This window comes from Anolis sagrei, chromosome 4, assembly GCF_037176765.1.
Source record: "Anolis sagrei isolate rAnoSag1 chromosome 4, rAnoSag1.mat, whole genome shotgun sequence".
Taxonomy (NCBI): domain Eukaryota; kingdom Metazoa; phylum Chordata; class Lepidosauria; order Squamata; family Dactyloidae; genus Anolis; species Anolis sagrei.
The window spans coordinates 112,395,159-112,517,054 of NC_090024.1; the positions used below are offsets into that span (position 1 = coordinate 112,395,159).

Below are 121,896 nucleotides of genomic sequence, written 5' to 3' on the forward strand. Positions count from 1 at the left end.
CTGAATCGGCAGCCAGTGGAGCTGACACAACAGGGGGGTGGTGTGCTCCCTGTATGTCGCTCCAGTGAGTTGCTCTACTCTGAACTCAAGAACGGAAAATGGAATGTTAGTGGGCAGGAAAAGAGATTTAAAGATGGGCTCAAAGCCTTTTCTGTTATGAATTTTAAGCACATGGTTCCTGTTACATCAAATGTATATATATATTCATATTTTCCTTTGTGCTAGTGACCTTCTCTTGACCTTTTTCATTCCCATTCCCTATGATGAAACCTTACCAGGAAATGACCCCAGATACTGGAAGGGAGCAGAGCTTAAATCAATCATAAAGAACTTTTATCAATAAATCTCTTGCATGGACAGAGACAAAGGCGACCCTCTTGCCATCGGAGTTGGCCCAGCAGGGGGGAATCGCCCCTTGACAGACTTTTAAATCACTTATCTATTTGGGAGACAGGGGTGCCTTCGGAAAGCACCCCCCACCCCCACCCTGTTGCTTCATTCCATCATCCACCAAAAAAAACATTCCTTCAGTATAACCCCTTTGTCCTTCTGTTTTGCTGCCAGAGAAGATCCAGTTCTTTCCTGTTTACATTTATTCACACCAATCATAAAAATAATAGATTTGCCTGACTGGCAGGCTCTATAGAGACTCGTGAGACATCCAGCATTTCCTGTTTTCATAATCCATTCACCAGATCCATTGTGTCTCCTCGTCCTGCCTCCCTCTCTCCTGATTCGTCGCCGCTTCAAGGTGGCAGGAGCTTCCTGGTTGATTCCAGCGCACCGCAGAAGCTTTCCGACTGGCCCTGAAGCACAGGAGGCGGGAGGGCCGCCTCCCAGCTGTTGGCTCATCGGCCAATCAAAGTGAAGACTGGCGGGGAGGCAGGGGCGGGAGATTTGAACCTTGCAACTCTGTATTTCCTATAAAAATGGCTGTTTTGATGTAATTTTTCATGCTTAGCCTTGGCGAATGATTGAAGCTCTGCATCCTTTTCAACTGAATCGCAATTAAAGACCTCGGTGGCACTTCCTTCAACTTGGTGAGACCTTTTATTGGGAAAAATCAGGGATTGGGTGCTTCTCTCTGCCAGGGAAAAGAACTCTTTGATGAGTCTAATTGGTCTCTGCCTCCTGGCAAAGACCCCAAAATTCTCAATTTCACTTGCATGGCAAGAGGTTGGATTGGGTAGTCCTTGTAGTCTTCTTATCCAACTCCATCATTCTATAATTCTATGAAAATCTCAAAATTTGAGACAATGATATTTTCTAGCTCTGCTTATTTATTTATTTATTTATTTATTTATTTACGGCACTTGTAGACTGCCATTCTCAGCCCTAGGGCGACTCACGGCGGTGTACAACATATAAAAAACAATTTACAATAAAGGCAATACACAAACGACAATAATAACAACACTCTCAATAATACAATTACACTAAATCATTCGCGAGTCTCATCATAGAATCACAATCCAATCTCGTTTACCATATTCCGTTCCAATCATCGTTGCCAATTGTTGTAGCACTTAATCAAACGCCTTCTCAAACAACCACGTCTTTAGTCTCTTGCGAAATGTCATAAGGGAGGGCGCCTGTCTGATGTCTACAGGGAGGGTGTTCCACAGCCGGTGGGCCACCACTGAGAAGGCCCTATCTCTCGTCCCCGCCAGGCGTGCCTGTGAGGCAGGCGGGATCGAGAGAAGGGCCTCCCCAGACGATCTCAAAGTCCTCGTGGGCTCATAGGCCGAGATGCGGTCAGACAGGTATTTTGGGCCGGAACCGTTTAGGGCTTTGTAGGCCAGCACCAGCACCTTGAATTGGGCCCGGTAGCAGATCGGCAGCCAATGGAGCTGGAACAACAAGGGCGTTGTGTGCTCCCTGCGTCCCGCTCCTGTTAGTAACATGGCTGCCACGCGCTGGACTAGCTGGAGCTTCCGGGCCGTCTTCAAGGGCAGCCCCACGTAGAGAGCGTTGCAGTAGTCAAGGCGGGATGTGACCAGAGCATGTACTACCGTGGCCGAGTCAGACTTCCCAAGGTACGGGCGCAGCTGGCGCACGAGCCTGAGCTGTGCAAATGCTCCCCTGGTCACCGCTGAAACCTGGGGATCCAGGCTCAACGATGAATCCAGGATCACACCCAAGCTGCGAACCTGCGCCTTCAAGGGGAGTGCGACCCCATCCAGCACAGGCTGTAACCCTATACCCTGTTCGGCCTTGCGACTGACCAGGAGTACCTCTGTCTTGTCTGGATTTAATTTCAATTTGTTCGCCCTCATCCAGACCATTACAGCGGCCAGGCACCGGTTCAGGACCTCGACAGCCTCCTTAGTAGCAGGTGGAAAGGAGTGACAGAGTTGGACATCATCTGCGTACAGATGGCACCGCACCCCGAAACTCCGGATGATCTCACCCAGCGGCTTCATGTAGATATTAAACAGCATGGGGGACAGTATAGAGCCCTGTGGAACCCCACAAGTCAAAGGCTGTGGCGTTGAACAGGTGTCCCCCAGTAACACCTTCTGGGTGCGGCCCCCCAGAAATGACCGGAGCCACTGCAAAACAGTGCCCCTAGGGCCCATTTCCGCAAGACGCCACAGAAGGATACCGTGGTCGACTTAGGGTTAGGGTTAATCAAGACCAAATTTGGGACTTGTCATAAAGAAAGGAAAATCAATCAAAGCAGAGGATGCTTTTGGCCTACTTACATACAATAAGCCATGTATTTTGGTTTGGGCTTTGTATACCCTTTCTAAATCAACGATTTGAAAATCCAAAGATTAGGGGAAAGGAGTAGAACAAAGTAGGAGAGAAGGGGTTAATTGCTGTCTTTAAGTTGTGTTTCATACTAAAAATGCCACCAGGTCTCCATAGCACACATTCACAAATAACATATGTATCCCCAATGCCAGAAGTAATTATAATGATAATACCAAAAAATACGTTTTAAGTTTAAAAGAAATGTTTGCAATTTATTGCTCCACTGACAAATCTAAACAGATATGACGTAGAAGATCTATAATCCAATCTCCTGAAGTTTTCTAGTTAAAAGAATTAAATAGGTTCCATGAGGATCCAGTTTTGATCTCAACATCATGTTGGAGAAGAAGAAATTTAACTTTTTCTCTGCATTGGCTTTCTGATCAAGACACTGCCTTCACAGCAGCTGTTTGGCCTACAAACAGAAAAAATAACAATTGGTGTAGTTGCAAATTTTGAAGCATTTGCACTTTCTATGATCGTTCCAAAAGCCATGTCCCCAGAACAGGCCCCCTTTACACTGCCATATAAAATCCAGATTATCTGCTTTGAACTGGATTATATGGCAGTGTGGACCAGGGCTGTAGCCAGAAAAAATTTTTGGGAGGGGTTGAAATTTTCAGGGAGGGTTTGAAAATTTCGCGGGGGGGTTGAAACCTGCCTCCTAGCTCACGCTGAAACAAAGAGCACAGCAGAGGGCAGAGCAGCCTTCAATAGTCTGCAGCTCCGCCCCTGTCAACCACCTCCACCAAGTCTGGCCTCCTTAATGAGAACATTCAACACACACACACCCAATGACAACAACAACAACAACAACAATAATAATAATCTTTATTTGTACCCCGCTACCATCTCCCGGAGGACTCGGTGCGGCTTACAAGAGGCCGAGCCCAAATACAACAGTAAAAACAACAACAATACAGCAAAATATCTCAAAAACAAGGCAATAACATTAACAACACACCATGACAAAATTAAAATCTGTGGCAGGGCCAAATGTAATAATTAAAATTAAAAAGTGCTGGGCATGACCAGGTGAAAAGGATAGGTGTTTGGAGGGGGATGGGCATGCAGTTATCCTGGCTGGGGCTTGCCTGATGTCCTTAGGGAGAGAGTTCCAGAGTCGAGGGGCCACCACCGAGAAGCCCTATCCCTTGTCCCCGCCAATTGCGCATGCGATGCAGATGGGATCGTGAGTAGGGCCTCTCCAGATGAACGAAGAGATAGTGTGAGTTCGTACACAGAGATGCGGTCACGCAGGTAGGTGGGACCCAAACAGTGTGAATAAATTGTCAATATTTGCCTGAGATAGTGCTTGCAGTTCTGAAGGGACTCTTAATTTTTTGCATCTCATAGACTTAGTGTGGGGATTTGGTTAACCAGTTAAAATTCATGAGTAAACCAGGTTTTTTAAAAAAACTGAAACATTTCAGGGGGGGGTTGAACCCCTAACCCCCCCCCCCTCGCTACAGGACTGGTGTGGACTCATATAATCCAGTTCAAAGCAAATAATGTGGACTGTCTGCTTTGATAATCTGGATTATTTGGCAGTGTAGAGGCCCTTCCACACAACCATATAACTCAGAATATCAAGGCAGAAAATCCCACAATATCTGTTTTGAACTGAGTTATCCGAGTCCACACTGCAATATATTCCAGTTCAAAACAAAAAAAATGTGGAATTTTATCCAGCTGTGTGGAAGGGGACTCATACTGTTGCCTTATGCTCTGTTTTGGGTATGACTGCAAAGTGAACAAGAGAGGACATGTGTGTTATGGCCTAGGCCAGCAGCTTGTATCATTCTATTTTTAAAAGTAACAAAGAAAATGATACAAAAATTTAAGTGTTAAATATTGCACTATAGCAATAATATTGTTTTGTGGGTACTGGAAACTATAATCAAGATCTAGTTTTCCTTTTGAGGAATCATGCCACGCAGGGTGCACAATTGCAACCCATAATGATAGCACATGCCTTAAGGAAAAACCTGGAACTAGTTGATATTTGCTTACCTAGCCATACAGAAACTAACAATTTTAAATGTTTGCCAAATTATTAAATTCCAGACTCTCAACTTTTCAGCTAAACTTTACATTACAAGCATAAGAAAAATCCCAATGTAAATCTCTTGCGAGTGATTGGTGTGCACAAAGTGCATAGTTGATTGATGGGCGCTTTCACTTAATGAGGGTAATTACAAAGAACAACAATTCCAAACCACATCTGTTCAGTGTAACTGTCTTGTAGTGCCATGCGGCATACACTGAGAGCTATCAGAAATGCCAGTTTTGCCACAAATCATGCACAAGCACACTTGTAAGACAAGAAACAGATTAATAAGCATCAACACTTTCCCATAAACACTTGTTGAAGAGAATTAAAGTGGTTCCCGCTGAAGGAAATTATCCCAAAGTGGACACTTTCTCTTGGAGCGGCTCGGGGAGAGGGGGCAGGAAGGACAGAAGTCCATGAACGAGATCTTAGAAATAATGTTCTTTCTTGCAATGATCCTAAATACTGGAAGGCCAACATCTACATTCACCATGGACAAATGGGAAAATGTCTGTTTCAGTTTGTCAAACTCTAAACTAAAAACTTAATTTCACTAATTTCATACATTTCAGAAATATACCACTATATTAAAAGGTAAATGTTTTCCCCTGACATGAAGTCCGGCCATGTCCGACTCTGGGGTGTGGTGCTCATCTCCATTTCTAAGCTGAAGAGCCAGTGTTGTTCGTAGACACCTCAAAGGTCATGTGGCCGGCATGACTGCATGGAGCGCCATTACCTTCCCGCCTATTGATCTACTCACATTTGCATGTTTTCGAACAGCTAGATTGACAGAAGCTGGGGCTGACAGCAGAAGCTCACGCCACTCCCCGGATTCGATCCTGCAACCTTTCGGTCAACAAGCTCAGCAACGCAATGCCATAATAATAATAATAATAATAATAATAATAATAATAATTTTATTTATACCCCGCCGCCATCTTCCCAAGAGGACTCGGGGCGGCTTACATGAGGCTAAGCCCAACAACTCATCAGTAAAAACAAAACAGCAAGCAAATAAAACAGTACAATTAATATAACTTACATATAAACAATAACACAGAGAATTTAAAACCTTATGGCTCGGCCAGATGTAATAAATTTTAAAAACTTAAATAAACACTGGGGTTGAACAGAGCTAGGATGTATCTAAGCAGAAGTGTTTTAAAAGATAATGTAGGGAGACCAACCCAGCGGGTAGTACAGTGCTTCTGAGGACAGTTGCAAAGAATTAATCAAAGCAGGGCACTGTTTCCTTTATTTAACCCACTGTGCCACTGAGGGCTCCACTATATTATCACTCACAAATTGGCACCAGTGTGATCCAATGGTGATGGGAAATTGAGTTTCATTTACAACAGTGGTTCTCAACCTTCCTAATGCCATGACCCCTTAATACAGTTCCTCATGTTGTGGTGACCCCCAACCATAACCGTAACATTATGAATCGCCATGTAAATAATTATCTGCAGGATGTATTTTCATTCACTGGAGCAAATTTGGCACAAATACCCAGTATGCCCAAATTTGAATACTGGTGGGGTTGGTGCTGGGATTGATTTTGTCATTTGGGAGTTGTAGTTGCTGGGATTTATAATTAACGTGTAAACAAAGAGCATTCTGAACCCCACCAACAATGGAATTGAACCAAATTTGGCACAGAGAACTCCCATGATCAACAGAAAATACTGGAAGGGTTTGGTGGGCATTGACCTTGAGTTTGGGAGTTGTAGTTCGCCTACATCCAGAGAGCACTGTGAGCTCAAACAATGATGGATCTGAACCAAACTTGGCACGGATACTCAATATGCCCAAATGTGAACACTGATGGGGTTTGGGGAAAATAGACTTTGACATTTGGGAGTTGTAGATACTGGGATTTATAGTTCACTTACAATCAAGGAGCGTTCTGAACTCCATGAATGATAGAATTGGGCCAAACTTCTCACACAGAACCCCCATGACCAACAGAAAATACTGTGTTTTCTGATGGTCTTTGGCGACCCCTATGACACCCCTTTGCGACCCCCTCAGGGGTCCCGACCCACAGGTTGAGAAACACTGATTTACAATATTGTTTTTTTCAGTTACTCTTTCAACCTTTTCTAGATGGTTGCTAGAAGGTTAAAATGAAAATCTCAATGGTGTTTGGGGCAATTTTGCCTCATTTTTTTAAAAAAGGAGGTAAGAATCTGAAATTATACAAATAAAGAGGGGATTTCATGTGATATGTAGGCTTTTTCACTTAGGACTTCATCACACACAGTAAAATGAGTGTTTCGACACATTTAAGAAACTGCAACCCACGGTGCCCTTTACACGACACAAGCTTCAATGGTGGAGGTGAGGTATTTTGCTGTTTTTAAAGTGTCGGGTTTTTCAAAGATTCCTAAGCTGGTTGGCAATCAATTTATTTTTAAATTCCTCGCATAGAGATGGGCAAAATGGCAAATTTTCCCGTGTGATGTTAATCCCTGTTGCCCATTTGTCAATAAAACATTGATGCTGTCCGTGGGAGAAGCTGAAATGCCCCTTTCCCCAGATCGCCAATGGAGAGTCTTGGGGAAAGATGCTGTTTATTCGTTCAGTCACTTCCGACTCTTCGTCAGCCGTCACCACCCCCAGCTCCTTCAGAGTCAAGCAAGTTACTTCAAGGATACCATCCATCCATCTTGCCCTTGATTGGCTTCTCTTCCTTTTTCCTTCCACTTTCCCCAGCAAAATTGTCTTCTCTAAGCTTTCCTGTCTTCTCATTATGTGGCCAAAGTACTTCATCTTTGCCTCTAATATCCTTCCCTCCAATGAGCAGTCAGGCTTTATTTCTTGAAGTATGGACTGGTTGGATCTTCTCGCTGTCCAAGGCACTCTCAGAACTTTCCTCCAACACCACAGTTCAAAAGCATCTATCTCCCTTCGCTCAGTCTTCCTTATGGTCAGGCTCTCACATCTGTAGGTTACTACAGGGAATACCATTTCTTTAACTATGCGGATCTTGGTTGCCAGTGTGATGTCTCTACTCTTCACTATTTTATCGAGTTTGGTCATTGCTCTCCTCCCAAAGAGTTAATTTAAAACCACTTCCTATGATCACCAATGCAAAGGCTCTAGGAAAGATGAGGGTTAATTTAAAACTACTTCCTAAGATCCGGGGTGATGTTTGTGTAAAAAAGATAAATAATCAAATCCTTGATAAAATCTCAGTGGAAATGGTCCCAGTGAAAGTGCCACCTAAAGTAAGGTGCTTCTGTTTCAGTCGAAAGATCTTGAGTGCAAATGACCCCATGGAAAGTGCCACCTTAAAATCTGCTTAAATCTGCTTCATGGAAAGAGTCTTCCAATGCTGCTTTCAAGGATGCCTGTTTTTAAAAGTGTGCTAATATCCTTGAAATGGGAGGCGTCATCACCTGCCCATGTGATGGGAATTAATCGGATGGTCGAGTTAGAAGCTGGCGGAGGTGATCTTAGTGTGATGAGAGTGAGTAAATCTGTCATCCTTTAAAAAAGACAGAACCTCATGAAACTCCATGCTTTCCCTCATTTTCCCCAGCTCCTTGTGATGAAGTCCTTACTCTTTTAAGAAACACTCAATAGGAAAATAATAATGTATTTGAGTTAAAATACATGTTACACAGAGTTCTTAACAATATCTAGAAGGAAGTTAGCTATGATACGTACTCTTTTCATCTCCTGGCAATTTTTCTATTAAAATCATCACACAATCCCATTTTCTTAATTCAGAAAAAAAATCAGTCATGGTCACTACAAACCATTGTTTGATTACCTATAGTTTATTGCTTTAAGTGTAACTTGACTTGCCCTTCTCTGGTGTGTTTCTGTTCTTCTACTTTGAACAGGTCCTATTCCAGACCAGACAACTAGGAAAACAAGCCGCAGTTGTGGTTTAAACATCACAACAAGTAACACTTTAAACAAGCTAGCGTTTATAAAACACCAACAAACCATAAGTTCAGCTTATGGTTGGTGAATAGTTTGACAAACCAAGGCTTGTTAGCAGAGGTAGATATATGCACATCAGAGTATGTCAGATTTCTACGATGCGTTTCATGGCTTGTCATGGAGTACAGATAGGCAAGTGTACAGATATCCTAATTTTGCCTTTAATAAACCAAGTTTGCTGTGTATTGTCAAAGGCTTTCATAGCTGGAATCACTGGGTTGTTGTAGGTTTTCCGGGCTATATGGCCATGATCTAGAGGCATTTTCTCCTGACGTTTCGCCTGCATCTATGGCAAGCATCCTCAGAGGTAGTGAGGTCTGTTGGAAGTAGGAAAATGGGTTTATATATCTGTGGAATGACCAGGGTGGGATAAAGGACTTTTGTCTGCTGGAGCTAGGTGTGAATGTTTCAACTGACCACCTTGATTAGCCTTTAATGGCTTGGAAGTGCCTGGGGGAATCTTTCTTTGAGAGGTGATTTGATGTGCCTGATTATTTACTCTCTGTTGTTTTGCTGTTGTAATTTTTGAGTTTTTAAATACTGGTAGCCACTCCACTCAGACCTATCGTGAGTGCCATTGGATCCCCCATGTACGACTTAGCAAAATTTCTTGCTGCACAGTTACAAAGCCATATTGGGCTCACTACACATTACATCAAGGACTCAGCCCACTTCATTGAAAAAATCAGCAATTTCAAGCTAAATACAAACGACAAGCTGATCAGCTTTGATGTGGTGTCTCTATTTACCATGGTCCCAGTAGCAGACACCATGGTACTCATCAACCAGAGGTTCCCAGAAGACATCACAGCTCTGTTTCACCATTGCCTCACTACCAGCTACTTTCAGTGGTACAATGAATTCTACGAACAGAAAGATGGAGTAGCTATGGGGAGCCCTCTCAGCCCAGTCATAGCTAATTTCTACACGGAACACTTTGAAAAACAAGCTCTTGAAACAGCAACCAAAAAGCCCACAATATGGTTCAGATATGTGGATGATATTTTCACTATTTGGAGCCATGGAGGAGAAGAACTCAACAGGTTCCTGGAACATCTTAACACCATCCACCCAAACATCCAGTTCACCATGGAAAAAGAAAATGAAGGAAGACTGCCTTTTCTAGATGTCCTAGTCATCCGCAAACCAGATCAACAATTGGGTCACACCATTTACAGAAAACCCACACACACGGATAGATATCTACATAAAAACTCCAACCATCACCCAAGTCAAAAAAGAAGCACCATTAAAGCCTTGGCAGACCGAGCAAAAAGAATCTGCGAACCCCACCTCCTCCAGGATGAATTGAACCACCTCAACTGGGCTTCACAGGCCAATGGATACTCTACCTCAGACATCAGAAGAGCTGCAAGACCAAGAACAAGCCACGAGAGTAAAGATGAAGACCCACCCAGAGGAAAAGTGTTCTTGCCATACATCAAGGGAACCACTGACCGCAAAGGGAAGCTGATGAGGAAACACAACATACAAACCACTTACAGACCCACCAAGAAAATCCAACAAATGCTCCGTTCAACAAAGGACAAGAGGGATCCTCTCACCTCTGCAGGAGTCTACCGTATACCATGCAGCTGTGGACAAGTCTACGTAGGGACCACCGTTTCAGCACCCAAACACGAATCAAGGAACATGAAAGGCACTGCAGACTACTTCAACCAGAGAAATCAGCCATAGCAGAGCGCCTGATGAACCAACCTGGACACAGCATATTATTTGAGAACACAGAAATGCTGGACCACTCTCACAACCACCATGTCAGACTACACAGGGAAGCCATTGAAATACACAAGCACGTGGACAATTTCAACAGAAAGGAGGAAACCATGATAATGAACAAAATCTGGCTACCAGTATTTAAAAACTCAAAAATTACAACAGCAAAACAACAGAGAGTAAATAATCAGGCACATCAAATCACCTCTCAAAGAAAGATTCCCCCAGGCACTTCCAAGCCATTAAATGCTAATCAAGAGAGGAGATTCCATCTGAACATTAGGAAGAACTTCCTGACTGTGAGAGCCGTTCAGCAGTGGAACTCTCTGCCCCGGAGTGTGGTGGAGGCTCCTTCTTTGGAAGCTTTTAAGCAGAGGCTGGATGGCCATCTGTCAGGGGTGATTTGAATGCAATATTCCTGCTTCTTGGCAGGGGGTTGTACTGGATGGCCCATGAGGTCTCTTCCAACTCTTTGATTCTATGATTCTAAGGTGGTCAGTTGAAACATTCACACCTAGCTCCAGCAGACAAAAGTCCTTTGTCCCACCCTGGTCTTTCCACAGATATATAAACCCATTTTCCTACTTCCAGCAGACCTCACTACCTCTGAAGATGCTTGCCATAGATGCAGGCGAAACGTCAGGAGAAAATGCCTCTAGAACATGACCATATAACCCGGAAAACCTACAACAACCAAGTTTGCTGTGTTTGAATTTTTTAAACAACTCAAAAACCTAGGACTGTGATGGTATGTGCCCTGCCTTGGAAGTAACACACAATAATCACAGTGTGATTCAATTCTGGATAAGCAGTTGTGTGGCACATCTGTTTAAAAAATATTTTAAAATACTGTAATTCTATCCCATTTCAATGACATTCATATATAGCATGAGATATTGTTCGAAGAAACACTCAGAGTAGAAAACAACAAAATCATAAATAATATTATAAGCTTTCTTAACCATGTCCAGAGTAGAGGTGCTTTTTATTCAAATGCTGTTTAACATTCAGGGTCATGTTTTTAATAGCGAAGGGGCATGGAATTATAGCCAGTCAGTCATATGATCTCAGACAAGCCATTAATGTAACATGACTTTGTTTGCTTTCATATGACAGAAGACATTACAAGCTATGGCTGACACATGGTATTATGGCTGAATAAATAAATAGCTTGATTTGAAACACAAAGGTTTTTAGATATGTTTTGTAAAGTAGTGTACTTTTTATTTTTCTTTAAAGCCCAAGATTTATTCGCTTGTTTGATGCAGAAATAGTTTTCCATCAAACATGTCTTGCTGAGCTACAAATAACTAAAGTAGGCTTTGTCATATATAAGTGTTAGCATACGCTATGGAAAATCTAAGCAGCATTTTTCCTAGAAAATACACACATTTTCTGACACTGCACTTTATAACAGCAGAAAAAGACTGTAGTGATGGAAGGAAAAACAAGATTTACTCCGGGCCCTTTCACACAGCCATATAACCTAGAACAGTGGTTCTCAAACGTCCTAATGCCGCGACCCCTTAATACAGTTCCTTATGTTGCGGTGACCCCTAACCATAAAATTATTTTTGTTGCTACTTCAGAATTGTTATTTTGCTATTGTTATGAATTGTGATATAAATATCTGACATGCAGGATGTATTTTCATTCACTGGACCCAGTTTGGCACAAATACCCAATATACCCAGATTTGAATACTGGTGGGAGGGATTGATTTTGTCATTTGGGAGTTGTGGTTGCTGGGATTTATAGTTCACCTACAATCAATGAGCATCCTGAACTCCACCAATGATGGAATTGAACCAAACTTGGCACACAGAACTCCCATGACCATCAGAAAATACTGGAAGGGTTTGGTGGGCATTGACCTCGAGTTTTGGAGTTGTAGTTCACCTCCATCCAGAGAGCACTGTGGACTCAAACAATGATGGATCTGGACCAAACTTGGCACATATTCTCAATATGTGCGAATGTGCACACTGGTGGAGTTTGGGGGAAAATGGACCTTACCATCTGGGAGTTTTGGTTGCTGGGAGGTATAGTTCACCTAGAGTCAAAGAGCATCTCAAACCCAACCAACAATAGAATCGGGCCAAACTTCCCACACCAGAACCCCCATTACCAACAGAAAATACTGTGTTTTCTGATGGTCTTTGGTGACCCCTCTGACACCCCCTCGTGACCCCTTCAGGAGTCCCGACCCCCAGGTTGAGAAACCCTGACCTAGAATATCAAGGCAGAAAATCCCACAATATCTGCTTTGAACTGGGATATCTGAGTCCACACTGCCATACATAATGTGGGATTTATTCTGAGTCCACACTGCCATACATAATGTGGAAGGGGCCTCTATTTAAATTAATCTGGGGGTGGTTTGGATCATTAGATTAAACGCTTAGGGCATAATCTGTGCAGGATGAAGATTCAAGTGAAACTTGTGTTATTGTCACACTCCAGAGCAGAACCACCTCTGAGTTTGAACACCATACCAGCTGGGTAAAATCAGCAAGCAGTTTATTTAGGAATATATGTAGCCAAAGCAGTAAAAAGTAATCCACACTAAAAAAAATAATCCAATTGATACTGTTCTGGAACAGCTGTTCCCGGAGCTCCAATTTTGTTTGCTTTGCATTGAATGTTTGTTTGTAGTCCTAAGTTTCAGGGACTCTGCAGATAGGTGGCTTCTTTTGGCTGCAGTCATAGGGCAGGCCACCTGTCCGTCATCATTAGGTTCCCTGGTCCCGCCCCCCTTTTGGGCTTTGGAGGGAAGGCGAGCCATTTTGTTAGTTAGTCTCAGCCAGGTTAGCCTTTGTATAGGATGTGTGTAACTTCCCCTGTACAAAGGCTTCAAGCTTTAAGAATTTCCAGGGTTACAGAAATTCCAACAGAAACAGAAGGGAAAGAAATCCAGAGGAGAACAGCTTTAAGAGACTCCTAAGGAACTCCATGGAAGCATTCCCTCACCTTTGGGAATTTCCAGGAAACGGCCCTAAAGACAAAAGAACTCCAGCTGGAGAACATCCACTATCTTGCTGGTAGGTCCACTCGGTGTCCGAGAAGCAGTTCGGCTTGGTAGCGGAGCCCAGACCAGTGAGGGTTGGATTTCAGTCAGCCTGGGAGAAGTTAAAAAAGGGGGTTTTCCTTTAAAGAAGAAGTTCCTGAAGATAGTTGCCTGTCCTTCGTAGGCAAGTTTAGGAGTTCACCAGTTCCCTAGAAGCTTGGAATTATTTGCTTTATTTTACTAAGGATAAGAGAAGTTCCTGTTTGATTTCATTAATAAAAAACTTTGTTGTACTTCTATAGCTATCTGAAGAGTCTTTTGTAGTGGAAACCTCTGAGAACTTCTCCTTAGGCCCCTGACTTCTCGCTGGGCAAAGGTCACACATCTTATTTTTAAAAGTCAACTAACTACAGGCCCAGCAGCAACAGAACAGATACAAAGGAAGAGTGGAACAAAGAGTCCAGGGAAATCCATGAAACTAGGCACTTGAATCCATGAACAATACAGAAGCATATCCCACAGGCAAAACAACCACAGGCTGAACAGGCTGATATACAACCATTATTTTGTAGCAGAACAGCTTTCTTTACCAAAACCAATGGAAAATGGCAAAAATTCAATTTGCAATTATTCCAGAGTTGGAATCTAAAAAGTGACTTGCTTAGTACCTTAGGGATTTTCCCTGCCTTTGTTTGTTTCAACAACCAACGCCCTTCTCAATACTCACAAAGAACCATCTGCTATCTAACCTTCTGCTTTTGAATATCTTGAGTCCTTCAGTTTCATTTGCTTTGTTCAGAGCTTGGAAGGAAATTAAGGAAGTATCCCTTATCCAAAAATTCTTGGGACAAGTAGTTCTCCACAAGCCCTGAATTAATCTATGCTGATTCTTCAAGTAAACTTCAAAGGAGATTCAAAAATATAGAGTGGGTGACTTAGGAGTCAGGAAGTTTGGTCTAGTATTCAAAGAAAAGGGGGAACGAGGGACAGGGCCTTTTCGGTGGTGGCCCCCCGGCTCTGGAACTCCCTCCCGATGGAGATTAGATCGGCCTCTTCCCTCCTGACTTTTAGAAAGCTGGTAAACACATGGCTTTGGGATAATGCATTTGCAGAATGATGACTGAGTCAATAACTGCTGACCTTTCTGGCGGATAGCGTTGAATTTGTGATTCACTCTGACGAACTGACTTTTTTGTAACTTGTACGAATTGTGTGTATTTTATATTGATGATGTATACTGTTTTTTCTTATTGTATTGAATCTTATGTTGTTAGCCGGCCTGAGTCCCTCTTCAGAGGTCAAGAAGACCGGGTTATAAAAACTCTAAATAAATAATAAATAAATAATAAACATCACTTGAAGGAGATGTAACACACAGTTTCACCATGGCATAACTATAAGAAGTTCCCCTCTTCTTCTTCTCACCTCAGTGGCTCAAGAGAGTGGGAGGCAACTGAGAAATGTTTGACTATATGATTATAATTTATACAGACTATGTGATATAGTTAGATGCACAATACCAAAGTCATCTTGTAAGACCCCTAAACCCAGATGATGTCTTCAACATTGTATATCTGAACATAATCCAATAGACCAGGGCTTCTTAAACCTTTTGCACTCACAACCCCTTTCCCCCCGAGAAATATTATATGCATACATACGTACAGTTTGATTACAGTCCATGGACCCATCAGTGAATAGTTTTTAATAAATTCTCCTATCTCAGAAGTTCATTTTCCAAGTAATACCCCTATCCAAGGTTAGTTTCTTTCTCAGCCATGTTGCCACTGCAAGGAATTTTGCCACTATGAGGGTCATCCTGTGGCACTTGTCCTCTAAAAGATATCTAACAAACTCCTGCAAGGGATGGCTGGTCATGCGGAACAAAGGGATATAAAAGTTGGCTATGTTTCACTGTGTAATAGCAGCACTTGGTGGTAGATGCTGATGGTTTTCCCCCAGGTTTGTGGATTTTCAGTGTCCTGACCTGTCTCCTGAACCTGGAACCTTGAAACTTGAACTGGTTTTTGACTACAGTATAGACTCTTGATCCCTGGACTTTGTTTATTGAACTCTTGGTGTTTGACCACTGGACTGGACCTTTTGACAATGGAGTTATCTTGAACCTGCAACAGTGCTTGCTGTTTTTGTTTTATAGGTCAGCAAACAGGCCTTTTTTCATCTATGACAAGCAAGGCAACTGGCACCCTACCTATCTGACGAGGCTCTGGCAACTGTCATTCATGCCACGGTCACGTCTAGGCTGGACTATTGCAACGCCCTGTATGTGGGCCTTCCGATGTCTACGACCCGAAAGTTTCGTATTGTTCAGAATGCGGCAGCCAGGTTACTCACAAGAACGCCCATGAAATGCCATATAACCACAGTGCTGCAACATTTACATTGGCTTCCAACTGAGTACTGTGGCCTGTATAAGATGCTACTTCTGACATTTAAAACTCTTTACGGCCAGGATCCATAGTACCTTAGGGACCGCCTCTCCTTCTCCCATCATCGGAGATCGCAACAACCAGCCCAACGTGACTTACTCCATATACCGGGTCCTAGAGAAGTGCACTTGGAAAGGACCAGACGCAGGGCTTTTTCTATTTCTGCCCCTGCCTTGTGGAATTCCTTGCCGCCCTACATGAGAGCCATGTGTGACTTAGGGTCTTTTACTCTTGCACTTAAGACCTGGCTTTTTACTAGAGCATTCGATCTCTGTTGATTTTTAATTTTTGTATGTATGTATTTTATCTTTTCTAATTTAGCTGTAAATCGCCTAGAGCATTCTCGGATGGGGGGCGATTAATAAGTTATTAAATGATGATGATGATGATGATGATGATGATGATGATGATGATGATGATATTCTGTGGCTGAGTGCAATCTTTATGTTTTATATTTTGGACTATTAAAACAACCAGAAAGTAAGTGCTGTTTTAATTAAATTGTTTTATACAAACTGGGTTTTTGTTTGGTTCATCTCTGCCTAAATATTGGCAGAGCCCTGGCAACGTGACAGATGGCCATCTGTTGGGGGTGCTTTTATTGTGCTTTTCCTGCATGGCGGGGGGTTGGACTAGATGGCCTTTGTGGTCTCCTCCAAATCTATTATTCTATTATTCTAGTTTTTAGTGGAGATAGTTCACTTGTACAACTGATTTTAGAGTGATGCCCAAATTAGTTAAGTTTATGTTACATTATAGTGTTCTTTCCCCCAATGTCTCTGTCAACTCTGCAGAGACATGCAAATCTACAGATAATACTGACCCCTATTGAAATGAAAGACTCTTTGTCCAAATACACTATAGAGCTGTGCTAGACCACCTAAAAATATGTAGAAAGGACATACTTAGTTGGATGTGGATAAATGAAATCACAGATACTGGTCCCTCCGATGCAGGAGTCATACTGTATATTAGAGTATATGAAATCCAACAAACAGAGCCAGCACCTGTCTTTTGGACCTCCACCTGCACTAAACTGTTTTGATAGAACCTGATCCTTGGGGTTGCGATGCTCCTTTTCACCTCTTCCACCGGGAGAAATTGCCGCAAGCAATATACTTGCCCATACCAAATATGTCAGCCTGAAGCAATTTTTCGAAGAACCAGCTGTTTCTAGGGTATCTTGGCATCTGATTAAATGATTTGCCAAAAAAAATTCCAGAGGGTAAGAGGTACTTTAAAGGCTGCCGGAGAGTGCGATAGGGTTAGAAGAAGAGTGAAGAGGCACAGCTGTGACAGCTGAAAGCGGCAAAAGCTGCCACTGATCTGTTTCCCTGCTTATCACAACACCCATTAATCAATTCCAATCTCAGCAGGCCCACCAAGTCTACCACACTCCAACTCTCCAAAAACTGACTGCTCAGCCTTGTAATCCACTTGAAAAACTGTTCATCTGAGGAAACGGCGGAGGAAATGCAACCCACTAATAGCAGAAGTATTGATATAATACTTAGGAGTTTGGGGTTTAGATTTGGGTTTTTTGATACATGTGTGTATGCGCTTGTGTGCCTTTTGCTTTGCAAGACCCTTTTGTCCCACACGCCGCCGTTCCTTTCTAAAATGTCTCATTTAATTTTCACACAAGAGGCGCTTGTCTGACTTTGTTGTACGCCTTGCTACAGACTTTTCATTGTAGGCAGCCTAAATCCCATCTGTTTACTGTGACTAAATTACAAGCTAACCTTTACCCCAGCCAGAATGAAGAGAGTCATTAAAAATATATCCTAGGGGTATGTAAGGAAATTAATTAAGACTCTGGGATCAAGCTACGAAAATAATATCACAAAAATATACGCCGGCGATTACACGCCGAGCGCTAAAACCGAATGTAGTGAATAATGGGCTGCAGACGGACAACAGTTATTTTCAGTTTATGGAAGACAGCATGTTAGTAGTGCGGTTGCTTCTAATATGTCGTTTTGCTTTGCTTTGCTTTGTGTCTTTTATTGAAAGACTTTGTAGATTTCTGTTGTATTTCAAAATTTGCAATGTATATTTGGAGAGAGCTTACAGCAAATGAAAGAACTGCATATACAATCAGTCTCCCATATCCACTAATTCTGCATCCATGGATTCAACCACCCACAATATAATAATAATAATAATAATAATAATAATAATAATCACCTCACTACCTCTGATGATGCTTGCCATAGATGCAGTTGTTTCAAGTTCCTATATCTTTTACATTGCATTTTCAAATGCTTGCTCGAACTGCCAGGTCTTGACTCTGTTAAGAGGGAGGGGGCCCGATCTAATGTCTCTAGAAAGAGCATTCCATAGCCGATGGGCCACCACCAAGAAGGCTCTGTCTCTTGTCTCTGCCAAACATATTTGTGACACAGGCAAGAACAAGAGCAGGGCCACCCCGGATGATCTTAAAGTCCTAGCAGGTTCATAAGGGGAGATGTTTTCGGAAAAGGTAAGTTGGGCCAGAACCGTTTAAGGCTTTATAGGCTAAAGCCAGCATTTTGAATTGTGCCCAGTAGAAGACTGGCAGACAGTGGAGCTGTATGCTCCCTGAGCGCCACTCCTGTTAGTAATCTGGCTGCCATCCATTGGACCATTTGAAGCTTCCGGACAGTCTTCAAAGGCAACCCCACGTAGAGCGCGTTATACATGTAAAGTAATTGTTTGTCAATTTTATTTTGTGTCCGTCTTGAATTTAAAAAAATATTATATAAAAAAGGAGAGTCTGAGTGGTAGAAGTTGCTGATCTTTGAAACAAAACACTCTTCTCCTATTATTCTTTTTACCAAGCAGCAGAATGAGACACAGCCAAGCCAAAACATATACTCCTCAGTGGGGCCACATCCCATACCTAGAAATGTCATTAGAAAGTTACAATTATATTACAAAAGATGTCAGATTATTCCTTGTTACATTGCAACGGTAGTCCAGTTATAACATTATTATGGAAGGAACGAATTATAAATACTTATTAGTTATTTGTTACTTCCCATCTCCAGCTCTGCCTCTAGCTGTTACTTCTATCCAGTTCTAGGAATGTTCAAAGAATCAAAATATGGGTTGTAGGGGCCTTAGCTCCATCACAAAATCCTACTCCTGTTGCGACCACAGTCTTCCAATGCCTATGTTATCTGACATCACATTGGGTTTGTCAGAACTGAAAATATCCTATTAGAAAATTGTGCTTCATTACCATTTGACCGCTTGGGCAGGACTATCCTAGGATGCTAAAAAATTCTCGTGTGATTATGTCCAATCAAATCTCCCCTCCAAACAGACTTTGGAAAAGATATTTTTCAGATGACAGCTCCAAGAATTGCTCAGCCAGCATGGATAAAACCCACCTTTTCCATTAGACCTTTCAGCTCAGTTATCCTTTTGTTCCAATGAATAGCAACTGAGCTTAAGATGCCTCAACACCGCCCACATTGCATATTATTTTCATATCTTGTTTCCTTCTGTATCCTCTTTGAGCTGGTACGGCAGTACCAGGAGCTCCAACTTTATTTGCTTTGTATTAAATGTTTGCTTGCAGCCCAAGGTTCCTGGGATTCTGCAGAAGGGTGGCTTCTTTTGGTTGCAGTCATAGGGCAAGTCACCTGTCCATCATCGTTAAGTTTTGGTCCCGCCCCTTGCTCAGGGCAATTGGGAAGGAAAGGGAGCCATTTTTAGTTAGTCTCAGCAAGGAAAGCTAATGTACAGGACATGTGCAAGCTTCCCCTGTACAAAAGCTTCAACCCTTAAGACTTTCCAGTGGGAAACAGTCTTAAGAGCATCCAAAGATTCCCAGGGAAACAGCCCTAAAGCTCTGAGGAATTTTGGAGGGAAAAACAGCTTTGAATATCAAAGAACTCCAGCTGAAGGGACTACAGGCCTTGCTGGTAGGTCCACTCGGTGCTTTGAGACACAGTTCAACCCGGTAGTGGAGCCCACATCAGTTAGGTTTAGGTTCACAGTCAGCCTGGGAGTAGTTAGAAAGGGGTTTTCCTTTAAATTAAAGTAACAGTTAGAAGCCACCAGTTGCACAAAGTCCTGGAAGCATTTGTTTCTCTTTGATTGTTCATTAATAAAAGACTTTGTTATACTTCACAAGCCATCTAAAGATCAATTGTGGTGGAAAACCTCTGAGAACTTCTCCTTGGGCCCCCTGGCTTCCCGCTGGGCAAAGGTTGCACGTCCTGTTCTAAAGACAATTCTTTACAGGCCCAGCACGCGACAGAACACTCTTCCTTCTCACAGGTTGAATGTGAATTCTGTAAGTGCACCACACTCACCAGAGATACCACCTAAGTAAATGCAATACTGTATTTTAGCTCAATGGAGATATCTTTCTCTTTGATCTGTGGCGGTTCATTCACGTTAAACGAATTCATGATGATAACTGGGCTTAGGAATAGATGATGCCCACAAAAGAGGAAAAATAAATAAAATAACACTACTTTTTTTTACCTAAAAAGAACACTTCTCTAGGAATCTCTAGGTCTTCCAGTGCAATTCTATAGTCTACTCTTGCTGGGCGTGAACCATAGAGTAATGTCGGAGTTCTTAGAGAACATGTTAAAGAAATACATAAATAATCATAGCCACAAAAGTGAAAAATGCACATGTGTGGAGGGGGGGCTGTATTTTGAAAAAACAAGTAATGCTTATGGTATCCCCATCCAAAATGAACAATAAAAGGATAAGTTGTAAGGTGTTAATACAGTCGTCGTCGTCTTCCCAACTGTAAACAGTGTTGTTCTTGTTACTGTTTTAAATTTCATAATTAAATCTTTAGCCTCAAAACATAATTTCAGGATAATTATCCACTTAACTGCCTGTTTATTAGCTCGCTTATTATCCCTTATTTGCACATTTATATTTGCGGCTTTTTAGGGTGAGAGGCGGGGGGAAAATACACTTGGCTTTAGGAAGAGGTGGATTCATGTTGCGGCAATTATGGGACATTACTCATCCCTCAGTATTGTTTCAAGCACTTTGTAAAGATGGTATTGCAAATTCATGCTGTTTTTAGTACTCTGCAACATGTTTTATTGGGTAATTTATGTGCTCAACTCGTGCTTATACAACCACGGACTCAGCTGGCATTTGGAAGAATGAAAAAGCAATCCATTCATAGGTCAGCAACAATTGTACCACTTACACAGGTATTAAATTCTACAGGAACCATAGTAGACCCAACTGTATTTTGTTAAAATTTGATTTATTTCAGACAAAGCTTGGGAGCTCAGCCCCCCCCCCCCCCCGAATCAAACTCACCCCCCCCCCCCCGAATCAAAATCCTGGCTACGGGCCTGGACCGACAGGCTGCAGGTTCGAATCCGGGGAGAGTGCGGATGAGCTCCCTCTGTCAGCTCCAGCTCCTCATGCAGTGACATGAGAGAAGCTTCCCACAAGGATGGTAACACATCAAAACATCCGGGCGTCCCCATGACAACATCCTTGCAGATGGCCAATTCTCCCACATGAGAAGCAACTTGCGGTTTTCTCAAGTCGCTCCTAACACGACTATATACATATATATATATATATATATATATATATATATATATATATGGAATATTTGCTCCACCAGGCTAGATGAACGTTGCCTTATAATGCAGTTTGAACTGGACTATATTGTCAGTGCAAGCCCATATAATGCAGTTTTAGAACTGCATTATATGGGGCTGCTTCTACATAGCCATTTAATCTGAGTCAGGACATTAAACATTTTCCAAGGAATGTCTAAGTTAGTGGTCCCCAACCTGTGGTCCATAGACCACCAGTTGTCTGCAAGAATGAAAATATGGTCCGCTCACCTCACCATTACTACGCCATTGCCTCGAAACCATGTGGCAACAAGAACAACTGGTCTCGCAAAACCTTCTTATAGTGCCAAGGCAATGCGTATGTCAGGAGGGGAGAGGCTGTCTACCCACGAAAGATTACTACTACCACATCAGCTCTAGATTATTAAATATGGTTTTCTGTGGCCAAGCAGATGGTGACTACTGGATGGCATATGTTCTGTATCTGAAAGGAGAGCTGATGTGGTCTATCCAATGCAATTTTCTGAATCAGTACCCCAAATAATCAGAATCTGAAGTTGACCAAAAACTGATTTGTAAGCCTTTTGGTACTAATTTTGGAGAGTGATCCCTGGTCACAGTGGTCTCTGGTCAAAAAATAGGTTGGGAACCACTGCTCTAGGTTATCCAGTATGTCTATGTGGTCATATTTTGGCAGGGGCTGAACATAGAGTCACATTGGAGGACCTAGAAATTCCTAAAGAGTACATTTTAAATGAATTATTATTATTATTATTATTATTATTATTATTATTATTAAATTAAATCTGCAAAAGTCAAACCTGCAAATGGGGAGTGCTGAGTTGACTATATACTCTACTTGTAGATTTCCTATAGACAACTGTATGAGCTGTATGAGCAAAATGCAGCTGATTCAGCTGTTCTTATATGAAATGAAGATGTTGTGCAAATGAGGTTGCTAAGGAGAGTACTCCAATTTGCCCCAGATATATAGGCTTTTGGATCAGCAGCTATATTTGCCTTTTTGCTGCCCTTCACCAGACCGGTCAGCCTATGCTCACATCAATATAAACTCAGTGGAACGTTTTGTCATCTGAATTGTCACCCAAGCTTGTGGCTTCTTTGCAAAGAGGGCATGCTGCCTTCAGCTATTCTGGCATTGAAAATTGGTGCTCAGAAGGACACTCTCTAGGACATGAGTCAGTTTGCAATTGGGAAAGATTAATCAAAATGGGAAGAAACACCCTCGGTACTTCAGTAATAAATTCTGTACAACTCATCAACTTGCTAAAACCAAAACTTTATGAGAAGTAAAAAAGAGTTAGCTATACCAGTGGATCTTGATATATCTAATCCATTGAAACTTCTGAAGAAGAAGCATCCTGTTAGACTATCCTATGCTGTAATTTTTTCATTTACTTAGAAACACCCTCTTTGCAGATTTTCTTATGTTCATTTGCACATAAGATGTAATTTCGACTTAGATGGAATATTCACAGAATATAATTTTGGGAGGTGTATCTAGTCATTGCTTTACTTTAAATCTTTTTCTTTTTATTGTTTTAAAGTACATTGCATGAGCTTATATGTGAAAAAAGGAGCCCCCGGTGGCGCAGTGGGTTAAAGCACTGAGCTGCTGAGCTTGTTGATCGAAAGGTCGCAGGTTCGATTCCGGGGAGCGGCGTGAGCTTCCGCTGTCAGCCCTAGCTTCTGCCAACCTAGCAGTTCGAAAACATGCAAATGTGAGTAGATCAATAGGTACCGCTCCGGTGGGAAGGTAACGGCGCTCCATGCAGTCATGCCGGCCACATGACCTTGGAGGTGTCTACGGACAACGCTGGCTCTTTGGCTTAGAAATGGAGATGAGCACCACACCCCAGAGTCAGACATGACTGGACTTAATGTCACCTTTACCTTTACCTATATGTGAAAAATGTAGGCTTTGTCTGAAATCAGAAATATCTTTCCAAGAACACATTGGTTGAAATCCTGAGTATCACATCTATATAAATAAAAATGTAATGTTCGTTTGTGGGATTAACATAACTCAAAAACCACTGGACGAATTGACACCAAATTTGGACACACTATCAGGTCAACAAGTCACCATCACTCATGAAAACACTGAAAAACACAGCAGAAGGGACTTTAAAAGCCAAAAAAGCAAAAAGACGCTACAGCGCATGTGCAAAAATGTCTCCCCCTGGCAAACAAAACACACAATAGTATATCCACACTCTCTTCCAGACTACAGCTCCCAGCATCCCCTAGACCAGACCCTTTAGAAGAGGAGGATGATCCAAATGCACCGCTTCCAAGATATAAGCTTTTTTCTCCTTGGATTTCTTTGAGAGCATCCCCATCCCTGCATATTTCCAATTTCCTATTCCTGGACTGCAACTCCTAACAATCCTCCAGATAGATAGATTAGATAGAGGTAGGTAGGTAGGTAGGTAGGTAGATCGATCAGAAGGAATGCTGGGAGTTGCAGTCCAAGAATAGGTAGAGAAGGAAGAAAGGGGAGAAAGAGGAAGGGAAAGGAACGGGGTGGGGAGAGGAGGGGAAGAGGAAAAGAAGGAGAGAAGGAAAGGGGAAAAAAGGAAGGAAATAGGGAGGGAAGGAGGGAGACAAAGAAAGAAAGAAAGAAAAAGAAAGAGGGAGGGAAGGTTGGCCACAGCAACGCGTGGCGGGTACAGCTAGTCATAGTATAAAACTCCCAAAAGCAGACTTAGACTACTATTGGCCCTTGGTATCTGCTAGGATTTGGTTCCAGGACACAACTCACACATTGAAGATGGTGTAAAAATGGGGTTGATAAGAAGAATACTCTAATTTGTGGATACCAACATCCAAGGACTCTCGTGTCCTATTATATAGAATTATAGACTACTGCAACACACTCTATGTGGGGTTGCCTGTGAAGACTGTTTGGAAACTTCAATTGGTCCAATGGGAGGCAGCCAGATTCCTCACTGGTCAGAGTACAGGGAGGATACAATTCCCCTGTTGCATCAGCTTTACTAGCTGGCAGTCTGCACAATTCAAGGTGTTGGCTTTATCCTATAAAGCCCTAAACAACTTGGGCTCAGATTACCTGTCCGAACGTATCTCCCTCTATGAATCATTTTGGAGATTAAGATCATCTGGGGAGGCCCTACTCTCAGTTCAACCTCCCTCACAAGTGCGATTGGTGGGGCTTTCTCAGTGATGGCTCCTCAGCTATGGAACTCCCTCCCCAATGAAATTAGATCAGCTCCTTCCCTCCTGGACTTCAGAAGAAAAGTAAAAACTTGGTTATGGGACCAAGCCTTTGGGCAGTAGAAGTACAAGGAATGATCAGGGAATATGTGTAATAGATATGATTTTTGGAACAGCCTGGGGTACAATTGTTGGATTGTATGACTTTAATGTTATATTGATATGTTTTTAATTCCATGTTTAAATATTAAATGATGTTATGATTTATGATTTAATTGATAATTATATGTTATTATTGTTATGTTAGGTTTCTGTATGTGAGGCATTAAATTTTGCCATAATTATGTTGGGAACTACTTTGAGTCCCCCGCTGGGGGAAGAAAAGTTGTATACAAGTGAAATAAATAAATAAATAACTATAAAATGACATAGTAAAATGGTGCTCCATATATATAATGACAAATTTAAAATTTGTTTTTTTAAATGTTGGGAGTGAAAGAACAAATTGCCAAAGGATTGCAGTTGCCTATTAAGAAGACAAAAATAATGACTACAGATTATTTGTATAATATAAAAGTGATTAACAAAGACATTACAATACTTAAATGCCATTACGTTTGATTGGCCTGTTTTACAGTGTTGAATTAATATTTTAAGCACTATATAAAAATTCTTAACAACTTAATATTTTGAGCGCACGTAAGACATAGTTCATCATTTTGATTGGCAGATTGCCCATATGTAGATGTTTCCTTTTGACCAATTACTCTTAGGAGAGTCACAACTCACTGGAGGGGAATAGATATTCCGTGCAAGTCTCCCTGGCATCTCCAGCAATGAGAAAGACCTCTTCCAAAGATCCTACCAGTCAAAAGAGGAAATAGTCCCTAGCCTGAGCTAACCCTAGAAATCAAAATGGCTAGAGTAAGGCTCTTATACTGGGAGACATCATGAGACAAGAGCCATTAGAAAATATAATTAGTAAAGTAGAAGGTTGTCGGAATAGAGGATGTGAGACTTAGAGGTAGATTAAGTTGTCAAGGAGGCCATGGCCCTCAGTTTGAAAGTTCTTAGTAGGGCTGTGAATTATTGTAAGCAGTGTTATCATGCATCAGGGGTCCTCAAACTAAGGCCCGAGGCCTCCAACATCATTTACCTGGCCCTCACTCAGGGTCAGCCTAAGTCTGAAACGACTTGAAAGCACACAGAAACAACAACAACAACAACAACAACCTTATCTCATCAGGCACCGGGATTGTGGCACAGCTGGCTGAGTGTCAGCTGCTTTAAGATCACTCTGACCAAAAAGGTCATGAGTTCAAAGCCAGCCCGGGTTGGAGTGGGTTTCCAACCAATTGTGTGTAGCCTGTTGTCGACCTTTGCAACCCGAAAGACAGTTGCATCTGTCAAGTAGGAAAATAAGGTACCACCTTAAAATGTGGGGAGGCTAAATTAACTGAGGCCATAAAGAAGACTCCAGTGGGGGAAGCATGCGGGGAATGCGGAAGTGCTTCATCAGCGTCGCAGATGGACGATGAAAGCGACAGCTCCCCTGGCGGCCAGAAAAAGTTAAATAGCCTCTGTCTATGTCTGTATATGTTTGTATGTCAAAAATTGGCATTGAATGTTTGCCATATATGTGTACACTGCAATCCGCCCTGAGTCCCCTGCGGGGTGAGAAGGGCGGAATATAAATACTGTAAATAATAAATAAATAAAATAAATCAGCCAAAAGCAGGCCCACACTTCCCACTGAAATACTAATAAATTTATATTTGTTCAAATTGTTCTTCATTTTAATTATTGTGTTATTTTAAAATGTTTTTTGCACTACAAATAAGATATGTGCAGTGTGCATAGGAATTAATTCATTTTTTTTCAAATTATAATCTGTTTGAGAGACTGTGAGACTGTGACCTGGCCCTCTGTTTAAAAAGTTTGAGGACCGCTGTCGTACATGCTGCTGATATAGAAACTATTTATTTTTATGTTTGCTTTTCTGTAGGATTCTTTTTTAATGCAAAAACTCATATTCAGCTATCTAGTGAGAAAATGATTTTACTAAGCATTCATTCCTTTCGCACATATTGGATGAAGCTGATCAAATCTGAAACTACAATAAATTGTACAACCATTGGGAAATAGTTCCACCTTGTGGAAGAAGCAGAAACTGCATACCATTAAAATAATGCAAGATGCTGGAAGTTAAAGAAGGTTTTTTACACTTACCTGAAATACATCCCATCAAAAATAATTTTGATTTTAATTTTGATTTGCCATTTTGGTGTCCAGATTAAAATCAAAGCATCAAGACATTGTAGAGTTTGGCTGTTGTTGTTTAGGTAGTTCACTTACTTACTTACTTACTTACTTACTTAGGCGATCCCTCGTTTTCCGAGGAGGATTGTCTTCCAATATTCCAGTATTCTTGTGGATCCGGATGTGGTTGTGGAGCCCTATTCTTGCTCTGCATCTTCTTCCGCAGTGAAGGCATTGGTTTCCAGGTAGAAGGCGGTCTCGGTCGGGGTTGTCTTGACGCGCCTTCCTCTTGGCACACTTCTCCCTTTCGCCCTCCATTCATGCCTCTTCAAATTCTGCAGCACTGCTGGTCACAGCGATCAAGGGCCAGGGCTTCCCAGTTCTCAGTGTCAATGCCTGAGTTTTTAAGGTTGGCTTTGAGCCCAACTTTAAATCTCTTTTCCTGCCCTCCAACATTCCGTTTTCCGTTCTTGAGTTCGGAGCAGAGCAACTGCTTTGGCAGACGGTGGTCGGGCATCCGGACAACGTGGCTGGTCCAGCGGAGTTGATGGCGGAGGACCATGGCTTCAAAGCTGGTGGTCTTTGCTTCTTCCAGCACGCTGACGTTTGTCCTCCTGTCTTCCCAAGAGATTTGCAGGATTTTCCGGAGGCAGCGCTGATGGAATCGTTCCAGGAGTTGCATGTGACATCTGTAGACAGTCCATGTCTCACAAGCATATAGCAGGGTTGGGAGGACAATAGCTCTATAAACAAGCACCTTGGTATCTCTACGGATGTCCCTGTCCTCAAATACTCTCTTCTTCACTTATATTGCATCCATGGATAGGTTGACTACACTATGGAACACAATCTCTGCCCCCGGGTTATAAATGTCATTTCCTAATTGGTTCTATCATAAAAACATGGAAAAGGTTTGTTAAACTACAGCACATTTTACTATAGTTTTTCAATAATATCTCATCAAGTCTCAACCAATTCAGCATAGTTGGTGGCACTACAAAAACCACATTTCTCGAGTACAACAACTACTTTCAAAGTAATACCACACAATTAAACAAGAAATTACACTTTCAAACCAGGATTTTTTTTCAAATTTTGTTACATAGTGTTATCTTGATAAACAATTTAGAAAAGTAAGGTATGATCTAGCTCATATGTTTGTGTTTGTTGAATCCATCTCTACTGAAAAAAAGAATGCCATTCTTAGCTGCATCAGTAATTTATCCAATAAACATATTTAAATTTACCTACTTTTTTGTTATGCCAGTCAAATTGCGGTTGCTTGTACATTGTATTAAAATATATATCGGTCTCATTGTTGTCTCTGGAGAACAAATGAATGGGAAGGCCATGTCCTTTGTATATATAGTTTAATATTTCACACCAGATTTCTAGAAAAATATTAAAGGTCTGAAATTGCGAAGTTTAATCAACTGATGCATATGTAATATGACCCCCATGTCTGTGACGGAATATGTTCCAGTATGCTATTTGTGTATGAGATTTATTTTAATTGCTTTGTATTGTATTTGTTACTGCTTGTATTGCTTGTATTGTTGTATTGTGAACTCGGCCTCATGTAAGCCGCACCGAGTCCCTTGGGGAGATGGTAGCGGGGTATAAATAAAATATTATTATTATTATTATTATCATTATCATTATCATTATCATTATCATTATCATTATCATTATTATCATTATGTTCCTGGACTTTTTGTAAATATGCAAACCAACAAATTGTATTGCAGGGGTCCCCAAACTAAACCCCGTGGGCAGACACGGCCCTCCAAAGTAATTTATCTGATCCCTGCTCTAAACGTTAGACTTACTGTCGCCCTAAATCTGAAACAACTTGAAGATACAAAACAACAATCCTAATGAACTTGACTATCTCATCAGCCAAAAGTAGGCCTGCACTTCCCATGGAAATACTGCTAAGTTTATGGGGCGGTTCCACACTGTCTTTTAATATGGGAGCAATCGTGTTTTTAAAATGTGATTGTTCCTGGGTTTGAGGCCACAGCCCACACCCCCAGAAAGCGCGTGCTTTTCTGGGGGGGGGGGGGGGAGTGTCCACATGACCTGCCAGGCCTTCCAGTAGGGCACTGGGATACAAAATAAAACCCCTTTAAAAAGCCTTTAAAAAAAGGAAAATAACTCACCCAGCTGCAATTCCCTCTTCTCCAGAGCTCTCCTGGCACATACCAATGATGAGCCAGGTGATGCACCATATACCAATGATGTGCCAGAAGCAATTTTCCTCCTCCCTTCCTTCTTCTCTGGCATGTCATTGGTACACACCAGGAGAGTTCCGAAGAGGGGGAAATAGCGGCCGGGTGAGTTATTTGCCATTTTAAGGCTTTTTAAGGGGTTTTGGAAGGGGGTGGGGGCTGTCTTGGATATCTTGGGTTCCAGGAGCCCAAGAAACCTGAGACAGATGGGCACTGGAAGTCACATGAAGCAATCCCCGATCACATACACACAGCCCCCGCACCTGGAAAGACACGAGTCTTCTGAAAAATCTGGGTTTTTCCAATAGACAAATTACCTTAGCACAAAGCAGGGTTTTCTTGCTTTGTATCAAAAGCATTCATTTTTCCCTGAAGCATCATCTTGATGCCCCAGGGGGAAACGCAGGAAGGGACGCACTATAGGTGTTGTCTGGATACGACCTTGGTTAAAATTCTTCCTTTTAAACATTGTTTTGTTTTCATGTTTTTTGCACTACAAATAAAATACATGCAGTGTGCATAGGGACTTGTGTTGTTTCAAACTATAGCACAGCCCACTAACAGTCTGAAAGATCATAAACCAACCCTCCGCTTGAAAAGTTTGAGGACTACTGCCTTAGTGGAATGAAGTACCAAGAATACCATAGAGTCACACTGGAGAACCTAGAAAATACCTAGAAATGACATGACACACTTCATTGCATAATAGTCGCCATCACATAATAGCTGCACCCTACTTTTTTGAGTACTGGTTTTAGTATTTTATCATTCACAGGTGTCACTATTCTGCAAAGTATCAACACCTACCTGTATGCCTCGCTCCTCTGAGCTACAGAGGGCTGTGTTAGTCATGCTCTTGAGAACTGGCCATGAAAGAGGCAGGACCTTTCTCGGCTGGCTGTATTTGAGGGAGGCTTGATAGCTCTGACTGACAGTTGTGTGGCCACTCTGCAGCAAACCCATGGCTTTGCAGCTACGGGGTTTCCATTGGTTGCAATAGTGCAACTTTTATGCAATGAAATACAGTGTTCCCTCATTTATTGTGGGTGTTCCATTCCAGTAAAAATCCACAAAGTAGGGACGCTATATTCATTGTAGTATTTATACATTATTTTAGCATATGTGTTGCAACCCAGAGAAGGAAACTGGACCCTCAGACAACAATCCACCACACTTGACTTCAGGAAAACAATCCTTCTTTATTGATGAAAGATGAGTACAAAATAGAGGAAAAATGCAAAGGTAAAAAGTCACAGTAAAAATCAGCAACAAGAAATGTCCATAAACAAGATCAAAAAAACCACAGCAAAACTGCTGAATCCTGGAACCTGTTAGCAATCCACTAACCGTACTTGAAACAACTAGAAAACCTCCAAGGAACAAGGCCACTTGAATCAGGAGACCTGCAAAAGCTTGCACATGAATCTGGAACGATGCCTGGTCTGAAGCTGCATTCAGGCCAGGCATACTTAAGGCCGAGAAATCTATTGCGAGACACGCCTGAAGTTTTTGTTTGCATTTCTCTCAATCTGGCTGACCTACGTAAACTTTGTGCTTCTCCCCGGCTCTACCAAATCTGCCCCCGCCTATACTCATTAGGCAGGCCAGGTGTCAGATTCTCTGGAGAACTAAGACTGGGAGGAAAATGGAGTGAAATGTCTCAGCTCGGGTCGGAATGCATGTTCTCATGGGAATCTTGACTTTCACTTTCCAAGGCTGTAGGATTTTCACTACTCAAACCATCATCATCTAAATTGGCCTCAGAATTCACATTGACATCCACATTGGCATCAGGAAGTACAATCAGAGAATCAGGTTCAGCTTCACACACAGGCTGAACCCCAACAATATGTATAAGAAGCGTGCATGCACAGTCCAGCCCTCATGCCTCCTTACCCACCTCCGGAGCCACGCAGGCAGTAGCAGGCCAGGGAAGCAGGCCTTCCCCGCTGGACCTCAGGCTACTGCTCTGCCGGGGTCCACAGAGGCCAAGGAAACAGGCCTTCCCTGCAGTGCCTCAGGCCACGCTCTGCTGGAGTCTGTGGAAGCCAGGGAGGCAGGCCTGGATGTTACAAAAAATCCACGTAAAGCGAACCGGGAAGTAGTGAGGGAACACTGTATAGTATTTTGTTGGACAGGGTAAATGAAACCACGGATACGAGTCCTGCAGATATGGGAATCATTCTCTCTCTTATTCACTATGTAGAGTTGAGTTTCACCTTCTAATGCAGTATGCAATCATGCTCAGCATCTCAGTTTAACAGCAGAAAGACTCCTGTGCCAAACAATTAAACTATATAAGCTTTTCTCTCCATAACACAGCTTCTACCAATGTTCTGTAAAACCTTAACATGCACTGTCCACTATGGTGGGATTTGGGGCCCTTTTGGGCTTGAGTAGAAGATGCTGGTGGATATGGCTGTAAGCTATACTCAGTACCATGCAATTATCATTAAAGAAACATAACCATTGAGTAGTTCTACATTAATTAGAAGTGCCCGTTCTTAAGTTTAAAAACTCTCATGCGAGACTTGCCAAAAAGGAAACGGATTTTACTTCAAAATGACTTGAAATAAAAGCAGATGAATGCCTTTCCCTTGAATGTATAAGCATTAAAACAAATACATGACATCATTATCCTTGCATTTCCCAGTAATTTTTTCCAGGATTGAACTTTTGTGGCTGCAAACTTAATTTTTTAAGGAATAACAGCTGCGCTCCAGTATTTTTTTTCCTTTAAAAAAATCGAACTAGACGCCCTCGGGCTTCTAAGCACTGAGTAATATTCTTGTAACATAAAAATTAGTTTTGCTAGTTTTGTTCCCTTAAATACACTACTTTCCTGAATGTCCAAGTAGCAGGGCCAACCAATAAAAACAACTCTGTAAGTGAATCAAGACCCCAATCAAAAAGTGCCACTAATCCACACAAAACTAACAAAGGATATGCGACATGATGAAAGTGTTCAAAGAATGCTCAGCTTTTGAAAGTGATGATGAGAAAGAGCCCTAGCTGTTCCCAGTGAGAGAAAGGAGTGAGAAAGCAAGCAAAACACCTTATTTCATCACATAATAGTCGCCACCGCATAATGGTCACACCCCATTTTTGGGTTCCAAAAATAGTATTTTTGTTTTCTTCGCATAATAACTGTATCCCCATTTGGGGCTATTCCCTCTTCCTTTTTTCTCTGAATACAAAGCAGTTTAAAAACTACAAAATGGGGATCTCTGAAGCTCCACAAAAGAAGCGGATCTCCCTCTACGTCCCACCTCGGAATCTAAGATCCTCTGGGGAGGCCCTGCTCGCGACCCCGCCTCTATCACAAGTGAGATTGGCGGGGACGGGGAGCAGGACCTTCTCGGTGGTGGCCCCCCACCTGTGGAACTCACTCCCCGGGGATATTAGATCGGCAACGTCCCTTCTTTCATTTAGGAAGAGGTTGAAGACCTGGATGTGGGACCAGGCATTTGGACATTCAGGCAGTTAAAGAAAGACTTGATGACGAGCTGGAATTGGACAAGACGGAATGGATTTACGGAATTCCGAATGCTGAGCTCAGGATTAGCCTACTACTGTGTTTTAGTATTACTGTGTATTGATGATTTAATTTTTAATTTGTAATTGCTTAATAGTTTTTATATATGTATGTATATGTAACAAGACATCGAATTGTGCCTTTCTCTGTAAGCCGCCCTGAGTCCCTCCTAGGGGGTGAGAAGGGCGGGGTAAAAGTGACGGAAATAAATAAATAAATAAATCCACAAAACCTGATATGATATTCTTTTGAGAAAGGAGGAAGAATGATTAACCTGAGTTCCACAGATTGCCATTTCAGGTTTTTAAAACTGTCTTGCCTCCGAGGAAGGAGAGAAGAGTGGAGCTACAGAAATTTAGACACACTGCACCAGTGAAGGAATCCTCTGACTCAGACTCATTTTTACATTTTTGTAAAGGCTCCTCCATGATGACATGATAGCAACAGCCTTGGACAGCAGTGGCACACAAAGTGACCCATTTAAGGTGGAATCATGTGTCAAACAGGGATGTGCTATTGCCCCAACTTTATTTTCCAACTTCATCGCTATGATACTTCATCTTGTAGATGGGAAGCTTCCCACCAGAGTGGAAATCATCTATCGGACAGATGGCAAGCTATTTAACCTCAGCAGACTGAAAGTCAAAACAAAGGTTACAAGAACGTGTTATAGAACTCCAATATGCTGATGACAACGTTGTCTGTGCACATTCGGAAGAAGACCTGCAAGCCACTCTAAACACCTTCGCAGAAGCATATGAGAAGCTTGGGCTGTCATTGAACATCAAGAAAACCAAAATGTTCTTCAAGCAGTCACCAGCCAATCCCTCTCCAATGCCAGAAATACAGCTTAATGGTGTAACATTAGAAAATGTTGACCATTTCTGCTACCTTGACAGCCACCTCTCCACAAAAGTCAACACTGACACTGAAATACAACACCGCCTGGGCTCCAACTGTGGTGTTGGAGGAAAGTTCTGAAAGTGCCTTGGACTGCGAGAAGACCCAACCAGTTCATCCTCCAGGAAATAAAGCCCGACTGCTCATTGGAGGGAACGATACTAGAGACAAAGTTGAAGTACTTTGGCCACATCATGAGGAGACAGCAAAGCCTAGAGAAGACAATTATGCTGGGGAAAGTGGAAGGCAAAAGGAAGAGGGGCCGACCAAGGGCAAGATGGATGGATGGCATCCTTGAAGTGACTGGACTGACCTTGAAGGAGATGGGGGTGGTGACGGCCAACAGGGAGCTCTGGCGTGGGCTGGTCCATGAGGTCACGAAGAGTCGGAGACGACTGAACGAATGAACAACAACTGGGCTCTGCGAGTGCAGCATTTTTCCGAATAAAGTGTTTGAGGACTGGGACATCTGTAGGGATACCAAGGTGCTTGTTTATAAAGCTATCATCCTCCCAACCCTGCTATACGCCTACGAGATGTGGACTATGTACAGACGTCAAATGCAACTCCTAAAATGATTCCATCAGCGCTGCCTCTGAAAAAGCCTGCAAATCTCTTGGGAAGACAAGCGGACAAATGTCAGCGTGCTGGAAGAAGCAAAGACCACCAGCACTGAAGCGACGGTCCTCTGCCATCAACTCTGCTGGACTGGCCATGTCGTCCGGATGCCCGACGACCGTCTCCCAAAGCAGTTGCTCTACTCCGAACTCAAGAACGGAAAACGGAATGTTGGAGGACAGGAAAAGAGATTTAAAGATGGGCTCAAAGCCAACCTTAAAAACTCAGGCATAGACACTGAGAACTGGGAAGCTCTGGCCCTTGAGCGCTCCAGCTGGAAGCCAGCTGTGACCAGCAGTGCTGTAGAATTTGAAGTGGCAAGAATGGAGGGCGAAAGAGAGAAACGTGCCAAGAGAAAGGTGGGAGAAGATGCAGATCAAGTACGGGCTCGTATAGGGTTCCACAGTCATCTACGGACCCACCGCCAGTACACCAATCTTGGAAGACAATCTTACTCAGACAATTGCCTAGGAGAAGACAGAAGGAATTTTCTGACTCAGGCTCATTTTTACAAAGACTTTGTACACATACAAGTCCTCTGTACTTTCCCCCCTTATCCTATCTAACTGTATTTAACAGCAGCAACATTATGAGAATAGTGAAGGAAGGGTAGGAAAATAGTCTTTCAGGGTTGGCTTACAGCAGCATGTCTCAATGCAATTTAAAAAAAACCTTTAGCAGGAAAATTTCAGAGTTCGATTCTAGCTGATCATGCTGTAGTGATGTCTGAAATTCCTTGAACATATATGAAGAACAAAAGACAAAACACCAAAGCAGATAAACCTGCCTCACCAGCTCCCCAAACTTTCACAATCTTAAAAAAGCATTGGTATACAATGGAAACCATAAGTGGAAACTAGTAGCTGTAAAATAAAAGGTCATTCCTGGATGTATTCCTTCAAGTAGCCTCTAAAAGATGTGTTAATGTATGTAAATGTATCTGACAGGATTGTCCCATTTCACGTGCACATATTGTTTGTTTTGGAGAAAGTTTGCTGAAACATGTCGAATTTATTTTATTTATTTATAGCATTTATATTCCACCCTTCTCACCCCACAGGGGACTCAGGGCGGATTACAATGTATGGCAAACATTCAATGCCAATTACCGTGCCCTGACCTACAAGAAGCAATGCCTGAATATCAAGCAAAAAGTGGGTGCTAGAAACAATATCATACGAAAGCTGACTGGCACAACCTGGGGATCACAACCAGACACAGTGAAGACATCTGCCCTTGCGCTATGCTACTCTGTTGCTGAGTATGCATGCCCAGTGTGGAAAACAGTGGATGTGGCTCTTAATGAGACATGCCGCATTATCACGGGGTGTCTGCACCCTACACCACTGGAGAAATTACACTGCTTAGCCAGTATTGCATCACCTGACATCTGCCGGGAAGTAGCAGCCAATAGTGAAAGTACCAAGGCAGAGACATCTCCAGCTCATCCCTTGTTTGGGCAGCAGCCAGCACATCAACGACTTAAATCAAGAAATAGTTTTCCAAGATCTACAGAGACACTCACTGGAACACCTCAGCAAGCGAGAGTCCAAAATTGGCAGGCTCAAACCCAGAGCCTCAATCAATGGCTGATACCCAATGAGAGACTCCCCCCTGGGCACGCAGAAAACTGGGCGACTTGGAAGGCGCTGAACAGACTGCGCCCTGGCACCACGAGATGCAGAGCCAACCTTCAGAAATGGGGCTACAAAGTGAAATCCACATGCGAGTGTGGGAAGAGCAAACTACAGACCATCTGCTGCAATGCAACCTGAGCCCTGCTACATGCATAATGGAGGGCCTTCTTGCGGCAACACCAGAAGCACTCCAAGTGGCCAGATACTGGTCAAAGGACATCTAATCAACTACCAACTTGCAAACTCTGTGTCTTTTGTATGTTTGTTTGTTTGTTCTGTCAAAAATGTAATACAACCGCTCGGTTGCCTGGCACGATAAATAAAGAAATGTTAATTAGACATACAATGTATATAGACATAGGTAGTCCCCTAACATTAAGTCCAGTCATGTCTGACTCTGGGGTGAGGTGCTCATCTCCATTTCTAAGCCGAAGAGCCAGCGTTGTCCGTAGACACCTCCAAGGTCATGTGGCCGGCATGACTGCATGGAGCGCTGTTACCTTCCCGCCGGAGCGGTACCTATTGATCTACTCACATTTGCATGTTTTCGAACTGCTAGGTTGGCAGAAGCTAGGGCTGACAGCGGAAGCTCATGCCGCTCCCCGGAATCGAACCTGCGACCTTTCGATCAACAAGCTCAGCAGCTCAGTGCTTTAACCCACTGCACCACCGGGGGCTCTATAGACATACACAGAGGCTATTTAACTTTTTCTGGCCGCCACGGGAGCTGTCGCTTTCATCGTCCATCTGCGACACTGATGAAGTACTTCCGCATTCCCCACATGCTTTGCCGGAGTGCTTTTGCTGGAGTCTTTTTATGGCCTCATAAATTAGTTAAATTAGCCTCCCCACACATTTTCCTACTTGACAGATGCAACTGTCTTTCGGGTTGCAAAGGTCAACAACAAGCTACACAACTGGTCGAACACTCACTCCGACCCGGGCTGGCTTCCAACTCATGACCTTCTGGTCTGAGTGATCTTAATGCAGCTGACACTCAGCCAGCTGCACCACAATCCCGGTGCAGCTCCTTTTTGTGAAGGACCAACCCCTGTTCTTTCAATATCACTTCTGTTTCTTATAGCAAACTTTCCATTAAAGAGGAAGCGTCCAAGATTGTATTTCCTTCATTAAGTGAGGTGAAAAATTGTCGAGATACAAAGTTAAAAGGCTGCTCTTAGATTCCCAATTTATAGCAGCATCCACAATGGCATTAAAATCGAAAGAGGAATTTACAAAGTCATGTCCAAGGTCTTCCTTGCTTATATCAGTTCCTGAACAACAAACTTTAAATAACCATCTCAGCAGGAATAGCTTTGCTGTCCTCAAACTGTCTGAAAGCATTATATTCATAAACAGATTAGAAAGTGCATAAGCAGAGCACGCAGGCCATGGTCTTATAACAAAACTAAGCATATGTTTGGTAGAGATAGAGACCACTGCAATTCTCCCTCTTACCTGTGGATGTCATCATTCAACCGATGGAGAGATGAAGCTGGAAGTCAATTATTTATATGGTATTTAGTGTTCTTTGCAAACAGCGTATTTTATCCATACCCTCCTCTAAAACTAATTGGTTTACCTTTTGAAAATAAATATGGCAGGAAAATGTGAGTCAAGGTGAAGTATTTACCTGAGATAACATTAGTGATCTGTTGCTCTTCCTGCGTAACTCTGTGGCCAACTTATGGTCAAAGTTGACGACAGCATCACCTTGGAGGACATAGAAATTCCTAGAAGGATTTTCTCTCTAGGAATCTTTGAGTTTTTCCAGCATGACTCTACTAGCACTGCTGACCTAGGGTACAGAATTAATAGTTTGATACCACTTTTAACTCAGTGCTATGCAACCATGGGAATTGTAGTTTTACCAGGTCATTAGCCTTAATTGCACTGAGCCATGGTAGTGCAATGAAGGCTAATGACCAGGAGTGCAATGAATGTAGTACAATGAAGGTTAATGACCAGATCAGTTCACCCTTGTGCCGGATGAACTCCTGATCTGAAGGTTGGTGGTTCAAATCTGGGGAGCAGGGTGAGCTCCCATCTGTCAGCTCCAGCTTCCCATGTGGGGACACGAAGGAATCTTCCCACAAGATGGCAACACATCCAGGCGTCCCCTGGTCAACCTCTCTGCAGACGGCCAATTCTCTCACACCAGAAGCGACTTGCAATTTCAACTTGACACAATTAAAAAAGCCTTCATTGCCAGAGTGCTGTTCTGCACCAAACTACAAATCCCAGAATTCCATAGAAGTTAAAGTGATGTCAAACTGCATAAATTCTACAGTGCAGATGCACCCCTAAAATCCCTGAAAGGCCATGAGAAAGACATCCAAATTTCCAGCTCTATAAATCCCAGCTGGGATGCCAATAAGCACAGGAATGACGTATAAAATTTTATTATATATACAAAAATCAATACAAAAAAAAAAAGAACACAAAAAGATAAATTAATGAAACCTCTTAAGATATACATGCTCTAATAAACTTTTCAACAGCAAAATAACACTTTAATATAGGTTTTTAAAAAACATTTGCTCAATATACAGGTTTCAGGACTGACAATGTAAAAAGTAGCCCATTATATTGCATTTTTCTAAAGCTATCTATACAAACTGTATTGTGTCATTTTCATAAGCATTATATATACATATATAAGTCGGTCAATGCACATGCACAGACAATACATGATTATATGCACAATTACATTTTCAAGCCTCCATCAAATCTGATGTTGTTACAAAATATGAAAGCGTTTGTATTATCAGATTTCTGTTCTTTAAAAAATCAAGAATTCTGTATGGCCAACAAGTCTTCAAGTGGATTATAATTTGCTTGCTTTAAGCTTTCTGCTGAATGTTGTGGAAATTAATATCCCAGAAACCCCCAGCCAGCATAAATCTGCAAGATGTAATCCAAAACAAGCAACCTTCCAAACTGTGTGAAATGATTATGAACAGTTCTCTGAACAACTTTGGCAAGCCATAATTGTTGTAAAACTCAGTGCTAGAAAGCAGTAAACCTTGTTAAGTACAACTTCCTTACTAAACAAGGAAATGATATTTACTCAAATGCAAGCTGAAGTATATGCTATCCAAAAGCAGTCTTTTTTCCCTTCCAAAACATAAATAGCAGGTTCTATGAGGGTAAGAAGTAATGTCTTTACTGTAATTTCCTTTCTAATGCTTAGTTTAATAACGTATCAACTGAGATCCAGCAGGTTATGTACGCTTTCCACTGGCAATCTGAATGCAGCCTACCATATGACATATAGAAACATGTCTAAAGCTGAGGGGTGTGCTATCAAAATAGAAAACTGACATCCAAAAAAAACAATTTTTCAAAAAAAGGATGGATGGGGCAAGGAAGGAAAATAAATAGATTTGTCCTGGGTAAAAGCAATAAATACTGCTAGTATCTACTTCACTGAACATCCATAGATTCAACTGCTAGGAAAGGTGACCAGCAACGCCTTCAATTGTGCAATTGTGCTTACAATATGAATTTACTATATTAATGCAGCAGAAATTAACGTAAACTCTGGATTTTCAGATTTTCCAATATGTGCCTTAGCTCATTTTATTCCTGTGGAGATTTATCCTGTCTAGGAAAATTGGAAGTCCTCATTCCTTGGTACAAAGAACAGGCAAGAGATACTCCCACCTACCCATCCATCGTCATAACACACATTCACTGTAGGGAGTAATTTATAGTATTAACTCTTTGGATGGAAGAATGAATGATTCAGACCCTACACTTAAGAAGATAGCACTCGATCCACATGATAAATGCCTTTATAGGCAAAATGGAATAATCACATGCACTTAGGTCATATGACTTGGAGGACACTCATAGCTAAACAATAGGGCATCCAGAGTGAAAACTGGTGATGACTTCTATATTTTAATGGTTGGGTAGGTGAGGGATCTTCTGCAGGTTCTACCTGTTACCTGGTTGAATGGAAAGCAGCATCTTCTTCTACACAACCATTAAATGTAAGTGAACCCTCCCCTCTTTTCAGGTCTGTAAGGCCTACTAGGGAAAGTATAGGAGTTGGCACCATGTCTTCCTTTCTCAAGCCTTCCAAGACATTTGCTTGCACGGTAGTAACGCAACTGCTGATACTAATATCACAGTGTGCCCTATTTCCCCACATTACTCACATTAAACAATATTTTATACCCAGTGTATTCCATTGGGTGAAGATGTTCCTAAACTTTTGGGCACAGGCCACAGTTCACATTTTGGCATTTCCTTCTCCTCCCAAAAGTTTGTCGCGTCACCTCTTTCGAGTTGTTTTCCATCAGACTGAACATGCAGCACACAACCATCCTGAAGTTTCAATACATCCTGTCCATGTTCAAGTTCAAAACTTATAATAAGTGACCTTGCTACAGAATCCAATTCTCTTTGGTCCACAAGAAGATCTGAAATCCTTTGGACAGGTTTGTCCGCTGAATCGGTAGCCGAAGCAGGTTGAATGCAGAGAGTATTAAAATTCCCAGCTAAGAAGCAAATCTTCTCTACAAAATACCTGAGGGGACATCTATTTCTGTACGAAGCTGTAGAAACAAAACAGTATAACTTACATATCATGTGAAGAGTTTCAAAGAAAAAAAAGTATGCTGGGGAAAATGGAAGGAAAAAGGAAGAGGGGCTGACCAAGGGCAAGATGGATGGATGGGATCCTTGAAGTGACTGGCTTAACTCTGAAGGAGCTAGGGGTGGTGACGGCCGACAGGGAGCTCTGGTGTGGGCTGGTCCATGAGGTCACAAAGAGTCGGAAGCGACTGAACGAATAAACAACAACAACAACACTTTTGACTTCCATGTTAAGTGTTTGTTTAGCCCCTTTCTCGTTGAAATGTGTGACTTAGTTCATAGAAATATGATTGTTTACATTGGTATAATTTGTGCCACAAGGTGGAGATCTACTCCTGGTTTCCCTCTAACACCAAGTACTGTCATTACATTAAAATGGTTGGATTTGAGGTGGAAATTTGAACCATTCAGCATCAATAAAGCTGAAGATGTAAATGTAGCCCTTGCCCATACTTCTTGCCTTTCTTTATATGCTCTCCTATGTGAGAGCTGGACCTTAGGGAAGGTTGAGCGAAGGAAGATAGATGCTTTTGAACTGTGGTGTTGGAGGAAAGTTCTGAGAGTGCCTTGGACTGCGAGAAGATCCAACCAGTCCATCCTCCAGGAAATAAAGCCCGACTGCTCATTGGAGGGAAGGATACTAGAGACAAAGTTGAAGTACTTTGGCCACATCATGAGGAGACAGCAAAGCCTAGAGAAGACAATTATGCTGGGGAAAGTGGAAGGCAAAAGGAAGAGGGGCCAACCAAGGGCAAGATGGATGGATGGCATCCCTGAAGTGACTGGACTGACCTTGAAGGAGCTGGGGGTGGTGACGGCCGACAGGGAGCTCTGGCGTGGGCTGGTCCATGAGGTCACGAAGAATCGGAGACGACTGAACGAATGAACAACAACAATGCACCTTGCTTTGGTGTGTGCAGTAAGACACTCTGAATACACTCGGATCATGTGGTCCTGAATCTTAATTAGCAATATCAATTTAGTACATATACTCAGCTATAGTTAGCTGTACTGTTTTTGTCTTTGTCAGTTGTATTCAATTTTTCCATCCCATGGAAATAAACTCATCTCCTTAATCTGGTTGTGAGTGTGTCTTATACCGTGTCCAATGCTGGCCATTCATATACTCCTGAATAACTTGATTTTTCTCTCCCAGGGACAATTGTTAAACATGAGATGGGATCAAGCCAAGGATCTCATTAAGCAACGGATCCTGGAGATAGAGCGCCAATCTGACCTAGCCTGTTCCCCAGCCTTTATTGTAAGGGAAGCCACTAGATACCTCACTGCCCTCATGGCATACCTAACAGACCTGGAGGTGCCCAAACACCGAAAGGCTTTTACCCTGGCAAGATGCCATGCCCTCCCATTGGCTGCATTGGAGGGGAGGTATCAGAAGACCCCCTTCAAGCAGATACTATGCCCCTGTGAGTCTGGTCATGTAGAAACCACTGAGCATGTGCTTCTTCGTTGTATGTTCTACAGAGATCATAGATCTAATCTATGCCAATTAGCTTCCGAGCACAATTCAAAGTGCTGGTGTTAACCTATAAAGCCCTAAACGACTCCGGCCCTGTTTATCTCTCCAAACGTATTCTCCCCTATGAACCATCAAGATTATTAAGATCGTCTGGAGAGGCCCTGCTCTTGGTCCCACCGGCCTCACAAGCGCGTCTGGTGGGGACGAGGGACAGGGCCTTCTCGGTGGTGGCCCCATGACTCTGGAACTCTCTCCCACCGGAGATCAGAACCGCCCCTTCTATCCTGACATTTAGGAAACAGGTGAAGACGTGGTTATGGAGACAGGCTTTCGATGAGTGAGACAACACCCTAAGATATGGATGGAAGATTATGTATAATTGATTTTAGTATGACGACTGACCACTGTAGTTTTGAATATATTTGTTGTTTTAATGTGTTATTGTAATATGAACTATGATGTTTTACCGATTGTATGTGTTTTTATGGTTGGAAACCGGTCTGAGTCCCTCAAAAGAGGTGAGAAGGTTGGTATATAAAACTTTGAAATAAATAAATAAATAAATAATCTCATTAGACCATGGCTTCTAAAATACCCAGGGCGCAGTGAAAAATATTATTCCACCTTGCTGCTTTCGGACTCTAACACTACAATAACTTACAGTGTTGCTAAGTTCTGTGCTGCTGAGACCAAGGTGCTACTATCATGATTTTCTATGGCTCAGAAATTCATACCATACTGACATTGAGTGAACGAGTGGTTCTGTCCTCTACCATTGCTCAAAACCTGATGTTGGTTTTTGTTTTTTTAAAGATAATAATGGCCAGATTCCAGCATGACAAAATACAGTTCTTTAATCATACTCTTAAAAGTGGTTTTAAAGAATGACAGGATGTATACATTTAACAACATACCTTGTAATGAAGAAGTAACCATCTGGTATACTTGGTCTAGACAATGATGTAATTCCAAGAATTCAACAGCTTGCCTTGAAGCTTTCTTTAACTCCTGGTCAATGGATTCTTCTTTCCTTAATAGATTTGTTATTTCTCTCTGTGTTGACAATATGTTGTTATTATTATGATTATTAGGAAAACAATACAAATCCTAAAGATAGCATAAAGTGCTTGCTGACAGAAGAAGCAATTAACTAACTCTAAGTGAAAATTTGACTCAACAAAAAGTTTAATTTACCTTTTTACAATCTGATATTATATCCTCCAGGAATTTGGCGAATGCCACCGCTTTGTCTTTCATGTGATTCTGAACCTTAAAAGGAAATGTTAAATATTGGAAATTACGTCAGATCTGGAATTACGTTAGATATGTCAGATCTGGAATTATGTTAGATAAGACTAGCCATGCAAAGATTTGACCTGGTTCATATAAACCAGACATCACAATATTCAGGATGAAGTTTAGTGGGTCCCACCCCACTTTACACAACAAACACAACATTGTAATCTCTTGATTAAGGAAAATAATGTATACACACAAGGAATTATTACACACATTGTAAAAACGTCCAACACAGTAGAAGTGCAAGTCTCTTGCCATAAAATTTCCAAAGTGTGTCCTTTGGCACCTTGAAGATAAGATGTTTTATTTAATGCACATTACATCTCATTTCATTTAATATACAGATCAGTGTGATTTAAGATTTGGCCTCCTGCAGGGATGCTTTCTAGAGGCAGAGACAGAAATGAGTTGAGAGGAAAGAGAAAGAGGGGGGTAGGAATGAATACAGGAAGGGAGAAGGGGAATGAAAGCAAGTGAATAAATGAATGGGTGGTGAAGAACAAGGTAAGGACCAAACAGAAGAGATCGGTCACAGGAAGTCACAGGGAGGAGGGAGCAAGCTTGTTTTCTGCTTCCCTGGAGACTAGGACGCAGAACAATGGCTTCAAACTACAAGAAAGGAGATTCCATCTGAACATGAGGAAGAACTTCCTGACTGTGAGAGCTGTTCAGCAGTGGAACTCTCTGCCCTGGAGGCTCCTTCTTTGGAAGCTTTTAAAAAGAGACTGGATGGCCATCTGTCAGGGGTGATTTGAATGCAATATTCCTGCTTCTTGGCAGGGGGTTGGACTGGATGGCCCACGAGGTCTCTTCCAACTCTTTGATTCTATGATAGGTGGAAAGTATATGTGTTTGTGAGAGTAAGAAAATGTGTGCACATGAGAGAAAGAGCGTTCATGAATAATGAAGAGAGAAATGACAGATGGCTTGATTGTATCTTTTGTGTAAGAATATATAAGTGAAATAATTGATGCATGGAGGTTTGTGCATCTTGGAGCCCTTCCAGACAGGTCCTATATCACAGGATCTGATCCCAGGTTTTCTGCTTTAAACTGGATTATATGAGTCCGCACTGACAGATAATCTATATAAATAAAAATGTAATGTTCATTTGTGGGATTAACAGAACTCAAAACCACTGGACGAATTGACACCAAATTTGGACACAAGAAACCTAACAACCCAATGTATGTCCTTCACTCAAAAAATTGATTTTGTCATTCGGGAGTTGTAGTTGCTGGGATTTATAGTTCACCTACAATAAAAGAGCATTCTGAACTCCATCAACAATGGAATTGGACCAAACTAGGCACACAGAACTCCCATGACAAACAGAAAACACTGGAAGAGTTTGGTGGACATTGGCCTTGAGTTTTGGAGTTGTAGTTCACCTACATCCAGAGAGCACTGTGGACTCAAACAATGATGGATCTGGACCAAACTCTACACAAATACACAGTATGCCCAAATGTGAACACTGGTGGAGTTTGGGGAAAATAGAATCTTGACATTTGGGAGTTGCTGGGATTTGTAGTTTACCTTCAATCACAGAGCATTCTGAACCCCACCGACGATAGAAGTGGGCCAAACCTCCCATACAGAACCCCCATGACCACCAGAGTAGGCCACAGCAATGTGTGGCAGGGGACAGCTAGTCTATATAAATAAAAATGTGATGTTCATTTGTGGGATTAACATAACTCAAAAACCACTGAATGAAATGACACGAAATTTGGCCAGAAGACACCTAACGGACCAATGAGTGACCATCACTCAGAAAAACACAGTGGAAGGGACCCAAAAAACCTAAATGATGATGCAGTGCATGTGCGGAAACAACTCCCCTAGCCCCGCCCCCTCCTGCACGAGGGAAAGAGCTGGCCATACAGCTTTGAGAGTCAAGCATACATGCACGGGAAGGAAGAAGGGACAGAAAAAGGGAGGGATAAGGAAGGAAAGTGGTATAGAAGGAAGGAATCAGACTAAGGCCACAGCAAAGCCTTAGTCTAGAATAAACAGAAAACCTGAGATCAGATCCTGGGATATAGGACCTGTCTGGAAGGGCCCTTAGGCCTCATCTACACTGCCATATAAAATCCATATTATCTACTTAGAATTGGATTTTAGAATCATAGAGTTGGAAGAGACCTCATGGGCCATCCAGTCCAACCCCCTGCCAAGAAGCAGGAACATTGCATTCAAGGCATTGTAGATTCATATAATCCAGTTCAAAGCAGATAATCTGGATTATGTTTTGATAATCTGGATTATATAGCAATGTAGAAAAAGAAAAGAGTACAAAGGGGGGAAGGATGGAAAAGGAGAAGGTGTAATGTCTATGTTTTGACTTCAACCCCATACACTGCTCCCATCCACTTCCCCTTGAAAGGCTTTGTATGGACCAGGCTTCAAAAAAGTAACGTATTCCTTTTTATATATTATAGCATTTTCAGGAAGCAAGGATGCAGCAATTAATGAAACAGCTAAAAAGGGAGATACAGTTTATCAAACTGAGATTTTGAACTTGGTGAATAATACCAACTAGAAACACAAAACAGTGAAATATTATAGAAAGCATTCCAAGGCTGCCTTTGTATCTTCTATTTTAATGGATATTTTTGTCTCTTTGTAACAAAGTGAACAGTTTGAGCAATCTGTAGTCTCGCCATCACAGTATAAATGGCTATACACTTTTACATGGTGTACATGAGAATAAGCAACATGCTTCATGATTTCAAATAAAAGAGAGTAGAGCTTGTCAAAACACTATTAAGGGAGATTTACAGTTAAAATGTGTTTCCTTCCTCATGCACAAAAGATTTTGTAAACATCTCCAGCTCACCTCATTTTGGGGGTACCATTTTAGTAGTTCCTTCTGCATTATTCTGGACGTCTTCTGTGTACAATCTAAGAGATGCAACAATCCTGCATCCATTCCATCACAGATATCCGACATGAATATTTTCTGAAAAAGGGATTTTTTTTAATGCACAAATGACTTACAGCTTGACCAAAACTGAATGGTGGTTTCAGTGGGCTTTGAAGAACACTTTTAAGTACTATACTTATTTAACAAGAACATTTATACACTACTAGCTGCCCCCCTGCCACGTGTTGCTGTGGCCCAGTCTGGTGATCTGGAATATAAAGTAATGAGAAAGTGTTGGTTTCTAATATATGTAATGTCTTTATGCTTGTGGGTAAACAGTATTTCTTGCTTTTTCTTTGTCAGTGTTGATGTGGAGATTGTCTGGTTTGCCTACTTTGGAACACGCAACACATAATTGTCCTTCTTTAGGGGTCCCTTTCAAATCTATGATACTATATCTGTGTGTGTGTGTGTGTATGTGAATCATATCTATCTAATCTATCTATCTATCTATATCTATGACTGGATGGCTCTTTGTCAGGAGGGCTTTGATTACGTTTTCTTGCCCTGGTAGAGGGAGTTGGACTGGATGGCCTTAATATTTTCTGAAGGTCATGGGAGTTCTGTGTGGAAAGTTTGCCCCAATTCTGTCGTAGGTGGGGTTCAGAATACTCTGTTTGTAGGGGAACTATAAATCCCACTGACTAAAATTTGCAAATGTCAAGGTCTATTTCCTCCCAACTCCATGTGTGCTCATATTTAGGCATATTGAGTATTCATGCCAAGTTTGGTCCAGATCCATCATTGTTTCAGTCCAGTGCTCTCTAGATGTAGGTGAACTACAACTCCAAAACTCAAGGTCAATGCCCACCAAACCCTTCTAGTGTTTTCTGTTGTTGAGGGGAGTCCTGTGTGCCAAGTTTGGTTCAATTCCATCGTTGGTGGAGTTCAGAATGCTCTTTGATTATAGGTGAACTATAAATCCCAGCAACTACAACTCCCAAATGAAAAAGTCATAATTTTTTGAGTGTTGTGTGACATTTTTTTGCCAAATTTGGAGTGATTTCGTTCATTAGTTCTTTTGTTTTTAAGGTACTCATTACGCACAGAGCATTTATATATATATATAGATCTTACACTCCTGATATTTAATTCTGTTTTAATGTTTATATATTTGTAGATGTTAAGTTGTACTAAAATGCTTCTAATGTAAGCTACTTTGAGTCTCCTCGTGAAGAGAAAAATCAGGATATATATAAACATAATAATATACAATATAATATATGCAAGAAGCTATTCTTGTAATATAAACAACTAGGCAGCAGACAACAGGATTTCTGTGACCCCCTCTACACTGCTTCTTTTTCAACTCTATTTCCCCTGGAATACATCTCTCGAGTAATAAGTGCCTTAATTTGAGTGTTCTGACAACACAAACCCTTGTCAATATAATCCCAAGGGCACTTAGGTAGTGTTTTCTCTTTAAGAGCATGACCACAATGTCCTCTTGCCTAAATGTCAGAATAATTCTTTTGGCCCCTTCTACACTGCCATAGAATCATAGAATTAAAGAGTTGGAAGAGACCTCATGGGCCATCCAGTCCAACCCCCTGCCAAGAAGCAGGAATATTGCATTCAAATCACCCCTGACAGATGGCCATCCAGCCTCTGTTTAACAGCTTCTAAAGAAGGAGCCTCCACCACACTCCGGGGCAGTGAGTTCCACTGCTGAACGGCTCTCACAGTCAGGAAGTTCTTCCTCATGTTCAGATGGAATCTCCTCTCTTGTAGTTTGAAGCCATTATTCCTCTCACATATTTATACATGGCTATCATATCTCCTCTCAGCCTTCTCTTCTTCAGGCTAAACATGCCCAGCTCCTTAAGCCGCTCCTCATAGGGCTTGTTCTCCAGACCCTTGATCATTTTAGTCGCCCTCCTCTGGACACATTCCAGCTTGTTAATATCTCTCTTGAATTGTGGTGCCCAGAATTGGACACAATATTCCAAGTGTGGTCTAACCAAGGCAGAATAGAGGGGTAGCATTACTTCCCTAGATCTAGACACTATGCTCCTATTGATGGAGGCCAAAATCCCATTGGCTTTTTTTGCCGCCGCATCACATTGTTGGCTCATGTTTAACTTGTTGTCCACGAGGACTCCAAGATCTTTTTCACACGTACTGCTCTCGAGCCAGGCCTCCCCCATTATCAAATCAGATAATCCATATTATTTGCTTTGAACTGGATTATATGAGTCCACACTGCCATAAAGATAAGAACGGAACCCATAAGGGCATAATAGCACTCTCTTAGATTGCCCCTTTCAATTTCCTGGTATAACAACTGGAAACAAAATAGCCTCACAACTCATGAATATCCTTACGTTGCAGTACCACCGATGAATTAAGCTTTTGCTTGTTATTCAAGCTGTTTTGCACAAATGCCATCTTTTTACCTTTGGATCCCTTGCCTCTCCGGTGTTTTCCACCCCAAAATGCAAGCCACAGCCAGACAGTGCTGCTAAGTGCCCGATATAGTTCACCATCTCTCTCAACGTCTCCTTTATTTTCTTCTGTGCCTCTGCTACCATTAATGGCAAATCTGAACTGCTGCCCTGAAACAAAAATAAATGACTAAAGTGTTAGAGAACATTTGAATGGCTTTTCATCATAGACTAGTTATCCCCTGCCATGCATTGCCGTGGCCCAGTCTGTGTATATATTTATTTATTTTATTTATTTACAGTATGTATATACCACTTTTCTCACTCCTAGGGGGACTCAAAGCGGTTTACACATAGCTGGCAAAATTCAATGCCTTACATTGGACACTGATGTGATGCCAATCCATTACAATCATAATAATAAAACCACAATTAAGCATAAATCATAATTAGACAGTACACAGTACATAGACAGTACATAAGCAATCATTAAAACAATAAATAATAAAAACAGTCTCGCCAGTCGTATTCTCATTCTAGTCAATGTCCTTTAAAACTCTACATACATGTTTTGTGTGTATATATGTGTGTGTATATATATTTGTGTATATGTGTATATATGTGGTTTTGTGCATACATTGTAATGTATTTTTTATTTTTTGGCTTTTAAAGTCTCTTCTGCTGTGTTTTTCAGTGTTTTTATGAGTGATGGTCACTCGGTGACCTGATAGGTGTATTGTGTCCAATTTTGGTGTCAATTCGCCCAGTGGTTTTTGAGTTATGTTAATCCCACAAACGAACGTTACATTTTTATTCATATAGACTAGCCATCCCCTGCCACGCGTTGCTGTGGCCCACATGGGGATTCTGTGTGGGAGGTATGGTCCAATTCCATCATTGGTGGGGTTCAGAATGCTCTGTGATTGTTGGTAAACTATAAATCCCAGCAACTACAACTCCCAAATGTCAAGATTCTATTTCCCCCTAAGTATTCACATTTGGGCATAATGAGTATTTGTGTAGAGTTTGGTCCAGACCCATCATTGTTTGACTCCAGTGCTCTCTGGATGGAGGTGAACTACAACTCCAAAACCAAAGGACACTGCCCACCAAACCCTTCCAGTATTTTCTGTTGGTCGTGGGAAATCTGTTTGCCAGGTCTGGTTCGATTCCATCATTGGTGGGGTTCAGAATGCTCTTTGATTGTAGGTGAACTATAAATCCCAGCAACTACAACTCCCAAATGAGAAAATCAATTTTTGGAGTGAAGGACATATATTGGGTTGTTAGGTGTCTTGTGCCCAAATTTGGTGTCAATTCGCCCAGTGGTTTTTGAGTTTTGTTAATCCCACAAATGAACATTACATTTTTATTCATATAGATTACAGTTCGGATTATGTAAGTAGGATGAACTGGATTACTAAGGGCCCTTCTACACTGCCAAATAATCCAGATTATCAAGGCAGATAATCCACATTATCTGCTTTGAACTGGATTATTTGAATCTACCCTGCCATATAATCCAGATCAAAGTAGATAATCTGGATTTTATCTGGCAGTGTAAAAGGGACCTCAGTTACTCTGACAATAATAATACAGTGATACCATAAGAGTTCAGTTCATTCCATGACCGAGCTCTTAACTCAAATCATTCTCATGTCAAATTTTCTATCTGAAATGCATTGAAATGCTATTAATCCGTTCCGCCCCCATTTTTGTTATGTGTTTTTAAATAAGAAAATATACTTTATAAATAACAAATAATGTAGAAATACACATTTACATGGAACAATAAAAAAGGAAGATTAACTAGAAACACAAAGTTGTGGCACAATAGAAGAAGCACAAAGCTCAAAGAGAAGAGGCAGAAGCATCGTTTTCCAGCCTTCCTACCTCTCCTGCTCTCTGTCCTTTTCCCTTCAGGGTGATGGAAGGGTTAATGTAAATATTAGTTCTAAAGGGTTTAGTAATCTGTAAGTAAGCATTTATGGGTGAAAGAAATTAAGGGTGGAGGTATGCAAGAGATGGGTTGCAGCTGGGAGTTCCTGGATATAGGAGCTAACCTTGCTGATTTTCGGGAGAAAAGTATTTGTCTTATTTTGGTGGTAGATGCTGCTGGTTTCCCCCCAGGTTTGTTGGGTTTTCAGTATCCTGACCTGTCTCCTGTAATCTTGGAACCCTGGAATGTCTGGACTGGCTTTTGACTATGGTATAGACTCTTGATCCCTGGACTTTGCTTATTGAACTCTCAGTGTTTGACCACTGGACTGGACCCTTTGACTTCGGTGTAGCATTTGCTATCAGTTTTTGTTTATTCTGTGGCTGAGTGCTATCTTTATGTTTTATGTTTTGGACTATTGAAACAGCCAGAAAGTAAATGCTATTTTAATTAAATTGTTTAAAACAAACTGGGTTTTTGTTTGGTTCATCTCTGCTGGAAATAATGGCAGAGCCCTGGCAACGTAACACATACCAGGAATAAAAACCACACAAAATTAACTATTATTATTATCATTATTATTATTATTTATTAACTTTATTTGTACCCCGCTAGCATCTCCCGAAGGACTCGATGCGGCTTACAATAGGCCAAGGCCTCAAAACACAACACAACAATACAACACCTAAAGCAAATTAAAAACAGTTAAAGCAATATTAACAACAAGCAATAAACAATACATCAAGACACTATAAAACTGGGTCGGGCCAGAGTAATGGGTACAAGATTAAAAGTGCTGATGTGACAGGAGGTATGTAGGATTATAGGGTAAGTGCAGTGTGTAGTGTGCAGCAATCTTAGTTCTAATAAAGTGCTTCTGGGACTTGGTATTGGAGATTCCTATTCTGGGAAGGCACATCGGAACAGCCAAGTCTTCAAGTTCTTTCTAAAGACTGCCAATGTAGGGGCCTGTCTAAGATCTTTGGGGAGGGTGTTCCATAGTCGGGGGGCCACCACAGAAAAGGCCCTGTCTCATGTCCCCACCAAGCGCGCCTGCGACGCAGGTGGAATCACGAGCAGGGCCTCTCCGGATGAACGAAGTGAACGTGTGGGTTCATAGACGGAGATGCGGTCACGCAGGTAGGATGGTCCCAAACCATTTAGGGCTTTGAAAGTAAGAACCTGCACCTTAAATTGGGCTCGGAAAATAAACGGCAGCCAGTGGAGCTCCTTGAACAGGAGGGTTGACCTCTCTCTGTAAGGAGCCCCAGTTAACATCCTGGCTGCTGCCCGTTGGACCAGTTGGAGTTTCCGAGCCGTTTTCAAGGGCAGCCCCGCGTAGAGCGCATTACAGTAATCCAATCTAGAGGTGACCAAGGCATGGACCACCCCGGCCAGATCAGCCTTCGCGAGGTACGGTCGCAGCTGACGCACGAGTCTCAATTGTGCAAAAGCCCTCCCGGACACCACCGACATCTGAGCCTCAAGCGTGAGCAATGAATCCAAGAGGACTCCCAGACTGTGCTAGTGTGTCCTCTGGCACTAGCTTTTAACTCAAAATGCTGCTCATATGTCAAAATGAAACTCAGACCAAGCAATGGCTCATAACTCAAAACGCTCACGTAAATAATAGTCAACACCTTTTTTGTCATCCTTAAAGAGTGTTTGCAATTTACCTGGAAAAGCAACTGCAGGTATCCTCCCAAATGTTTCACATCTTCTCTCATTTCATCATAAATATTTACAAATTCCTCGTTTTTTCTGAAACAGTTTCCCCAGTGCTTGGTTAGAAGTATAATCTGTTTGAAAGCTGACACAATGATGATGATGCAGGACTGAGCAGCTTGATCAGTCACAAAAACTAAAACAGAAAGGGAGGAAAAATTAGAAGGCCAATCACTTTGGGAAAGGAGTATATGCTTCCAGCTAATCACAAATGAACTGTGTAAGAATCAAAACATGGATTTGGGAAGAAAGTTGATCTTACAGTTGTCTTGACTGTCTTCATCTTGCTCATAAGCCTTTGTCAGAGCAATGACTCCAGTATGAATTGTGAACAGTGTCTCCAAAAGGCTCTGCGCCATGCTCTCCTCTTCTTCACTGGTATGTTCAAACACATCCAAAGCCGAACCAATCAGTTCCTTACAAATGTTAGGAAGGAATGATTCAGGTGCATCGGAGCTCAGGCTGGTCAGTTTATTTGTTGAGCCTGTGGTACCAAAACAATTTTAGGAAGAAACATACGAGCAAGAAAAATGAATAAGTAAATATTCTGGTGATCCCTTGCATAATCATTTCAGTCTTTACATATCCATCATTATAAGATGTGGAAATCTTATATGTGTGTGTGTGTATGTGTGTATAATCTTTAATTAAATGCATATCTACTTTTACATACATGAAATTAGGGTTGAATAGGGTAAGTCATAGGTAAGTGGGTCAGGTTGGGAGATTGGTACATGTCTATGGGGAAGGGAGTGGACTGATAGGTAAGAAAAGGGGAATAAGGAGTTGTGGGCGGGAGGGGGAGGGTTGGTGAAGGGGTTGTTGTTGACTTCCAAATCTCCTTCTCTGCGGCTTCCAGTAAAATATGTTCATGTCCATAATGCCCTCTCTAATCTTCTTTTCTCCTCTCTTCCAGTTCTGTCTTATTTAATGCGGAAATCTTTTTAAATCGGATTTCCTAGCTGCGGAAGGAAGGAAGGAAGGAAGGAAGGAAGGAAGGAAGGAAGGAAGGAGGGCCGTATCTGACCCCTTGACCTTAATTTGAGGACCCCTGGTTCATATGCTTGTGGATTTCAGTGGCTTCTCTGTGTAGCCTGACATGGTAGTTGTTAGTGCCTTTCATGTTCCTTGATTCGTGTTTGGGTGTTGTGTTTGGTGGTCCCTATGCAGACTTGTCAACAACTGCATGGTACTGTAAACTCATGCAGAAGTGAGAGGATCCCTCTTGTCTTTTGCTGACCATAGCATTTGTTGGATTTAGAGGGCAATAATAATAATCCATGGCGAAGTGGAGATGTGAACCCTGGTTTCTCCGAGGTCCCTTCTATACTGCCATATAATCCAGATTATCAAAATAGATAATCCACTTTATCTGCTTTGAATGGGATTATGGGTCTACACTGCCATATAATCCAGTTCAAAGCAAATAATCTGGATTTTATACAGCAGTGCAGAAGGGACTGGAGTTTTAGTCCAACTACATCAGCTGACTATGTGAAGAGCAGAAGTATATAAATACATGTACACACGTACCTGGTAAATAAGAGTTGTGGAGTCTCATCTTTACCTCCGACAAACATCCAGAAATCCTCTTGCTCTTTCTCAGACTTCTACTCCTCCTGACATTGAGAAAGTATTTATTATTACATGTTAACCTCTCTTCTCCCATGGCATAGGGTTTTCAATATGTTTCTGGATTTTTTTAAGTTTCTGAAATTCTACGTGTGTGACTTTATATGTGTGTGTGTTATTTATTTACTTTTACAGTACAAGATGAATACAGTAACATTTCTAAGACTGCTACAAACCATCCCTTGGTGAATATATTAGTCAGTGCTTGTACAGAAACCCAATAACAACCTTGGCTGCTCCATAAGGAAGATGAAGAAAAATGGCCTTAGTAAGACATTCCTCATGCATGTCCCTGTCTAGGTCAGGAGGGTTATAACTAATCTTCTTATCACCATTACAAACACAGCACTTTGCTTTCTTATTCTTCCTTGCAAGTATAGATACTGCCAGCTGGCAGCCAGTGCTATATCTAATACACCTATCCTTGTGGTTACTTTACACTCAAGATTAGTATATAGTTACTTAGAAATATTTTCATTGAAGGAAAGGATGTTAAAGAAACTATTTTACCTCTTTGTAGAAAAGGAAGAAACAGATGCATTTAAAATATCTGGCTCCCATTCATCAGTAGGGTCATTAAAAATTTCATCGGATTTGTTGGTGCTATTTGTCTGGAAGGAAAGAAAAACTATTGGCTCGGATCTAGTGACAAGTTTCCACAATTTAAATTAAAAAATCAACACACAATAAATACATATGCTTTTTAAGGCCCCTTCTACACTGCTATATAATATCAAGATTATCTGCTTTAAACTGGATTATATGGCAGTGTAGACTCAGATTAGATCGGCTTCCTCGATCCTATCAAATCAAAACATTTATTTCGGTCATTGACCAGCACAGGAATTAGTGTCACGTTTCCTTACAAACCTGGCATGTTTGGTACATTAAAAATATAAATACAACTACTAAAAACACAATATGGGTGAGGGAACAGAAGGGGAAACAGGGTAAAAACATACAATGTCCAGATCCATCACCAAATTGTAGATTCAGGGAAGACGATTACTGGACACACAGTTGACTTTTGGAACTAGTCATTCCCTGGCGGATTTTGTATGCTGCTGCACAAAACTTTGCGACATTGTAGGTTGTAGCTGAATTAGTATCCGCAAGTAGCAGGGAGGTATAAAATTGTCCTGAATGGCCTGGGTGCTTGTCTATCAGGGGTAAGATAAGCCTGGCACGGGTATCCCTGTAGAACGGACACTGAAGGGGCACATGTTCTATTGTTTCCACATGACCAAAGTCACAGGGGCAGAGTCTCTCTGGGAAAGGGATCTTCCGGTAGCGGCCTTCGAGTACAGCTGATGGGAGAGCGTGGCATCGGGCCAGGGTGAAAGCCCTGCGATGAATAGGAACCTCGATCCTATCATTCCAGAAGAATCTTAAGACATGGCTATTTGAGCGGGCATTTGAAAATACGGAGTAACGGATATAATAATGGAATAACTATATGGCGGAAGTGGACATTGTTTTAATGATTATCGATTGAAATATGTGTCATTATAATGTTTGTTTTTATTGTTGCTGATGTTTTTTATATTGTATATTGTAATTGTGTCCTTGGTGGCATTGAATTCTTGCCTTGTAAACCGCCTCGAGTCGCCGGAAAGCTGAGAGGGGCGGTATAGAAATGTGCTAAATAAATAAATAAATCCAGTTCAAAGCAGATAATGTGGATTATCTGCTTTGATAATCTGGATTATAGGGCACTGTATAAGGGGCCTAAAAGAACAGATCGGAGTTTTTGTCATATCACTAATTTATCATATCACTTTTGAAACCACAAATGCAGGATGTTTCAAAACACCCCTATATATGCAGATATGCAAGTCAGTTTCCTGAAAAGCTTCAGTTGTTGGTGTTATGAAGGGATGAATGAGAACATCCCATGCCCTCATGAAAGAGACTCAAGATTGTTCTCTTTTGTATAGTACTCAAAGCATGAGAAGCAACTGAGTGGGTGACTTGGTGAAAACTTGCATTTCTTGTTTCTCTGTTGTGCATAAAATTGTTTCAAATCAGTCTTTGCTAAGTTCAAGAAAGAGGCTAAAACTAGAACTAGCATGCAATTCTAGGAAAAATGGGAGCATATATAATACTTCATAGCATGCAGGGATACTGAATGAATGAGGACCAAAAGACAGAATACAGGCAATCTCCAAGTTACAAACATCCAACTTACAAACAACTCCTAGTTATGAACGAGGGTGAGACAACAGGAAGTAAGAGAAATCTACCCCTCAGAAAGAAAAGTTGGGCCCTAAATGGTTCTAGCCCAGCTTACCTGTCCGAACATATCTCCCCTTACGAACCACAATTCGTAAGATCATCTGGGGAGGCCCTGCTCTCGGTCCCGCCTTCGTCACAAGCACGTTTGGCGGGGACGAGAGACAGGGCCTTCTCAGTGGTAGCCCCTCGGCTATGGAATGCCCTCCCTAGAGAGATCAGATCTGCTCCCTCCCTCTTGACGTTTCAGAGGCAAGTTAAAACGTGGCTATTCGAGCAAGCGTTTACAAATACAAAGTAGCTAATATAGGAAATCGAATGACCTGACAATGGAACTGGAATAATGAGACGCTGATGATGTTGTTTTTATTGCTTTTGTGATGTCTTATACTGTTTTTTTATCTATATTATGTTTCATGTATACTGATTTGTTGGAAACCACCTTGAGTCGCCAATTGGCTGAAAAAGGCAGTATACAAATACAGTAAGTAAGTAAGTAAGTAAGTAAGTAAGTAAGTAAATAAATAAATAATAAAATTCACTCCTGAAATGAGTTATCATGGGGAAAAGGTGTCTCCACTGAAGCTGCATTGCCACTTCTTGTTTCTACAACAAGCCACATTTTTCAAAATCCAATTATCACAAAGACAGAAAGTGTGGTGAAATCTTCTGAGCAGTAAAACAAACCCCACAGGCATGTTAAGGCTTCCCGGTGCTATCTAAACTTTTTTTCAGTGTAACTCCATCTATCTATCTATCTATCTATCTATCTATCTATCTATCTCTGGAGTTACACTGAAAAAATGTACCTGTTCTGACTTACAAACAAACTCAATTTAAGAACAAACTTACAGAACCTATCTTGTTGGCTGTAATTTAAAAGAAATCTTCAGATCTCATTTAGTACTAATGACATAAGTTCTAATATCATTGAATCCAAGTCTCGCTTCTCCACAAATCAATGTAAAGGAATACTGCTACCCCTCAACCCGCAAATCTTTATGCAAACAGGAAAGTCTTCTTCACTAAACAACTTCAAACAAAAGGAGGGAGAGAGAAATGCACATTGCCCAGGCACTAACTTCAAGACAAAGACTGAAGTTCCCAGAAGAGAAGTTCAACTTTGCCTCTCCCTAAGCCAAGGTCCTCCAAGCTAGGTACCCAAGCTCCCATCTGCATTGGCATATAATGCAGTTTGAGAATGCAGATGAACTGCATTGAACTGGATTATATGACAGTATAGTCTAAAACACGGGTCCTCAAACTAAGGCCCGGGGGTTGGATACGGCCCTCCAAGATCATTTACCCGGCCCTCGCTCAGGGTCAACCTAACTCTGAAACAACTTGAAAGCACACAACAGCAACTATCCTATCTCATCAGCCAAAAGCAGGCCCACACTTCCCATTGAAATACCAATAAGTTTATATTTGTTTAAATTGTTCTTCATTTTAATTATTGTATTGTTTTTAAGTGTTTTTTGCACTACCAATAAGATATATGCAGTGTGCATAAGAATTAATTCATGTTTTTTTTTTATTATAATCTGGTCCTCCAACAGTTTGAGGGACTGTGACCCGGCCCTCTGTTTAAAAAGTTTGAGGACCCCTGGTCTAAAATAATCTAGTTCGATGCAGTTCAATCTGCATTATATGAGTATACACTGATCATATAATGCAGTTGAAACTGCATTATATGACAGTGTAGGCCCCTTCTACACTGCCACATAAAATCCAGATTATTTGCTTTGAACTGGATTATATGGCAGTGTAGACTCATTTATTTATTTATTTAAAACATTTATATTCTGCCCTTCTCACCTCAAAGGGGACTTAGGGCGGAGCACAGCATATACATGGCAAACATTCAATGTCGGGACACAAATTCACATACAATACATAAACATTAAAAAACATTGATCAAAATATTAAAATACACCAGTTAAAACCGTCCTAGTCATCCGCATCAAATCTAATTGGCCTGGTCATCTTTCCTATTGCCGCTTTATTGCCCTGTCCCAAAAGCTTGGTCCCACAGCCAAGTTTTTACCATCCTTCTAAAGGACAGGAGGGAGGGGGCCGACCTGATTTCACCAGGAAGGGAGTTCCATAGCCGGGGAGCAATCACTGAGAAGGCCCTGTCTCTCGTCCCCACCAATCATGCCTGTGAGAATGGCGGGACGGAAAGCAGGGCCTCCCCGGAGGATCTTAATCTCCGCGATGGTTCATAGGGGGAGATGCGTTCAGACAGGTAATTTGGGCCGGGGCCATTTAGGGCTTTATAGGCCAAAGCCAGCACTTTGAATTGTATCGACAATACATTAAAATACATCATTTAAAATAACACCATTTAAAACTGTCCTAGCCATCCACATCAAGTCCAATTGGCCCTGTCATCTTTCCCATTGCTGCTTCATTTCCCTGTCCCAAAAGCTTAGTCTCACAGCCAAGTTTTTACCATCCTTCTAAAGGACAGGAGAGAGGGGGCCAACCTGATCTCACCAGGAAGGGAGTTCCATAGCCGGGGAGCAATCACCGAGAAGGCCCTGTCTCTCGTCCCCACCAATCGTGCCTGTGAGGGCCTCCCCGAAGGATCTTAATCTCTGCGATGGTTCATAGCTGATAATGTGGATGATCTGCTTTGATTATCTGGGTTAAATGGCAGTGTAGAAGGGGGCCTAGATGGGTCTCCAGAGCTTTCACTCCAGAGCCTTCACTTTCTTTACAGCTGACGATACTGTTTATTGTTTTAATTAATGCTTTATGTACTGTTTTAATTAATGCTTTATGTATTTTAATTGTTGTGTATTATTGTAATTGTTTATATGTAGCGGCATCGAATCATTGCCAGATGTAAGCCATCCTGAGTCCCCCATCGGGGGTAGAAAAGAGGCAGGGTAGAAATACTGGAAATAAATAATAAATAAATTCTTTATTTTTTCTTCTTCTGCTATTGGATTTATGGCTGGCTCTCTGCCACACATCCTCAGGTATCTCTGTAAACTGGCCACAGGGGCATAGCTATGGGGAAAGTAACAGGTTTAATTCATAAGCAAACCTCATAGACTTCTTTCATTGCAGCCAGCTTGTCTTCAAACTTCTCCATGCTCCAGAAAGTTGTAACACCCAGCCTGATGTTACGGACCTGCACACAAGGGCCAGTGCCATTTTCTTTATCTGTCGCGTCATGTCTAATGTAAAAAAAATAAACTTACTTACATAGAGTATCAATAAAACATGGCCTCCTAAAACATTGGGAGAAGACCACACAGATAGCAAGGACAACTGTCTAGCAAATAGGTGCTGAAGTTTAAATAAAAAGCATACAGTTAGTCAAGAGCATTAAAGAAGTATTTTTGAAATATTAAAATCAATGGGAATATTACTGATTTTCATTAAATAGGGTTGCCTCAAGGACAAAATCAGCTGGTTTAGACTTATAGACACGGCCTTAATTTAATTATTAAACAAACAAGCACAGTTTCTAATGTTTTAGTTCAAATACGTACCTGCAAAACACAGTGTGCTTCTCCAGTTTACTGCTAATAGCATTTGCCTCTTTAATCATCATGGATAGTTTCAAAGAATTCCAGTTCGGCTCTGGAATTTTAATTCAGAAAGAAAATGGTTGTTTATAACTGAACAGTCAATGATACAAGACTCCTATTTATTTATTATTTATTAACTTTATTTATACCCCGCAAAATCTCCCGAAGGACTCGATGCGACTTACAAAGGCCAAGGCCGCCGCCAACAACAACATACAAATATGACAGTAAAACTCATAAGCAAATAATAAAACATCAAGCAAAAACAATAAAACACTAAAACAATGACATCATGCAATGTGCAGACAATCCTGGTCTCTGACAAAGTGCATTTGGGACGTGATGCCAGGAGTTTCCTAATCTGGAAAGGCACACTGGAACAGCCAGGTCTTCAGGCTCTTCCTAAAGATTGCCAACGTTGGGGCTTGTCTGATGTCCTTGGGGAGAGAGTTCCAGAGTTGGGGGGCCACCACAGAGAAGGCCCTGTCCCTCGTCCCCACCAAATGCGCTTGCGAGGCAGGTGGGATCGTGAGCAGGGCCTCTCCAGATGACCGAAGGGAACGCGTGGGTTCGTATATGGAGATGCGGTCACGCAGGTAGGCGGGTTCCAAACCGTTTAGGGCTTTGTAGGTGAGCACCTGCACCTTGAATTGGGACCGGAAAATGAACGGCAGCCAATGGAGCTCCTTAAACAGGAGGGTTGACCTCTCTCAGCCTGGCCGCCGACTCAGTTAACAGCCTGGCCGCCAACCGTTGAACCAGTTGGAATTTCCGAGCCGTTTTCAAGGGCAGCCCCACATAGAGCGCATTACAGTAGTCCAATTTAGAGGTGACTAAGGCATGGACCACCCCGGTCGGATAAATAACCTGGAATTAACCACCTTGCAAGTGGTCTGCTAGATATTACACGTATACAACACTTGAGTGTGTTCCTTTGTTAGAGGCACTTTTTAGTAAGTATGAAACCTATTTTAGGCCCTCAGTGTAAAATATCCATCAATGAGAAAAAGGATCTAATTATTGGACTCCTAACTAGAGATGGGGAGGACTGGGGAAAAATCAGAAAAATATGGGGAGGGGATAGTTTTTCCCCCATTTTTCCAGGGGGTTTTCAGGCTTTCCCGTCTCTATTCCTAACACTTCTCCACACTTCCTCTTATACATTTATTCCTACTGGTTCTGAGGATATTCTCAAAGCTTTCCTTATTTTCAACATTGAAGAGGCAAGTGCTGTGAAGACCCAGCATACACACAGACACTGGTCCCACCATCCTCTGGGATCACTAACATTGAGAAAATGAGAAGACTCATGTGTCCAAAAAACTAGGTGTGTGGCTTCTGTAATATTAATTTAAGGTTAACATTTATTATGGCATGAGCTTTCATTGACAATCGGCCACCTCATTGGTTGCATGGAATATCCAAAGTTTGTATCCAATTACTTGTGAATGTTGTTCAGAAAAAGTCTTCAATTCAGTTTCATCAGCATAGATTGATTTGCTTTCCTGCCTCTTCTGGATTCTGACACTGAGATCACAACAATGATCTTAAGAAACGTGAGCCTTATTTACAAATGCAAAATGTAATGCCTGCCATGTATTCTGCATAGCTCACGTGGATCGCGTAATTGGTGGGGACGAGAGATAGCGCCTTCTCAGCAGTGGCCCCCATCTGTGGAACTCCCTCTCCCTACTGTCCTTCAGGAGACAACTGAAGACCTGTCTGTGGGACCAGGCATTCAACTAGAGCAGTGGTTCTCTCTTTGGGTCCCCATGTGTTTTGGCCTACAACTCCCAGAAATCCCAGCCAGTTTACCAGCTGTTAGGAATTCTGAAAATTGAAGGCCAAAACATCTAGGGACCCACAGGTTGAGAACCACTGGACTAGAGGCATTGACCAGAGGACAGTGGCAGCTTGAAAAGGAAACTTGAACATTACAACATTGGATTTGTTTGGCTAGATCTTGGTTTTAGCGGCGTGTTAGTTGAATGTTAAATGAATTTTTGATAATTTTTATAATGTTTTAATCAAGCTTTACTGTTTTTGATCGAATGTATATGTTGACAGCATCACTGATGCTTATGTAAAGCTGCCCTGAGTCCCCTTATGGGAAAAGGGTGGGGTAGAAATGAAGGAAATAAATAATTAATGAATAAATAAATGTATTCTGACTTATGTTGGAGTCTGACATGGAGAGAACCCCTACCTATATTTGAATTTACTGCAAGTTGTATCAGTTTACAAAACAAAGGTGTGTTTGAGTACTAGGCAAAACCCACTATTTCATGCAAGCATAACACTCAGCCAAGTTGCTTCCCAGAAAATGGATGGAAAAGTGTTATACATACTTTGAGTTGTCATTATTATTATTATTAGCATGATCATTATTTATATGGCTAACAATCCACACTAAACAAGTTTAAAAAGAGCAATACAAAAGTTAAAAGACAATTAAATAGTAACAGTGTGATAAAAACAGAATTTAAATACAGTAATACACTAAAATGGCCTTTAAAACTTAAGGCCCATTGAATTCTAAGGAGCTTCCGTTTAGTAAACACTACATTCTGAAAGGCAGTTCATGCAATACTGAATGGAATATCAAAGAAGGGCAGAACATTGAGCAAAAATATGAATCTCTGTAAATTCAACATACACTTATTTTCTAGTTACTGTGAGGAAATGAGACTATCCCATATTTGAGATGCTTGCAACAAAAATGCTTTGGATTTCAGGGTTTTTTTTCAGATCTGGAATACCTCTATTTGCATATATGCACATAATGAGGTATCTCAGAGATGGAACCAAAGTCTAAACATAAAATTCATTTATGTTTCTTTTTTTCTTTTTTTTTCTTTTTTTGTCGTGTCAGGAGTGACTTGAGAAACTGCAAGTCGCTTCTGGTGTGAGAGAATTGGCTGTCTGCAAGGATGTTGCCCAGGGGACACCCAGATGTTTGGATGTTTTATCATCCTTGTGGGAGGCTTCTCTCATGTCCCCGCATGAGGAGCTGGAGCTGACAGAGGGAGCTCATCCGCGCTCTCCCCAGATTCGAACCTGCGATCTGTCGGTCTTCAGTCCTGCTGGCACAGGGGTTTAACCCACTGCGCTACCGGGGGCTCCTTCACTATGTTTCATATATTTTATATATATAGCCCAAAGGTAATGTTATACTCAAGAGTTTTAATAATTTGGTGTATGAAACAAATTTGGTATACACTGAAACCCTGAAAAGCAGCAAAGAGTGTCACTATTTCAGCCGCCTACAATTTTCAATTATAGCTAAGGAATGTTCAGCCCGTATTTTAATACAAGGTTGTGAAGCATTCCTTCACAATGTCTGTTTGAGAGAAGAAATATGATATTGATATTATTTGTTAGCAATAATAATGCTGGTAAATGTGTTGCAAAATTAAGTTGCACCTTTTTTTCTATTTCCCCGATTTTGTTGAAGAGTTTGAACTTCCTGAGCAATTTTCTGCTTCTCGGCCTCCAAAGCTTCAAGTATCTTGGCATGGCGGATTGTGTGATCTTCTAAAACCTAACACAAAACAAGGATTATGAGACTTTCCTGTGAAAGTAAACCAGCTTTTGAAAAGCAGCAGTGCTACTTAAATAATATAGTTTTTAATTCTTAGATTTCTCTACCAGACTTCTATTCCATCCCAGTTTAAAGCAAATATATAACTTGCCTTGCCTTAAAATGCATAAAATGTATACACTAGAAAACCTGCATTTAATATAAATGGATATAATAATAATGAATTGTTTCATCCATAATTCATACTTTGGAACTGGAGGTGATCGTGTTTAGACACAGAAACATGCATTTATCTGACTTGGCCACGGTGGTGCACGCTCTGGTTACATCCCGTATAGACTACTGCAACGCTCTCTACGTGGGGTTCTCTGAAGACTGCCCGGAAGCTTCAACTAGCGGCAGCCAGATTACTAACTGGAGCGGCAGCCAGATTACTAACTGGAGCTGGGTACAGGGAGCATACTACTCTGTTGCGCCAGCTCCTCTAGCTGCCAATCAGCTTCCGAGCACAGTTCAAAGTGCTGGTGTTGACCTATAAATCCCTAAACGACTCCGGCCCAGTTTACCTGTCCGAACGGATTCTCCCCTATGAACCATCAAGGTTGTTAAGATCTTCTGGAGGGGCCCTGCTCTCGGTCCCACCACCCTCGCAAGTGCGTCTGGTGGGGATGAGGGACAGGGCCTTCTCAGTGGTGGCCCCTCGGCTCTGGAACTCTCTCCTACTGGAGATAAGAACTGCCCCTTCTCTCCTGACTTTTAGAAAATTGATGAAAACCTGGCTCTGGAATTTAGCATTTGATGAGTAAGTCAATAACTTTTGACCACACGGACGGATGGTAATGAATAATGAATTGTGATTTTTCTTTGATGACTTGGCCTTAGGTAATTATATGACTGCTTTTTAATGTATTTTATGTATTAGTATGTTATGGGGTGTGATGTTTTTAAACTACTGTTCATGAATCTTGTTGTAAACCGGCCTGAGTCCCTCTCCAGAGGTGAGAAGTTCTAAATAAATAAAAGTTCTAAATAAATAATAAATAAATTTAATTTCAAGAACAAAGAACTAATTAAAACTATAGTCAGCCCTCCACATTTTCTGGGTTTAGAGGTACAGGACCTCTGCAAAAGTGAAAAACCATGAATAAAACAACACTTTTTATATCTAAGAGATCAGCTAAGAATCTCTACATCAAATGGAGCAGGTCAAAGTGTTCAAAACCCCAGTTCTGAGTGTACTGCATACTTACAATGGTTATCCTTAGAATAAATCCTTATGCTACATTTGCAGGGAGAGATTCAAAACATTTTCTTTCACACTCACATTTCCAAAGAGCGATGTTTAAAGAGGTCTCTGTTCTGTTCAATAAGATTCCAAATATCTGAGCCTGCACTGAATGCTTACATAGAGCAGCCCCAGGATAAGCTTTTGCAATGGCCCAGTTCTGACTGATACGTCAGCACTGCATCCAAGTTATATAAACTCTCACTTGGCAAATATCAGACAAGTTTATGAAAAGAGAAAGCTAGAGGACAATCGAGACGTTTACTTAAGGCTAGACAAGATAGAATTTAGTGAATCAGTAAGTTCTCTATCAAGGTACATTGTCCAATTGATGAGACAGGATGCTGGGGTCTGTTATTTTGCTTTTAAATGTACCTCTTTGGCAGCCAACGTTTCCATTTCCAAGCGCTTCTTGTTGAAGTTAACCTCTAGCTCAAGGCCTCGCTTAGCTTTCTCCAATTCTTGAATTTTATTTGCAGTCATTTGATTATTCATTTCCTGCAGTTGTTTCCTACGGGATTCTTCCTGCTAAGAAAACACAAGAGAACATGATTTATATGTATGTATGCATTTATTTATTTACAGTATTTGCATTCTGCCCTTCTCAGCCCACAGGGGACTCAGTGTACACATATATGGCAAACATTCAATGCCAATTTTGACATACAACATGTACAGACATACACAGAGTCTATTTAACTTTTTCTGGCCGCCAGGGGAGCTGTCGCTTTCATCGTCCATCTGCAACACTGATGAAGTACTTCCGCATTCCCCGCATGCTTTTTTGCTGGAGTGCTTTGCTGGAGTCTTTTTTTATGGCTTCATAAATTAGTTTATTTAGTCTCCCCACACAAGGTGGTACCTAATTTTCCTATCTGTTAACAGATGCAACTGTCTTTCGGGTTGCAAAGGTCGACAACAGGCTACACAATTGGTTGGAAACCCACTCCAACCCGGGCTGGCTTTAGTTTGGGATATTATTAATAGTAATATTAGTTAAGAAATACATTTCTCTTTTAGCATGTATTATTATTATTATTATTATTATTATTTCAGAAATAAGCTTCTTCTTTAGTTTGCAATATTCTTATAAGTTCAGCAATAAGTTTTTCCTAGAAGATTTATTATAATTATTATTATTATTATTATTTGGAAATAAGCTTCCCCTTTAGTTTGGGATATTATTAGTAATATTAGTTCAGAAATAAGTTTCTCTTTTAGCATGTATTATTATTGTTATTGTTTCAGAAATACGCTTCTCCTTTAGGATATTATTATTGTCAAGTTCAGAAATAAGCTTCTCCTTTAGTTTGGGATTGAGCCTCTTTTTATTAGTATAGCCAGTCCCTGAGTTACAAACATCCGACTTACAAATGACTCACTACCTCTGAGGATGCCTGCCATAGATGCAGGGGAAACGTCAGGAGAGAATGTCTCTAGAAAATAGTCATATAGCCCGAAAAAAAACCTACAACAATCCAATGATTCCAGTCATGAAAAGCCTTCGACAATACATTTCATGGGAAAGTCACAAGTCTGAACAGGAAAGCTTCACTCCTACATACTCTCTTTCCATGTAATAGGAGCAAACAAGTCAGGGTTCCCATCATATGAAAAGTGGGTTGTTGTAGGTTTTTTCGGGCTATATGGCCATGTTCTAGAGGCATTCTCTCCTGAGAATGCCTCTAGAACATGGCCACATAGCCCAAAAAAACAACAACCCAGTGATTCCGGCCATGAAAGCCTTCAACAATACATATGAAAAGTGTTCACATGTATGGGAAGCTCTCCAGTTCAATCTTAGTACTCTTCACATGTTGACTGATAGTAAGCTTATTTGTTATCAGCCAACAATGTAATGATCAGATCAGATCAGAACTGGACGACTAAATATAAGTCTTTTGGTGACAGTTGGAAGGTATTTTGGCAGGGCAGGAAAAGTCTTTTCAACCTCTTGAAAATAATATTTGTGTGTTCGCTCATTTCATATAACCATATAAACATAGGTTCTGTAGAATAATGCTCATACCAAAAGCTACATAAACTACAAAACATCACTTATACAAGTAGCTGGCAAAATGGCAAATGCAATTAATAAAATAAGCTTTATTGCTTCAGTGGAAAAAAATCATGTTCCTATTAATTAGCAGCACAACCCACTACCTATCTATATTATAGTTTATACCTATATATTCTTTCCCTCCTGCAAAGATGTTGATACAGTCAGACTACATATCCTCATCAGCACTTCAGGGATTTTTCTAATATTTTGAATTGACTGGATGGACTATTGCAGATGCACATGGTGACGAGACCTCCGGCTTCCCCCACTAAGAGTCGCTTTCTGTAGGTTCATGGCCATTCACTTTAAAATATTCATTAATGACTTACCAACCGTGCTTCTAATGATTTTATCCGGGTCTCATAATTTTTCTGCTGAGAACAAAGTTCTTCCTGAGCCATTTCTTTTGCAATTTGGATTCCTTGTATCATCTCTTCCTTAGCTTTCAGCTTCGCTTCTTCTATTTCTGATTCAAGTCTAGGAGCATTTATAAAAGCAACATAAATACTATACTTCCTAAAGACATTGCCATAGCTATTTTCATATCAGTTTTACACTCTAGATAGAGGAAAGGAGGAAAATATCTGTATATGACTGTACATTTCGATAAAAGGTCTTCCCAATCCACATTTGCTGGTTTATTTTATTTATTTATTTTATTTACAGTATTTCTATTCTGCCATTCTCACTCTGCAGGGGACTCAGGGGTGGATCACAATGCACATATACATGGCAAACATTCAATGCCATAGACACAAAACACATATAGATAGACACACAGAGACTATTTAACTTTCCAGCTTCATGAGGGTATGCTTTGAATTCTGGACACAGTGGGAGCTGTCGCTTCACTGTTCACTTGTGACACCAATGGAGTACTTCCTCATTCTTTCGCACACTGCTGGAGAGTTTTATGGTGTTGTAAATTAGTTAAATTAGCCTCCCCGCATAAGCAGTACCTAAATTTCCTACTTGACAGATGCAACTGTCTTTCGGGCTGCAAAGGTCAACAGCAAGCTAGACAAATTGTCAGGAGCTTACTCCGACCCGGGCTGGCTTTGAACTCATGACCTTTCGGTCAGTAGTGATTTTAATGCAGCTGACTCCCAACCAGCTGTGCCACAACCTGGTGGGCTTTTGCAGATCTGATTATTTATGAATTCCATTAAAATGTTCTCCCTAGGAATCTCTAGAGCCTCCATTCTGACTCTACAGTCAGCTTCTACCAGATTGACCATACAGTCACATTGCAGAACCTACACATTCCTAGAGAGGTGTTCTCTCAGGTAAAACACCATACATATTTTTTTACGGTTGACTACAACTCTGAAGGAGAGTTGCAATCTGGAAAAATAAAGGACGAAGTTCTCTTGTGGTCACCATTACCCACCCACCCACTTCCCTGGATGAGTCTTTAAAAGTTATTATAGTCTGAAAAAAACTCTTCTAAAAATGTAGCATCTGGCCAGGTTTGGAAAATAGAATTTCCAATAGATAAGCAGGCCTCTATCGAAAGATAAAACCAGAGTATAAAGGGCAAAATCAACTCCTAGAATTTGGACCAGTGGGGTATTGGCAACCAATGCAAGTCTTACAGCATAAAGTAATATGATGGTCTTTTTCTGAGCCTGTCCGATTATTATGGTTCACAGGAGAGAATTCCTTTTGGAGATGCCCCCTGCTCTGTCTACCTCTGCTTTGAGAAACCCCTTTGCTGGGCATACAAGTAAAAGGGTGAAATGCTCTTCCTTGAAATAATTACATTTATTATCTCAGCATTTAAAAATGAAAAGGCAATTCTGAAAAGCTGAAATAATGGACATTGAAGAGACTAAACACCCTAAAGCAGGGGTTCTCAAACTAAGGCCCGAGGGCCAAATACGGCCCTCCAAGGTCATTTACCTGGCCCTCAGGGTCAACCTAAGTCCGAAACAACTTGAAAACACACAACAACAATCCTATCTCATCAGCCAAAAGCAGGCCCACAATTCCTATTGAAATACTAATAAGTTTTTAAAATTATTCTTCATTTTAATTATTGTATTGTTTTTATGGGGTTTTTTGCACTTTTAAGTAAGATATTGTGCAGTGTGCATAGGCATTCATTCATGTTTGCTTTCAAATTATAATCTGGCCCTCCAACAGTTTGAGGGATTGTGATCTGGCCCTCTGTTTAAAAAGTTTGAGGACCCCTTGCCCTAAAGGATCCTGATCCCATCTCCTCTTGGAAGTTAAGCAGAGTCAGCCCTGTTTAGTACTTAAATGGGAAGTCATCAACTAATACCATTTGCTGTATGCTATATTTCAGAGGAAGGAACTAACAGAACTACTTCTGAATATTCCTTAAGAAAACCCTATTAAATTGGTGGGTTTGCCATAAGTCAACAGGTGTCTTGAAGGCACATATCCACAATGTTTTGGAGATCATTTTGTATTTTAAGATATGTGAATATACATTAGTGTTTTTATTTATTTTTATTTGAATTGTTCATCGTAGAGTCCTAAAAGCCTTAACCAGAGGTCCCCAAACTAAGGCCTGTGGGTCAGATGCAGCCCTCCAAGGTCATTTACCCATTCTAAATTTTAGTCTTTGGGTTGCGCTAAGTCTGAAATGACTTGAAGGTACACAACAATAACAATCCTGATTAACTTGACTATATCATCAGCCAAAAGCAGACCCACATTCCCCACTGAAATACTGGTCAGTTTATGTTTGTTAAAATTGTTCTTAATTTTAAATATTGTATTGTTCTTTCATGCTTTTTTGCATTACAAATGAGATATGTGCATTGTTAATAGGAATTTGTTCATTTTTTTCAAACTATAATCTGACCCCTCCAACAGTATGAAGGACCATTAACTGGCTCTCGGCTTTAAAAGTTTGAGGTCTCCTGGCTTAAACTTTTCATTTCTCAGTTTCCACATGTTTTCAAAATATAGAATAGAAAGGTACAACTGACTGGCATAAACATTTTTACCTACAACCTACAGAAAAAGGAACATGACATTTGGGGGTTTTTTCCATCTATGTATCATTGTGTGTTTGAAAAAAAAGGCATGCAATATTCATATCATAAGAAGGAAGAATATCTATTAATACTCACTGAGCTCTTTGTGCAGACAGTAATTCATTTTTTGCAAATTCAAAGCCCTTTTGACCATCCTCATGGAGACCAGCCCCACAAGATTGACTTTTTGTTTTCTGAACTTCGACTGGATGATTGAACCTAAAATAGTGGTCACCTCCAAGAATGATCCGGTCACCCTGTAAGATTCGGAAAATATTCATTGGGGGAATTAAGTTGTATTGCACCAAGGAATCCAGAGTCTACTAGAAATTACATTATAGCATATAGTTTAATGTATCTGTGCCAAAATCTACACATGAATGAATTTGTTCATGCATAATCCAGTCTACTTACATGATGTAGATCTGTAGGGCCCAAAATGCATTTCCCATTCACATACGTCTTTGCATCTTCCAGTGGGATGATACTTACAGCACCAGCTACATGTTTGATAATGCTACAAATAAAATAAATATTCTGTTATCACAACAAAATCTTACAATTAGGAAATATATGTTCATTTTAGAACATTCCCAAAGATCAAGATCTGCACAGATTATTATTTTCCCAGTATATTTTTGTTTTGCCATTTATTACATCAGAAGCTCCTTCTAAGACAACTCTCTTTTTGAAATATTGGGAGAAGTTGATGTTCAAGGCAAGGAGGGGGGATTGAGTTCTTGGCTTGCTGAAATTTATGAAACTAACTTCCCTTGTTCTTACAATCACAGCTATTACTCACACTGCAGCAGAGCAACCAAGGTTTTAAATATCGTATGTTGTTCGATTGACTTTTGTTCTTGTTGTGAACCGCGTTGAGTCGCCTATGGGCTGAGAAACTGCGGTATACAAGCAAAGTAAATAAATAAATAAAATAAAGATGCTTGAACAAAATGAGATTTTAAGAAGTTGCATGACTTGGTACAAAGATACTGCGAGATCCTAAGAACAGTCATGCTGTATCAAGCTATAACTTCATCTGGTTAAGCATCCTATTTTCCAAAGCAACCAATATATTTTTTCTAGGAATCAGAACAAAGAAAGGAAGAGTCCTTCTGGATCTGACCGAAGTACATTTATGTATTTATTTACTTCATTTCTACCCCACCTTTCTTGACCCCGGAGGGGACTCAAGGCGACTTATAAATCTGGCAAAAATTCAATGCCACAAAGGTAAACAATAAAACACATCTCTATTCGCACCATTGTAGTCAAATAAAATAAAATAGTAATAGCACAGAAATTGAGAGAAAAAGATCTGCCAAAAATAGAGGACTGGCTCATTAAAATAGCAGAATATATGAACATGGACATACTGTCACAACTATTAAAAGACCAGAATAAATCAAGCAAAACAGACTGGAAATCATTGAGAATGTATCTACAGGAGAAAATGAAGTTGAATAAGTTTAAAAAAAAAAAGGTAGTGTACAACCAACACAATAAGTTACCAGATACAACTAGGTAGCGGAACGTAAAGAAATGAATGCAGTTATGAAAGAATACCTCTCTGTGGAATGGACTGGAAGACCACAACTCCCAACTCTCCTACCCCTCTCATCCCTACCTAACCCATCCCCTACCCCAACCCTCACCACCCACCTTAGCACATCCCTCCCTTCCGCTATTCTTTCCTACTTTCCTATACATCCGATATGTTCCCCCTCTTTTTATTGTATTTCTAAAAGGTTCAAATAAAAATGATTAAAAATAAAAAAAATAAAACACATCTCAGCAAAATATAAAACAATCTAAACATATAGCAATTAAAATACATATCAATCAATCAAACAGATTAAAACCATATAAAATGCCGAGTCACTGTACATGTTCACACAATGGCCAGCCAACTACATATAGGAAACGAATCATCTAAACATGAGCGCCTCATCACTATCCTATGTTATACAACAACTGATGCGTAATAGGACACTGTTTCTGATACTGAAGGGGATTTATAGCCATCCTGACTAGTAGTCATTGATGATCCGAGCCCTTTCCTGTTGCTTCTCCTGGAAAATTGATGCTGAGAAGAATACTAGCTATAAGCATGAAAGTTTCCTACTACTATAATCAGCAGCTATCTCCAGTCTCACACACACTGTATTTACTGGCATACAACAACAAAATCACAGCACTTTATAAAGTTGCCTCTAGAAAAAAATTGTACACCTACCAATGGTCATCAGCAATTAAGATGCCAGAGAGCTGAATATCATGGCGTGAACTTGGCTTGCACCTTCCAACAGTCGTTTGTCCTTCCTTAATCATGTAAAGCAACATCTCAGAGAGTTGGGGATCTTCATTGAGATTGACCAAGTTAGGCAGACTGTTGTCCACCTTGAACGTAATACCTGCTTTCTAAAATGAAGGAGTTAGACAAGTGAGATATTCTTTTGGAGGGCCCAATGTAGTATGCTAAAGTTATTTATCTACCTTTAGAAATATAATAAAGGCAAAGGGGAAGAATGGCAGTTGGAAAAGTTCGATATTTTGCATCAACATCTGCATTTCTTTGAAAGGTTGGTACCTGTAACTCCATCGTTTCCTCGAATTTCTTCTTCTCTGCTTGTTCAAGTTTTTCTTTCCAAGCCCTTTTTTAATCAGAGTGAAGAAGAAAATAGTTGAGTTATATTATTTTGCAAAGATTTTTTCAAAAGTTATTAAAATTTTTAAAAATTGATACAACTAAGCAACCCTTGTGCCCTTCTGCTCCATAGATCAATATAAGTAATGGCCACCATCATCTTCTTATAACAGGAAGTTTGCAAATCACAGAGAATTGATCCATTTTGAAAAGATAACATTAGGTGGTTTTTAAAAAAAATATTAGTAATTTTGTAGCATTAAACCAAAACACTTGGAAGAACTTGATAACAACTTGAGCTTAACACTTATGTCACTTATGTCAACTTGGGAAAATGTCCAAAAAATAAAGTATGAAATTAATACAATGTTAATATACATTTTATAAGTGTATAGGTAGCTCAAGGTCTGGGAAAATGTTACTTAAAAAAAAAACTATAGATCCCAGAGTCCCTCAACCACCTTGTCCACTCGTAATGCTGGTTGGAGTGCTTTTGAATAGTCCAAATCTAAACTATTTCCTCTAAACAGTCCTATAAGAGATTGTGCTCGAAACGGGACACCCACAGGAACATGCCAATCAACGATGGACTTGCCCACATTAATAAGTTCTGATTTAATATTAATAAAACAAACAAGAAAATTGCCAGAGCAGCAATTCCACCTGATGCATTTATTGAAATATAAATAACTAGCACAAAATCAATTATCCTATACAATAAACATAGTATTAGCTAAGTATTGTTGCAAGGAGTTTTCCACACCTGGAGATTTCCACAGAAATATGTAGTCACGGCTTACATCCTAAATGTCCAAACATTTAAGAAATAGATGCAGAGATACGGCTTTTTAATTTTTAAGAATTAATGTACGTTTATTGATGAAAAGTTGATTAGCAGCTGCTCAGTATAGTCTGACGACAGATTAAACAATAGTGGGAATTTGCTCCCACTAAAATGAGTGTGAAAAGTTATCAATAACTGATTGAATTTCCATTAATTTCTGTGGGATTTAGGCCCCTTCTACACTGCCATATAATCCAGATTATCAACAGAGATAATCCACATTATCTGCTTTGAACCGGATTATATGAGTCTACACTGCCAGATAATACAGTTTAAAGAAGATAATCTGGATTTTATATGGCAGTGTAGAAAGGGCCTTAGTTGCACATAACCAAGTAGATCCAACCCTATGTATTTGATTTATTACACCTATGTACTGAATATCTATTTATGCATACTGTACCGAAGCAGACTGCATTGTAATTGTATTGTATTAATATGTACATAATGATAAGGGAGATTAGCAATTCACTTTACTCAGACATTCACAAGCTCCCCGACCTTTGCATCTCAGCCATCTCTCTCTCTTGATGGTGGAGTTTCATTCTTAGGGAGGTTATTTCTTGAACATAAGCTCTCTGCTTTTCAGGATCCACATTCTGAAGATTCTTTTGAGCCAATTTCAGTTTCTCAATTTCCGCCTTTAAGTCTGTATTCAGCAAGAAGACACAACAAAAGAATTCCTATATTAAACATTTTGGTGAGATGTCCTAGGTCAACGGACGCTGAGAGAAAAAAAAACATTTTCTAAGAATCAGCCTACAGACTCACACTGAAGATGGAATTCTTATCAAGAAGTTAAAGCCAATTGAATTTTTGGCCGTAATTTTCCAGCATTACTTTTAATTTTACATTTGGCCTTCCCACAGTTTTAATTGTGTGGTCTTATTGTTAATGTTGGTCTTATTGTTAATGTTGCATTATTTTATTGTCCATGTTTTATTTTAATTGCTTGTATTGTTGTTATTATTGCTTGTATTGTTGTATTTGGGCTCGGCCTCATGTAAGCCACACCGAGTCCCTTGGGGAGATGGTAGCGGGGTACAAATAAAGTGTTTATTATTATTACTATTATTCCAGGGAGCCATTGGTGGCACACTTCTTCCATGGAAGAAGTGCCAGCAGAACTGCTGACTGAAAGGTCAGAGGTTCAGATCCAGAGAGAGGGGTGAACGCAATCTGTCAGCTCCAGTTTCCTTTTTGGAGACAAGAGAGAAGCCTCCCACGGGATGATAAAACATCCGGGCATCCCCTGGGCAACGTCCTTGCAGACAGCCAATTCTCTTACACCAGAAGCAACCTGCAGTTTCTTAACTTGCTCCTAACACACAAAAATAGTCTTCCAAACAAGAATGCATAATATTGTGCCGCATTGTTATGACATGCAAAAATAGAAACTACAGCACAGGACAGAATTATCTAATTTCAAGGGAATTGGACTCTTTATTGAAGTTGCAAGACTAATTATTCTGCCTATCCAATTAGTAAAAACTAAGGCTAAATCCAACTGATAGCCCCAACTAGAATAAATACATTGAAACAATTGCTGAATGGTGAGTCAATGCTTATATAAATCCCACTTTTGGACGTGTCAGGAGCGACCTGAGAAACTGCAAATCGCTTCTGGTGTGAGAGAATTGGCCGTCTGCAAGGACGTTGCCCAGGGGATGCCTGAATGATTTGATGTTTTATCATCCTTGTGGGAGGCTTCTCTCATGTCCCCGCATGAGGAGCTGGAGCTGAAAAAGGGAGCTCATCCGCCTCTCCCTGGATTTGAACCTGTGACCTATTGGTCTTCAGTCCTGCCAGCACAGGGGTTTAACCCACTGCGCCATCGGGGGCTCCTTATCCACCGGGGGCTCCTTATCCACCAGGGTCTCCTTATCCACCACTGATAAATCCTGCTGATTTACTGAGTCTATTTTAGTTGAAACTATCAACAGAATTCAGATCCAAGTACTTAATTTTTTAAAAATGTCTAGTCCTTCAGGTGTAGAAACGTAAACAGTATATGCAAAAACATTCAACACACAGTTATCGGGGACCTGTGAATAGCTCCAAGTCTCCTTTGAGTTGACCAAAGGGGATTTGCACAGCAAAGTAACAAAGAACACATTTTGTTCTTTCTCTCAACATAAAGGCTTTGCAGTTGTCATTGCATTGAACAAATACTTCATATTGGCATACAAAAACAAAGATGCTTGCACTTCTGATATGTTTCATACACATATTTTCATTCATGATTTGGTAGATAACTTTCCAATTCTACTTTGCATGCTCTAGACCAGGGGTCCTCAAACTTTTTAAGCAGAGGGCCAGGTCATAGTCCCTCAAACTGTTAGAGGGCCAGATTATAATTTGAAAAAACATGAATGGATTCCTATGCACACTGCAAATATCTTATTTGTAGTGCAAAAAACACTTAAAATTTAATAATTAAAATGAAGAACACTTTTAACAAATACTAACATTAATATTTCAATGGGAAGTGCAGGCCTGCTTTTGGCTGATGAGACAGGATTGTTGTTATTGTGTGCTTTCAAGTTGTCTCAGACTTAGGTTGACTCTGAGCAAGGGCCGGGTAAATGACCTTGGAGGGCCGTATTCGGCCCCCAGGCCTTAGTTTGAGGACCCCTGCTCTAGACCAGTAGTTCCCAACCTTTTTTTTTTTTTTTTTTTTTGACCAGGGACCACTTTGACCAGGGACCACTCTCCAACATTAGACCAAAAGGTTTACAAATAATTTTTTGGGCAACTTTAGATTCAGTTTGGCTATTTGGAGTGCTGATTAACAAAACCGCATTATATAAACCACATCAGCTCAAGTTTCTGATACAGAACATATGCCATCCAGTTGTCGCCATCTGCTCACCCACAGAAAACCATATTTAATAATCTAGAGCTGATGTGGTAGTAATCTTTTGTGGGTAGTCAGCCTCTCCCCTCCTGACATCGCCATTGCCTTGGCACTATAAGAGGGTTTTGCAAGACCAGCTGCTCTCATTGCCACGTGGTTTTGAGGCAATGGTGTATCAATGGTGAGGCTCAGACTATATTTGCGTTCTTGTGGACCACGCATGATCCACGGACCACGGGTTGGGAACCACTGCTCTAGACTCCGGATTAGCAAGACCGTGTGAAATGGCACTTTTAAAGGAATATAATTACCTTGAATTAACTTAGCATTGATGTCCTCATTTACTTTGGCAATGTTGACTATGTAACAAGCTTGCTGAGCATAGCGAAGAGTACTAAGAGTTTCCTCTACATTTCTGGCAGCAGGGCTAACTGTGGCAATCATAGTAGTTTTCGAATTTCCACCAAGGCTTTCTTTCAACAGCCTTCAGTTAGAGGAAAAGACAAGAAAGATAAAGTACTTTTTCCCAATGAGGCCAGACAATATGACTTCCAACACAGTAACAATGAATTCAAATATAGCCACAAGTTTCCGGTTATGACTAAAGGTGTGAGTCAAGATAGTGACTTTGCCCATTATATTCTCTTTTTAGCCTGCCTTTTCTCCATAGGTATTATTTATTTATTTATTTACGACATTTATATGCCACCCTTCTCACCCCAAAGGGGACTCAGAAGGGCTTACAAGATATATATATACATACAATATACAGGGTTAGTCAAAATGCATAGGCCAATAAGCCATTCAATTGAATGGCTTATTGGCCTATGCATTTTGACTAACCCTGTATTATATTATTAGCATAGTACAATATCAGTATTATATATTGCTATATTGTACTATACCATTATATTGTAATATTATTAGTAATATTACATGTAATATAAAACATATAATTATAATATCATATTAGTAGTAGTAGTAGTATATTGTATTACATTATAATATTATAAATATTATATGTATATGTATATGTATATTATATTATATTATATTATATTATATTACATTACATTATATTTATTATATTAGTGGCATAGCACAGGAGACAGGGTGGAACTGTCTTCTGCCCCCCCCCCCTTCACTCTAGCCTAGAGCAGGAAGGGGACAAGGCCCCCAATTGATGACATATATGCAGAAGACAAGGTAGATCTGTCCTCTGCCCCCCCCCCCTTCACTCTGGCCCAGCGCAGCAGTTGGTGTTGGGGGAGCGGTCCCCAACTGTTGACATATGCAGGAGACAAGGTGGAACTGTCCCCTGGCCCCCCCTCTATTCACTCAAAACAAGCAGGACTCAAAACAATTTATAAATAAGATAAAAACATGCAGAAGCTTGTAAAAGCTTATCATTAAAATATAGTTAAATCGTTGAGAACATTTAATAGTTTAAAACATGAATAAAAATAAAAGAAAAAAAATTAAGAATAGCATACCAAAACATCAAAACAAAAACTGTATCATATATAAAATATGTACATACCATGTAAGGACAGATTCACGGTATGGAATGAATACCTTCTTCTTGTTCTGATTTTGCTCTGAAAGAGCAGAAATAACTTTCCCCAGAGTTAAAAGGGATTTGTTTATACTCACGCCTTCCTGTATAGAGGAAGAAAGGAGTAACCAAGATGGATCTATGTAGTACTTTCTTGTTCTGCACATTAGGTATTGCTGTATCACAATTTTGACTAAAGTTTATGCGGCACAGAGACCAACAGAGAAATTTATTCCACTGGAGAACAGCCTGACGCTCAAGAGAGTAAATTTTACATTTTACCTTCAATCTTTCTCCACTAGTCCGAGCTGCAGAGCAGCGTTCGCTACCTGCAAGGTCTACTAGATTAACACGACTGATAATTCTATGTTCATGTTCCTTCTTTTCCACAATATCTGTCTGAAATGTAAAAAAAAACCAAAACAGTTAGACATCTATTCCTATGTTGATGGACAGTGCCCCAATATCTCTAGTCTTTTTACTTCCCAATCAAAGACTATAAACAAGGAGATTAAAATATAATAATTTCATTCTGTAGATGAACTAAGGGTTGGGTGGTCGACAATCAAGTCAAGTCAAGAAATCACCAAGAAAGGGCTACATTTGACTATTTCTGCAACATGGGTTTAATAGTCTGAAATTGATGGAAACTCGTACACATACACACTTAATCACAACGTCCTTTTTCTCCTTCTTTCCTGTCTGTAGATTTCCTCTCTCAGCTTATCCTTCAGCTTAGCATCTGTGTCTTTTTCTGTTAGTAAACATCCTGTGTTTCTTTGTTTCAAAACAAAAATAATCTTTCTGTGCAATCTTTTTCCCTGACTGTAAATAGAAGGTCAGCTGCTGTCTTCTCCTTTTTGCCTTGTATTTTATTTCTGTTGTATTTTGAAATGGTCATATGACTGGTCAAATAAATAAATAGATATCTACATAAAAACTCCAACCATCACCCAAGTCAAAAAAGAAGCACCATTAAAGCCTTGGCAGACCGTGCAAAAAGATTCTGCGAACCCCACCTCCTCCAAGATGAACTGAACCACTTAAACTAGGCTTTACAGGCCAATGGATACTCCACCTCAGACATCAGAAGAGCTGCAAGACTGAGAACAAGCCATGAGAGTAAAAACAAAGATCCACCCAGAGGAGAAGTGTTCTTGCCATACATCAAGGGAACCACTGACCGCATAGGGAAGCTGATGAGGAAACACAACATACAAACTATCTACAGACTCACCAAGAAAATCCAACAAATGCTACATTCAGCAAAGGATAAGAGGGATCCTCTCACTTCTGCAGGAGTCTACCGGATACCATGCAGCTGTGGACAAGTCTACATAGGGACCACCAAACGCAGCATTGCCCAAACACGAATCAAGGAACATGAAAGGCACTGCAGACTACTTCAACCAGAGAAGTCAGCCATAGCGGAGCACCTGATGAACCAACTTGGACACAGCATATTATTCGAGAACACAGAAATGCTGGACCACTCCAACAACCACCATGTCAGACTACACAGAGAAGCCATTGAAATCCACAAGCATGTGGACAATTTCAACAGAAAGGAGGAAACCATGAAAATGAACAAAATCTGGCTACCAGTATTAAAAAACTCTAAAATTAGAACAGCACAACAACAGAGAGGAAACAAACAAGGACATCTAATCACCTCTCAACAAAAGATTGCTCCAGGCACTGCCAGGCAATCAAATGCTAATCAAGGTGGTCGGTTGAAACATTCACACCTAGCTCCAGCAGACAAGAGTCCTTTGTCTCACCCTGGTCATTCCACAGATATATAAACCCTTTTTCCTAGTTCCAACAGACCTCACTACCTCTGAGGATGCTTGCCATAGATGCAGGCGAAACGTCAGGAGAAATGCCTTTAGAACATGGCCATATAGCCCGAAAAAAACCTACAACAACCCAATGATTCCGGCCATGAAAGCTTTCGACAATACAATACAATAAATAAATTATTATTATTATTATTATTATTACTATTATTATTACTATTATTATTCTCCCTCCTATCACTGTCAGGTCAGCCTAATCTCCTTCTACCTCTGACCCAAATGTCTTGTCCTGGCAATGCTATCTTTTCCCAAATTCATTCACTCTTTCTCCTCCTCCTCTGTTTATCTCCCTTTAACCCCTTCTTCTTCTTTATGAAATTCACTTTACATTTCGTAGTCCCAACACCTAACCTGCATCTATAAAGACAGATCAAAATAAGTCCATAAATCATCTTATATTTTAGTGATCTTTTTAAAAACTAAATCATTTCTTTGCTAACACACTAAGACATCATGAACCATCTACTACCAGGATTCAATGGGAAGCCATTGACCATTTTTTACAAAGGCTGATTGCAGCTAACACTTGTAGGGTAGTTTTGATGAAGGAAGGAGTGTTGCTTTATGTTATATATTGTTTTCATTTTTTTTAGTTTTTGCATATTGCATTTTTTAGTTTTTACATACTATTGTTCCACCCAGAGTTGAGAAATAAATGTGAGGATCACCTTATTAAAGATCAAATTTTCATTAATTTCATGCCCACCTCTGTTCGATTCAAATTAGAACTTATTAGGACATATAAAACTACTTTTATTGTACTTGTGCTTTCACAATGTTTGCTAGGAATTAAACAGCACATAAACAAATAGGCTATGTGACGTCTATTGTGGTGGCAGGATCTGAGATCCAGGCACCAATCCACAGCCAGAGCAGCATGGTCGGCCGAGGCTTCATCCTCAGTGTCTGCCTTCTTTCCTCGGACTTGAGGGTCGGTCCACAGCAACAAAACAAAAGGAAAGGGGTGGCAAGAAGGAGGCAGAACCAAATGTCTTCTTGCTTCACTCAGTTCGGACCTTCCCCTCCCCCCTTTCCAACTTTTCCCAGTGGTCTTGTCCAACACAAAGCCACCCCTCACTCTCCCTCCACCAACTTCGAAACTAACAGTTAATAATAATAATAACAAAATAATAATAATAATAATAATAATAATAACTTTATTCTTATATCGCGCCTCCGTCTCCCCAAAGGGACTCGGGGCAGCTTACATGAGGACCAAGCCCAGTAAAAACAAAGGCTACAAAGTAACACAATTAAGAACGGTTATACTAGTGTTTTTCAGACTCTACTCCTTCAGATGCTTTGAACTTCAACTTTCACAATTCCTAACAACTGGTAAATTGGCTGGCATTTCTGGGAGTCCAAAACATCTGGAGGAGAATAGTTTGAGAAACAATGATCAGTCAATGGTTTTTTGCATATTTTCCTAATAAAACACATTAAGACTCTTTACACCAGGGGGTCCTCAAACTTTTTAAACAGAGGACCAGGTCACTGTGCCTCAAACTGTTGGAGGGCCGGATTATATTTTGAAAAAAACATGAATGAATTCCTGTTGCTATTGTGTTCTTTCAAGTCATTTCAGACTTAGGGTGATCCTGAGTGAGGGCCGGATAAATGACCTTGGAGGGCCGTATCCGGCCCCTGGACCTTAGTTTGAGGACCCCTGCTTTACACAGTATACAAAGAAGAAGAGGGCAGCTGATTTACTCAATTTCAAACACATCCAAGTATATTTTTTTCATACCTTTGTTTGTGTCATCACCAGGGTAAAAACAGAATGAGACCGAGAACTCTTGTCGTTCATGCCTGTGGCCGCAGTCGCTCTGTGTTTATTTCCTAACTGAAGCCAGCGCTGGTGAAAAATAAAGGCAAGTTCAGACACTTTGAGAAATCGCATTAAATGAACATTTTAAAAGACACTGGAACAAGTTTAAACTGACAAAAAACACAGCTATATTTAATTTAATTTTCAGTTTATCCCATGACTGGAAATATTTGATTTTAATGTGACACAACATTTGAATATATCTGCTGGCAACATGCACGAACACATATACAGGCAAATCTAAGAATGGGGGTAGAAACTCTTTGATAGGGGATGTCAATGGCCATTATCCCTTACCAGCCCATACTGACTGGGAATGGAAGCCCAACTCCATTCCCCAGTTCCTGCACCCTCTCCAAGGACTGCTGCTTTCTGCTAGCTCAGTGTTTCTCAACCTTCCTAATACAGTTCCTCATGTTGTGGTGACCCCCAACCATAACATTATTTTTGTTGCTACTACATAACTGCAATTTTGCTGCTGTTGTGAATTGTAATGTAAATATGTTATGCAGGATGTAAGTATCTGATATGCAGGATGTATTCACTGGACCAAATTTGGCCCAAATACCCAATATGACCAAATTTGAATACTGGTGGGGTTTGGGGGGTGGGGGGAGGATTGATTTTGTCATTTAGGAGTTGTAGTTGTTGGGATTTATAGTTCACCTACAATCAAAGAGCATTCTGAACTCCGCCAACAATGGAATTGAACCAAACTTGGCATACAGAACTCCCACGACCAACAGAAAATACCGGAAGGGTTTGGTGGGCATTGACCTTGAGTTTTGGAGTTGTAGTTCACCTACATCCAGAGAGCACTGTGGACTCAAACAAGGATGGATCTGGACCAAACTTGGCACAAATACTCAATATGCTCAAATGTGAAAACTGGAGGAGATTGGTGAAAATAGACCTTGACATTTGGGAATTGTACTTGATGGGATTTATATTTCACTTACAACAGTGGTTCTCAACCTGTGGGTCCCCAGGTGTTTTGGCCTACAACTCCCAGAAATCCCAGCCAGTTTACCAGCTGTTAGGATTTCTGGGAGTTGAAAGCCAAAAACATCTGGGGACCCCAGGTTGAGAACCACTGACTTACAATCAAAGAGCATTCTGAATCTCACCAGTGATAGAATTGGGCCAAACTTCCCACACAGAACCCACATGACCAACAGAAAACACTGTGTTTTCTCATGGTCTTTGGTGACCTCACTGACACCCCCTCACAACCCCCCCCCCCAGAGGTCCCGACCCCCAGGTTGAGAAACGCTGTGCTAGCTGGACTTCTGATATACTGCCTGGCATTTGCTAGATGATATACCCCATTGGCAATATCTTTCTAATCGTACCAGGATTCTAATACTAACTGCCTCTTCAGCTGTGTTAATATTGTATTAATAGTATTACTGTGTCACTAGTATTAAAACTGGCTTGTACCACTAACTTATGCAGAAGCACGGAAGATGTCAAAACTATTTTCTCCATTGCTCTACAATCTTTTATTTATAGTCACTGAAAACCAATAACAAAATTTTCACATATTAACTTGAAAAACATATTTATAATTCCAACTATCGAAATAATAAAACACTTGCCTGAATATCTGAATAAGAAGTAATAACATTCCTAAAAGGAAAAAAAAACAATAATTTTATCTAATAGGAAAAAATTAAATTGCACTTAAGAGAAATCCTACCAAGCTTGCAGCTTAAACATCAAATAGCTTCACATAAAGCTAACAGATGACTCAACGACAGATTCTACACACATTTCAAGTCCATACTTATGGGATTGTTAGAGGGAATGTCTATTTGATCAGTTGTTGACTTCTAGTGTTAATAACAATCAAGTCATGATGCAGGTCAGCACAGTAAAGACTTACACTGTCAGGTCTTCCACATATGGCCCAAAGACTGGATGTTCTCTCACACGAAGCTGTTTATCAGAAAAGACAATGATGGTCAGAGATATGATTCGGTCATATATAACAAAATTTGAAAAAAAAATCCTGTTCCTGTTTTGAAAGTGTTATTTCCTGTTTAATTGTGCAGTACTTACTTTGAAAGTAGCTGTTATACCCCAGAAACTCCATTTTTGTGGCTGCCACAAACTATGTTGTATTGGTTGAACCTCAATGAGATATTCAATAAAACAAATTACAGCAAAATGTGCTGCAGGATGTCCCACAAAAACAAAAAAAAATCCATGTTTTTAATTATAGAACCCATCAGAAAAATCAATTACACTATGTAACAAAAATCATGTTACATAGTATAATTGTTCAAAAACTACAGTTTTCCGTTCTACCAATTTTAAAAAAATTGAAACAAACTTGTTCACACTTTATTTTATTATAAAACCAGTAAAAGTTGTCAAAAGTGTTCACATAAAACAAAATAGTATGAGAACCAAACACTTTCAACGGGGAAACAAAAACAGCATATTCAAAAAAGTAGAGAGAAAAAGAAATGCCACCCTGCGGTTCAAGGAGATAAATTTTAAATGGGCTTCTTGTGAACCATATCTTGCTCATGCATGAGCATACCTCATACCTGGTAGATTACCATATAGAAGCCGCATGGTCCCCAAGAAAACAAATGTTGGTCACTATACATCCTTGCTAATGCTAGCCTAAGTATAAACATCTATTTAGAAGCTTATAACAACAGAAAGCACATATATGGTGCGAAAATAATAACCAGGATCCTATAGGAGCAAAATAATTAGCCAAATATACAATTTTGTGAGCTATTATACTTTCTCACCATTTAAATGGTAAATATTCAAGATGTAGCTCAATACACAAACAGATCTGCAGCAACTATCAGACTGCTTCTCTCGTCCAGAGTGAGGGGGGGGGGGGGGGAGAAGACAGTTCCATCTTGTCTCCTTCATCGGTCAGGACACCCCCCCCCCCCCTGCATCAACTGCTTCTCTGGTCCAGAGTGAAAAAAGAGGGGGGCAGAAGACAGTTGCATCTTGTCTCCTTCCTATGTCATTGGTTGGGACCCCCCCCCCCCCAGCATCAACTGCTTCTCTAGTCCTGAGTGAAAGGGGGGGGGGCAGAAGACAGTTCCATCTTGTCTCCTTCCTATGTCATCGGTCAGGAGCCCCCCCCCCCACCCAGCATCCACTGCTTCTCTGGTCCAGAGTGAAGAGAGAGGGGGGGCAGAAGACAGTCCCACCTTGTCTCCTTCCTGTGTCATCGGACAGGAGCCCCCCCCCCTCCCCACACCCAGCATCAACTGCTTCTCTGGTCCAGAATGAAGAGAGAGGGGGGCAGAAGACAGTTCCATCTTGTCTCCTTCCTGTGTCATCGGTCAGGAGCCCCCCACCCAGCATCAACTGCTTCTCTGGTCCAGAGTGAAGAGAGAGGGGAGCAGAAGACAGTTCCACCTTGTCTCCTTCCTGTGTCATCGGACAGGAGCCCCCCCCCCTCCCCACACACCCAGCATCAACTGCTTTTCTGGTCCAGAATGAAGAGAGAGGGGGCAGAAGACAGTTCCATCTTGTCTCCTTCCTATGTCATCGGTCAGGAGCCACCCACCCACCCACCCAGCATCAACTGCTTCTCTGGTCCAGAATGAAGAAAGAGGGGGGCAGAAGACAGTTCCATCTTATCTCCTGTGCTTTACTAATAACGTAATATAATATAATATAATATAATATAATATAATATATTGTATATACATATAATATTTATAATATTAAAATGTAATACAATATAATACTAATAATAATAAAATATTATAATTATATATTTTATATTACATGTATTACTAATAATATTACAATATAATGGTATAGTACAATATAGTAATATATAATACTGATATTGCACTGTGCTAATAATATAATATATTTTATGTGTATATATATCTTGTAAGCCGCTCTGAGTACCCTTCAGGGTGAGAAGGGTAGCATATAAATGTTGTAAAGAAATAAACAAATGGCAGTGGTGTTAATGAGTGCAAGAAGAAGGCCTGTCCAACCACTACTCTCACAAACCACAGCTTGAGCCTTTGTCTTCCAGCACAAAATGTGTGTATTTTTGATCATTTCTTTCATCAAAGCCTGACTCTATGGGATCTTTGAAGCCAAGCCTTTGTCTCTATCCCCAGCAAATGTGCAGGGCTGTCTGTATATCTAAAGGTGTTGTTGTTATTGTTGTTTTTATTTATATACTTCCTTTTCTCTCCACAAGGAGACTCATAAACTGTTAGTGTTCTCATAGACCAGGGGTCCTCAAACTACGGCCCGCGGGCCACTTCCGGCCCGCGGAGGAGGAGCGCCCCCCCACACCCACACATTGCCCCTCCCTTGGCTGGCTCACGCTATCCGTCAGGCCCGATGTTCAGCGTGCGCCAGCCAAGGGCAGCTGCTCTGCCTGGCTTGGTGCTTTACGCACAAGTAGGCCATGCGGGGCTGCTCCTCCCTTGGCAGGCTCACGCTGCCCATCGAGTCCGATGGGCAGCGTGAGCCAGCCAAGGGAGGCTGCCCCGGCGCTCCATGCAGTCATGCCGGCCACATGACCTTGGAGGTGTCTACGGACAACGCTGGCTCTTCGACTTAGAAATGCAGATGAGCACCACACTCCAGAGACAGACACAACTGGACTTCATGTTAGAGGAAAACCTTTAAGTAGGATAATTGTGGAAGATCCTGGGTGGGAGAAAGAACTCTTGTCTGTTGGAGGTAGGTATGAATGTTTCAATTGGCCACCTTGATTACCATTTCATAGCCTGACAGTTTTTAGGGAAAAACCTTTGTTGAGATGTGATTAGCTGGTCCTGATTGTTTCTTGTCTGGAGTTCCCCTGTGTTTGAGTGTTGTTCTTTATTTACAGTTATAATTTTAGAGTTTTTTAAATACTGGTAGCCAGATTTTGTTCAGACTAGAAATAGGAAGATTTCCCATTCTCTGCTCCTGGAATTACTGCCTAAAGAGGGCTAGAAAGAACCCCCTCTAAGGGCCCTTCCACACAGCAAAATAAGATATGTGTAATGTGCATAGGCATTTTTTTATTGATTTTTTTTTAAAACCTATAGTCTGGCCCTCCAACGGTCTAAGGGACAGTGAACTGGCCCCCAGTTTAAACGGTTTGAGAACCTCTGTCATAGACTAGGTCATACAAAACACAAATAGTAACTTACAGGTTCTTTCTTCTGTCCAGTTTCCCGCCTGAAGACGAGCAAGTCATGAATTTTTTCATTGTAAACTTCAAAATAACTCATTTCAAGATGATAAGCAATCTAAAGAAGACAAAAAAACACCAGAGGTTAGTTTATAAAGAAATGTAACAATCTTGAGTGTCTCAGTAAAAAGATGCAGTTTGAAAACAAAAACTAACTTTCTTTCAAATTATAAAACTGGTGATGGGCTCAAAGATGAGCTTCCTTTTTTCCAGGAGTATCACAGGGATTGTGGTGCAGCCGGCCGAGTGTCAGCTGCATTAAGATCACTCTGACCAAAAGGTCATGAGTTCGAAGCCAGCCCGGGTTGGAGTGGGTTTCCAACCAATTGTGTGTAGCCTGTTGTCGACCTTTGCAACCCGAAAGACAGTTGCATCTGTCAAGTAGGAAAATTAGGCACCACCTTAAAGTGTGGGGAGGCTAAATTAACTGATTTATGAGGCCATAAAGAAGACTCCAGCAAAGCATTCCAGTGGGAAAGCATGCGGGGAATGCGGAAGTGCTTCATCAGCGTCGCAGATGGACGATGAAAGCGACAGCTCCCCTGGCGGCCAGAAAAAAAGTTAAATAGCCTCTGTGTATGTCTGTATATGTTTGTATGTAAGTAAGTAAGTAAGTATGTTTGTATGTCAAAAATTGGCATTGAATGTTTGCCATATATGTGTACACTGTAATCCGCCCTGAGTCCCCTGCGGGGTGAGAAGGGCAGAATATAAAAGCTGTAAATAAATAAATAAATAAAATCACCTAACAAGGACAGGATCACAGTATCATTAATACCTGTTGGGTTTCTGCTTCTTCTATTCGTTTAAAGAGATCTTCACAGAATCTCGGTGTTATTCCTCGTTCATCGTTCTCGAAGCCCATCATGCTGTAATGATAAATATTTCACTAATTAGCTCAAGGTGTTTTTCAACTCTGCAAGAGCAGATGTCTTTTGATCTGATTTCATCTGACTGGTATTTAAAAGATACCTACTTTAAAATAAATGTGCAAACTGTTCTGCAGAATACTGTAAAGTCTAATATGATTTTGGAACTGGAAAATTTAGCCATTTTCTCCAAAGCAAAGGAGAACAACATTCTCATAGATTTGTTTGGCAACTTGCTCATATATTGATCAAGGGACTACAAAATATAACAAATTATAACAAATTTGCTAACTGTATCCTTACTGGGTCAATTATAACAAATTTGCTAACTGTATCCTTACTGGGTCAATTATAACAAATTTGCTAACTGTATCCTTACTGGGTCAATTATAACAAATTTACTAACTGTAACCTTATTAGGTAGATTCAAACAACTGGGAATAAAGACTTAAAACATATTCTGCAGCGCACAGAATAATTGGGCTAAACTTAATAATAATCTATATAAACAAAAATGTAATGTTCATTTGTGGGATTAACATAATTCAGAAATCACTGGATGAATTGAGATGAAATTTTGACCCAATACTCCTAACAGTCCAACAAGTGTTCATCACCCCTAAAAAACAAAAAACAAAAACAAAACAAAACAGCAGAACAGACTTAAAAAACTCCAAAATACACCATATATATATATATACACACACACACACAAACTCATATACATATACATATACACATGCACACATACACACACAATTAACTTCACAATTCAGCAGCAGATCAGTTGCACAACTTCAGTGCTTTCCAGTAGCTTCTTCCTGCACAGTATTTTCAGTCAACTGCTCCCACAGCCTGCAGCCACGCTGGAACCTTTTACAGACACTTGAGCACATGCCCAGCCATTGTCAGTTTTACCATTGTCTTTCCCCCAGTCTAGATGATATTACCACAGCACAGTTATATCTTGTCTTAGCAGACAGGTTCTTTTAATTACATATAGCCTTCGACAAACAACATCACAGCACAAGGAGAAATATACACTGTACAAGACTTCCTTATATACAATTCATTTACACATAGCAATCTCTGATTGGTTCCCAACTCATTGACTCAACTCAAACCCAGGATTGCATCATTCGCAATTACCTGGACTAGGCCAGAACACATTCCCCATATACAATCAATGCATGACTCAGCATTCCCAATAGAAGCCCATTAGTAGTGCATGACTCAGCTATATTACATTGCAATACATTGTAAAACCTGACACATACGTATATATATACCCAAGCACACACAAATATACATGCACATACATCTACATACACACACATATATACATATACACATGCTGAAATACATACAGATAAACACAAATATGCATATAGACAAGCCCACACATATACACAATATATATATACACATATAAACACACAAATATATACATACATATATACACATCTACACACACATATGCACACACATATATACACCTATATATATACACACACACACACACACATACACAGATACAGAAATATATACACACACACAAAACACATATATACAGACTGGGACACAGCAAGGCATGGCAGGAGATGGCTAATAATAATAATAATAATAATAATAATAATAATATACTTTATATTCCACTCTATTTCCTCGGGAAGACTCAGAGCAGATTATAGAATACATATATGGCAAACATTCAATGCTGTTATACAATTAGCAACAAAGACAGCACATAGACAGAGGGAAAGATTTCCCTCTTTTTCATTTTTGGCATCTAGCCTTGGGGAGGTGCTGTTGTTCCATTTTCCATGCCGCTGATGCCTTCCTGATCAAATTGCCGGCATGTCTGCATTGGCGCCTTTTACCTCCCCGCCAAAGCGTGCTCACACACGCTCCTTAGCACACTAACCGTACTTCCCCAGTATATGTATAGTTTGTAATATAGCTCTGTATATTTGAAGGGCTGCCGAACAAGGCAGCAGCTTCACATGCTTGTGTTGGATTTTGTGTTTTTATTGATCTACTCACATTACTGGTTTCGAACTGCTAGGTGGGTAGAAGCTAGGGCTGATGGAGGGAGCTCACCCCAACCCATGGCATGAACTGCCAACGTTCAGATCAGCAAGATTTTTTGCAGCTGGCGGTTTTACCTGCTGTTCTACCGCGGCCCAATTTATTATGAATTATATTCATTTGTAGCCTCTAGTTACATAGTTAACCCTGTAAAATCCCTTTAGCATTTCAAAAGAAGTAAAATATTGCATATTTAACTGGTATGGTGTTATGCTGAGGCAATTCACACTGAATGATAAGCTATAGCAAGCATGTGATTTCGGTTAGCCTTCTGGTAATGGTACCAAGTTGTGTTAATAGCCCTTAACACAGTGGTTCTCAACCTTCCTAATGCCGCGACCCCTTATTACAGTTCCTCATGTTGTGGTGACCCCCAACAATCAATTTATTTTCGTTGCTACTTCATAATTGTAATTTTGCTACTTTTATGAATCGTAATGTAAATATCTAATCTGCAGGATGTATTTTCATTCACTGGACTAAATACCCAATACGCCCAAATTGGACTACTGGTGGGGTTGGAGGGGTTGATTTTATCATTTGGGAGTTGTAGTTGCCGGGATTTATAGTTCACCAACAATCAAAGAGCATTCTGAACTCCACCAATGATGGAATTGAACCAAACTTGGCATACAGAACTCCCATGAGCAACAAAAAAATACTGGAATGATTTGGTGGGCACTGACCTTGAGTTTTGGAGTTGTAGTTCACTTACATCCAGAGAGCACACTGGACTCAAACAATGATGAATCTGGACCAATCTTGCCACAAATATTCAATATGCCCAAATGTGAACATTGGTGGAGTTTGGGGAAAACAGACCTTGACATTTGGGAGTTTTAGTTGTTGGGATTTATAGTTGACCTACAATCAAAGTGCATTCTGAACCCCAGCAACGATAGAATTAGTCCAAACTGTTTTTTGATGGTCTTTGGTGACCACTCTGACACCCTCACAGAAGACCCCTCTCCTAACTCGCTCCCTCACCGAATGGTGGGAGAGCGAGGCAGGCGAGGCGGGCTTTGCGCGGGCCAGGCCCGCATGGAGGACCCTTCGCCTGCCTCGCTCCCTCGCCGAATGGCGGGAGAGCGAGGCGGGCTTTGCGCAGGCCAGACCCGCACAGAGGACTTCTTGCCTGCTTCGCCCACTTGCTGAATAGCGGGAGAGCGAGGCAGGACGCCTCGTCTGCCTCGTCCACTTGCCAAATAGCGGGAGAGCGAGGCAGGCGAGGCGGGCTTTGTGCATGCCAGGCCCGCACAGAGGACGCCTCGCATACCTCGCCGAATGGCAGGAGAGCGAGGCAGGTGTGGCGGGCTTTGCACGGGCCAGGCCAGCACAGAGGACACCTCGCCTGCCTTGCGCACTCGCCGAATGGTGGGAGAGCGAGGCGGGCTTTGCGCAGGCCAGGTCCGCAAGGAGGACATCTTGCCTGCTTCGCCCACTTGCTGAATAGTGGGAGAGCAAGGCCGGACGCCTCATCTACCTCATCTACTTGCCAAATAGCGGGTAAACGAGGCAGGCGTGGCGGGCTTTGCGCAGGCCAGGCCCGCACAGAGGACACCTCGCCTGCCTTGCCCACTCGCTGAATGGTGGGAGAGCGAGGCAGGCAAGGCAGGCTTTGCACGGGCCAGGCCCGCATGGAGGACCCCTCGCCTGCCTCGCGACCCCTCCAAAATGGCCAGGCGACCCCCAGGTTGAGAACCACTGCCTTAACACCTATAGAGCACTTTACAGAGTAATTCCATGTACATCACCACATTATTCAGCAACCCTGTCCTACTGTATACCATTATTTCCAAGAACTGTTAGCTCCATTTTAACACTAGTCCACTAGATAAAATATGTGCCACAGTCCATAGGATTTTAAGTGAATGAAATCCTTCCATAGGACAATGTATCTTGATTCAGTTGATTTAATTTCCATACCTAAAAGTAATTTTCTCAGCACTGCGGCAATTTCATTATTCGCTTAAATTTCATTCACTTAAAATCATGGACAAAGGAAACACTAGGAAGCAACACAGATTCAAAGCAACCCAAAAAGCAGCAACCTTCCAATACAACTTACGTGTATGACTTTCCCGAACCAGTCTGTCCATATGCAAAAAGGCAGGTGTTGTATCCTTCAAAGGCCCTTTCTAAGAGAGGAATTGCCAAGGACTGATAGACCATCTCTTGGCCTGCAAAGTTATGGCTCTTATCGAAAGACCAGAAGGAATAATCAAAGCTGAAACTGTAGGTTTGTTTTGTGTTTGGGTGGTTTACAACAGTCTCTTGGCCAGCCATGGAAATGATCTGGAACTTTTCTTCATTTTTCTCTCTGAATAAAGGCAGAAGGTTAACATTATTTACAGGAGGTAAAATTAAATGCAACAGATTAAGAATGCTCATAGCAAACTAAGAATTACATTTCAATTAAATGTGTTTAACTGATGTTCTAAAAAGAATTCTAATAATAATAAAATAATTTCTTTCTAAGAGCGAAGTTTCATAGAATCATATAATCAAAGAGTTGGAAGAGACCTCATGGGCCATCCAGTCCAACCCCCTGCCAAGAAGTAGGAATATTGCATTCAAATCACCCCTGACAGATGGCCATCCAGCCTCTGTTTAAAAGCCTCCAAAGAAGGAGCCTCCAAAGAATGCTATTTATTCTTTTACTCTGTTATTAGTATTATTTTATTACATTTATTATTTTACTCTATTATTATTATATTTACATTATTTTGCTGTATTATTATTACATTTACAGTATTTTAACCTATTATTTATTGTTTTAATCTATTTATTATTATTATTATTACATTTACAGTATTTTACCCTATTATTACTAATTTATTATTTTACTCTATTATTACTGTTTTTATTGCATTTCCGTTATTTCACTCTATTATTTTTATTACATGTACATTGAAGTAGGTTAGCATAATGGTTTCATCAGAGTTGGACAGTCTTATCTTCAATTACAGTTTTATGTAAATATTCAAAAACATTTCGCCTATTGATGCCTCAATTAATGTAATTTTATTGGTATCTATTTTTGTTTTGAAATTGACCCAAAGTGGATGCATTTCCCACCCTCGGCTTATAATCGAGTCAATACGTTTTTCCAGTTTTTTGTGATAAAATTAGGTGCCTCAGCTTATATTCGGTTCGGCTTATACTCGAGTATATACGGTACATAACTTGAAGATATGTGAAAGATTTAGGAGCATCCTGGACTTTGGGACAAGCAATACTCAACCTGTTCCACAGTGTTTGGACATAATGTTTTGCTACATTTTATCTTCCAAGAAGGACATAACAATTCATATAATTTGAGATATAATGCCTAAAAACTGTAGTCACATACCTGTCGCTGAAGGGGCGGACTCTCACAGCCACAGTAACTTTACTATTTTCAATTTTGAATGGGTCGTCTGTAATGCATGTGTCCTGCTTCGGAGTATCGTCTTGCAGCACAGACATTTGTTGGATAGATCTAGTATTTTCTTGCACCCTTCCATTTTTAATATTGAGAGCATGTGATGTTGTTTCAGAGCTCAATGTCTTATTTCTCCCAGCGGAGGTAGTAGAAGTCTGAGCATGCTGAACAGGCGTGCATTTGGGGGTAAATTTAGGTCCATCTGTCATTCCTTTTCTTGGTGTTTTCTGTCTTTCCAAATTTTTATTTTTAAGATCATCATCTTGCAAGTTGACTATTCCATTTTCCTTATGGAAATTCCTTTCTTTGGTGCACTTAACAGCAGATGTCTTATTATCAGGTTTTGCTGGAGTGAAAAGGGAGAACCGAGACACGTTTTCACTCTCGGAATCAGTACTTAGTGTCCTGTGTTTCAGAGGCGTGTAGCTCCTATAGCCGTTTGAACCAACCGGATCCAAAGACATATTATTTTTCATACTAGGATTTAGCTTTACATCCCTGCAGGGCGTAAGTGACTGAGGACCAGTCTTAACAGATGGAGTATGATTGCTATTCCTTTTTGCTGGAAACAAAGTTGTGTTGTTTTTTTGTGATAAAAGTGCAATGTTTCCTCCTCTCGCCTCATTGGCATTGTTTGTTTTGGAAGTCTCCGTTGATCCAATCCTCTGACGGCGCTGCAGGGTCAGTCTTTTTTCTGTTTGTGTATTTTCACCATCGCATGTTGCATTTATACTGGATTGTTCTTTGCTTGTCACCGTTCTTCTCTGAAGGGTCAACTTGCCTCCATTTTTAAGGGCAGGGGAAGCACTCGCCAGCTTGTTACAAGTCGAAAGCACATAGGTCCGATTGATTTCTTTCGTCTTATTCAAGGACTGGGACAGTGAGTTTTCCTGCTCATTTCCCGACACATCTGGTGTACATTGTTCTCGAAATCTGTCCCTAATATAAGCATTTTGGTGGGGATGTTGTTGTGCAGAAGTGCTAAGAGTTCTGACATGGCTTACGTTTGGAACTTTGTAGATAGGCATTGAAGCATAAAGCAAGTGGCAGTAACAGAAGTGAAATTGTCTTGTATGCGTTGTTTTTTTCCCCAAAGGACGCGATTAGCTGTTACTTTCTCTATGATAGAAAAGAAATATGTCATATGATCTGTTAAAAAAACATCATAGTTGCCATCCACACAAAACCTTGAATGCCTGTGTAACAAGCATAGCCTTTGTCAGGTTTTACAATGTATTGCAATGTAATATAGCTGAGCCATGCACTGCTAATGGGTTTCTATTGGAAATGCTGAGTCATGCATTAACTGTACATAGAACTTCATTTGGGGAATGTGTTCTGGCCTAGTCCAGGTGATTGTGAATGATGCAATCCTGGGTTTGAGTTGAGTCAATGAGTTGGGAACCAATCAGTGATTGCTATGTGTAAATGAACTGTATATAAGGAAGTCATGTACAGTGTATATCTCTCCTTGTGCTGTGATCTTGTTCATCGAAGGCTATATGTAATTAAAGAACCTGTCTGCTAAGACAAGATATAACTGTATGCTGTGGTAAGTTTGTAATATCATCTAGACTGGGGGAAAGACAATGGTAAAACTGACAATGGCCGGGCATGTGCTCAAGTGTCTGTAAAATGTTCCAGAGTGACTGTAGGCTGTAGAAGCAGTTTACTGAAAATACTGTGCAGGAAGAAGCTACTGGAAAGCACTGAAGTTGTGCAACTGATCTGCTGCTGAATTGTGAAGTTAAACTCAACAGCCTTAGTGCCATTCCTTGATATTCTGTCATATAACCCAGAATATCAAGGCAGCTGAATAAAATCCCACATTATCTGCTTTGAATTGGGTTATATGAGTCCACACTGCCATATATTCCAGTTCAAAGCAGATAATGTGGGATTTTATCCAGCTGTGTGGAAGGGGCCTAAGGCCCTATATCCCAGAAGATCAAGGCACAAAATCCCACAATATGTGCTTTGAACTGGGTTATCTATGGGCCCTTCCACACAGCCCTATATCCCAAGGCAGAAAATCCCACATTATCTGAGTGTGGACTGAGATATCCCAGTTCAAAGCAGATATTGTGGGATTTTCTGCCTTGATATTCTGGGATATAGGGCTGCGTGGAAGCACCCAAAGTCAAAAGGAAATAAAATGTTTATAAGCCAGAAATTAAACAGGTCTCAGGTTTCTTTCAAATATGAAATGTTTTTGGATAAAATCAACTAAAAATATTAAACACCTAAGGATTAAGAAAACACAGTGTAAGATAATGATAACATGGTATCAAAAGCCACATCAATTGTCTCATGTTACAAAAAAAACAACAATCAATATTGTGCTACTGTTGCATGGGTTGCTGCTATCATGTATTTTACTGTTTTTTGTTCAACTCTATTTTTATCCCAAATATTTCCTCCATCTTGTATTTCCTCCATCTTGTTCTTGGCTTTATGTGTGGTGCGACTGCGAAAAACTACACACAAAACAATATTTTTTAAAAACCTAAGAACGAGATGAAAACTGATTCTGCATTGTACTATTTTGTATTGGTTTATTGCATTCTTATGTTTTTATTTATTTAATTGTGATGTTTGTTTTGTTGTTTTGGTTTTATTTTGTTGTAATGTATTGTCGAGCTTGGCCTCATGTAAGCTGCCCCGAGTCCCCTTTGGGGAGATGGTGATGGGGTATAAAGGTTATTATTATTATTATTATTATTATTATTATTATTGATAAAAATAGAGTTGAAAAAATATTATTTACTCCGAAAAGAATATTTTCGGAGTAATAATGGAACACCTCAGAAAGCGAGAGTCCAAAAGTGGCAGGCTCAAACCCAGAACCTCAACCAATGGCTGATACCAAATGAGAGACTTCCCCCTGGGCACACAGAAGACCGGGCGACTTGGAAGGCGCTGAACAGACTGCGCTCTGGCACCACGAGATGCAGAGCCAACCTCAAGAAATGGGGCCACAAAGTGGAATCTACGACATGCGAGAGTGGAGAACAACAAACCACTGACCACCTGCTGCAATGAAACCTGAGCCCTGCCACATGCACAATGGAGGACCTTCTTGCAGCAACACCAGAAGCTCTCCAAGTGGCCAGCTACTGGTCAAAGGACATTTAACCAACTACCAAACTCGCAAATTTTGTATTTTGTCTGTTTGTTTGTTTTATTCTATCAAATTACCTTGCTTCTGTAAAGTGACATGCACAACCTGGAGATCACAACCAGACACGGTGAAGACATCTGCCCTTGCGCTATGCTACTCTGCTGCTGAGTATGCATGCCCAGTGTGGAACACATCTCACCACACTAAAACAGTGGATGTAGCTCTTAATGAGACATGCTGCATTATCAGGGGGTGTCTGCGCTCTACACCACTAAAGAAATTACACTGTTTAGCCGGTATTGCACCACCTGGCATCCGCCGGGAAGTAGCAGCCAATAGTGAACGGACCAAGGCAGTGACATCTCCAGCTCATCCCCTGTTTGGATATCAGCCAGCATGTCAACGACTTAAATCAATAAATAGTTTTCAAATGCTACATTCAGCAAAGGACAAGAGGGATCCTCTCACTTCTGCAGGAGTCTCTACCATGTAGCATGCAGCTGTGGACAAGTCGACATAGGGACCACCAAACGCAGCATTGCCCAAACACGAATCAAGGAACATGAAAGGCACTGCAGACTACTTCAACCAGAGAAGTCAGCCATAGCACAGCACCTGATGAACCAACCTGGACACAGCGTATTATTGGAGAACACAGAAATGCTGGATCACTCCAACAACCACCATGTCAGACTACACAGAGAAGCCATTGAAATACACAAGCATGTGGACAATTTCAACAGAAAGGAGGAAACCATGAAAATGAACAAAATCTGGCTACCAGTATTAAAAAAAACTCTAAAATTACAGCAGCACAACAACAGAGAGGAAACGAACAAGGACAGCTAATCACCTCTCAACAAAAGTTTGCTCTAGGCACTGTCAGGTCATTATATGCTAATCAAGGTGGTCAGTTGAAACATTCACACCTAGCTCCAGCAGACAAGAGTCCTTTGTCTCATCCTGGTCATTCCACAGATATATAAACCCTTCTTCCTAGTTCCAACAGACCTCACTACCGCTGAGGATGCTTGCCATAGAGGCAGGTGAAACGTCAGGAGAGAATGCCTCTGGACCATGGCCATACAGCCCGGAAAAACCTACAACAATCCAGTGATTCCGGCCATGAAAGCCTTCGACAATACAGTTTTCTAAGATCTACCAAGACACTCACTGGAACACCCCAGCAAGCAAGAGTCCAAAAGTGGCAGGCTCAAACCCAGAACCTCAACAATGGCTGATACCAAATGAGAGACTCATTCCTGGGCACACAGAAAACTGGGCGACTTGGAAGGCGCTGAACAGACTGTGCTCTGGCACCACGAGATGCAGAGCCAACCTTAAGAAATGGGGCTACAAAGTGGAATCCACAACATGCGTGTGTGGAAAAGAGCAAACTACAGACCATCTGCTGCGATGCGACCTGAGCCCTGCTACATGCACAATGGAGGACCTTCTTATAGTAACACCAGAGGCACTCCAAGTGGCCAGATACTGATCAAAGGACATTTAATTAACTACCAAGCTTGCAAACTTTGTGTTTTGTTTGTTTGTTTGTTTAAAAATGCAATGCAACTGTTTGGTCTGCTCCTGAAACGATAAATAAATATGTAAAGTGATCCTGGGAAGTCACTCTCTCTCAGCCTCAGAGGGAGGCAAAGGCAAACCCTTCTGGACAAATCTGGCCATGAAAATGGAGACCCCTTCTATACTGCCATGTAATCCAGATTATCAAAGCAAATAACCCACATGATCTGCTTTGTACTGGATTATATGAGTCTACACTGCCATAAAATCCAGTTCGAAGCAGATAATTTGAATTGTATCTGACAGTGTAGAAGGGGCCACAGTCCCTATTAACCCCAGCCAGCATAGCCAATGTAGGAGACTGTGGCCTTCAATGTGCCCAGCCTTGAATTACAAGGAAGCAAGGAAGGCATCAGAAAGGAGGCTTGGATTGCTCCACAACAAGATCCCCCCCCCCCCAATAAAAAATAAATGGTTCATTCCACAAAAGGGGAGGGAAGTGACCCCTCCCGCACTGAGACTTACCTATCCTCAAATAATCAACCAACAGACCTAAACCGCAGAAGCATCTCCAGCTCTCCGTTCGAATACGCCGCCGCCGCCTCTTATTGGCCGTGACTGTTGATGACGACAGCCGTGAGGCAAAGAGTGGTGTGACAACTATGATGTTTGGAGCTACACCTCCGGTTCCCAAGCGGAAGCGCCTGCAAGCCAGCAATGCAAGGCAGGGCAAAGAGATAAAATCAGACTGCAATAGATGACTTTCCATGGAAGCACACCTTGATCGAAAAGAGATGAAGGGTGGAAGAAGCTAAGCTTGTCCTTAAATGTGTGTGTGTGTGTGTGCCTTTACCTCCTATTGTATGCAACTGCCCTATATCCCAGGATCTGATCCCAGATTATCTGGCAATGTAGACTCATATAATCCAGTTCAAAAAAAATATAATCTGGAATCAGATCCTGGGATATAGGGCTGTGTAGATCCAGCCTAAGGGCCCTTCCCCACAGCCCTATATCCCAGAATATCTGCTTTGAACTGGATTATCTAAGACCACACTCAGATAATGTGCTGGAATATTATATACTTTATACTTCTTGAGTATTTTTTTTCCTTACATAGATTATTTTGTGTATTTTGACATCCAACAAGTATTCTGGGATAGTTTATAGTTATATAGGGCTGGGTAGAAGGGCCCCAAGTCTCTTTGTGTATATATATTGGCCTTGTTTATAAACCAAGAATAGGGTTTAGGACCATAGAATCATAGAGTTGGAAGAGACCCCATGGGCCATCCAGTCCAATCCCCTGCCAAGAACAGGAATATTGTATTCAAATCACCCCCGACAGATGGCCATCTAGCCTCTGTTTAAAAGCTTCCAAAAAAGGAGCCTCCACCACACTCCGGGGCAGAGAGTTCCACTGCTGAACGGCTCTCACGGTCAGGAAGTTCTTCCTAATGTTCAGATGGAATCTCCTCTCTTGTAGTTTGAAGCCATTGTTCCACATCCTGGTCTCCAGGGCAGCAAAAAGCAAGCTTGCTCCCTCCTCCCTGTGGCTTCCTCTCACATATTTATACATGGCTATCATATCTCCTCTCAGCCTTCTCTTCTTCAGGCTAAACATGCCCAGCTCCTTAAGCCGCTCCTCATAGGGCTTGTTCTCCAGACCCTTGATCGTTTTAGTCGCCCTCCTCTGGACACATTCCAGCTTGTCAATATCTCTCTTCAATTGTGGTGCCCAGAATTGGACACAATATTCCAGGTGTGGTCTAACCAAAGCGGAATAGAGGGGTAGCATGACTTCCCTATATCTAGACACTATGCTCCTATTGATGCAGGCCAAAATCCCATTGGCTTTTTTTGCCGCCACATCACATTGTTGGCTCATGTTTAACTTGTTGTCCACGAGGACTCCAAGATCTTTTTCACACGTACTGCTCTCGAGCCAGGCATTGTCCCCCATTCTGTATCTTTGCAATCTTTTATGTTAAGGTACCACACTCACACTGAGCCAGGAATAACTCAACCCTGATTGTAATGTTTTAAACTCTGATTTGAAGACTTAGGGCCCTTCCACACAGCCCTATATCTCAGGATATCTAGGAAGGAAATCCCACATTATCTGCGCATGGACTCAGATAACCCAGTTCAAAGCAGATATTGTGGGATTTTCTGCCTTGATATTCTGGGATATAGGGCTGTCTGGAAGGGAGCTTATATGTGAGTCTTTTTTTCTTATACAAAGCCCAAATATTGATAAAACTTGTGGGTTTAATTCCTCAAAGGAAGAAAGACATGTATCACCAATGCAAAGGAAAAACAAGAAGGGTGGCTGTCTTCTGCTGTGAAACACAAAACTGTGGCATATTAGAGACTAATATTTTTGTGGCAAGACATTCCATAGACAGATTATCTGTCTTGCTGTTCTAGGTTATATGGCTGTGTAGAAAGGCCCTTAGACTTAGCTACAGAGTCCTAATAGAGATACTTATTTAATCCATCCTCTCATAGTAATATGGGAATCAGATTCAGGGAGTACTTTAGATTTCTCAAGGACCACATCCATACTGCCATATAATCCTATTTCTGAATCCAGATTATCTGCTTTGAATTGGACTACATGGCAGTGTAGACTCACATAATCCAGTTCAAAGAAAATGCTGTAATCTGGATTCAGAAACTTGATTATATGGAAGCGCAGATCCAGCCTAAGGGAACTCTAGCCACCTCAGTAAACTACAAATCCCAACAGATATGGCCATTGAGGTGGCATCCAATTGCTATAGTGGTCTGGTTTAACTGCAGAAATGTACCCTCATATCTGTTTCTAGCATTGGGCCAGTTTGACTGCTTCTCATTTCATGTTGGAACAAATATGAGGCATCCACTGCCTTAACTAAAATAACAGAACTATCCATTTATTATTATTTGTGGGATCCTGAGCAACACTTAATTTAAAGTCCACACTTTCTTGATTCATGTTGCACAGGAACCCATCAATTTTCGAGCTTCCATACACCATCTGTTGTTCATAGGGCAGTGCATATATTAAATGTATTGTCGAAGGCTTTCATGGCCGGAATTACTGGGTTATTGTAGGTTTTTTCAGGCTATATGGCCATGGTCTAGAGGCATTCTCTCCTGACGTTTCGCCTGCATCTATGGCAAGCATCCTCAGAGGTAGTGAGGTCTCTGAGGATGCTTGCCATAGATGCAGGTGAAACATCTAGAGAGAATGCCTCTAGACCATGGCCATATAGCCCGAAAAAACCTACAATAACCCAGTGCATGTATTTAACCTGAAATATATTTTGCATCCAAAATACAAAGCATCTGATAATAAATCTTACTAAGCAAACTCCAGTAAATCTCCAGCCCATGGAATAAAGCAGAAGATTAAAATTCCAAGGTGTGAATATGAGAAATCATGTGATTTTGTACACAATTGAACTGAAGATTTCTGACATCCTACTGAATCATGGAATCAAATCAATGGGATTTGAAAGGGATTATTTTTAATTAGATTGTGGCCAAAGAATTATGAAGTACAAGTTGAAAAAGACTTTCCATTTACAAATGTGATATTTACACAAAGAGTACAGCTCATTGCTTCTGAAACGTGCTTTTGTCGTGTTTTCGGATAATGTCCATAAGGTTGTCGCCAGTCACAAGTCCCTTCTGAGACTCTTTACTCCTCTGCTGTTCTTTCCTCTTTTGGTCATGAAGATATGGAGAGTTTAATAACTGGGGAGGGAGGATGGTGCCCGTGGGTTTCACTCGCTTCACAACATCCCAGAACAGTTTCTTGCTGTTGTTGTTAATAAAGGTAATGGCCGTTCCGCTGTGACCGAGCCGACCTGCTCTTCCAACCTGAGAAATTAAAAGCAACAAACATTCACACCTAGCTCCAGCAGACAAGAGTCCTTTGTCCCACCCTGGTCTTTCCACAGATATATAAACCCATTTTCCTAGTTCCAACAGACATCACTACCTCTGAGGATGCTTGCTATAGATGCAGGTGAAACATCAGGAGAGAATGCCTCTAGAACATGGCCATATAGCCTGAAAAACCTACAACAACCCAAAAGCAACAATGCTTAAGGAATTCAGAGTTCGAAGGAGTGTGAGAATAGCTAAATAGTAAAATTGAGAAAATGCCTTAGCTGGGTATATTATTTACAATGGAACCCATTCATCATAGTTACATCTGAAAATGTCAACCCTTCACAAAACTACCACTGTATCTTGGGCAGCACCAAACCAAACATGACGTCTCAGCAATTACAAGATTGTAAGCCCATCTTTGAATCTCAAAACTGATTTACAAGGTGTCAAATATTTCCTGTATACATGAAACTGATTTAAAGGCTCAAGACTAACCCTCATTTAGGATAATTCCACCAAAATATAGCAGAGTACCTGGAGTAAACTTCATAACCAGCGGAAATGTACATGTGGTGAGAAGGGATAGCCTTCTAATCTTTAGGATGGCTCATGTTTACAGGGTCAAAACTTTGGGTTCAAAAATATTTATTAAAGTAAAAAAGAAATGCATTCTTGATAGAAAAGTCTTGGAGCTAACTAGTTTACTAAATCTCATCTTCTAAAGAAGGTAAAAGGTAAAAAAAAAAGTCCATGCAGCTACATTTTGCCTCTGTAGGCAAAATGTAGCTGCATGGACTTTTTTTTTTTTACATTTTACCTTTTTTTTACCTTTTTGCTTACAGAGGCAAAATGCTTCCTCATATGAATAAAGAAAAGCAGAAGAAGAATGATGGAAACCGTATGGCCTTCCCAGGGCAGTTCAAATTTAAACAGGAAGTTCCCTCACAGAATTACATTACTACGTCATCAAAGGGGGAGGAAGTAGCAGTAAAGGCAAAGCCCTTTAGGAAACATGCAGAGGAATGTGGGGAAGGAATCCCTGAGCTTAGCCCTGCCTCTAGTCTAGCTACTCATTGAGAACTGGAAACTTGATGACGCAAAGACTTGTGTAGTCCATGGATGAAACCCAACATTTTCCATCTTTTTATGTTAAGACCCAATTAGGAAATTACATTTATAACCCAGGAACAAAAATCGTATTGCATAGTGTTATTTACAGATTTGATTAATACTGTATACCCTTTCTGAGAATCTCTATATTTGTTGTGACTCAGCTGGAACCACAGAGTGCCTCTGATGAGGATGATGGGATTCAGGTTGACAATCTGGTTCAAAATGTCCCTGTTATAGTCAATGAGGAACAGGGTGTGGAAGTTCAGTTTCCCACAGCAAGAAATGAGTTTGTTGATACTGAAACTAGCCAGGTGCAGGTGCAAATTGACTCAGAAAAGGAGGACAGTTCTCAGCCTGATAATGAGCAGGAAGGCACTAACGAACAGACTGACCTTGACGAAATGGGAACCTTAGATCGTGCTGACCGTTTGGAATTCAGAGTTCGAAGGAGTGTGAGAATAGCTAACAAGAAGGAGGTCAGAGGCCAAAGAAACACCTTCATGTTTTGCAAAGGGTATTAATCTGTGTGTTTGGGACCAAACCTTTGTCAGAGCAACTTTTCGTTTAACCAAGAAACTTGCATTTTGCTTGTCTGGAATATCTTGCAGTTCTTGTGTTCATGGTCTCAGGACTCAGTCATGTTCTCATCGGATTTTGCTTTGCTGGTGCCTTTTTGGATCATGCTTCAAAGTGTTGTTTTGTATTGATCTTTTTAGAACATTACTTTTGCTTTTAAGAACTTTTTATCTTTTACTTTTTAATAAACTATAAAGACTTCTGGCAGTGTGCAGTTTGGTGTTTTCAGCAAGGTGAACCTATTCTGAGGTACGACAATATTCCCCAATGTGATTCTATAAGGCCAACTTTCGCTGGACCATAAAGGCATGCTGGAGGACCTAGTAAAAAAAAGATAAAGGTATTCCCCTGACATTAAGTCCAGTCATGTCTGATTCTGGGGTATGGTGCTCATCTCCATTTCTAAGCCGAAGAACCAGCGTTGTCCGTAGACACCTCCAAGGTCATGTGGCCGGCATGACTGCATGGAGCGCCGTTACCTTCCCGCCGGAGCGGTACCTATTGATCTACTCACATTTGCATGTTTTCGAACTGCTAGGTTGGCAGAAGCTAGGGCTGACAGCGGAAGCTCACGCCGCTCCCCGGAATCGAACCTGCGACCTTTCGATCAATAAGCTCAGCAGGTCAGTGCTTTAACCCACTGTGCCACCGGGGGACCTAGAGATCCCTAAAAAGGTGTTGTCAGGTTTACCAAAATCTCTTTTCCACTTTTGCAGGGTCCTATGAACCTAACACCATGAAATCGGAGGACCTACTGTATTTGCTATGCCAAAGTGATTTAATGTTTTCTCACAAAAGGGTATGCAATATAGTCTGTATCATCATAAACACAAATATTCAATATATCTGAATTAGTCTTGACTAATAAGTGTTAGTTAGTGTTCCATGTGAGAATGTAGTGCCAAACTACAAAAGGAAGAAAAACTCTTGATACAAAACAAATATTTCTACTTTTATCCAGCTTGGGCAAGTCGCATTTTCATAAATATGCTGAAAGCCGACACATGCACAAAAATCAGCTTCATTATTATTCTAAAAGATCACACATTTAAACATTTGTCAGGCATTGTCCCAGATTCAGGGGAGGCCCAAAGCACTGGAGAAAAACCCACAAGACTAGCCTTTCAGTGGTAAAACTATACTATAGAAACACCCAATAATAATGAAAACACAGATGTATATTTACCTGATGTACGTATTCATCCATACTAGATGGCATGTCAAAATTTACCACCAGCTTAACGTTGACAAGGTCAAGTCCACGTCCAAGGATTCCTGTGCTTACGACAACTTCATACTTTTCTTGGAATAGACCCTAATTCAAGGAACAAATATATAACATTTCAAGTAAGAGCTGCTTGACTGCAAGATATAAGAAATGAGGGTTTCAATAACCATTTTCAACTGCTAGGGACAGGAAAGCAAAAGCTTACGTCTTATATCAGAGCATTCCAAACATTCCATGTTGCTGGCACAGTTTTTAGACATGCATCATTTCATAAGACAGTAATCCAGTTTCACTAGCAAACCAGAGGTTAAACCAACCCCTTATATAAGATATAGACAAATATATAAATTGTAATAATGAAACATATGAGGACACAACATATATCACAAAAACATCATATCTTTCATTGATGTTTTTGAAAAAATGTATTATTTATTGAGTCTTTCACATAGACTCAGAGGTTTCCCGTTAAGTTCGCACAACACACTGAACTGTCACAACACATAGTTTGGGAAGCTCTGTGTTATGTAATTTTCTGACGTTTCAAATCAAACCTAAGAAAAAGACACAGAAAAGTTACGAACAAGCTAGCAATATCGCCTGATCACATCTGGAAACAAAAGCAACAAAAGGCGAGTAAGAAAAGAGTATCACTCCTTAGTATTTTAAGATAACTTCTTCCTAATTATATTCTCTGAATTCAAGTTCCGGAAAAGCACTTTTCTAACCAGCACTTGAAATGCTTGCTTGTGTTTTAAAACAGCCAAGAATAAACCAAATCAAGATGAAAGCAAAACATATAAAAATTCAGGAGAACCCAGTGTAGTCATGAGGGATAGTGGACAAAAAGGGATCCACTCATAATACTAAAACTGGGGTTATTCCATTGAAGCCAAATTAGCTATTCCAGGCAAATAAAAGAAAGCAGTTATCCACACAAAAAAAATACAGTTTTCTATCTCAAGATGCACTATTGCGACCAACTTGCTTTCAAAAAGTATTAGACAAAGTAATGGATAATTTCTGTTGTTATTTTAAGCCTTAAAGTCAGCTTTGCTTTACAATAACCATAGGAATGAGAGGCCTCCAAGAGACCCTGTTATTACTTCAGTTAACTACCAGTCACAGTGGCTATATATTATCTTTTTTTCTCAAAGACATTATGCTTCCAAATCCCAGTTGCTGGGGAACAAGAACAGGAGAGTACTATTTATGTCCCTACGAGCGCCCCACACACATCTGTTTAGCCATTGCACAAAAAAAAGGACAGCTCAACTAAATAGAAGGCTTTGTCTAATGCAGAATGTCTCTTTTTATATTCATCACCTAACTTTTTAAACATCTACTCTGCATACAGGGAGGCAGCTATCGTAGGCATAAGATTTTGGAGGCATTAAGTTGTTATTTATTGATCTTGCTATTACTGTATTACTGTATTTTACTGCCACATTGGGAAGAAGTACCTCTGGGACCAAGTCGCTCGAATTATATGGCAGCAGAAAGAGCATGTTACAACTACATTTCATGGGAATGATGAAGGTCAGAGGGGAGAGCTTTTCAGCATCTCGGAGAATAGACCAGTGTTTCTCAACCTGGGGGTCGGGACCCCTGAGGGGGTCAAGAGGTGGTTGCCATTGGGTCGCCAAAGACTTTCAGAAAGCACAGTATTTTCTGTTGATCATGAGGGTTCTGTGTGGGAAGTGTGCCCCAATTCTGTCATTGGTGGGGTTCAGAATGCTCTTTAATTGTAGGTGGATTATACATCTCACCGACTACAACTCCCAAATGTCAAGGTCTATTTCCCCAAACTCCACCAGTGCCCACATTTGGGCATATGAGTATTTGTGTCAAGTTTGAGCCACATCCATCATTGTTTGAGTCCACAGTGCTCTCTGGATGTAGGTGAACTACAACTCCAAAACTCAAGGTCAATGCCTACCAAGCCCTTCCTGTATCCTCTGTTGGTCATGGGAGTTCTGTGTGCCAAGTTTGGTTCAATTCCATCACTGGTGGAGTTCAGAATGCTCTTTGATTGTTGGTGAACTATAAAATCCCAGCAACTACAACTCCCAAATGACAAAATCAATCCTCCCCAACCCCACCAGTACTCAGATGTGGGTATATCGAATATTTGTGCCAAAATTGGTCCAGGGAATGAAAATACATCCTGCATATCGAATGTTTACATTACAATTCATAGCAAAATTACAGTTATGAAGTAGCAACGAAAATTTTATGGTTGGGGGTCACCACAACATGAAGAACTCTATTAAGGGGTCACGGTATTGGGAAGTTTGAGAAACATTGGAATAGACTGATATATTGACCCTACAGTATCCTCCCAGGATATGAAGCAAAGATGAGCTCTGAAATTATGCAGGAAGGCAGACAACAAATAATAACTTTGCCAAAAGAACCTACAAAGTTCAGCACTGCTTTTAGTCAAACCTTCTCACAGCACCAATTGAGAAAGATAAGTTTTATAAAATATTGATGCTTGAAATAAATGTTAAGAGTTACGAAGACCATGACAAAATGTGCATGAGCAATATCAAATGCATATGTAGTAGTCCTTATCTGAGGTCTATATGACCAGCACAGAATATTTTTAGGACTTCACATTCACGAGGATGCTTCCCAGACTCCTTCTACATTGACATATAATCTAGATTATTAAAGTAGATAATCTACATTTTCTTCTCTGAACTGGATGATATGAGTCTACACTCTCATATAATTCAAAGCAGATAATCTGGATTTTATATGGCAGCGTAGAAGGAGCCTCAGAGTCTGCTATCAATGTAGGTATAACATCATCTAGGTGGCCCTAGGTAGGCACACAAAATTGCATTTCTATCATTTCTAGCAAAACATTAATGACAGAAGTCAACATGGGGAAATGTCAGCTATTGGCAAATAGAGTTTATTAGGCTAACTAAAACAGATCCCAGCATATTATTATTATTATTATTATTATTATTATTATTTTACTGTCACAAAAACACCATATGTCACAGCAAATGAGATATATATGCTGGATTTCGTATCACAAAATCACAAGTCAAACACTTCCCAAGTGTCTAGGACTGTGTGATGATGATTATTATTATTAATATTATTATGCTATTTCTAACCCATCTCTCCTCATGACTCAAGGCAAGTTACAGAATAAATAAACACATAAACATTGTAAAAACTACACATGTACACATATTAAAAGGTATTTCTATAAAATACATACTGAAAAACACAGAACAGATATAACAATATTTAATATCTATTTTGTACCAACAATAGGCTTGCATGGAACAGTATGGTCATAGACTGATTCAGTAGTTGCAGTCCTGAAACTCAGTAAAGATCACGCTGTCATTCAGAAATGTGGAAAAGAACACAAATAATTAAGGATACAAACCACTGAGGAAATGGCTGCGGCCAAAATGTCTACAAACCTGTAATATGGTCGTTCTTTCTGTCTGTGATTTATCGGCATGCATGGATATTGTTTCTAAGCCTGTGATTTTATGAACAGCATCACTCAGAAGATCTGCACCCAGTTTACACTCCACAAATACCAGTATTGGTGGCTTGAAAAGTTTCTTATCCTAAGCAAAGGGAAACACCTTAAGTTATTCTTGCTTATAGAGACAGACAATGATTGCCCAAAGCAGTTACAGCTCATTTTATCTTCCACAGCATCCCATCATCCCAATGAAAGAGTAATGATTTTATAAAAGCCAAGTGGGCATATTACGTTTTGCAGTTATATATTTGAAACCATAACTTATGAGATGCACATTCAAATACAGGTTTCAACATATTTTATTATATCTTTAGGAGCCCCCGGTGGGGCAGTGGGTTAAACCCCTGTGCCAGCAGGACTGAAGACTGACAGGTTGCAGGTTCAAATCCAGGGAGAGGTGGATGAGCTCCCTCTATCAGCTCCAGCTCCTCATGCGGGGACATGAGAGAAGCCTCCCACAAGGATGATAAAAACATCAAATCAACCGGGCTTCCCCTGGGCAACGTCCTTGCAGACGGCCAATTCTCTCACACCAGAAGCAACTTGCAGTTTCTCAAGTCGCTCCTGACATGAAAAAAAAACCCGAATAGAAGAATGATAAAAGAAAGACAAGGAAGACTTAGGCCATTAATATAAAAGCTTTTCAGCATCACTTGCTCAAAAATACTATATATGTGATTTTGTACTATATGTTAGCATGAGGCCATGCATTAGTGATAGGCCACATGTTTTGTCTGGATATTCTAAGACTCAATCACTATCATTTCCAGATAAGAGATGAAAAAGACAGTTGCTTGTCATTATTATAATACTGAACTAGATGGGATGATGGTGTAACAGGCCCCTTCTACATTGCCATATAATCCAGATTATCAAAGCAGATAATTGACATCTGCTTTGAACTGGATTATGTGAGTCTACACTGCCAGATAATCCAGTTCAAAGCAGATAATCTGGATTTTATATGGCAAAGTAGAAGGGGCCACAGAAATCAGTAACACTAAACAATAGGCTGTTTCTATCTGTGTTACAGTTAGCAGAAATGTTTATCAAAGTGGATTGCAATTATTATTATTATTATTATTATTATTATTATTATTATTTCCAGTATTTATATTCCGCCCTTCTCACCCCGCAGGGGACTCAGGGCGGATTACAGTGTACACATATATGGCAAACATTCAATGCCAATTTGACATACAACATAAACAGACATACACAGGGGAGCTGCCACTTTCATCGTCCATCTGCGACACTGATGAAGTACTTCCGCATTCCCCACATGCTTTTGCTGGAGTCTTTTTTATGGCCTCATGAATTAGTTAAATTAGCCTCCCCACACAAGGTGGTACCTAATTTTCCTACTTGACAGATGCAACTGTCTTTCGGGTTGCAAAGGTCGACTACAGGCTACACAATTGGTTGGAAGCCCACTCCAACCTGGGCTGGCTTCGAACTCATGACCTTTTGGTCAGAGTGATCTTAATGCAGCTGACACTCAGCCAACTGTGCCACAATCCCGTAGCTGTGATGGTGGTGGTGGTATTTATGTCCCACTTCTCCTCTCCTAAAGGAGAATTAGCTCCCTTCTATATTGTCATATAATCCAGATTATCAAAGCAGATACTCCACATTATTTGCTTTGAACTGGATTATATGAGTCTAAACGGCTATATAATTCAGTTCAAATCAAAAAATCTGGATTTTATATGGCAGTCTAGAAGGGGCCTCAAAGTGGCTAACACTAAAAAGCATAAAATATTTCAATTAAAATCCAAAGCATAGAAACATAAAAATAGAATTAAATAGATGCATTTATATCTTTGCAATACAGGAGTCCCATTGTAAACAAACAGACCAATTATATTTCTCAGCTTCACACCACATCTCCAAATGTCCATGATTTGTAGAGGCAAAACTTGAGGGAACTCTTTCCACAGATACTCACATTTAAAATTTCAAACAGTTTCTTCTTTTTTGAAGGTTCCTCCACCCACAGAATAATCTGGCGGACATTGGAACATGGCTGGTTCTTCTCCCCAATGGTTATTTTCACAGGGTTTTGGAGAAGCCGATTTGCCAACTGCTCGATACCAAAAGGCATTGTGGCCGACACCAAAATGGATTGATGGTCTCTGGGGATATTCTCCAAAATATCTAGAACTTGCTGCTGGAAACCCATCTTCAACATAGTGTCGGCCTATTTAAACAAAGAGAAAAATGAATTCGTTGGCATCAGGTTTTAATATGATGTGCCTGGCTGAGAAAATATTGCTCTGAGCAATGCTGTTTAAGGTCCCATCTACAGTCATGTTGAAGGCCCCATCTACATCGCCATATAATCCAGTCTCTGAATCCAAATTATCAGATCTGAACTGGATTATATGGCAGTGTAGACTCATATAATTCAGTTCAAAGCAGATAATTTGGATTCAGAAACTGGATCATATTATTATTATTATTATTATTATTTGTACCCCGCTAACATCTCCCGAAGGATTCGGTGCGGCTTACAATGGCCAAGGCCCTCAATAAAACAACAGCATAACAAATACAACAATAAAACTCATAAGCAAACCAATAAACATTAAACCAATAAAACATTAAAACAATAACATCATGACACATTTAAAACTAAGGGCCGGGCCAAATGTAATGAATAAAATTAAAATTGCTGGACATGACAGGTGAAATGTAAGGATTTTAGGGTAGGTGCAATGTGCAGGCAATCTTAAATCTCTAATAAAGTGCGTTTGGGACATGATGCTGGGAGTTTCCTATTCTGGAAAGGCACACTGGAACAGCCAGGTCTTCAAGCTCTTCCTAAACACTGCCAACGTTGGGGCTTGTCTGATGTCCTTGGGGAGAGAGTTCCAGAGTCAGGGGGCTACCACAGAGAAGGCCCTGTCCCTCGTCCCCACCAAACGCGCTTGCGACGCAGGTGGAATCGTGAGCAGGGCCTCTCCAGATGAACGAAGGGATCATGTGGGTTCATATACGGAGATGCGGTCACGCAGGGGCTACCACAGAGAAGGCCCTGTCCCTCGTCACCACCAAACGCATATGGCAGCGTAGATCGTGCCTAAGAAACACCCACCCAACATTTTGTCTTCAAGACATAATACAGACTTACCTCATCCACTACAACTATTTTGATATTATGGAGTTCAACAGAACTTTGCTTTAGAATTTCTAGGAGCCTTCCGGGAGTTGCTATTATAACCTAATAGAAAAAGAGGGAGAAAACAACTTCATACAATAAATCAAAATTTCAAAATATTTAATTGATATAGTCAAATTCTTCCCTATGTTATCAAAACTCAGGCAAGCAGAGAAATAAAAGCCATTTAAGCAATGTAAATAAATTTGAATTCAAAACAATATGGAATAGTTTAAACAAATTAAAGGTATGTTAAACAACTAAACAAATGTAATTACAATCTTCCACAAGCAATGGAAGAGACAAGTTTCTTCAAGCAAATTGAAGTTGAATCCAGACAAGACAGAGGTCCTCCTGTTCAGTCGCAAGGCCGAACAGGGTATAAAGTCGCAACCTGTGCTAAACAGGGTTACACTCCCGTTGAAGGCACAGGTTCGCACCTTGGGAGTTCTCCTGGATTCATCACTGAGCCTGGAATCCCAGGTTGCAGCGGTGGCCAGGGGAGCTTTTGCACAATTAAAACTTGTGTGCCAGCTGCGCCCATACCTTGGGAAGTCAGACTTGGCCACGGTGGTCCATGCTCTCGTTACATCTAGGATAGACTACTGCAACGCACTCTACGTGGGGTTGCCTTTGAAGACTGCTCGGAAGCTTCAAATAGTCCAACGAGAGGCAGCCAGGTTAATAACTGGGGCGGCATACAGGGAGCATACAACTCCCATCTTACGTCAGCTCCACTGGCTGCCAGTTTGCTACCGGGCACAATTCAAAGTGCTGGCTTTGGCCTATAAAGCCCTGAACAGCCCCAGCCCAAATTACCTATTCGAATGCATCTCCCCCTATGAACCATTACGAAGATTAAGATCCTCAGGGGAGGCCCTGCTTTTCGTCCCGCCATTGTCACAGGCACGATTGGTGGGGACGAGAAACAGGGCCTTCTCGGTGATTGCTCCCCAGCTATGGAACTCCCTTCCTGGTGAGATCAGGTCGGCCCCCTCCCTTCTGTCCTTTAGAAGGATGGTAAAAACTTGGCTGTGGGACCAAACTTTCGGTACAGGGAAATGAAGTGGCAGTGGAAAAGATGACAGGGCCAATTGGATTTGATGCGTATGGCTAGGACGGTTTAAAATGATGTATCTTAATATTTTGATAAATGCTTTTTAATGGTTATGTATTGTATGTGAATTTGTGTCCTGGCATTGAATGTTTGCCGTGTATATGCTGTGCTCCACCCTGAGTCCCCTTCAGGGTGAGAATGGCAAAATATAAATGCTTTAAATAAATAAATAAATAAATAAATATTGTTTGCCTAGATTCAATAAAAGGCCTTAAAGAGTATTTTATTCTGAAAAGGCCCCTACTAGAAAAAGAGAGATGAGTTTTTCTACCTGAGAGTGTTGTTCTCTAGTTCTGCCAATCTGTTTTGATCCCAAAGCCGCCGCCACCCATATACAGGCAGTCCCCAAGTTACAAACATTCGATTTACAAACAACCCTTAGTTAAGAACGGGGGTGAGACAACAGGAAGTGAGAGAAATCTTCCTCTCAGAAAGGAAATTCACTCCTGGAAGAGTTATTATCATGGTGAAAAGGTGTCTCAGCTGAAGCTTTCTCACCAAGCCTCGTTTCCACAAAAAGTCAAATTTTTCAAAATCCACTTATCACAGGGGCAAAAAGTGTAGTGAAGTCTTCTAAAGAGAGCACAGAAAGCAAAGCAAACACCACAGGGGTGTTAACCATTCTCTATGCTATCCAAAGCTATATATGACTTGGCCACGGTAGTCCATGATCTGGTTACATCCCGTATAGACTACTGCAACGCTCTCTACGTGGGGTTGCCTTTGTAGACGGTCCAGAAGCTTCAACTAGTCCAATGAACAGCAGCCAGCTTGCTAACAGGAGCAGCGCTCAGGGAGCATACAACCTCCTTGTTGCACCAGCTCCCCTGGCGGGGACGAGAGACAGGGCCTTCTCAGTAGTTTGCTACCGGGCCCAATTCAAAGTGCTGGCTTTGGCCTATAAAGCCCTAAACGGTTCTGGCCCAACTTACCTGTCCGAACGTGTCTCCCCTTACGAACCATCAAGGACTCTAAGATAGTCTGGGGAGGCCCAGCTCTTGGTCCCGCCTTCGTCTCAAGTACGTTTGGCGGGGACGAGAGACAGGGCCTTCTCAGTGGTGGCCCCTCGGCTATGGAACACCCTCCCTGGGGAGATTAGAATCATAGAATCAAAGAGTTGGAAGAGACCTCATGAGCCATCCAGTCCAACCCCCTGTCAAGAAGCAGGAATATTGCATTCAAATCACCCCTGACAGATGGCCATCCAGCCTCTGTTTAAAAACTTCCAAACAAGGAGCCTCCACCACACTCCAGGGCAGAGAGATTAGATCTGCTCCCTCCCTCTTAATGTTTCGGAGGCAAGTTAAAACATGGCTGTTCGAGCAAGCGTTTACAAATGCAAAGTAGCTAATATAGGAAATCGAACAATTTGACAATGGAACTGGACAATGCTTGATAATAATGAGACGCTAATGATGTTGTTTTTATTGCTTTTGTGGTGTTTTATATTGTTTAATGTTTTAATCTGTATTATGTTTTCATATGTACAGATTTGTTGGAAACCAGTGTTGTCCGTAGACACCTCCAAGGTCATGTGGCCGGCATGACTGCGTTGAGCGCCGTTACCTTCCCGCCGGAGCGGTACCTATTGATCTACTCACATTTACATGTTTTCGAACTGCTAGGTTGGCAGAAGCTAGGGCTGACAGCGGAAGCTCACACCGCTCCCCGGAATCGAACCTGCGACCTTTCGATCAACAAGCTCAGCAGCTCAGTGCTTTAACCCAGTGCGCCACCGGGGACTCCAGCGAACACGTACACACATACAATTTTATGTTGTTCCAATATTCATGCAAAAAAAATCACCTTAACGTTCTGTTTCAGGCGATGAAGTTGAGGAGGTAAAGGCAATCCTCCAACTAGAAGGACCGTTCTCATGTTTGGTAGCCCAACCATGAGCTCTTTTGCCTGTTTCTCGATCTGGATAGCTAATTCTCTGGTTGGCGTCAGAATAAGAGCAGATGGTGCTTCTACCTAAAATAAGAAAAGAGTTACAAGTCACAATCCATTTTCGCAAAGAAAACTCTAATTAAAACATAAAGAGAACTGCTTAGTTCTCTTAGATCCCTTAGATCAGCTCAACAATTTTTATTTTCATCCAGAAGTAAGTAGGAATGACGTAGAACAATCAGAATGTGGCATTAGAGACTGGGAAGTGAGTGGGTGAACTCTTACAGAAATTGTATAAAGACCCATTCACACATCTAAATATGGGTTTCAGACATTAAAATGATTGTTGCAATGGATGGCATGGATGTTTGAATGAGTCATCAAAGAACTAGACCTTTTGTAGCAGTCAAAGAAATAATAAAACTGCATTTATACTTCACCCTATCTCTCCAAGGGGACTCAAAGTAAGTATAATATATTGTCGAAGGCTTTCATGGCTGGAATCACTAGGTTCTTGTGGGTTTTTTCGGGCTATAGAGCCATGTTCTAGAGGCATTTCTCCTGACGTTTCGCCTGCATCTATGGCAAGCATCCAGACTCAGGCAGGCCTTCAAATGCTAATGAAGGTGATCAGCTAAACATTCACACCTAACTGCAGCAGGGAAGAGCTCCTTGCCCCACCCCAGCCATTCCACAGATATATAAACCCATTTTCCTACTTCCAACAGACCTTCTCAACCTCTGAGGATGCTTGCCATAGATGCAGGCGAAACATCAGGAGAAATGCCTCTAGAACATGGCTCTATAGCCCGAAAAAACCCACAAGAACCTAAGTATAATATATTTATTTATTTACTTTATTTATATACCGCTTTTCTCAGTCCTCAGGCGACTCAAAGTGGTGAACAACATCGATACAAAACATCACGAGACAAGTATAGGACAATTAAAACAATTGTAACATAAATCATTAAACATCAGTATAACAATCATTAGCGCCTCAACAGTAAAATCACAATCCAGTCTCATCATCCATTATTCCGTATTCCTATGTTCAATTACACTGTTTAATCAAATGCTTGTGCGAACAGCCAGGTCTTCACTTTCCTCCGGAACGCCAGCAGGGAGGGGGCCGATCTGATATCTGCAGGCAGGGCGTTCCACAGCCGAGGGGCCACCACTGAGAAGGCCCTGTCTCTCGTCCCCGCCAAGTGCACCTGTGATGCAGGAGGGACAGAGAGCAGGGCCTCCCCATAGGAGGAGATGCGTTCAGAGAGGTAAGTAGGGCCAGAACCGTTTAGGGCTTTATAGGCTAATGCCAGCACTTTGAATTGTGCCCGGTAGCAAACTGGCAGCCAGTGGAGCTGGCGCAACAGAGGAGTAGTATGCTCCCTGAGTGCTGCTCCTGTTAGCAACCTGGCTGCCAAACGCTGGACCATTTGAAGCTTCCGAGCAGTCTTCAAATGCAACCCCACGTAGAGAGCGTTGCAGTAGTCTATACGGGATGTAACCAGAGCGTGGACTACCGTGGCCAAGTCAGACTTCCCAAGGTATGGGCGCAGCTGGCGCAGAAGTACTGCACAGTTAAATAGGAAATAATACTTTCAAACTAGGAACAGTTTTTTTTTTCAAAATTTGTTACATAGTGTTATCAGGGCCCTTCCACATAGCCCTATATCCCAAAATATCAAGGCAGAAAAGCCCATATTATCTGAGTGTTGACTCAGATAACCCAGTTCAAAGCAGATATTGTGGGATTTTTTGTCTTTATATTCTGGGATGTAGGGGTATTTAGAAGGGTCCTCACTCAGCATTTGCAAAGCTTGATACTCAAGCTTATTTTCCTTTTTGTGAAGTACAGCTGAAGCATTGTCCGTAAAATCCACTACAAACAATGTACATTGTTGCTAACAGATTTGTGTAAAAATGGGTGGCATTCAGAAATCTTTCACTGTTGACAATTTTGTGACCCCAACACTGAGCTAAGGGGACCCCATTTGGGGCCTGTATCCACAGTTTAAGAGGAAGTATTCTAATATTTCATAATATTCTACATCTAGGATAGACTACTGCAACGCACTCTACGTGGGGTTGCCTTTGAAGACTGCTCGGAAGCTTCAAATAGTCCAACGAGAGGCAGGTTAATAACTTGTGCAGCATACAGGGAGCATACAACTCCCATGTTACGCCAGCTCCACTGGCTGCCAGTTTGCTACTGGGCACAATTCAAAGTGCTGGCTTTGGCCTATAAAGCCCTAAACGGCTCCGGCCCAAATTACCTGTCCAAACGCATCTCCCCCTATGAACCATCGTGGAGATTAAGATCCTCCGGGGAGGACCTGCTTTCTGTCCCGCCATTGTCACAGGCACGATTGGTGGGGATGAGAGACAGGGCCTTCTCGGTGATTGCTCCCGGCTATGGAACTCCCTTCCTGGTGAGATCAGGTCGGCCCCCTCCCTCCTGTCCTTTAGAAGGATGGTAAAAACTTGGCTGTGGGACCAAGCTTTCGGGACAGGCCTTCGGATAAGCTGGCAGATGGACAAAGACAACCAATGACGACCAGAATAGGAAAGGACAATGACGATGCTAGATGGATTACGGATTATGAATTGGTGAACATTAACCACAAGATGATTTTATTGCTACTAGTATACTGTTTGATTGTTTTAGTTAGTAATAACTGTTGACATTATATGGTAAATTTGTGTATTGTATATTGTATTGTATTTTGTGAATTGTTAAGCATCGAATTGTGTCTTTTGTAAGCCGCCCTGAGTCCCCCCTAGGGGGTTGAGAAGGGCGGGGTAGAATAAATAAATAAATAAACCGGCAATAGGAAGATTACCAGGCCAATGATTTGACGCGGATGACTAGGGCAGTTTTAAATGGTGTATTTTAATATTTTGATAAATGTTTTTCATGTTTATGTATTGTATGTGAATTTGTGTCCCGGCATTGAATGTTTGCTGTGTATATGCTGTGCTCTACCCTGAGTCCCCTTCGGGGTGAGAAGGGCAGAATATAAATGTTTTAAATAAATAAAATAAAAAATAATCTTAACTGCTAGCTATGATCTCTTGTTTGAGAGATCCCTTTGCATTTCTTACTTTCAAAGCAATGGAATGAAAAGCAGAACTTCAAAGGAAAACAGCCACCAACCAACCAAAGGATCAATGTATTGTCAAAGGCTTTCATGGCTGGAATCCCTCAGTTGTTGTAGGTTTTTTGGGGCTATATGGCCATGTTCTAGAAGCATTCTCTCCTGATGTTTCACCTGCATCTATGACAAGCATCCTCAGAAGTTGTGAGGTCACAATCTCTGAGGATGCTCGGCATAGATGCAGGTGAAACGTCAGGAGAGAATGCTTCTAGAACATGGCCATATAGCCCAAAAAAACTACAACAACCCAACCAGAGAATCATTTCCCTAGAATTCTCAGTACAGCAAAAGATGAAATCCCATGGAGGATTTATTTCAGGAGCAACCTCCTTAAATGCCTTCACTGAAATGTGACACACAATTTCGACCTCTTCTTGAACTTTACCTCTCCCATGGCTTTAATTATAACAGGAAGCAGGAACGCAGCCGTTTTTCCTGAGCCCGTGTCGGCTGTGGCCACAATATCCCTGCCCAGTAATCCAACCGGAATCATTTGCATCTGAACCGGAGTTGGAACTTCATAGCCAGAGTTTTTTAAATTGGAGTTCAGAACATCAGGAAAGCCACAGTGTTCAAACTCTACTATAGGTCTTGCAATTCCTTGCCCTTGGACAACAATGCCCAGCTGCTGCTTTAAGTTGTCAATCTGCTCATCTTGAAGACTTGACACAAAGGCATTTTCTTCATACGCGTAAGGACCACTCGGAAAACTGGGGAGAGAGTCTGCTTTATTAGTAACAGCGAGTTCTAAGTTTTCTTTCTCCTCTCTGACACGTAAAAGGTGTTTGGCTTTACACTCCAAGCTGCAAACGTCTTCATCCGTCTTGTCGCAGATATACTCCCCATAGCGGCCACAGACCATACATACAGGTTCCCCAGGCTGTGGCCAGCGTTGGTTTTTACAGAACGATTTTATGGGCTCCTCCACAAGAGAACAGTTCTCTTCGTCGGCCTTTGCCGGAGACGATTCGGAGATCTGTGGCTCAGTGTGCCCTTCTACGGGTTTGAATACATTCGTTTCTGTAGCTGATACATCTCTTATATCCAACTTGGCATCTCTGAACTCTGTAACCTTTTCAAACAAGGACTCATCTGAAGAGGGCTTATTCTTTTTAGCTACGCAGGTCTCTGAATCAGCTGCACTCCGCTTGACTTTCAGAGATCTTGGAACAAACATTCTTCAGAAGCCTGTAATAAAAGCATACAGCAATTACCAGAAAACCTAAGGACAGATTCTCATCCATTCTTTCACTAACAGTTTCCGTTAATTAGATATTTCAGGTTACTGTGGATAGAATCTACATTTGATATATGTATTTTACTATATTATTATTATTATTGACACAAAAGCACAGTATGTCACAGCAAATGAGATCTATATGCTGGATTTCGTATCACAAAATCACAAGTTGGACACTTCCCAAGCGTCTAGGACTGTGTGATGTATTTTTGAATGATGCACACAGATCCAACCAAGTAAGGTGGCCTTTTGCAGTTATTATTATTATTATTATTATTATTATTATTATTATGTATGCATTTTATGTTGACATGTTTTGACTATGCTATAACCTGCTTCAAGCAAGGAGGAGAAGTAGGGAACAAATACAATTAATTATTATTTTATTATTCTACTTCCGGTCCCTTCTTGTTGGAAAAAAGGTCTCTCCTTTGCCTAAAATGGTCCAGGGGGGCTACAACATGGCACTATTCTCCCTCAAGTCCCTTAGGGGGCATTGGGGAGACATTTTAGAGACCCCATCTACACTGCCAAACCACTTTGAGTCGCCTAAGGGCTGAGAAAAGCGATATATATATATATTGTCGTGACAGGAGTGACTCCTGGTGTGAGATAATTGGCCTGCAAGGACGTTGCCCAGGGGATGCCTGGATGATTTTGATGTTTTTATCATCCTTGTGGGAGGCTTCTCTCATGTCCCCGCATTAGGAGCTGGAGCTGATAGAGAGAGCTCATCTGCCTCTCCTCGGATTTGAACCTGTGACCTGTCCGTCTTCAGTCCTGCCGGCACAGGGGTTTAACTCACTGCGCCACCGGGGGCTCCGGTATATAAATGAAGTAAATAAATAAATAAATTTTGATGAAAAACAAGTGGAGATAATTGCTTTTGCTTAGGAGAAAGCCAGCAGAATGAGTGTAGTCCCACAGGGGACTCAGGGCAGATTACAATGCATATAGGCATGGCAGACATTCAATGCCATTAGACATACAACATATATAAACAGACACAGAGGCAATTTACAATGTACTCCAAGAGTCTTGGATAGACCATTGTGGTCTCCAGTCGTTGTCTACCCCTTTTTAAAAGTCAAACGAAATGGTGGACGTCAATTAATCTAGCAGAAGCAAAGGATGTAATTTTATAATAGATTGTATGAAGTAACATCATTTTTATTTGCCTGATTGCCTCGCAATTCCGTTTCCAGTTAGCGAGCATTGGAAAAGTTTTTTCTATCCACTTCCTCCATGCCATGTATAACTAAGACCTCATCTACACTGCCATATGAAATCCAGATTATCTTATTTGAACTGGATTATCTGGCAGTGTGGACACATATAATCCAGTTCAAAGCAGATAATGTGGGCACACACATACAACATAGAATGTAATATGTTACAAGCATTTTAGAAGCCTAAAACAAATAACTTTTGCACAGATATTGTCTATATAACATGATTGAATTAAGTAGCAATGCAATATACATGAGGACACAGGGGCATGAGAGAAGTGGACACATCCACTGCATTTATACAGTGTGTCTACACTGTAAAAAAAATGCAGGTTGACACCATTTTAACTTCACTGGCTGAATGCCATGGAATTTGGTTACGGTTTTGGCCCAGTTTACTTGTCTGAACGCATCTCCCTCTACGTCCCGCCTCACAGTTTAAGATCATCCGGGGAGGCCCTGCTCTCGCTCCTGCCAACATCACAAATACGTCTGGTGGGGACAAGAGACAGAGCCTTCTTGGTTGTGGCCCCCGCCTGTGGAACTCGCTTCGCACCGAGGTAAGGTCAGCTTCGTCTTGCCTGTCTTTTAGGGAATAATTGAAGTCGTTGTTCTGCGACTAGTCTTTTGGACAGCAGGCATAAACAGCACTTTGGATATGGAATTCAACTGAAATGATGATATGGCTGTTAATACTGTTTTACTGTTTTAATTAATGTTTTATTTATTGTTTTAATTGTTGTGATATTGCTTTGTTATATGTGATGGCATCAAATTGTTGCCTAATGTATGCCGTCCTGAGTCCCCCTCCGGGGGTTGAGAAGGAACAGGGTAGAAATACTGGAAATAAATAAATAAATAAATAAATTGGAGTCTAGCAGAGAGAGCTAAAGGTCCCTTAAGAAACTACAACTGCCATGATTCCATAGCACTGAGCCATGGCAGATAAAGTGGCATCGAAGTGCATTAATTCCACTGTGTGGATGCTCTCTGTGACCCTGTCGATCAGGGCTTGAATTCCTGCTCAGTTCTGGAAAATCACTGAGTGGTCCTAGAGGAAGCATAGGCTGGATCTACACTGCCATATAACTCAGATTATCAAATCAGATAATCCACATTATCTGCATTGAACTGGATTATATGTATCTACATTGCTCCATAATCCAGTTCAAAACAGATAGTCTGGATTTTATATGACAGTGTAAAAGGGGCAACATACTCTCAGTCTCAAAGAAAGGGAAAAAAAACATGCTCTCTTTGAACAATTCGTGCCCAAAAAGCCCTGGGATAGATTCACCACAAGTCAGGCCCCTTCCACACAGCTCTTATATCCCAGGATCTGATCCCAGATTATCTCCTTATCCCAATGGAGACTCATATAATCCAGTTCAAAGCAGATAACTAGAGATAAGATCCTGGAATAGAAGGAGAGTGTAGAAGGGACCTCAGAAACTCTATCTGTGTATGACTCTATCCGGTGGTGCTCAACCTTTGAGCTTTCCAGGCTTTCGGACTTCAACTCCCAGAAGTCTTTGCCAGCTTGGCCAACTGTAAGGAATTCTGGGAGTTGAAGTCCAAAAGCCTGCAAGACCATAGGTTTGCGTTCAAAGAGCCTAGGATAAGGGAAGTGAGTGTTCATACCAGCATTAATGCGTCCCACCTTCCCGATCGCCTTACCGCGCTCCGGGTCCCCCAAACATCCGGGATTCCTCTCTCCAGGCGGCGGATGTAGCCTTCACTTCCGCCAGGGCCTCCTCACCATCTCTCTAGGCACGCAGTCGCATCATAGATTCCACCCTTTGCTCTTAGAGAGAGAGAGAGGGAGGGTTGACTGGTACATGCCTCACACTTCCGGCTCCGCTTCGATGCTGCTGAGCCAGAATGCAACTCCCCCCAGCTAAGGAAACTTTGGAGTTCACAGGGAACCCACAGGGAAAGCAATGTTTGGATGTTTCTGGCTGCCTTTTAAAAGTTCTAGGGTTGTTTTCATGCGAACGAAGTCCCATTTTCAAAAATGAAAATTGCAAAGGGAAAAACTGGTCAGGTTGTGAGATTTTCGGGCTGTATGGCCTGTAGCATTCTCTCCTGACATTTCGCCTACATCTTTGGCAGACATCCTCGGGGGTTTGTGCAGAGGTCTGTTGGCACTGAGGCATGTGGAAGGTATTATGGACCTGTGGAAGGTCCAGGGTGGGAGAAAAGAACACTTGTCTGTTTGAAGCAGGTGTGCATTAGCAAAGCTTGATGAGCATTGAGTAGCCTTGCAGCTGCAAAGTCAATCAGTGAGAGTATTTGCATAGAGGTCGCCTGGCTGTTGTTGCCTGGGGGACCCTTTGTTTGGGAGGTGTAAACTGGCCCTTGATTGCTTGCTGTGTTGAGTTCTGTTTCTGAC

General features: G+C 41.1%; 2 protein-coding genes across 3 annotated transcripts; both read right to left on the minus strand.

The window, feature by feature from the left end:
* Positions 1 to 38,368: 38,368 nt before the first annotated feature.
* On the minus strand, positions 38,369 to 97,986 carry KIF14 (kinesin family member 14). Its single transcript, XM_060774574.2, has 30 exons — positions 97,908 to 97,986; positions 92,663 to 93,853; positions 91,379 to 91,630; positions 87,132 to 87,222; positions 86,313 to 86,411; positions 83,042 to 83,094; positions 82,755 to 82,785; positions 81,076 to 81,183; positions 77,752 to 77,868; positions 77,455 to 77,573; positions 76,226 to 76,398; positions 73,559 to 73,706; positions 72,157 to 72,220; positions 71,803 to 71,987; positions 69,981 to 70,083; positions 69,663 to 69,823; positions 66,888 to 67,035; positions 64,872 to 65,024; positions 63,094 to 63,211; positions 59,632 to 59,722; positions 59,181 to 59,313; positions 54,404 to 54,504; positions 53,795 to 53,880; positions 52,524 to 52,745; positions 52,213 to 52,397; positions 48,610 to 48,768; positions 46,127 to 46,249; positions 43,180 to 43,254; positions 42,900 to 43,038; positions 38,369 to 40,465 (listed from the first exon to the last, which is right to left on the minus strand). Exons 2-30 carry the CDS (start codon positions 93,760 to 93,762, stop codon positions 40,080 to 40,082), a joined length of 4,923 nt encoding a protein of 1,640 aa, XP_060630557.2. The 5' UTR covers positions 93,763 to 93,853; positions 97,908 to 97,986; the 3' UTR covers positions 38,369 to 40,079.
* A 2,894-nt stretch (positions 97,987 to 100,880) lies between these two features.
* On the minus strand, positions 100,881 to 121,314 carry DDX59 (DEAD-box helicase 59). Of its 2 annotated transcripts, none has more exons than XM_060774575.2 (8): positions 121,182 to 121,314; positions 117,421 to 118,223; positions 113,791 to 113,958; positions 110,841 to 110,930; positions 109,656 to 109,907; positions 107,637 to 107,789; positions 104,143 to 104,271; positions 100,881 to 101,252 (listed from the first exon to the last, which is right to left on the minus strand). In XM_060774575.2, exons 2-8 carry the CDS (start codon positions 118,210 to 118,212, stop codon positions 100,986 to 100,988), a joined length of 1,851 nt encoding a protein of 616 aa, XP_060630558.2. In that variant the 5' UTR covers positions 118,213 to 118,223; positions 121,182 to 121,314; the 3' UTR covers positions 100,881 to 100,985. The 2 variants fall into 2 exon arrangements, with proteins under 2 accessions (XP_060630558.2, XP_060630559.2); XM_060774576.2 differs by having other exon boundaries at positions 121,146 to 121,314.
* Between the last annotated feature and the right edge of the window lie 582 nt (positions 121,315 to 121,896).

Coding starts and splice junctions, on each gene's coding strand:
- DDX59 (XM_060774575.2), bottom strand. CDS start 118,212: ATGTTTGTTCCAAGATCTCTGAAAGTCAAGCGGAGTGCAGCTGATTCA. Junction 109,908..110,840: donor AAATAGTTGTAGTGGATGAG/GTAAGTCTGTAT, acceptor TTGTTTAAATAG/GCCGACACTATGTTGAAGAT. Junction 104,272..107,636: donor AAAGAACGACCATATTACAG/GTTTGTAGACAT, acceptor TCCTTGAATTAG/GGTCTATTCCAAGAAAAGTA.
- KIF14 (XM_060774574.2), bottom strand. CDS start 93,762: ATGCCTATCTACAAAGTTCCAAACGTAAGCCATGTCAGAACTCTTAGC. Junction 87,223..91,378: donor GGTTCGGGAAAGTCATACAC/GTAAGTTGTATT, acceptor TTATCATTACAG/CATGATGGGCTTCGAGAACG. Junction 52,746..53,794: donor CCACAACTCTTATTTACCAG/GTACGTGTGTAC, acceptor TTGGTACCACAG/GCTCAACAAATAAACTGACC.